The 144,179-nt window shown below is 31.9% G+C and overlaps 1 protein-coding gene across 1 annotated transcript; it reads left to right on the top strand.

The window, feature by feature from the left end:
- Positions 1-11,973: 11,973 nt before the first annotated feature.
- LOC125065987 (chaoptin-like) lies at positions 11,974-44,929 on the top strand. Its single transcript, XM_047673859.1, has 6 exons — positions 11,974-12,138; positions 38,931-39,101; positions 40,762-40,906; positions 40,979-41,089; positions 41,166-44,158; positions 44,610-44,929. Exons 2-6 carry the CDS (start codon positions 38,933-38,935, stop codon positions 44,894-44,896), a joined length of 3,705 nt encoding a protein of 1,234 aa, XP_047529815.1. The 5' UTR covers positions 11,974-12,138; positions 38,931-38,932; the 3' UTR covers positions 44,897-44,929.
- The last annotated feature ends 99,250 nt before the right edge of the window (positions 44,930-144,179 follow it).

Consider the following 144,179-nt stretch of genomic DNA (forward strand, 5'->3'; position numbering starts at 1 on the left):
GAACGGTGTAGCGATAGAATACAGTATGAGTTGACGACGTGATTTCGGATGTTTTGGGTACACGACGTTTCTTCTCTCTCCAATTCTCGTTTTTCGTCGAGCATTTTCGATAAATAACGTAAGTGGAACAAGCTCTTTTAATAATAATACCTCAATGCTCATATTTATTTACGATGAATTATTGTAAAGAGATATTTATTGAAGTAAAACCTCATTTATTTATGATATCTCATTTAACCATATCAAGGAATTTAATAATTTACTCTTTTTTAAAAAAATAATAAGCTTCATTTTAATGTTATTTGTAAATGCTTCTTAGAATATTATACGTATTAGATAAACATAAGTTACTTTCAACATAGGTTAGCTAACGAATTATTTAAGATATTTATATCTGGTGATTGTTTTTTTGCGTATCAATTTCACTGCCGTATAATTCACAAAAGTCAAAATGTTATGATGGAGCAACACACACATTCTGTGACAAATATAGAAAGAACACTTAGTGTTAGTTGCCCGGGCTCGAACCCGTAATTTTGACTAAGAGTCACGTAGTTTAGCTAATGGACCATCTTGGCTTTGTACATGTACATACATATAATAAAAATAATTCAAGCATGGTTTAACAAGATTCCTTTGTGAAAAAGTGTAGAGTACTCGAGTTCGTCACCGCAACGCTTTCCTCTGTCTGAAGGTCACACTTCAGGAATACTTACATTTCTTCCTCCTCAAAACTATATTTTATACGGAAACAAGGTATGTGACGTATTTATATTGTGGCTATGTGATATAAATAAGTATTCCATAGTACCGACATATTTGGACGGAAATCAATAGTATCTGTTATATTTTTAACCCTCTTGTCTGTACTAAAAGCAAAACGGAGTTTCATTTCAATTAATATTACGGTTAGTAATAGGACTAGTAATAGTAATAGGACGGTTAATAATTTCGTAGATGAGGATTATTTAGTTAATATTTAAATTGCCTGATAATTAACATAAGCATATTGATTTAATTTGTTTTAGAATAGAAATATTTTAATTTATGTTAAGCTTTAATTTAATTTATGAAACATTTCGAAAGTCATCATCAGTGATGTCATCTTTCACGCAGATTTTCACGCAACCAATCAGAATGTGGTTACCTAACCGCCCACCCACTAGTGTAGGCTTAAACACAGACGACCTGTCTATTCCTAAAATCTCTTCTATGATGAGACGATACTTTGAAACGTCTGGAGATAGTTCAGGCGTAGGACGGCTTAAAGCAGGTTCATCTTAAATACGAAAACATAATTTTGAACCAAACACAGAATTCTTAGGAATGGTAAATACGCTATTAAGTATTATATCAAAATTCACATTAAGCTTACAATATTATACTGTTACTTGAAATGAAAATAATTTTGATGCTTCTAAGATATTCTAGTCATCAGATATAAAAAATTGAGCTTATGAAAACTCAACAGTGCTTGTTTGGGTTTGAGTCCGTACTTTTCATTTAAAATTGACGTTCTCTAGCGTCAAAGCTATTTCATATTCCATTTCTAAGAATGAGATGTCGAAAAAATCGATACAGATTTCTTCACAACTTTTATCACCGCCTTTAAACCTGATGAAGTAACAGTTTAAAACAGGATTTTAAAGATATTAAGTGTCCCAAAAAGTAATAATGCTGAAATTTAATACTATAACTAACAAAAGAGAATTATTTTGAAAGAAATGCGAATGAAAACCGAAAAGCCTTTTTGCCTGCCGTACAAAGCAAAGGGAGGAGAATTGCTTAAGTAACCAGAGCAGGATTAATTACTGACTGAAAAACTGGTTTCAGTTAACGCAAAGACTGTACAGCTTTAGTATGATGGGATTATCATTAAGTTGATAACAATTCTATAACGAAAACCCTTTACGAACGAATGTTTTTATAAGAATTAAATATATTAAGTCTAAACGTTGAATACCTAATCTGTGCTTATGTAGAGCAAATTAGATCATCTCATAGTCTATGTGTATTTTTACATTTGCTAAATTGTTTTTGTGTCAAGTTTGATTATTTATTCAATGTGTGCTTGTTTTTATGATTTGTAGTTGTGTACGACTCTTTGTCCATCTCACTTTCGTCCATGTGTGGTTGTTAATTTAGTCTAGTGAAATATCGTTTCGATCGGTTAACTGAATGCTAATCGAGTGAAACGACGTGATAAGGTTTTTATATATTATACATATATATATATATATACATAACTCGTTGAAAATAAGTAATTTCAAATATAAAAACGGATCCCTAATGGTGTCAATTAGCAAGATGAAAGTGTGGGTGGACCAAATCCTACGCATACTTATATTCAATTTAAATTCCTCGTTCATCTCGTAGCTCGTAGATATACTACGCATCTACGAACTACGCTGTGTACATATGTAGAGCCTCTACGACGCTAACTACAAAACTATCTGCTGTATTGGTAATCTAATTAGGAAAATATGAAGTAACTATAAATTACACATTGATTAAAAAAATAATTTTAATAAATATACATATTTTTACAGTTTGTATTGATTGAGTATATACTAACGTAATAATGCGGTTAAACTAGAAATAAATTCAAAAATTTTTTTATAAGTGTATTTCAAAGTTAATGTGGGGATCTATCATATTTTATTATAAATTTATTAATAGATGTGACGATTATTATCATGAAAAAATATGTACTATACATAATATATCTATTCTATACATTTTATCCATATCATAATTTATTTTTATTTTTTATGGTATTATGAAAATGTCTTATTTAATCAACTTCAAAAAAAGAAGAAGTTTATTAAGTCGGTTGTATATATGTTATGTTTGTTACCTCATAACTCCGTCATTTATGAATTGATTTGGGAATATATTTTTTGTTAACCTTATTATTTGATCTTATTGAATCGAAATTTGATATCGATTTTTTTTTTATTAAAATTTCGTACAAATTATTAACATCTTTGAAATTTGGATTCTAATAAGGTTGAAAGGCCGGAAGGTCGAATATCGTGACAAAATATTTATCACATATAAAAAAAACACAACAAGCATATTTTCAATTAACTTTATAGTACATAAAATATAAAAGCAAGTCAGTGTAACAGATTTTAAAACTTAATTGCTTTCGCTTCTATGTAATAAGACTGAATGACAAAGTAAGCTCGTCGAGGGCTCTAGATCTGAAATGTGCATCCGTTTGTTCGTTAATTTCATCCTTTATCTTGTCGACGAACTGTTTCGTCCAAGCTTTGGTACGGAAATGCACTGCACTCAGAGATGAACTCGCCTCATAAATTATTCAAGTAACGAGACACTTCAAATATAGCACAGTTACTGAATGTTATTTTGAACGCGTTTTGGGGCGACGTGGATATCTATTAATATATTTTTTTCGTACTCTTCTTTAAACTGCTATAATAAAGATTACTTGCAATTGCAAACTCTTAACTTAAATTTAAACAATGCACAACATTGCAAACGAATTGTGTTTAACTATCCCTATAATTATATAACATATCAAAGTTTGGTAAATTTAGTAAATTTTAAGTGTAAAAAAAGTATTTTAAATAATAAATAAATGATATTAAAATTTGAATAATATATTTAATAAAGTCGATTTCCAAAACGACATTCTTTTATTTGAAGTGTAATAACCTTAATTGCATATACGAGTATATATGAACGAAATGCGTCTGATTTATGAATGAGATTTTCACATAAATTAAAATATATCGTATTAATTCTATTCGAATAAATCGTTTACAGATACAGTGAATTTATTAAAATTATATATGACTATTGAATTATGCGTGATTTCCAATATCGGAGAATAGCGCCACAACGAATTAATTTGTAAAATAAAATCTTTTTTTTTTATGTAATAGGCAGACGTGCAAATAGGTCACCGCATGGTAAGTGGTCACCACCGCTCATAGACGTTGGCGGTGTAAGAAATAATAACAATTCCTTACATTACACCAATGCGCCACAAACCTTGGAAGCTAAGATGTTGTCCCTCATACCTGTAGTTACACTGGCTCACTCACCCTTCAAACCGGAACAGATATATTTACGTACAAGTCTTTAATTTGACCTAAGATAGTAGAAGTCAAGCCGTGAACATATAACGAATACTCAGATATAAAACATTCGTGTCATTATTTATGTGTTTCACAGAATTCGTGTCTCACTTGTTTTGATCGTTTACCCGTGTATTTCATTCAAGGAAAAACGAATATTATAAATGCGAATTTTTTGTTAGATCGTTACGTTAATCATAACTACTCAATCTATCAACAAAAAAGGGACATATTTAAGGTATCTATAACTTGCCTTACACGCGTGTAAAGCCACAGTCGGAAACCAGTATATAACGTAAACGTAGGGTTTAAATACCACGGTATTGCGGTTTGTCTAGTATAAGTCTTTTCGAATACGTAATGGTGCATATATTTTATATAGAACCGTTCACCCGTCATTTGTACTGCATGAGAGATACACCGTTGGAGTTATCAAAAACTCTTTGGAGCATACCGCATACACTTTTTACGGTTTGTATTACGGCATAGATGACTACTCAGGATGATTGCTGTATGAAAATTGCGGCTTACTCGAATGAAAATGATGAACATCTCTGTTTCTATGTTTAAAATCAAATACTGTAAAAACTTTTGTCGTTTTGCAGTAAAAAGCGTTTAAAGTTGATTTTTGGACTGTCGTAAAACGAATTTACTTTTTAGTATTGGTGAAATGCATAATGGAACATGTCGTATGATAAGCGTAATATATTAAAAAAGAAATAAAATAAATTTATTATAGCTAACCTCTTACAGCTATTCCTCGCGATTTCGCACGCCCTAAATATATTTACTTGGTGGTAAGGCTTTATGCAAGTCCATATAGGAACCACCCTTTTATCATAAATATTACCGCCAAGCAGCAATTCTTAGTATTATATTCCGGTTTAAAAAGCCCGTGTAAATACAGGCACAAGGGATGTAAAATCCCAGTTTATAAGGTCGATGGCGCGACGTAAGAAGTGGTTAAAATTTCAAACAACGCTAATCCCTATGGGCCTTAGTGACCACTTACCATCAGATGGACTATTTCCTCGTCCATGTAACGATTTACGAATATGTTTGTCTATATCTTTATTTAGGTCCCTGACTGACTTTATATGAAATATTATAATATCAAATCATCATTTATTTATTTATTAAATAGGAAACTAACACAATGTACAATATATACACAATAGTTTATAAAATATGACACTTTTAAAAATGTTTGCATTTGCTAATACCATACACAAAATATATTCATAAATGATATATATTAAGAAACTATAACAAGGAATACATCAATTCAATCATCATCCGTTCAATAGTTAATTCGTGATGGGGTACAAAAAAAATAGTTACTTTCACATGCATAACTATTTTGGTCTTATTTCGTCTAGAGTATATCTCGTACGAGCAACATATATTTATTTTAAATAAAGTGATGTTTCACATGTAATTGAATACATAATTGTCTTATTAAAAATACCTCTGAAAATAATTCCCCTGAACCTGTTTTTATTATTGTATTTCCTCTTATATAAATGGCGTGGGCGAAGTAAAGTGTTTGATGATAAAAAATGCGATTTTATAGTTATATTAATTGCCCTTCATTCATTAAATCACATTTAAAAATCTACATTATTCCTGTTCACAATAGGGTTTAAATTATATTTAAACGATAACAATTACTTGCACCCGTGCGACGGGTCGAGGTCGAGTCGGGGTAGGTCACTAGTTTAAAATTAATGATTATATAAAATATATTCGACGAATAGGTACATTTGTCGGATTTCGATAATGTAGGTATATATGGTTAAATAACTGGATCCGTTATTAAGACCGCGTTGCATCCCCAAAATCACGTCATATTGTTCACAGTTTGTTCGACGCGTATGTGTTCACAGATACACACATTTATACATTCAAAGTTTACTGAGAAACGATTTAACCGCTTTAGATGATATACACAGTTATCATATATTGGATTATTATTATTATTCTCAGAAATATTGGAACATCATATCATCATACACAGTGATCGTCGTACCGATGCTGTTCACGGAATTTATTTTATCTCTCAATTATTTGATATCTGATTTTGGTTATTAAAGCTGAATTATATTCAGATTTTTTCATACTGGAGGACAAGCATATAAGGCACTTTATGGTAAGTGGTTACCATCGACATGGACATTGGTGCTGTAAGAAATATTATCCGTGCCTCATTGGTACCAATGCGCCGCCAACACTTTCTTGGTGGTAGGGCTATGTGCAAGCCCGTCTGGGTAGGTACCACCCACTCATCAGATATTCTACTGCCAAATAACAGTACTCTGTATTGTTGTGTTCTGGTTAGAAGGTAGAGTGAGCCAGTGTAATCACAGGCACAAGGGACATAACATCTTAGTTCCCAAGGTTGGTGGCGCATAGGTGATGTAAGGAATGGTTAATATTTCTTACAGCGCCTTTGTCTATGGGCGGTGGTGACCACTTACCATCAGGTGGCCTGTATATTTTTTACCTAATATTGTACCTAATATATTTTTTATTTTTTTTTTATAGATATGCGGACGAACAAATGGGCTACCTGATGGCAAGTGGTCACCACTGCTTATAGACAATGGCGCTGAAGTGCTTTGAAACTTTCGCTGACTTATTCGGATTTTGAACTACGTATCGAAGGCATTTTTACTCGTAGTCAAAACGAAACTCGTCTCGAATAAATTATTATATTTTATTATTATTATTATTACATACTCGTAACCACTGGCACATCACCGTCAGGGGATTAACAAGTGAGAAGCGATATAGGTATATTTACTAAAAAGAACGGCAGTTCTACTTAGATGGGTTTTTAAGTCTTTTTTAATTTATTCATATAAGGAATGACTTTAAGACAATAATATTTTACAAGTTGTATTTAAAACATAATTAAATATTCCAAAGAACAGACATCCATGATCCCTGGAGGGGAATTCTATCTAAAATAAATATTAAATTAATTTTTCCTTTTCAAAGTAGTCACTTTCTCCGTATATAAAATAGCCTACAGGAAAAATATCCTTATCAACAAAAGTGCTCGAGAACGTTTTTAAGAACACTTGATTCGTGACCGTCTTGGGACGTAACAGAAATGAATAATGCAAAAATTACCACACAAAATTATATGAAAAAAAACAAGATACTTAATTTCGCATTAATTAGCAATTGAGATAACATGAACTCACTCACTCACTCACTCGTATATCATTCGTAGCATTTTGAAAACGCCGATACACTATTTTGATACGTGTATATTACAAACGAGGTTAACAACCTCGTTGGTGTACTCGCTAAATATAAAACCGAAAATTCCGAGGTCTTGGGTTCAAATTCCAAGTTCTTCTGTCGAAATGTCTCAATAATAGTCTAGAGTCTTAAAGTTTGAGGTACGTACCCTCCAAAATCTACAGTTTATGTATTCCTAGTAGGTTAAAACTTATGCACAACGATGTTCCATGTTATTGTGTATCAGCAAAGTTCTTATTTTCTGTTAAGGTTTCTTTTTTTTATTTCTACCGAAAAACGTTCTGAAACTATTTTGAATATATTTAAAAAATAAACTGGTTCGATTCTGAATAAACCCCAATGAGTTTCCATGTGCTTAATGTGTCGGATAAAATTCTGAGACTTATATTATATATACGCAAACGTATTGAGTTATCATGGTTAAATATTCTTGAAACCATTTCCTTAAGTGAAGAGTTCTAGACATTTGCAGGTTGTTACTTGGCTTTTTTTCTGCATAGACGTAGCATTGCAGATCGCAATTCAGTGGGTACATTTTATGCATGACTGAGATAATAACAGCAGCGCCGGCTTTGAAGATTTAAGTTCTTTGTGCTCATAGTAGGCTATCCCGGCAGCCGGCAGTAGTCTTTTAATCATTGTTCGTAATATGCGTACGGAAAAACATGGTACAGCCTATGCATTATCTAACGTATAACATAATTAGTTTCATAATGAGAGAGAAAATATAAAATATTAAAATGTACATATATACGCTTTTCAGGTTAAGTGTGGGTGTGGTGTGCTTTTAATTTTCATATACATTTATTCATTTTTTATATTGCATTTAATTTAATATGTACCTATTTTAATATAAAAGCATATTTATTTACGTAATTTATTTTATATGGAACACGAAATTGAATACCAGGAGAGCAGAAGTTGGCAGGAACATAATACGCGTTCACGGCTACGCAAGTGCAGTCGCTCTACACGAACGAAGGCCCACTTGGCGGGGTCTCAAAACCTCTCCATCCCCCTATGTCTCGCCGGTAAATAATTGCAAGAACCACACACCACTTGCCTTGACAATTACGTTCACTTTATTTCACGTTGACTGTCTCATCTCACCTTTAGCTTCCTCTATAACACTTAAAGAAGGTATCTGGTTTATCAAGTAAGCTCTGCAAGCAGTTTCAGTTCCGCGATCATTCACCAACCTTTACTCTTATTTGGGATACAGTCAATTGTATCCTTAAAGTGGTCATGTATGCGTATACATTTTTTTCAAGCGAAGTTACTTATCGCACTACGCATACTTGGCTTATAAAAGCTAGATAGAAATAAGAGTAAGACTTCGACCATTTACTTTACCTGCGTAATTTACACAGTTATTTCACATTACGGTTACAACATGCCAACATTAAATATACTGATTAACTTTATAAGTAGTTATTTTTTGTAAATAAATGAATTCAAAGAGATATATTTATTGGCTTTTTATTTGCCAATACTTTAATATTACATTGATAGGTTGTTAATTTATTTCATTTTGCCTGTTATTTAAACTAGCATCAGTGAAAATATATACAATTTAATAAATTTGGTAAAGGTAAAATATTCACCTACAGAAGGTGTAATCTAGTTAAAAATATCAAAGCTAAAAACAAGCTAAAATAAGCGAGGTTCGAAGAGCGAAAAACTTTCTGACACGGCAAAAATAGGTTTGGCGATCGATTAGCAAAGCGCTGCAAATTGTAAGCCGAAAAAGACTGTTTAATTCGAAGCTACTCCATTGATGTCGAACTCTATTGCATTTTATTCGTTAGAACAATTGCCTTTAACAAGTCATATTTTAACTGAATATTTTTATACACGATGGGATAAGACCTCCTGTCCATTAAAGGATAGTGTTTCAGCTTAGTAAGGAACTTCATATTTATTAAAATCGAACGAGTTTTCCTATATTATAAAATACTAGTTGTCGCCCGCAGCTTCACTCGCATTATAGGAATTAGTCGTCATGTATTGGGCACAATAAACTATGTCCTTCCTTGGAGTTCAAGCTTGGTTCATACTAAATTACATCCAATTCGTTTCAGTGGCTTAGCCGGGACTATTACTATAACTATAAATTCTAAAGAATAATTATCTATACTAAGATTGTAATAGCAAAAGAAGTTCTATTTGTCTGTCTGTGTGTCGATCTTTCCGTTCCCTAAAAAGCGGACGCAATCGCGTGCGACAACAAGTCTTTTGTAATGTTAATATTTGATGTCTATGTTAAGTAAGAGATCTCATATAAAGAATTACATTTACACTATTTTACATATTGCCTATATTTGAATGTAGAACTTTATGTTAATAATTTAAGAAAAAAAAAATCATTAGATATGGTGTTACTTTTTACCAACGACGCGCCAATCTTAAAACCTCTTTGCAAAGAAGTTATATTAATTCGAAAGCACGAACGTCGTTTTACTTTGTATATTTTTAAAACTAAAACTCAAATAATCTTAGTTTGTATATTTAAAAACGCTTCGTTTAGCTGTCAGATAGGAGAAATTTCTGATTGTCATTAAAAAATGTTCATAATGTTGTAATTTTTAGATTTATATAAATTTTCTGATCCTCAAATAGACTGAACATATCATTGATGTTGTATCTAATCATTAGTGAATAAAACATACAAACGCTTAACGCAAAACGCGATCTCGTTAAATTGTTACACCAAATAAGAGATGATCAGGACAATGTGTATTAATTTATTTAAAAAAAAAAAAAAAAACAAATATGAAGTACATTTTAATTTATGACCATAATATAAATTATACATACATATATATGTAAACATTTATATTTTTAGTTGAAGTTCGCATTTGCTGTTGTGAAACCGAACAAATTACAAATAAGTCGGTAGACGGAGAAAAGTAATTACAACTCTTTTGTCATCATTAACTTCTAACGGTAGAAGTACCGTCAACAGACTATTTTGCTTATATTAAGATGTTACTACAAACATGCATGTCACTGTATATTCGTATTAATAATTTGTATAACGCCATCGGAAGAGACCAGCTTCTGAGACACAGGCTCGGCCTAGTTCAGGCGCTTGTACTCATGGAGTAAGTACGTACAAATTGTAATATTATTCATAAGTTATGATATATGCATGTCAATTAATTAGTTCGGCTTTGTCGTTCCTAAAAAAAAATATGAATATCATAAAAACGAAAGTAAGTAATTTTATTTGATTTTTATTCACGTCTTAAATACTCAATCTTTACATCAACGTTGTCGTGGGTGCATAGCAAAGGTCATTGGACATCTATCACCTGACCTTCCCACATATGCGTGTTCAGCCACTAGCAGAAACTGATAAAATTTATTACACTTTCATTCTTGACACTACAGATTTAAGCTTGTGCTTAGACCAACGAGGCAGTCGAGCTACGAAATAGTACGAAAGCTTTAATATTCCCATCACTGCGCCAGTTTATCGTATATTATAGCGCTTTGCTTTAAAGAGATTATTTAAAATTCATAAAATAACTAAATATCCATTCCATACATTATTGGAAAAAAAAAATCTAATATACTGTATCAGATCCAAAATTAAATTCGTTTTTGTTGCAAAATATTAAGCGGTTAACAGATTTCGATATTATATATATTCAGATATATAAATAAACAGATATAATACATTAAATAACTTCTATTTGTTAAAGTAATACATTAGCATTAGCATTAGCAGCCCGTAAATGTCCCACTGCTGGGATAAAGGCCTCCTCTCCTTTGAGGAGAAGGTTTGGAGCATATTCCACCACGCTGCTCCAATGCGGGTTGGCGGAATACACATGTGGCAGAATTTCGTTGAAATTAGACACATGCAGGTTTCCTCACGATGTTTTCCTTCACCGCCGAGCACGAGATAAATTATAAACACAAATTAAGCACATGAAATTTCAGTGGTGCCTGCCTGGGTTTGAACCCGAAATCATCGGTTAAGATGCACGTGTTCTAACCACTGGGCCATTAAAATATATGGGCCGTAATACATTAAAAATAAAAAAACATTTTTGACCAAATTTTTATACAACTTTTTTAAACGCTTTAAAAACCATCCGAACAATACAAATTAAATTATCTAAAACAATTACTATGGTAAAAATTAATTATTGTGTTATACAAGCAAAAAGTCAAATAAGATTGAGTGTAAAATTATTATAAAGACTTAATAAAAAAAAATATTAACAAGATACCCGAAGTTTTTTATGAAAAATCGATACCTATTATAAAAAGGTACCTGAAATCACTAAGGCTAAAATAGGGTGTAAAATGTCGATACAACGACTGTAAATTACAGTACTCATTAAAAATATACATGGTTGAATATTCATAGGTTTAGTAAATAAATATAAATAAAAAAGTATTCGTATAAAAAGAACCCTTTAAGGCTATGTAAATATAAGCCCAGTGAAACATTTCAGGTAGCTCAAAGGTGTAAGTTCAAAACGTGTGGGCTGCCCACCGGCGCGAGGCACCATTCAGTCCGATCCCGACTCTTGCGGAGAGAGGTTGTGGCGTGAGCTTCTTCGTCGTAGAACTATCGGGAATATACGGTCGACTTTAAAATGATCCTTCGTATGTTATTTTTGTCAGTGTATATAACGGAGAGTGACTAATGAAGTTTAGAGAAAAATTCGAAACAGTTTTCATCTCACAAGTTGTGGATTTGTATTGTTGATTGTGATTATGAGATGTGATTAATTAGTAACATTTCGTAAGTATTTAATTATATTAGAATACAATTAAATAAATAAATTTATGTTTGAGTTTATTTCAATGCTTCTGTCTGTTCCTACTACGCTATGCGCAAACCAGTCTGGGTAGGTTACATGATATGCTTATCACTATTATTCAAAATAGCAATACTTTGTCGTTTGCAGGATAAGTCAGCCAGTAAATTATAGATACAATATATTTTAGTTCTCTTCTCACAGATGGTCCGATGTTTGAAATGATAAATATTTCTCGTTGAACGAATATATCATGGCGATGGTGATTCTTTAAGTGACCCATTTGTTCGTTTGACTTGTTTTTTTAATTAAAATAGCAATAGCTGTAAATTAATGATGTTTCGCTTCGTTCAAAATCAATTTTCATTTAGGTTTCCGACGTTTTTTCGTGACGGTAACCGTTTCGAACAATATTTTATATTAAACAAACATGTCTAATCCTTTTATGTATATTGGATGCAATTGATAAAATATTCTTGTCAATATCAATCAACTATTTTAATATGACTGATTTTATAATAATTGTGTATTTCAGGGAGTTTCAATATATAAGCAATTAATAGCTTGAAGTGTTATCTTTTCATTAGTCAAAGTAATTCATTAAATTTTCATCATTTTGAAAGTATGAAGAAATAATCTTTGGCTCTGAAATGTTTTTCAACGAAATTGATATAAACGAACGATGCTAAATCCAGCTCAGAGTTTTTATTTCATAATGTAATTAATAGACATTTCAGAATGTATGAGCTACAAAAGTACAGGAGATGCGTATATTAAGATGAATAATTTTTAACTTCTTATGTGGTAGTAGTTGATATTTATCCGAAACTTAAAAGTGACCTTTAAATAGGCGAAGGTTGTGCGTCCATACGTCGAATATAAAACAATACGTGGTTTGGTAGGTATGCTAATTGCTCCAGGACTTTAAATCAGAACAAGATTTCTCAGTAAGGAGAATTAGGTTGCATTAAGGTGTTTATTAGTATAGAATCTTCTTAATTATTGGAGATATCCAAATGCTGTTGATGGATAACATTTTTTCTAAGCAATTAGTAGTTAACGATAAACGGACATAGGACCTGGTTTTTTAGACTTCCATGCCATGGAAAATAAACTCTTGTGATATTATTTTATTAGTTTTGTTTTGAAGGGCTTTGATCTTGACGGATTGATAATTGTGTTAGAAATAAAATAACATCAGGGAAATCCATGTATAAATATAGATATTACTTGGGGATTTCTGAAAAATTTGAGGGCGTTACTGACTTGAGCAGTCACTGTGAGCAGTATATAGTTTTATATTATTTATAGTAGCAGTATGATTGTTTTTATATTATTAGTTTAGAAGATTATTCTCGACCTGATAAATTAAATAACATGCTCTATATATTTGAATTAAGATAGTCCATTATAAAAAAAAATCCTATTCTGCATCTCTTTTACAAGCCATTATTTTATTTGGCCTGTAGTTGATGGCAATTTACGAATGAATAATTTTGAAGTAGTTTCACACAACCAATTCGAAATTTGTTATATATAGTACCCTTTAAAGCTATGTATGCTTTGAATGTAATGTAATGCATAAAGTACAAAATTTCAGCACAATTTCAGAGAAGACAATTAAGATACAAAATTTAATTTTTATTTATATTGAAGATATACTTTTTTATTATATTTATTATTATTTTACATTGCTTGTCTGAATTTATTTTACTTTGTAATTATTTATACTTCATCCGATCAAAGCTAAATATTTTTTTTTTAAATTGTCATATGAAATAAGTGCTTTTTAAAGCGTTTTACGTTTTTTCACATATGTATTCAATACCGCTTAATCAAATTGAATATCAAAAGGCTGTACTTTATATGTAAATACTCGTATATATAATTTATTTTTTATATACTTTGTTCATAGTTCGTTTGAAATATCTTGAATATTATAAGTTACTAAATTAAAAGTAATGATTCAGCATTTGATCCCAACTCGATTACCACTCAAGTTATTTGAAGAAAAATGTGTCCAAACTTGGTCCTAATCACTACCTCGTTGGATTAGTGGCTTATTCGGCTGTACGCTCTGAAGTACTGGATTCCAATAGAAGTCGGCCCAGTAAAAAAAATTATTGTGTTTGCTGTCGATAAATTTTCTGCAGCAGCCCAAACTCTTGGAGTTTGCTGTGCTGAAACTCCTTTGTTTAGAAATGACGTAAAGCCTCTGTCCAGTCGTATTGTATTACTAGCCTCATTGAATTATGATAGTTTGGCTAACGCCTGAGCTGGCTGGTCTACTTTGAGATTTGATCATGACTTCTATGAAACCAATTTGGTTATAATTTGTTTTTTCCCTTAGATGTATTGATAAACCAAATGAAATACATAAGCTATTCAAAAGTTACCTCACCGTAAATCGAAGCTGTAACCTCAGATTAAAATCCGTACACTATCTTGATTCGTTCTAGGAATAAAATACACATTTGTTTGAAAGCAATCAGTATTTCAAGGTATGTGGGAATAGTAAGTACATCAATCTAGCCTCGACAACATCTATTGTCTACTTTTCAATGATTGAAGATGTTCATTGTTTTGATTCCATTTGTTGAATAAAAACGATTTTTAATCTACGTTGAAAATTCAAGATTAAAAACTGTACAACGATCGATGAACGAAAAAGGTGATAATTTTTATCAAATGTAAATATTATAATAATTATTTGTTTTCTATTGTATAATTTAAAACAAACTTGGAACATGGTTAATCTGTTTTGTTTTAATATCCACTCACAGCTTCAAGACGATCGAATACAGGAATGGGACATTCAACAGATAAACTTATAATTTGATTATATATTATAGATATATTTGTACATCATTTAATTATACAGGAACATATTATATTCTTAAATTAAATTGAATATATAGAAATACGAATAAGAAGAAACAAGACAAAGATTAAACAAATTAATTAGCACGTTCTAGTATCTTTATAATGGACGTCGAATAGACAAAATCGTTGTTATTTTCTTAGAAATAAAATGCAATTAACTAGTTTAAGATTTATTTACTACGGGAAATTACATAATGGTACAACATACAGACTTAAATACACCTATAGCTTATTCCGAAAGAAGCACAGATAAACAAACCCTAGATTTATATACTCCACGCGATTTCCAAATAACTATGCTATATTGTGCACTAGAGACGGTTTTTGATTGCTAAATCTTTATTTATATTCAAAGTCAAAGTCAAAATTCTTTATTCACTATAGAAGTGCTTACACATGCTTATTGATAGTCAAAAATCTACCACCGGTTCGGAATTTAACGCCTGAGAAGAACCGGCGAAAGAAACTCAGCGGGATTTTGGATCCATTTTGCATGTACAATAATAATTATATTTTAGTTATTTGAAACAGCCTGGAGGCGATCATTTCATTCCCAAGGTGTGCAGTCAACTAAAAAGACATATTACGACACTATGCCATTTAATTACTTATATTCACTTTAATTTGCCTTCCATAGTTCCGATAATATCTTGGCCGACATTTGAAAACGTGATTTTACGACGAATCCATAGTGATTATATAATACCTTCGATTTTTCAAGATAATTCAATTCAATGTCATAAGTGTTTATGTCGGTTCCTTATACGATTGGAATAGGCTTATTCGGCATTCACAGATAGTCAAATTTAACATCAATGAGTATATAAACTTCTTACAGAAATAATAAGTAGATAAGAGAAGATAAATATCACCTTACAAATTGTAATTAGGTATATACAAGTTTGAGTATTGCTTTAAATAGTTTGATATTTTTTGAACTGACCAGTTTTAGTTAGGTTAATTTTCTTAAGTTGTATTTTAAAGAGCCAATGGTCCATTGGTGATAGACATTGCGGATTCGAAAGAGGTAGATCATAACTGACTTTTTACAAACTTATTCTGTCACATCATCATCATTTTTTAATTCACATCTAAATCGGCGGTGTCAGAAAATATCGTGAAATAACATGCCCATGAAATTCTATCACTATATTCAGCAATATAGTACCAGGATAGCGGAATAAGCTCTAAAACATCCTCGAAATAAGTGGAGGCCTTCGCCCAGCAGTGGGATATTTACTTTACTTTCAGTGTATTTTCAACGTAGAATATAAGGTAAAATAAATACATTCAACGTATGTAAGTAGGCTAGGTGGATGTTTGCTTTTTACATTTTGTTTCACGTCTCGCCTCCGGCGATGGCGCTTTAAACTTGTACGGCCGTCGCAAATTACAACAGAAGAACAAAACAAACACGAATATCTTTGCAATATTAATTGAGCAACGGCAAAGGTTCTGCTATTTGTTTGAAATTGTCGTAATTACGAGCATCGCTGGGCAAAGACAGCGACATCCTTTATAAACAAAAGTTGTGTCATGAACATGTTATGTAATTTTTAGTACTTTTTTTTTTTTGATGAAAGAGCTCCGTACGCGTCTTCTTTTAGTTTGAATTTTTATAGCTTGCGAGCGTCATTATGTTTCTGTTTTATTTTTCCGTGGTATAACGTTTACATAAGTTGTTGTACATTATTCGCTCTCTAATTAGGAATTTATTTTTAAAACCTTTTTAAATTTGTATGAATATTAATGCAGTATATCCTTAAAATAAATTAACGCAATTGTGCACTATGAAATTTAGTTGTATTATCGAAAACAATTAATTATAATGATATGAAATATTTATAAGCCCTTTTATATCGTGGCAGGATTTTGTGCAAGCCCGTCGGTGCTGACACCATACACTCATCATTTAATTGTAACAACAATACCTAGTATTATTGTATTCCGTTTACTACAGGCACAAGGGACGTAGCATCTTAGGTTCCAATGTTGGCACAAATTCCCACGCCAACATTGGAGATGATGTAAGAAATAGTTAATGTTTCTTTCAATACCAATGTTCATGGTCGTTGGTGATTATTTACCAACAGCTGGCCATTTGCCAGTCTGCCTACTTATTATAAATTTCAATAAAAGCATCCTTAATGGTTATTAGGAAATATTACCATAATATATAAAGTTGTTCTGAGCAATTTTCAGTCACTGATTACAATTGCATTGACTACGTCACAACGCTGATAAAAATGCAACTATGAATAATAATTGTTTGCGCATATATAGGCATATTTCTTGTTCCCTTACTCGCAAAATCCTATGAGACAGCAATCTGAGACGACAAGAGAGAGATCAGGCGCGGGATCAACGGCTTTAAGTGCTTTACGAGGCATGGGTATGTGTGCCAACTTCCTAGCTCCCAGCTGTTACTGTAAATATTTTGACATAAATCCCAATCACTTTTTTTAGTGCAGAGAATTCTCACCCAAAACCTAGAAATGTACAGCCTAATAAAATAATCTTATAGACAAGACAGTTAATAGCAAGCTAGCCTATTACAATACCGATTTGGCTGAGCCGAGATCGATTTAGTCGACATGGCCCAGAGCGCGTGCATCTTAACCGATGATTTCGGGTTCAAACCCAGGCAAGCACCACTGAATTTTCATGTGCTTAATTGGTAATTCCACCAACTCGCATTGGAGCAGTGAAGTGTATATGCTCCAAAACCTTCTCTTCAAAGGGAGAGGAGGCCTTAGCTCAGCAGTGGAAAATTTACAGGCTGTTAATGTAAAAAAAATATGTAGTTATAATACAAAGACACTATTCTATTTTCAAATTTATTGTTTTAATGTATGTGTTAATTTATAGATATATCCTATAAGAACATGTCGAGTTCAACACGGAACACGATCTATGTTAAAAAAACAATTAATTTCAAAATTCCTTGAAAAAGATACGGTGAACTTTTTCTCAGTCTCTTTCACAGAATAGCGTTGCTATAACTACTACATAATGTATTTTTTAGGTTTAAGTTTATAGACATTTAGTCTCGAAAAGGCATAAGTCGCTTAAATGAGAATACACATATATGGTAATATAACATTCGACGCATTGTCTTATTATTGTTATTTTATTTTATTATTAATTTTTTTTTTAAGTTAATGTACTTTTATGTAATTAGCCAATTAAAAAAAGTTAAAAAGTTATTTCATTTAAAAGCATTAAATAAAATAACTGATTCAAACAGCACTTTATGTTTACAGAAAATACTAAATTTGAAATTTGTACTGATAGTATATAAATTACGCTGTCACAAACTTTTCAAATTTAAGAGACCTACAAATCTCTCACACTAAGTTTTCATGTACGTATCTGTTATAGTTTCGGAGTTTCGTTCGGAAAGCGACTTGCCGACAATCCCGCTGACTACAATTGCGAAATATATTATAATCGCATAAAAAAATTTGGAATTAAATATATCTACTATAACTAGGGATAAAACCCAAGCCGATTATTAACTAAATGATCTTGTCTTGATAATATGAAGTAGGTACAATATGACTTTATTTATTAGTTTATATAAGTAATAAATAATAAATAAATAAATATTGGACAACATCACATACATTACTCTGATCCCGATGTAAGTAGCTAAAGCACTTGTGTTATGGAAAATCAGAAGTAAGGACGGTACCACAAGCACCTAGACCCAAGACAACATAGACAATTAATGAACTTTTTCTACATCGACTACGACCACGGAGGTCGTCATAAGTATAAAATAAATTACAATTTTGAATAATATAAATATTCATGTGAGTCGTAATATCGTAAAATATTGATTAAAATTATTCACGGCTTATAAGAGATTTGTATGATTCTCACTTCAAGGTCAAAATCTCATTGCTAAAATTATCCGACCATCCGTTTCAACGCGGACGTTTTGTTTTCGCTACCTATCATTTGGAAACAATGATATAAAGTATTAATTCGAAAGTTATTTTGTGACAGACAATTTTAATCTATATCTAAGGTAACGTTTATATTTATCTGAATAAGGATTCATAATTAACTGGAGAAATGGCTTCATAAATAACCTTTTTTTTAATACCATGTTGTATGAACAGTGAGTGTACTTTAGAATATACATATTGTGGATTTTTCTGTAAACGTTTTTAAAACCTAAATTTCTAGTACATTGTTTTGACTTATATCTGAAGGTAAAGCCAACGTTGCATGGAAACAGATTTTTTTTATAATAAATCGTTATAACGTTCTTTCTAATAATAAATAATAGTGAAAAAAACTAAAAAACACGCTTTTAGCACGCACTAAAAATTACAAAAGCAAATCCTTTTCCAATCCAAAAATTTGAAATAGCCAATCCGCCATCTTGGATGTCCGCCATGTTGGATTTGTAATGACGTTTCTTAGTTAGTCATGTATTGTCATCAGAACTTGGAGCGTGTGCAAAATTTAATCCTAATCGAAGACCGGGAAGTGGGTCAAATTAAGATTCCATAATTTTCTTATATACTTAGTTACAAGTGAAGCTAATATAAGCGTGTTAAAATCGTATCAAAATCCGCAGAGTGACTTACAAGAAGTTAGCGTAGATATAGTCATAATTAGAGAGCCACTTTTTTTACACTTTTGATACTTATAGCTAAATGTAAACTACCCTGTTCAGTCTTGAAACTATAAAGTATCAAAATTATTATAATAATAACATGTTATAATACTCGATACATAATTATTTTAAATAAACATCATATTCATGTAACGTCTAGGCGGTTTTTATTTTTATTCAACAACAAATAAAAATAAAGCTGAATTCGTTTTCGCTCCAGGTACCTTAAAATAATTTCTCACTTTTTTATCGTAAGCACTCCGTTTACGGTCGGATTCATTCTTTAATTTATTCCCGCCTTGTTTATTTTAATACTTGTTTTTCTATCACAATTATATGGATCTATATTTTTAATTAACGGATATTTTTGGATTTTTATTCCAGTAATAAATAATAAGAATAAATTTTAAGCCTTGAATATGCCTGAAAAGTTTGTAGCTAAAATTAATAATTCCGTTTGCCATTTTAGAATTTAAAAAAAAAAACAATATCAACGCATTCGTATAAACGGTTAATGAAATTGGTTTTGAGTCGGTGTATTCATAATAAAGTATGAGAAAAATTACATTGATGAACACACTCACATACATACACATTATCATTAAATAGAGAAAAATATTTATCCTGCTTATAAATAACGATCAGGAATCAAAAAAGATGAGATCACAACGCGTTCATATTTCAAAATTATTATATAATAGGCGATTTTTTTTTTATGATATCGTAAGGCGGACTATGGCAAATGGCCCACCTGATGTTAAGTGGTCACCACCGCCAATAGACAATGGCGCTGTAAGATATTATAACCATTCCTTACATCACCAATGCTCCACCAATCTCGGGAACTAAGATGTTATGTCCCTTTTGAGTGTAGTTTCTCACATGTAACTCTAGCACTAAAATTAAAATAATTGTATAAATTATACCAAAGGTGTAGAAATGAACTTACGTGTAGAAATTGTGTCATTTTTGTTATGAGATAAGTAGAATTATGGCCCCTCACGGTAGCATGTGAAAGCGATCCCGTGGCGCTCGCCGATGAGACGGAGAGGGTACCGCTGGTTTTTTAGTGGGTATTTCGGTGTGCCGCCAACATCTTGGGCACCGTCGAGTCCCACATACCCCCCACTTTCACGTGGGGGAAAGGCGTGATTCGTTTTTGCAGCGAGAAAAAAAGTAGAATTTTGGCTTCTTAGCTTCTCTAGTCCTTATCAGTTTATTTAAAACGAACTCCTAGCAACCAAAGAGTAAAAATATTAAGTAGGTAGCTTAAAACCTCTGAGAAAATTTAGATAGTGTTTAACATGCTCCCGGTGAGAAATCCCATGGAGCATACCGCTTGTATTAATAAACATTTTATATCAACGGCTTCAATTATTATTATTACTTACAAACTTAAATTTCAACTAAGAGGTAAATACTTGTACTTTTAATAAATAATGAAGTTTAATTAATGTTTAAATGTTTCTTCCGAAAGACTTCAGGTCGTAATTTACCGGTACTAAGTTTCGTTCAAGTAGAAAAGATGTTAAGTAGCAATACAAAAAGTGCAAAACTTTTATTAATAATGAATTTATAATTAGGTAACCTTTTAATCCTGCGGCATTATGCCTTTGATAAAGTACCGAAAGGCAAACTTAGGAAATTCGCTTCCGGCATATTGTGCTATTCCCGAAACAGAACGTATTATTTTATCGCAACGTCTCTAGAATATTGACACTAAGTCTTAATTAGCCTTTGTTACTTTAAGGAACATTACGTGATTTATTTATGTAAGGTATATTTAAAATATGTATAATTAGTAATGGCAGTTGCTCCATGAAAAAATGTCAAATCTTAAAAAAAATATGTTACGACCGTACTTTTGAAGTGATAACCTCTTATGGAAGGGTAAACCGTTTCGTTACGTAACGCGTTACGGTGCCAGTGTGTCTGGCTTCCCTTTCTCTTAGGCATATATCTCATACGGCAGGAGGCAGGCAATAATGATACTAGTAATGTATATAAACAAAATTGTAATGTACATATTTTATACTCAATATTTTTTTAAGAAACTTTCCTTACATTTTCATTTTAATATACATACAATTTAAGTAACAACCTAAGCTTTTCTCATGGTTAAACAATTTCCAAATCAAATAGTTCAACTTAGATTAGGTTAAGTTCACTTCTGTCGGGCGTCCCAAGACACACATTTAGTTTTTTTTTATTAATCGATTAGATGAAGTTGAAGTTTGTCAAGTACAATGCTGGCAAGACAATGTGTAATTTATATTCATGTGTAGGTCAGATCAGCTGTGAGACTTTAATGGGCTGGTTATTTTTTGTATGATATATGTGGCATATCATCATCATCATCATCTCATCTAATGGAAAGTAACTACCAGCGCCCATTGAAATCTGTAACAACGGGTGCGTTGCCGGACTTTAAGAAATGTAAAGGCTCTTTTCTTGAAGGATCCCAAGTCGCATCGGTTCCAAAAATTTTTAACTAACAACAAAAAATATTTTTAATAATTTAAGAATAGTTTATCCCAAATGTGTATGTTCTATTTTCATAAACATATCTCTTATATTCATTCTTCATAATTAATAATGTACAATATATAAATATAATGACAGACTACCGCTTATCCACAAAAATACAGCTTGTGATAAATATTAGCGAACAATATTCACTGTAATATCTGACACTTGAATGATTTAATAGACTTTAATGTGGGGTATTATCATCCGATCGGATCACGTCGCATCATTAAACAAATGAGGCGTTAAAACGATCTCAAATAAAACAAAAAACTTAATCGGACGTCCAGAGAAATATCTTCTTAGCTAGCTTTCCTTATAGTAGAAATAAATTAAACTACGAATCACGTAGCTAGTTGACATCCATTAATCCTGCTCGTCTATTTCTTTTAAGTTGTTTAGAGTGGAGATTTCAAGATAAATCCCAATACTTAAACTGTAATAAATTTTTATTTTTTAATATCTAACTTTCTTTAACAAAATAAATATTACTTGAGACCTTTGTGGTGTGGCTTATAAAAAAAAATATTTTTAATTAGGTCTTACAAAATTCATTGGAATGATAAAAGCCTGTTCGGATTATTATTTATTCTTTTATTATCATTTCTCATTAATTATTCTATTTTTCAATGCTTAAAGCCCTACAATGACCATCAAGGTCATTGTAAGGCTTTATCCATGTCCGAAGGAAATTTTTATATCTATTTTGAATTCAAATAAAATATCAAATATTTTTAACTTGTTCGCTAGCGTTTTACGGGTTGGATTTCATAGAATTCAGTTCAGTGATTTGTCCGTGGAATCGTAACAGACAAACAGAGTTACTTTCAAATTTAATATGATAGTATATGTAGTTTATTAAACGCATAGAGACTGAAACTGTTTTATCGGTTAAGATTCGATGTATAATAACCGATGACTGTGGGTTCAAACCCAAGTAAATACCACAGATTTTTTTTTATAATGCAAATTGTGGTCGGCGTTAGGAAAATCATCATAAGGAAACTTCATTTGTCGGAAGGAAAATATTATTCAGGTATATCTTGCCAACAACCAAACTGCATCGAAAATTTGAGGAGGCCTTAACCCATATACAGGGTTTGACTTGACACATAGTGATTTTAATATATAATAATTTCATGCAATAGTTAATTAACTAAAATGTAATTATTATTATTATTTTACTTTATTTTCTTCTATATAAAATTATTTTAAATTAAATCATATTAATTTTGTATTAATTTTCAGCAACATATAAATATATAATTTGTAACAGTAATATTATTGTATTTCATATTATTATGAATGTTGGGTACACTTATAATTGCATCTTCTTTGGTTCACTTTAATTGTTTTGAATTGTGTTATATGTACTGTTAGTGTACTTAATAATACTAAATAAATAAAGCTCCTACAGTCACATAGCATTAACAGTCCATACATTTCCTACTGCTGAGCTAAGACCTCCTCTCCCTTTGGGAAAAAGGTTTGGAGCCTATTCCAGCACGCTACTTCAATGCGGGTTGGTGGATGTGGCAGGATTTTGTTGATATTAGACACATGCAGTTTTCTCACGATATTTCCCTTCACCGCCGAGCACGAGATGAATTATAGACACAAATTAAGCACATGAAAATTCCATGGTACTCGCCTGAGTTTGAACTCGCAATCATCGGTTAAGAGGTGCGCGTTCTATCCACTGGGCCATCTCGGCTCTTGTTATCACCAAACATTATAATATATATTTAACATACATATTAAATACCAGACATAAAACAGTTGTATATCTATATAGAAACAAAAAGATCGAAGTGATAGCCATAACAGTACTGTCTCATTATAAAACTCCTACAACCGTTTTAAAGTTTAAATCGAAACACTCATGGCACGCCGCTTTTGTTTCGAAGTTTAGATGCACGGTTTCATGTAATCCAAGTTATTACTGCGATTGCAGAACGTTAACTGAAGGAAGTTATGAGAATTGTAACTACCGAATCGGATGGATGATGGCCTCATTCAGGCAGTTCAACTTAAATACTCAATGTTCACAGGTACTATATAAAGCATATGTTTTAATTGATGACATTTTTTATTTAATTTAACTCAAGTATTTCAAATTATTGCTATATGCTTTCTAGTTTAGTATCTATGAGGCCGCAGATTCTGAGGACCTAGTTTTAAGCCGCGAGTCATACCATTAGGAGTTTTTTTTTTGTCGAAATATTCTCGATAACAGCCCGGTGTTTGGAAATTCGCAGTGATTACACTCATATTATAAAATCAATAATTTTGGATACTTAGTAATACAAATAAAACTAAACATTATTAAATTAAATTAACATTAATAAATATCAAATAAAAATAGGTAAATATAAAATTTACAAATACACAGTAATATCTTTGATTCTATGGAATCCATACGTTGTGTCCAAGAATTAATTTTCACTTTAATATTACAGGATGAAATATAAGCTATCCGCTAGCATTTGAAGGATACTCTTGGACCAACTCATAATCTGATTAGCAGCGACACTATTTTTTTACGAATTAGCGCTTAGTAACTATTTTTCCACACAAGTTCGTCTCTCTGCAAACATTTCTGAACCATAACAGAAGACCAGTCGGTTCAAAAGCATTTAAGCTTATTATGCTGAATACGTATAAATATACTAATTAATCTCCACGTATAATTAACGGATTTTAATTTTCCTCTTATTTTTTTATTTTATAAAACTGTTACACGGATGAGTAGTTGGACAACTTGGTAAATGGTTACCACTGCTCATAGACATTGGCGCTGCAATAAATATTAACCGTTCCTTATATCGCCAATGCGACGCCAACCTTGGGAACTAAGATGTTACGTCCCTTGTTTCACACTGGCTCACTCGTCCTCTATAGTTAGTATGTTAGGCAATAAAGTATGTGATTGGTTGTACCTACTCAGACATGTTTGCCCAAAGCCCTAATAAGAGTTATTTTAAATATTTTATCTCATCACAAAAGCCAATTCCATTGCTATTTAAAGCCATTTTCTAAGGTTAGTCAGTAATATTATGTTCTCGATATTTAAACGTTTTACGTTAAGACCATGTTTTAATAATAAACATGAAATTAGTTTCGGTTTTTAATTTACGATCTAAAGATCAAGCATTTACTGTTGTTAATATGTTATTAACCCATGTACATCGTAGACTCTTTGATCTTTGATTCAATAGAAGGAAACAGAATCAAATCAAATCAAAATATACTTTATTCAAGTATGCTTTTACAAGCACTTTTGAATCGTCATTTAACAAACTATTTAAAGTAAAGCTGCCACCGGTTCGGAATGTAGATTCTACCGAGAAGAACTGACAAGAATCTGCCTTTTATTACCTGTAACTTAGCTTATATTATTAACATGTACGTTATCTACTAGAATATAAATTCGAACTTGACTGTTTCTGATTTTTACAATTATATTTTCCATACATAAAATTAATTTACAGGACTCCTAATTTCGGCTAGGAAAGTCTTAAATTCATTCATTGCGATACTAGAAAATTGCGTCCAAGATATTCCAATAGGGGCAAATATTCACTCCCTGTTCACTAAATGCGGAATTGTAATAATGTGAGTTAACACACATATAATTGTCGGACCGGTGAAGAGTTAAGCTTGAGATTAGCTTGTCGTACTTTTTGAGTCGCGGTAGTGTTAACTTTCAAATTCTTGCTACAACAACTCAACATTATTGAAATAGACTAAACGGAAAATCGAAAAAATATAATATAAGCATCGTACGTACGGACCTTTGCTGAATGTATTATAATAGAGTTTTATAATTTTATACGAAAATGTATAAGAAGAAGGATACAATTAGGTTTATCTAAAATACTACTTGCGTTACCAGATGAAATAAAATAAGAAAAATTGCGCAACGAATAAATAAAATACAAAACATTCCAATCTCAATTAAAAATTTAAAAAAGGAATAAAAATCAAATTGCATTGGAGAGGTCTAGGAAATATTATAATGAATAAGCGTTGTCTAGGAAATCTACATATGTACATACATAGTGTAATGCTACACCGTATAAAGGTTCATATTAAGCTTCTGTTAGTAAGGCCGTTCTAAAGCACTAATTGAGCACCGTGTTAGTTCATCTAATTTCTATCTAGTCGAAATTTAAGTATGCCTTCCAGCACTTTCCCTCTTGTTGGTTAGATTTATCGAATATAAATTAGCAGCCTGTAAATTTCCCACTGTTGGGCTAAGGCGTCCTCTACTTTTGAAGGTGCAAGTATATTCCACCACGCTGCTCCAATGCAGGTTGGTGGAATACACATGTGGCAGAATTTCGTTGAAATTAGACACATGCAGATTTCCTCGCGGTATTTTCCTTTACAGCCGAGCACGAGATGAAATATAAACACAAATTAAGCACAAGAAAATTCAGTGGCGCTTGCCTGGGTTTGAACCCGAAATCATCGGTTAAGTTACACGCATTCTAACCACTGGGCCATCTCTCTATCGAATACTAAGCCATTTATAATATTGGCACAATAATGGTCTTAATAAATAGAAATATCAACGACATGTTTATGCCAAAACAGGCATTTCCAGGGCATTTGTCTATTATATAATTTCAAATAAAATATTTTATTAATATTAAAATACTAAATTAAATATAACTATTATAGTATAATACTATACAACGAATTGATTGTGTAGTGTTAAAAGACACTATAGAATACTCATAACTCGTAAAATAAGTCTCGTTATTACGATCGTGTTTCGTTTTACATTTACGCAATATTGATCTTGGAATATTATCCTCTGTCGTAATATCGTATACAAAATGTTATATATATATCCTCGAGAGATGAAACGAACTAAGGTAATCTAAAATAAGAATAATAATAATTAGGCAAATATTTTAGTAAATATAACGGGTGAACTCTGTAAGTGGCAAAAGTATGCTATGGTATAAATACCGTCTGAAATTCTGGGCATAACCAATCAAATTATTTTATCCTGCCAAAAACAAGAATAAGCGAGCGCTGATTAAAATTCTTTGTAGGAAAATTTTACCGAAACTTTCTTTGAAAACTTTGATGATGATTAGTTTGAAAATAATTAAATAACAATTACATACATTCCTCTTAACTAATTGTCTATTTTTGTCAGTGCTAACGAGACCGCGTGTGTTCAGGCGTTTAGGTGTTTGATATTTTACGTTCGTTAGTTCGAATTCATGGTGGATTTTTGAATGGCTCCCAATTTTCAACGTTAGTTACAGTAATATTAACTGTTAATATCTTATAAATTTCAAAATAGTACAGTCAACATGAAAAATGGTACATTTCGTGTAACTTTTTTGAATGCCGTTCGAACTTGTTTCATTGTTCTCATAACAACATAAATGGGACCACCTAAGGTTAGACTATTAGAAATAGCAGGAAAATCAAACAGCTATTACTATACGCGTTGGATATTGAAACTGATAAAGGCTATAATGTTTTTAATAATCAGAATATAGATTTTTATCAATGAAATAAAATAACTCTATTAGGTACGCTAATTGATCGCTTCTTTGAGGCTTGTAAACATTTTCATATTTTATTTCCGTCCCTTATTGACATAACCTGATTGTATTATTTTTTATAATAAAATGAAATAATGTTGAAGGAGGAGAAGGTACACGCAATTTGGACGGAATCTGCTCGCGTAAAATTTTCCTTGAAGATAATTAATCGAAATATTGAAAATTCGTGGATATTCCTTTGAGATATTTTTTTTATGTTTAATATTATAGAGGTAAAATTTATTTGTATATATGTAGGGCGTAATCTCCGGAACATTATTCGAAGTCTACAAAAGTTTTCACTGGTAGAAGGTATTATTATTCTTTAGTGATATATGGTATAAATTATATTCAATGATCACTTTCTTTGTTAGTAAATTTTAAAATACACATGCGAAGTCAGGGCGGGTAAACATTACTATTTTACTTATCGTAAGTAATAATTATTCTTTATTAGTATAAAGTAATGATAAGTTTTAATGAAACCATTTCATCGTTATTCGATTCAAACAAAACTTAGCAAAATTATTAAAAACAAATTTATTATTATAATATTAATCCTTCACAAACATCGATACATTTTTTTCAATTTAAGTTACACAAATTTACCAACCTCATAACACTTGGAACCTAATAGTTAGTACTAGTAAAAATAGAACACCTTGCCTTACTGCCTGCCCTGGTGACAGAGGCCCTCATGTCGATAATTCTTTGCCCGGAGAATTGGAATTTCGATTCATCGGGAAAATACTTCTAGCAGTCGTGTTACCATTCCAAGTAGACATAATTTTTTTCAATAACAATTTTTATTTTTCTTATCATAAAGGCCTTAACGTGAATAATTCGTATGTAATTAAACATTAAATTTCTCAGTTACTTCATATATAATATATCATTAAATAATTAAGAACTCAGAGTTTTAAAAATCATTCCTCTTTAATTCAAGGTTTGCGATCCGCACAAAGAATGCTAAAACCTTGGCAGTGATGAATAAGAACTTAAGCTATTGTTTGCCCCTTTATACTAAACAATGGCTGAAATAAAGCTTCAATTAAAAACTACAAGAAAAAAATTAGAAGGTTTTTTTTTTGTATTAGAGTATTAATTCCATTCTATTTCGCTCATCTCCGGTGAAATCAAGGCAATGCAAGATTATCTGTTATTAATGACATAACGATTTTATCGTAAATATATGTAGAATTTGTATACTAGAAGTAATGAAATTTAGCACCCTAAATTGTTTTGTTATTAGTACCAAAAATACGTGCAAAACTTTACTTCGATTAGATAGAACTGACAGAAAATTATATTAAAAGATTTGACTCGCTCAATACGTACTAGAGATAGAGTTTAATAATAACTTATAAAATTACATTTACATTACATTAGCAGCCTGTAAATTTCCCACTGCTGGGCTAAGGCCTCCTCTCCCTTGAGGAGAAGGTTTGGAGCATATTCCACCACGCTGCTCCAATGCGGGTTGGTGGAATACACATGAGCCCGAAATCATCGGTTAAGATGCACGCGTTCTAACCACTGGGCCATCTCGGCTCTATATATATAGTCTATATATATAGCTATAGTCGGCTCGACTTATAAAATACTAATTTTAATTACACTTATTTAAATTTAATAAATATTACGCCAATAAAAAGATTTTATTCATATAATGGAACTTTAATATATATTTGAAAATTAAATTCTATTTAAAATAATGTATTATTGGTGATAAATGGTAGCAAATATTGTTATACTCGAATTTTCTTGATGAGAAAGTAGATATTAACTAATAAAGCATCATTTCTTTTGTCTTACATACAAAAAACGGGCAAGTGCCAGTTGGACTCGCGCAAAGAGAGTTCCGTACCGCCACACAGGGAAAGTTTTACCAATTTTCGGTTTTTTTTTATTATACTTGTGATAACATATGTTGTGATGATAAATACAACACAAACGGCCATATCTTTTGGTAGACGTTGCGTTTCCTTCTGAGAAAAAGAGTCTTCACGTAAAACATACAGATATACAAACAGACGGAAAACGAAGTGATAAGGGTTTCTTTTTCATTTTAAGTTCCCTAAAAAACGAAGACCTGAAAAAATACACGATTAATAAATAATTATTATTTATCAATTTAATTGTTTAATATGTTAAATATTAAATGTATGTTTATGTATTTTAATGTTTATGTTATTTTAAACAATATATATCTAATGATTGCCAGATGTACGAGTCATTTACCTATAATCAAAAAGGCCGTTTATGTATTTAATTATTTTTTTTAGTGTCTTATAAGTTTTATTTTTTTATTCTAAGAAATGATGCATAACCGAGTGTAGTAATTATATTTTAATTGTCAGGTTAACCTTTCGTTTAGTAATATAAAGTCGATAGTATAAAGGATCAACAGGAGAAGTTCAGGAATTGTGAAAATTTCATAATAATGATTCGATTACACCTTTATCCAATCAATCCATTCATAAAGTTACTATTTACGTCACAGCGATCACATAAATAAAAACGGTTTTAAATCTCATATTACTTTTTGAACGTCTATGTAAATCATCAACTTCAATCCAACCATTCAATTCGGTCGAAGTGTGATTTATTCTCAAATTAAACTAACCATAATTCCCGCATGCGAAACCGCAACGGGAAATTGTAGTTTATTATTATCTATTGCTTTTAAAAATTTTATAAATATTCGTTCATAATCTGAACAGAAAACAGAATAGGTTTTAACACACGAAACTGGACTTCGATCAAGATATTCGTTTCTATGATAAAATTCCGCAGATAATTTTAACTTTACCATAAATTCTTATTCATGAATTTGTAAACATACATGAATAAATAAAGCATAAATTATATATATGATTGTATTTAAACTAACATAACTTTGTATTTTACATGTTGTAAAAGAGTAACTACTGAGTTTCTTGTCGATACATTCCGAACGGACAATAAGTTCACTTAACATAGTTTTGTAAAATAACGATTCAAAGGTGCTTGTAATAGCCTATTTGAATAAAGTATAATACTGATTTTTAGTTTTGACGACATTATTATAGTTTCTTTCAACTAATAGGCGTTAAATCGGTATAGTGGCGTATTTTTTTTTTAGCATTAGCAGCCTGTAAATTTTCCCACTGCTGGCCTCTCCCTTTGAGGAGAAGGTTTGGAGCATATTCCACCACGGGTTCCAATGCGGGTTGACGGAATACACATGTGGCAGAATTTCGTTGAAATTAGACACATGCAGGTTTCCTCACGATGTTTTCCTTCACCGCCGAGCACGAGATGAATTATAAACACAAATTAAGCACAAGAAAATTCAGTGGTGCCTGCCTGGGTTTGAACCCGAAATCATCGGTTAAGATGCACGCGTTCTAACCACTGGGCCATCTCGGCTCGTGTGGCGTATTTGTAAATTAATAAATACGCAATGAATATAGAAAATATTAACAACTTACAATACTTGAATGATGAGTATACATTACCTTATAATGAACTAGCCATACACGCTCAAAGTCATGAATATATTATCATAATTTTACAATTCCAACTCTACATTGCAACCAATCTGGAATAGTTACGTTAGATTGGAATAGTAGCAAATTGCTTTCATCCAACACATCTGTAATAAAGCCTTAAAATGGATATGAAAATATCTATCGATAATTAATTAATTTAAAACATCATAAGAAGCGTGATGTTTATTTATAGCTTTGTAACAATTCGCCGTGATATTTATTTAGAACTCTGTAATAATTCATAGTTTTTTGTAGAGAGATGCTGTGAGAAGTTACTAATGCATGTGTAACACGAGTGAGGCGTGAATTTTGAAATCGACTTGCGGTTATATCATTTTTTGCCTATATTTATAGGATTTGAATATTATAATAATAACAGTTGACCTAGCATATCACTTCACTCACATGGTTAGGTTAGTCGTAGTACTATTCGTAACGTAGTTTTTTTTCTTTATATAGAAAAACTCTACACATGAAATGCTGTTCCATTTGTATAAATTTATTTATTGTAACTTCTTTTTTAATATAAATGTCATAAGTATAAGTAGTATTCTCATTCTGATATTTCGCTAGGAAGGCAATTCGACACAATTGGAGAGAGATCAGGCAGAGTTCCTCATTAACTTCTGTAAAAACTTTATTTAAGATTTACAAAAGATGCATATTAATAATTCATTATTAATATAAGATTATTAACGATTTCAGTTTTTGTTAACATTTCAAAAATAAGTTTCTTTATAAAAATACTACGTAATATTATCCGATGCTCCAAAATTTTCACATTAAAAGCAAAAATACCTAATACTTGGTCTTGAATACTGAAGCTAATATCCAATATTGGGTAGCGAATGCTATTGATGTAGAGTCTAGAAACCATTTCATATCGAAGCAGCGATTGCCAGCGGCTAGATTCATCTTATATAATTTGAAGTGAGAGAGTATTTTCAAATGTCGTGTAGAATTGAAAAAAATATTTTGTATTAATTAATATTTACGATTATATGAGAGATAGTCTTCTTTATTTAATGAATAAATATGAAATTTAAATTAAATATTCTTATGTAAAGACACGAAAACATCAAAGAAATAAAATTGATAGCGTCGTACAAATTGTTGAAATTAGAAATTTTATATTTCATTATTTTTCATTTTTATTAATTAAATAATATTTAATTCTATTATTTGTATATATGTGTGTGTAATAACGGTGTTTTTATTATAAAATTTTTCATCATCTAGTTTGCACCTTGGCACTAGGAGTCAAAAAAAATTCCAGTCTTTACAAAGAATGCAAGCAGGTCGACATTTCAACTTGCTAATTTTAACCTCTCTTAATTCCTGGCGTATACTCTTGTTCTAGTTTTTAAGTAACAAGGTGCTTTAGTATTTTTGTGAACAACTTCATTCTTAAAAAAAAGCGTTACTCTACTTAAACTGTAGTTCTGACATTTGAGTTTCAGTGACTAGATATTTTTTTAAGAACGTTTTAATTCTAAAATTATTTAAATTTAGCTTTGATTCGTTCTCAGAGGGGCTAGATAAAGTGCAGTTAACAAATCGACGAGTAAATAATTGTCTATCGGTTGAAAGACAATGTCAAATACATTTTCGTTTCAAAATTTACTTGGTGGTAAGGCTTTATATAAGTCTAGATTGGACCCACATATTCTACCGCCAGTCATCAATACTTTATATCGTTGGGTTCGGTTGGTAGATTGGTGGTTGGAACATTGGCGTTGTAAAGAATGGTTAAAATTACGTATATTGCCAATATGGGCGAGTGCGAAGACTTAATGTGAAGTGACCCTTAAACATATGTGATTTACAAACAATTTCGAAATCTACTTAAACAAATTACTCAATCGATATGGAATTTTGTCTGAGCACGTCGACGAGTTATCTTTCCTCAACAGACAATAGCGCTAACGTATAAAATATAACAGAGCTACATGATAAAGATATTTAAACATTTTTATGAATTTAATCTCTCTCTCTTCCACGGGAAAACGCTTCCAGAAAACACTATTTCCAAGTTGCCATTGTACACGGAATTTCATCTGTCTCTTTAATTAATAGCATTAAGTTCGTGAAATGTAATATCTAACCAACGTATTCTGAAACACGCTATCGTTGCGTCTACAGTATGGGTGTATAAAGACGGTGAGGCAAAAAGGTTGATTATAAGTCTAATACTCTATATATGTTAATCTGTTCCCGTGTAGCTCCTAAGCTATATGTCATATTTTTTATCAAGGAGGTATCACTAGCTTAGTTTTAGTTTTGCGTATTTAATATGTTATATAAAACCAAAATACATCACACCAAATATGAAAAATAAAACATAATGAAACGAAAGGCAATAACAACAACTATGTTATATATATTTTTTATTATTCATCGTGTATATTTTTTCACTCCGTTATATTTTACCGCCTCGTTACTATAGCGACCCCGTCTTTTCTTTTCTGTTATCGGTTGCCATGGGCGACAATCCCTTTTGCATAATTGTTAATAAGTAACGTTCGGAAAAGACTGGGTCGGCTATTCAATTCTAAGGCTTGGCTTGGCTTGGCTTGGCTTGGCCTGGCTTGGCTTGGCTTGGCTTGGCTTGGCTTGGCTTGGCTTGGCTTGGCTTGGCTTGGCCTGGCTTGGCCTGGCTTGGTTTGGCTTGGCGTTGCTCGGTTTAACATATAGCGTTACAATCGGCCATCCTGTAAGAATTGCTCCCGCAATGGGGCACACAATGTTGATTAGCTTTCTAGTAAATCAATCAGATCTTCTGTCACCAAGCTGCTTGCACTGTCAAATACAGGAGCTACACTACAATAGGATCGCAGTGAATCTGCAGACACCAGCCCAGTAAAGTTTTTGTAACCCCTTACACCCTACCTGTCCTATCTCATCGTACATTTGTACAATTTTCCACCTAGCTGCTCCGGGCACTACGATTCTATTACCAGTGAACGCCTTCCGATACAACATATCGTCTAACAGCACATAATTATTAACAACATCGGGTCCTGCTGATCCGGTTTTCAGTTGATCGATAATATTTTCCAATTTAGAATCCTTATATTGAACAGTATAAAACCAATCAGTAACTCTAAGCGATTAATATTTACGGCGTCAATTGGATTCCTACTTAACGCGTCTACATGTTTCATGCTTTCCCCGGGTCTACATTCTACGCTAATATCATATTCCTGTATTTACAACCACCATCTTGCAATGCGGGGAATCAAGTCGCGTTTTGTAAGAGTGGCATGGACAGTCTGTGACCACCTTTACGTGTTTGCCCACAGTATATACCCGAAACTTACACAAGGATTCAACAACGGCTAGTGTTTCAAGCTCATAACTATGATACATAGCTTCTTCCTTAGACGTCACTCGGCTAATATACATAACGGAATGCAGGGTACTATCGAACTGGTGTTGTAACAATATACCTGCTACTTCTAATTTGCATGCATCGGTATGTATTTCTAGATTTAAATTTGGATCATACAAAGCTGAAACTGGCTTAGAGCACAAATGTTTCTTTAACTTAACAAAACTAGCAACCTGCTTATCACTCCATGTCCACGGCAGAATTTTCTTAGTTAATTCTGCTAAAGGGCGAGCTATAGCTGCAAATTTATATATAAATTTTGGGAAGTAACTACAAAGACCTATAAACTGACGTACTTCATGAAGATGCTTACATTGTTATACCGGAAGCAAAATCAGTCGAAGTTAGTAATCAATCATCTAAAAGGGCAAGAATCTCTTTTGCTGAAACGTCACTTTATAAAGATTGACATGTGTACAGTGTATTGTGACATTTGTGTACAGTGTATTGAATTAACTACTTTATTGCCCGTTCGTATAAAGACTGAAGGTGCATTCGCTAAACCAAACGGCACACGCACATATTTATAATGACACTGAGGTGTAATAAAAGCAGTCTTATGAGTGTCTTCAGGCGCAATTAACAATTGATGATAACTTTTAGTCATATCAAGGCTCGCAAAATATCTTTTACCGGCTAACTTCGAAATCTGATCGTCAATATTTGGCAAAAGATATATTTTTTAACTTTAACTGACTATCACCGTTATTTTTCCCTATTATAATAACTGGAGAGGCATATTTCAACTCGGATTCTTTGATGATTCCCCCATACTGATTTCAACTATACCTACCCCACTATATACTATTATTATCTATGTCATTCGTGAGGAAGACGGAGGCAGACAGAAATGTAGAACCATTTGAATTTAAAACTTTAGTCATTAAACAGTTTGGCTTATGATTGGGCAAAATATTACGCAATTTAGATAGTAATGGCTTGGCTGTTCTTAGCCGGCTTGCTGGTTGGCAGATTCAACACAGCTATCTGCTCTTGTAAGAGTCTCGTCTGCTTCCCAATTTTCGTTCTTAATACCAGTATTGATAATCTTCAAGTAACCCTCACCGCCTCGAAGCAATGTTGCTGTTTAATTAGTAGGACACTTCTTGAAACTAAAAATGACGCGTTTTTGTGCAGACATTATTTTCTTTGGCATTGCCTAGAACCCGAACTTTGATGATAGTGGTACCAGGTGGTAAGGAATCTTTGTTTGTTGTCACCACAAGTGACATGCGATAAGCATTAATAACTAGTTGGCTGATCAATAAGTGAATATCCTGCATGTCAATCTCTGCTATATGTGCGGTACATCTTACTTTAATGTTATTGATTTCCAGATCAAATTCTACCACACCGCGACCTCTTAGTAAGCCTCCAGAAAAGCCTTTTAGAAAAATACATGATGGTATAACGTTAAGCGTCAGTATATTAACAATTTGAGTATTTATATAATTCACTTGGCTTCCCGTATCTATATATGATTTCAGAAAAATCCGTTTAATCTCACAACCTTTTTGTAAAACTCGATATAATATTGCACTAGTTTGATTTCTTTAATGTTGCTGTTCGAATCGACATATGGTTTATTTTGGGTAGTTAAAGAGCTAGGGCAGCGATATGACCTTGTAAACCACACTTAAAACAAAACCGCTGATCAGGTAATGAGCAATTTCGTAAGATGTGGCCAGTCTTCTTCTAACGCGGACAGGGATCATATTCAGATTTTATCTTCTTGTCCAGGTTTGGCAACTGCTTAGCATCCTTATTTGGCTTGTCATTTGCTTCGAATATAGGTGAACGGTAATCGACGAGAGCACAAAGGAAACCCTCGTATAATTCATCCGGATGCTTACATTGAAATGCACGTGCGTTAGATTGCAATGAAGATGTTAAGCCGCCTCTGATTATGCGTGAAACGCTAGCGGTGTCAGATAAGTTACAACAAAAGTACATTTCGATTTCATGTTGGTAATATTTAGTCATTGTTTCGTTCGACGGCTTCTTCCTAGTAATCATTTCATAAAATAATGCACTGAAGTCACGTTGTCTGGGAAAAGCTCTAATCAACAAACGCTTCCATTCGTTCGAAGTAGATACAATTAATCAAGACGATTATACCATTTACGGACTCGACCACGAAGTTTATCTTGTTGATGATATGATTTTACGTCGTCATTCCAACCGTGAACATACCATAACTAATAAAAAAATTTTATCCAAGCCGTTAATATACAATCTTCTCCTTCGGCATAAATTTCCGGAAAAGGAGACGTTGCACGATGACCTTTGAAATGACTGAGTGATAAAACTTCTTGATTGGGTTTCCGTATCGCCCTATCAACTTCGTTTTCTAGTAAATATTCCAGTAGTTTTGATAGCGAGCGGTGGCGGAGATTCTTCATCTTCACTAGAATCATTTCGTTCTTGCCTATGCCACCCAGGCGGACGGACTTTATTGCCAACAAACTCGTTAGGGCGATTACGTTTCATATCCCACTTCTGAGTGAAACGAAAGGCAATAACAACAACTATGTTATATATATTTTTTATTATTCATCGTGTATATTTTTTCACTCCGTTATATTTTACCGCCTCGTTGCTATAGCGACCCCGTCTTTTCTTTTCTGTTATCGGTTGCCATGGGCGACAATCCCTTTTGCATAATTGTTAATAAGTAACGTTCGGAAAAGACTGGGTCGGCTATTCAATTCTAAGGCTTGGCTTGGCTTGGCTTGGCTTGGCCTGGCTTGGCTTGGCTTGGCTTGGCTTGGCTTGGCTTGGCTTGGCTTGGCCTGGCTTGGCCTGGCTTGGTTTGGCTTGGCGTTGCTCGGTTTAACATATAGCGTTACAATAATGAAAAAATGGGAAAATATATTCGATGGTTTTTCACACATTCGGAAAATGCATAATTTATACAATAAATAGCACATAAAGTTCATAGTAAAACTTACCGTAATAATAAGACAACGTACATCGTATACGATTTAACGAAATAGTTTAAATTTTATCGTGAAAGTAAAGCAAATTAGACCATTATTTTTCTTTATATTTCATATATCTGGCAATTACAACTGGTTAATTTTTTTTTTATTAAATATTATTTTCTGTATACTTACCATAAAATATCAATTATTATATTATCATGGATGGATCAATGAGCTGAAATTATTCTATATAAAATATACAATTATAAATACAATCCGTCCAAATGCTTATTACGTATTCACGGCACACTAAAAAAATTTTTCGTCGTCTTTTGATATTATAACTTCTCAATAATCAAATAATTTATACCATGGAAACTTTAGGGTTCCGTACCCTGGAATATGAATAACTTGACATAAGTCTAAAAGTTTATTTAGATTGAAACATTTTAAAAAACAAATTCTTTATCATGTTTTAACCAAACAGACCACAAATGTCACTTAAGGAAAAAGTATTGAACCATTCTACTACGCTTTACCGATGCGGGTTGGCGAATACGTACGTGGCTGAATTTTACCGACATAATATAGAGTTTTGCTAAGCACGTTTTTCTTGCCATTAATGCATGAAGACTCAGTGGTTCTTTCTGATTTTAATATCTACTTTTTCTATCAACTGGTTCATCTCCGTTCTACGGCTGATTTGTTTCATTATTATCGTGGTTATCCACGAGATGAATTATAAACACAAATTAAGCACATGAAAATAATGTCTTATCTGGACCTTTTGTTAGAACCTATCAGTCCATTCACGATTTTTTTTCGTTGAGAGATATTGTTATGACTTCTATATTGTATGTGAATATTAGAAGACCGTATAAATAAATGTACAAATATAATATTGGAACGAACTTCTTTCACGCGGCTTACAGTCTGTCCTCCAGGCGTCCTTTCCCTCCCTTTCCTTTTTGTCTGTCCGTGTAATGTATGTAGCGAAAGCAACTTCGTTCCAAATGGGTGTCCCACGATACTTCACTTTTTTATCTGTTTCAAAGAGTGTTATTTTTATTGGTTTATACTATATTTTTTATATTATAGGTAGTAAGCTTCATTATTCCTGAATGATATAGGTCATAAATTATATTTATATGATATTATTTTCTTTATTAATAAATTGCGTGCGAAGCTGGGTCGCATCGCTAGTAGTATATGTATAATATATCTTTCAATCAACGAATAAACATGTGCTCAGACCAGAAAGGTTACCATTATAAAATATTAGTTTTTTTTTTAAAATACTGAATGTTGATTTGTTTCAGTGATGGTGTTGGGCGATGGTAGTGCGCGGCGAGCGCTGCGTACAGCGCTGGCATGCTTGTTCGTCAGTGCTCTCGCCCCGGAACGCCTCGAGCCCTGTGAGGGCAGTCCCCTGTGCTCCTGTCGCGCAGCACATATGTCCTGTACTGCTGTACCATTACATAGGTTTCCAGGTAAATAAATTCAATAGTGGACATATATTTAATATATTTTCTTATTGGGAAGGTTTATAATGTACATAGATATAATTATATTAAAGCACACACAAGTAATATAACAAACTAGATTCCATGGTTAAAGATGAATTGATGATGTAAGGAGTGTGTTCCGGACAACTCCTGTATAGACTGTGGACGGTCTATGCCCCTTCGGTCTGTGAAATGTTGTGACGGGCAGCCAATCAACGACGCCTAAAATGACGCGCAAAATGTTTACGATTGGTTAAGATTGTTCCCTTCCCTCTATCCAAGAATATTGAAAAAAAGACATATTAGGCTATCACAGTTTCAATATCGCATCACTTTCCTTTTATTTGAAATACACAATAACGCAAACAATGATTTAAAAAAAATAATTTAGTAAGCCCTGCTGCAGAGTGGCTGATACCTCTTACAAGTCAGAGTGTATGGACAAAGGTAAACTTTTACCAGAAGATATAATTATGTATCATATAATATCGTTTTTATTTTATTGTCAGTGCTACTTTGGAATTAAGTACAAAAAAACTAAATAAAAAAATGCCGTTGAAATTACATGTTAGCAAGATATAAAACACAATTGTGTCTTGGGTTGACTTCTTATTTTCAGTTTGCAAATTTATGTTCTCTGTATCCTATCTATCTATCTATCTATCTATATATATATATATGCATATGCATACAACCTGTAACAAAATAAATCTGATTTTTTAAATATATGTTATTTTTTGTATATGAGTAGATAATGAAAATACTTCTGTTAAGATTTTATCCTTAATATAAAGTTAAATAGTCTCTTTGTAAGAAATAAAAAGGCTTTTGATTAAAAAAAATAAAATTAATATATTCTACTTTTTAGCCGATTCCAAATGTTTTATCGATTCAGCGTTATTTGTCTGCGTGTTTGTTCCCTAATAGCTTTACCAATTACTGAAAAAAATGGTTATTATTTGTTGATTCGATCAGTAATATCTCATCTCCTATCTCGATTTCATTTAAACTCGAATAAAACAATTGTAGGTATATTTATTTTCATTATTTCGCTATTTTTAGCTTAGATCTGTTTTATATTTAAAAATAGTACAAATATTTGAGGATAACAAACTTTTTGCGACTATATCTTAAAATTTATATTTTTAAACATTTTTCGATATAAAAGGCAGTAAAAGATATATTTCTATCATATCATAGATATCCTATTTAGATACTTTTGTGCCATAATATGACTTTATAGGTCATAAAAATGATTCATGTCTTCTTTGTGAAAGTTTTGTACAATAAAATCCTTGTGGAACTATTAACAAGACAATAATCGTTAAGTTTCACTGTTATTGTACAAATAAAGATAAAGTCTAAAGATTATTTCAAGGTAGTCACAATTGCACGGATACTGAGACATCTGTTATCCTAACATTGAATATGCGAATGTTTACATATTAAACTTTTTGAATGTGTTCTATATTATAATAAATTTATTACACCACATGACTCTTCAATTTGTCAAGGTAATAGACATACAGTCAAATAAAGAATCCAAAACGAAAAAGACGAAGAAATATTCCTTTAAGCTGTCAAGTTACATTCAACAAATATTGAATTCGTTTCATATTTTATCAGATAGAAATTTATTTTTCAGAATGGCCACGAATAGAACTGCAACACCTGGACATAAGTATGTCCAATCTTGAAGTAATATCAGAAAGTGCATTGGACGGACTACGCCTGCAGACCTTAGTTTTAGTCGCTAACAGGTTTCACTACATCGAATCGCATGCACTTAGGTAACACTTTGTTACGTTTTTAATCAAGTGTTTAGTATAAAAAATAAGATGACAGGTATTTTTTTTTTTCAGCACGATGGCTAATTCTTTGGCTTCGTTAGATCTTGGTTACAACGAATTTACAGATATCCCCGAGCAAGGCTTAAAAGATTTGAAAGTACTTAATTGGTTGAATTTGCAAAAGTAAGATTTTTTTGAGTAAAATATCTAATATATTTTCACGTTATATTTCCTTACTAACATTTGTTCACTATTTTAGCAACTTTATAGCAGAGGTCAGTCCAGAGGTTAAGTGGCATCATTTGGAAAATACACTTACGAGTTTATCTCTGAGCAGTAACCAAATAACCCAATTGATGTCTCAAGCTCTCACATCTTTGAATCATCTATTACAACTAGATTTGGAAGGAAATTATCTTCGTACAATCAGCCCTGACTCCTTACCAACCTCCCTCACCGTATTGAAGCTGTCAAACAATTTCCTGCATGAAATATCCTGTGATTTATTGTATAATCTTCCTAGGTTACAAATGTTACATATGCGCCACAATTCAATTACAATTGATATTAATTCTAATAGCCTTAATAATAAAACTAAGAAATTAGAAAAATTAGACTTAAGTAACAACAACATAAATGATACATCCGAGATACTTATATTTCGTGAAATACAAATAAGGCAAATTATTTTAGATCTCAATGAACTAACAGTAGTTCCAAAATTACTATATACTAATAATCGTATAGAAAGATTGTCCATATCATATAACAAGCTCACTTTAATTCATCGAGATGTATTTGTATCACTTAAAAATTCACTTGAACATTTAGAAGTGGAGCACAACAAATTATCTCATTTGCCGGATAATTTAGCGCAGGTCGTGCGACTTAGACATTTATCGTTAGCCTACAATCAATTAGAGGAATCTCCTTTACTTCCGAGCCGTATCCAAACTCTGTCACTAGCTGGAAACTTTTTAACTTCCATACCTTCTGCACTTCAGACGCTTGAACCCGGCTCCATTAGATATCTCGACTTAAGCTATAACAGAATATCTAATTTATTGCCGAATGAATTCCGAGAATGGTCTTTTTCTCTTGGGACTCTAAACCTAAAAGGAAACAGGATAGCGCAAATTTATAAAAACGTTTTTCCGGCAAGTATGCCAGTGAAAGAGATTAACTTGAGCTTTAACGACCTATACTACATACACCCGCAATCTTTTTCTAACTTAACTGGCTCTTTGCACGTTCTAGAAGCTTCCGCGACTATATTCAGTGGGTACTTTCCTTTTGAAATTGATGATGGACTCGAAAATCTTAGTTGGTTATCGTTTGATAATAATGATTTTCATATATTAAAATTGTCAGATATTTCATTATTTCCAAATTTGAAATATTTAAATTTAGATTACAATCGAATAGTTGAAATTATTGTTGATGAAGAAAATTTTAATGTTTCATTAGCATTAAATAACATACGGATATCGTACAACTTTTTGAACATTATTCCGACGAAAACATTTTCACGTATACCCGAGTTAAGAAACTTAGATTTATCTTATAACCGTATCAATAACTTGACTAAGAACAGTTTTACCAACTTGCCTAACTTGAGATATTTATCTCTTGCGGGTAACTTAATCGATTACATAGAAGTGGAAACATTTGTTAATTTACCAAAATTAGAAGTTTTGGAACTCCAAGGAAACAACTTAACATATCTCTCTCTTTACTCTTTATATAATGTTTCTAATCAGTATACGACACTTACACTAAATATCAGTAAAAATAATGTCAAGCATATCGAAGGGGACACTGAAGTCTCCATTAGTATATTTGATGGTTCCTACAACGATTTTCATGATGTGCCAAATATGTTTTTTCTAGCCATTGATTCTACGATCAGGCAGATTATCCTGTCACATAATAAAATAACTCATATATCAAGCGAAGCTTTTGGACAATCTGTATACTTAGAAATATTAGACCTACATAAAAATAGTATTAGTATTATAAAAAGGAAATCCTTTACGGATCTTATATCTTTGCAAATATTAGACATTTCTTTTAATTCAATTTATCAACTTTCAGTGGAGCAGTTTTATAATTTACACAAATTAAGATATTTAAAAATGGACCACAATAATATAAGACTACTTCCAAGAGATGTATTTAAAAATACAGTTATAGAACATTTGGATTTAAGTTTTAACGAAATATCATTATTCCCCGTCACGGCACTCTCTCAAATTGGATTCACATTACGCTACTTAGACCTATCGAATAACAGATTAGAATATCTGGACAGTAATATATTTCGAAATACACAGTTCTTATCAAATCTTAACTTGGCACACAACTTGTTGACGGTCTTATCTGATAATACGTTTTCTTGTCTTGGAGCCTTACGACGATTGGACCTTAGTTTTAACTCCATCAAAGCAAACTTTAAGGAGCTGTTTCACAACCTTCCTAACCTGAGGCATTTGAATCTTGCAAATTTAAGTTTGAAATCAGTGCCTTATCTACCTTTGACTAATTTAACGAGTCTCAATTTAACTTCGAATTACATAACCAGTTTTAAGGAGATTGATGTAAGGCGATTATTGAATCTTCGCCACTTAGACTTAAGCCAGAATCGACTTACCTCTATAGTGCCAAAAATGTGGGTTCATCTCAAGAATTTAAACGTACTAGATATTTCATACAATCCTATAGTAAGAATAACGCCAAATAGTTTTAAATCTTTAAATAATTTGTCATATTTAAATTTAAATGGGCTTAAATATTTAGATATAGTTGACCAAGATTCTTTCCGTCCCTTAATATCCTTGCGATCCTTACACGTTCAAACTTGGTCTACCATAAATCATTCAAGTTTTCGACTCTCTAATATCACTTCCTGTCTTCCATCCTTGTATAAGTTGGTAATACACTGTTCAGACGAAATTATGGATAAACAACTGCAAGGAATAGATGCAAAGAGAATACGATATTTAGAAATCAGAGGATTAAATTTGCAGAGAATATCTGACGATGCATTTGAGTCGTTCGCAAATAGCCAAGAGATATTTATTAGAATAAGCGAGACGTCAATAACCAAACTACCGGCAGCATTTATGAAGCATCTCTCGCAAGTCCCTCAATTAGGTATCGACGTTAGCTACAATCAAATATCGAGAATAGATCCGGCTATATTCTATCCCAATTTCACGAGCTGGAGTCACGTAGCAACTAAATTACTTTCAGGTAATCTTTAAATTCTATTTTACTTTTTCGTAGTATAAAATGAAATACTTATTTTAATTATTAATATTGTATATTCTCATTTTTATTTATAAAAATACGCTTTAAAGGATGTACCATTATAGGTGTTTGTTTTATTCTTTTAATTTTGATTCGAATTAAATTAAGAATAAATATATATTGGAACACTGTGTAATTAGATAACTCTTTTAATAATCTAGTACGTCGCTTTGTCTCGTTAGAAGCAGGAAGTCGTTCGGCATAAAAAATTTATGTCTCAGTCAGAGCTTAAGCTCACGCGGGCATTATACTTTATACATACTTTATGAGCATCTAACAACCTTCTACTTTAGTCTCATCTTTGTAATGAGTTTTAATTCTTAATAGCCTACCAAATTTTCCGCTTGCTAAATTACGTTTGAATAATATATATTGTAATTTTGTCATTATTTAGGCGGATTAATTCTAACCGGAAATCCGCTGCGATGTGAATGCGAGCTAGCCTGGCTAGGCGCCTGGATGAGGCGCTGGTTGCAAGAGAACGAGGCTGGAGCTGAACTAAGGAGGGCTGTTCGTAGTGCCACTTGTAAGGATCAGCACGGAAGGCGCATACCGCTCCTGCAACTTCGAGCAGACGAAGCTGAGTGCCACGCTAGTGCCCTTTCCAGTGACGCGCAACCAAACTATACAAATATCGTTTATACGGTTACGTTGACATTGTGGACGTTAGTTCTTAGATGATAATACTACTTTATAAGTCAATAGTCGGTAAATATAAAGTGTAAATTTTGTCAATATAAAAAAAAAAAGTCGAATGTAAGTCTTTGCATGAAGGAATTCTGGAATATTCTTGAGACAGGTGCAATTTATTTATTTAGGGCATATTTATGTATATCTATGTGAAAAGTAGATACTTGAATGGACTAAGTAGGGTATAATACAGTTTTTATACGTCGCAATATTAAATGTATCAAATTAGTAAAATCCTTTATAATAAGAGACTTATTTATAGTTCTAATAAACTGTATACATTAAAATGTAATTGCAAATGTTATACAAAATTTAGTTAATTATTTAGCAAAAAAAAAAAGTGTAATAATTTCTATTCAACGAAAAGTTAAGTCTAATGCTAACTAAATAAAAAATGTAATATAAATTATTTAAATAACAATGTAAATATGTATAAAATAAATATTTTCATAATAAAATTCGTTTCACTGAACACACGTTGTTTTTAAATACGGAAAACATTGAATATGTAATTTATTATTACGTCACTGGCACAGAAAAGTAGGTTACAGGCGATGCTTTTGTTAGGTACCCCAAAAAGCTATACTGAGGTAATTTCGATTTGATAAAACCCCACTAGGAATGAATGAATGAACGTATTACTAATAATAAATCAAAATGTCGCGCATTAAATTTCCGACCTGAATGTTTTGATGTTATCCTCCCTCTGGCTTAATTAACAAGCTTTGACTAATGCATTTTATTTAACGCCGAAGCTTTATATTAACCATTTTAATGAATATGAATATTTAATGTACCTTTATTAAAGTTGACGTGTATGTAGTTTTATTTATTGTGCTAAATATAATATAATATATTACCAATGAGCTAATTAAATACCAATATGAACTAAAATAAATACAAAAATAATAAACTTAACATAATAAATTAAAATAAAAGATTAATATTATGATTAGAAATTTAAATCTTAAATAACGTTTATTTTGTTTAAATAAATAAATTCGAAATTTCTTTGGAATATTGTTTCATTTACTAACAAGAAAGCGTATCTATACTAATATTATAAATGCGAAAGTAATTCTGTCTATCTGTCTGTTGAACCAAACCACCGAAACTGATTAAATTTGGTAAGAAGAAAACTTAAAAACATTGGCGACGTTTTATGCCTTATGCGAAAAGTTGTAGTGATTTTCAAATTTAAAAATAATGTTATTCTTACTTATACCACGATATAAAATTTCAATAACTATCCAACTGTGTAGGTGATATTTGTAGTTTTAAAGTATGTTCTATTTCCTCAATTTCGTCGTCCGATTGCACGGCAATCTTATACGACACGAGATAATTCTCTGAGAAACTCTTGACTAGAAACCTAATATTTTTTACTAGCGCGACTTGGAATTTCAGCAATGAAATTTGCCGTATAGATTACATATTGTCAGGATATAAACTATAATAAGCAATATTCAAGCTAACCTTAAATTTTGTACGGTTTTCAGAAATAAAACCAAACTACTACAACTACAACTAAAGAGTCAGATTTCTAAAACGATTATTTCGTTGTATTCATATAAATTTGTTACGTAAGAAATGAGAAATTCAAAATTGTTGTAGTCAAATATTTAAGGTATCTAAATATTGTTCTCGAACTTTAACCTCTGCGAATATTGTTCTTGAACAAAATAATGTAAACGTACAATTTACAATATCATGTTATATTTATTAATGAAAATATTCAAGTAAAGAGACAAACGTCTCTAAAAGACGCTGAGTAATGAACAGAATATACGTAAAAAGTAAATAGAAATGTCTGGATTTACTTGGTGGTAGGGCTTTGTGCAAGTTTGGATCAGTACCCTCCACTCATCAGATATTCTATCGCAAAACAGCTATCGTTAGTATTAGTGTTCCGGTTTGAAAGGGTGAGTGAGCCAGTTTAATTACAGGTACAAAGGACATCTTAGTTTCCAAGATTTTATGGCGAATTGGCAATGTAAGGGGAGATGAATACTACCTACAGCGCTTATGACTAAAGGCGGTAATGACCATTAACCATCAGGTGGCCCATTTACCGATTCACTTACTTATATCAGAAAATAATAATAATTTTTTTTTTTTAGCATTATCAGCCCGTAAATGTCCCACTGCTGGTATAAAGGCCTCCTCTCCCTTTGAGGAGAAGGTTTGGAGCATATTCCACCACGCTGCTCCAATGCGGGTTGGCGGAATACACATGTGGCAGAATTTCGTTGAAATTAGACACATGCAGGTTTCCTCACGATGTTTTCCTTCACCGCCGAGCACGAGATGAATTATAAACACAAATTAAGCACATGAAATTTCAGTGGTGCCTGCCTGGGTTTGAACCCGAAATCATCGGTTAAGATGCACGCGTTCTAACCACTGGGCCATCTCGGCTCTTAATAATAATAATAATATATGTTAATTAAATCACAAAGGTTGGTTAAAGGCTTTATCTTACTCAACTATTTTATCAATGAAGAACTGTTTACGCCGTCTTGTATCTTATTTGCGACGTTTATAATTTGACATTGGTCGGAAAAAACACCAATCAGAAAAACGTGAAACACCATAAAGTACTTGTACATCAATTTAAGTTCAAATTTCGTGTTAAAATGATTTCTTCGATAGTTTGTTTTTAACATGTGTGGCATTAGTCTACGTTCCTATAATCTCCTAAACTGAATGTCACACGAAGTTATGTTACTAAAGCGTCAATAGTATTGTCATTGCAATAGTGTTTCTCAGTGCTAACGCTAAGATACGATCTGAGCAGTCGCAGTCAGTACTTTTGCACAGTACTAATTTTTTGAATTTAAGTGTATCAATGTAACCTTATTATTTTTTTATTTCAAGCACTACTGGATAATTGAGCAACTACGACAGTAAGCTGTCATAACTTAGTAGCAATATGTAATAACAGTAAAACATTTACATTTTATTACTATCTTTATAGTATTTCAATCATATAAGAGAAACACGCACACTCAGCTTATAAAACAAAAAGCAGATGGAGCGCTCGGAACATTATAGTGAAGCAATAAAAGCGAATACAAAATCAAAAGCAAATGCAATAAGCCCAGTAATGCATTCCAGTTTCCAGTTTTTTTAATGCGTTAAAAGAGCTGTCCCTTTATTTTATACTACCATTATAAAAAAACGCATCGTTTCTAACTACTGGCATTTGCTTATGATTTTCTATTTCCTTTTATTGCTCCGCTATAATCTTCTGCGCACCATCTGCCTTGTGTTTTATAATCTAAGCACAGACAGTTTTTGTCTTTAATTATCTGCAAAGAAGCATGTCTGTCACTAAAGAAGATTTTTTTATAACATAAATGTGCTTATGATATTATCTTTTTATCTAATCAGAGTGTTAAAATGGTCAAAATCTTGATCTTTTTATGGCAGTCAAAGAGGCCACTTGATGATAGGTAGTCATCACTACCCATAGACATTGGCGCCGTATTATATTTTAAACATTTCTTACATAACCAATCCGCCACCAACCTTGGGAACTGAGAACACTGTTTTCAAAATAATGAAAATAATTAATATACATTATACACAAGAGCAACACATATTTTACGTTTTGGGTTATACAATAATATGCATGAAAATGGATTAAATTATACTATACAAAAATAAATTAAAATAATATAATAAGTGCAACGAAACGTAAGTATTTATTTTATTTATATTAAAGACATAACAAAATTTACATGAACCAAAATTAAAAAGACCGCCTGTATAAACGTGACACGATTTCTCCATTGAATAGCAATTCCGATAAAATCCAACGCCCAAAGAGGACGAAAAATTGAACCACTTCCTATCTTGTCATGAAAACAATCCCTTGTCACAATTGAAGGCAATATGACGGATTGTTGAACCGTTTATATTTTTATTTGAACTAAAACACACAGTCCAACTCCTATCTTCTCGTCTAGTCTTCTCGGTAGAATCTACATTACGAACCGGTGGTAGCTTTACTTTAAATTGTTTGTTAAATGACGATTCAAAAGTGCTTGTAAAAGCCTACTTTAATAAAGTATATATTGGTTTGATTTGATAACAGCAAATTACTCAAATATACTATAAGAATATTTGGAATAGTTTTTATAAAACAGTATGTTTAAAGAATATTCAATATCATTACACCTAATATCGTGCGACCCAATCTTGTATATTTCTTTAAGTCCTAGTATAAAAAATACCTATATAGTTAATTTAATAATTAATTATGACATACTGTTACAAAATACATTTACGTTACGTTTTAATAATATTTATCAGTATACAATGCCTCTTTTAGTTTGTTAAATTTGATAAATAATTATCAAATTTGACTCGTGCTTAACTTCTACGCACTTTAACTTATCTATAACACGCAGCATTATCTATTGGCAGATTACAAATTAATGCATAGTACAAAATCTAATAGGATAAAAAAAATCCAACTTTCATCGTGGTCTTTCGAATATCGTTCAAACATCGATCGCAGTCTATCAATATCCAACTGTTTTCTTAAATAGGTTGGCAAACGGGCAAGTAGGCCAACTGAGTAAGTGATGTAAGAAATGTTAACCATTCCCTACATCACCAATGCACTAACAACCTTGGGAGCTAAGATGTTATATTCGTTGAAACTGTAAATACATTGGCTCAGGTGGTGGAACCAAGTACTGTTTCACCAACATCCATTTTATGTAAAAAATAAGATTTGTCTTTTCAAAATGAAATATACATTTTATTAAATTCCTAAAAGTGATAAGCTGAAATTATTTCAGTAGGTTACACTTTAATGTAAATAAATGCAAAATAAAGCTAAAAAGCATGTTTAAGTCAAATAGTGTCGAAATGATTTAGGAGAATGAATCGCCAAATGTTAAGCTTAACCTACCTCGTTGTGAGAAACATTTTAGGGAAACTATTTTGTATTTTTATTAACTCTGATCTTCGTTTAAATAGTTAATTTACAGCTATATGGCTTGATATCATGCAATTTATTAATGATTTATAAAAAAATGTAGGAAGTGATGACCATAATTATATTAAGAATAAATTATTTGTCAAACTTTAAAATCGTAATAAAATACGTTAAAGTAAAGGAATACCCTATAACCGTCCCACTGCTGATCTTATGCTTCCACTCCCTTTGAGGAGAAGGTTTGGTGTGAATTCCACCACGTTACTTTAATGCGGGTTTTGTCACAATGTTTTCATTCACCACCGAGCACAAAATAAATTAGAAGTACAAATGAAGCACATGAAAATTAAGTACGCCTTGAATCCACAATTATTGGTTAAGATGCACGCGTTCTGACCACTGGGCCATTTGAACAAAAAACTATGTCTAATTTTTAATTGAGAAAAATTCATGGAAAACGACTATTTTTTTAAAAATAAGAACTGAAATTGGGATCAGTGGCGATTTCAGGAGAAGCAGTGACCTCTGACCGCCAGCTGTGAGTAAACAAGGGAAGATGATAATGATGCTATGCTATGATAATAATACTATCTGCCTGAAATGAATTCCGTATATCCATTATAGCTACCATTATTCAAAAAAACCTTTTATTTGATTGTTTGATCTTTGCAGATAAATGAAAAAGTCTTTATTTTGTAAATTATGTATTTATAAATAAAAACTTTAAATGCATATTGCGATAATTTATATTATAGAGACGGATTGAGGCAGGTTGAATGTTTAAACGCTGAATAGTTTTTCAGATATAGTTAATTATAATTTAGTCAATTAAAAAAACAGATACATGACAACAGTATCAGTCCATAAAAATCGTATAAATAGTATATATTTATTATTTATTTTATTTTTTTTATTTATTTTTTTTATTTTACACTAACATATACAAAAAACATTTGAATATGTTACTGTAAAAGCTCGAACTAAGGTAAATCTTAAGATTTTCCAGTAAAACCTAACATTTACCGACATGAGCTGCTAAATGTAAGTATTTATTATAATAAATAGTAAGTATGTATTCTATCAAAAATAAATGTTAAAAAATTCAGTAGTTACTATTTTACACCAGTACATATATATTGATCATATATAATTAATATATCCCAATTAAATAAGACGCCAGTTATAGATATTTGTTAGTAGGTTGTTAAGTTATTCTTGTATGACGAGACCAAATTCCTATATACATATATATTTGTTTCGTGGATTAGAACAGTATGGGCCGATTGATCGACTATATCTAATATTTGTTTATAACGAAAAATTTTATCCGGATGTAATTGTGAAGGTAACAATTATGAGCTCCATTTTTAATTATATAATGGCTAATAAAAGTACATTTTAAATCGTCGTACAAGTCTAATATGATAATATGCTAGTGGCAGCACAATGGTGTATGATAAATATTATATTTTATTTTTATTTAGTAAATGTATTTAAATTTTTCGTACGATAATGACTATGGTTTCGAAAAAATAAAATGTCTATTAAATTAGGGAGCGTCCTTTGCGTAAAGGTAGTTGCGATTCACCGGCGCTGTTCAGTTAAGATAAAACGGTAACTGGTCCTTACTTGCAAAGTATGTATAATGTAGATTAAATTTATTTATTTTACACACAAGTTTCGTTTATGTTTTTAATTTAAACCAACCCTGAGTTCCAAAGCTTTAGCTGTGTTTTGGAAGTCAGTTAGTTAGTTCCTTTTAGTTAGTTCCTTCCCAGATTTTAGGTACATAATTGTTTTTTATTGTAATAAACAAAAAGAAAATAACAATAATCAAAAACACAAAAAAACAACTTTTTTACCAATGAAAGTAATGAAAATGACCTAAATATTCCTTTTAATATATACCCTTTATATTGAAGCTAGATTGTAGCGATGTCGTATCTTGGCCCTTCGATTAAGGATGTTTGTCCGGTCAATGGCGAAGGTACAGCGTTCGATCGCTATTCCTATCGCTAATCTTTGAAGGTAGCTTAGAAAATGACATTCTCGGGAAATTTGAAGTTAAGCGTATTCAATTAAGATGAAGATACAATGCTTGTGGCTTATATTCGTATCAAAGAAGCAGCCCTCAGATGATGCCTGAAGACAAACTTTAGTTATTAGTTTAGGTCTTTTAAGCTTTGTTTACGGCGATACTTATGATCCGATCCGTTGGTGCTCACGGCAGTGGTTATAATCAGCTGTTATAATTGATATTAGTTCACTTTGTATCTAATTATAGTAGAGAGTATTTATCGTATTCGCAAAAAAAATATGACGCCATTATAGTGACGTTATGTATTTATAGTGTATATAAGTTCCCAAATTATATCTCCCATTCGCAGTTGAAAAACTCGGGCCTTGAAATAGTAGTGCAAAATATACTGCTCTGATTATACTCCACTGGTGATAGGAGCCCTCCTATTTCCCGTTTCATATTTTGTCCAGAGGATCGGAAACGGAAAAACGCTTGCACGGTCATGATTTGCACAATAAATATTTTTAAATTAATGTTTATAAACTAAATATAATGTGATATATTATATAACTAACTATGAGATATTAAAATGATTATGGGATAAAAATACTATTCCATCACGTAGAAAATAAAGTAATTCCCTGACGTCGCGATCGCTTTTAAGTGAATCACGAACAAAATGAGATCACATTTGAAGACAAGACAGGAATTATAAAATAGCTTACTATACTAGTCGTATATTATCAATTCAATTCCTACATCAATGGCTTTAAGTTTTATTAAGAGGGGATAGATTGTTTAGCCTATGTGACGTAGGATGGAGAACATTATTAATTTTGTATAGGAACATTATTATTATCGCTGTGGACGTGGTTTCGTGATTTCGGGGATGAACGAGGTTGTTTGGGATTCTTAGCCACTAAAGCTCTAGGATAGCTGTCCGTGTCAAGTATTGGAGTAGCTGCGGATTTGTTTCTATATATGCATGCGATTTCCTTACTAAACTCTCTTCAGCGCACTCCGCACTCCTCGCTAGGAAATATTGGCAGCGCGATCCCATCCCAATCGTGATCCTCTTCAAGGCCGCCTGATTTCTATAGAAACACGTATGACGTCATTTAGATTACATTTTTTATTTCGTCTACCCAATTATTATTATCTGGCTTGATGGTGTGATTATAACAAAAATCAAATCATATTGCATATTAATTATCAAAATCTCTAACGCAAACGTCATTCACATTTTATTTATCATGAGTCAAATCTTGTATGTTACAGCTAAAGTACTATTTTTGAAATTATCCTAGTCTTATAATATATGATTAAAAAATAGCTGAATCTCATTTAACTTTAAATTAATTTCATTTAATGTGTAGTGGCATAATCTACTAAGCTATTATAATTCATTCAGCATTATTATGTATGTACATTGTACGTATATAAAAAAAAGAAAAATCTCGAAGTATGTCAAACGAGGATTTAATAATACACATAATCATTGAACTAATGATGATAAACTGTTCTATAATTAACAACAACTCGTTATATAATAATTAGCAGACGCGGAGCTTTGAAAATGTTCAAATGCTTCGGCTACTACTATAAATATCAAAACATTTCGCCGCACGCATTTCGTAGATTATCTACAAAGATATAAACACTACATTTATCGCTAGAAACACGAAGAGAATGTTCAGACGTTACCTCAACGCTAATTACTTATGTAGTAATGGAATTACTCATTAAAAGCAAAGTTCAGTCACAATTAGCGTCCGTTTGAGAGTTCTTGAGAGGCAGTAAGAGACGAATGAATTCTCAGAATCGTAATAATTTCGTTAAATAGTTTGTTCATTGAAATTGACCATTCAATAGCAGAAAAAACCTTAACGTTAACAAGCTATTACTATTATACAGTACGAATGTTAAAAATAATAACGAATGGTTGAAAATATTTCTACACAATAAGTTTCACACAGTTATAAAATATAACTTTGATGCAAATTGAGTGTATTTAGTTTGAATAGAATAATATTTATTCGTTTACCGTACAATTTATGTAATATGCATGTGTGTGTATTTCACTATGATAGATTGTTCTAGTGATCAGTTTCGAAGCTTGCTGTTACTTAGGTCCTGGATTCAATCTCCGGGTCTTGCTTGCCAGTAAAAGGTTATTAACGTAGCTTGAAATGGTTCAATGCTGTTGGTCCTATGCTTAAACTGTTTTTGATCATATCAGATTTGGCTTCTTATTGGATTACTAGAATAAGGGATTAAAGCGTTACCCGTGTTTACGCACACACTTGTGCTCTATATTTATATTTATGACTAAGCTCCTTTGAGAGTTAACGTGGAGATCGACCAAATCGACCTGGAGGATATCATAACGACAGCGGAAAGTAAGAAAGGCTTAAGTGCCATTATGATACATTGGAAAATAACGTTTAAAATAAGTGAGTAATAATTCACATTATATTTTATCATAGCAAGGACATATATTCGACCTATTCGTGTTTTGATTCGAAACATGTCAGTTCTTTTATAACAAATAAACAACGAAATATTTTCGGGTTAACAAGTTAGAAGACAGTTTGTATTTGTTTCATACTTGTAGATTTATCGCATCGTATTAAAATTAAATAAAAAGTTTATCTTGGAAAGGATTTTGCCAAACAAATACTCAAACAAGCAATATTATTTGTCCTTTGAATTTCGTAGTCTTGCATCTATAAATTATGAATCACAATTTATAAAAGTAAAACTGTCAAAAGTTTTTTGAATATGGAATAAGTTTGAAGTAAAACTCTCTTAATTGAGAATTCATTTTGAATTGCGTTGTGAATAGGAAAATTTTGTAAATTTGGTGTATTTAGAATGTTAAATCTTAATGGTCACAAAATAAGTAACAATATTAATTATGATGTAATTTTTTGTCTATAAAATCACAGAAATAACAGCATATATTAGGTAAATTAAACTGAAATTTAAATAATGATTGAACAACTGTCAAGTGAATCGCTGAATACACATTTTTATTAAATATAGCTAGCCGGACGACTAAATGGGCCACCTGTTGGTAAGTGGTCACCATCACCCATATAGTCAAAGTCAAAGTCAAAAATCTTTATTCAGTGTAGAAGTGATTACACTCGCTAATGGATAGTCAAAAATATGGCCAACTATATAGGATGGCGCTGTAAGAAATTTTAACCATTTCTTACATCGTCAATGCGCCACCAACTTGGAAACTAAGATTTTATGTCCCTTATGCCTGTAATTACACTGCCACACTCACCCTACAAACCAGAACACAATAATACTGAGAGCTAGGCTGTTGAATATCTGATGAGCAGGTAGGTACCAAGTAAAACTGGGTCTGCAATAGCTAATTTACAATAAACTCAATTTTATCTACCAGGTAAACATACAATTGAAAGAAATTAATAGCGTAGATAAATGCCGTAACTATTGTTGATTTAGGACAAAGAACGAGACCATTAGTGGGTAAGATACTACATAACATGTCGATTTTCCACCAGCGTTTTTCCCCAAAAAAACTCTTTACTCCAAAATCTTTATTTGCTGATGTGAAATAGACAAGTATTTATAAATGCTTTAATTTTTGATATTGATAGACCAAAATAATCTAAATTAACAAATGTTAGTAAAAAAATTAAATTTTAACGCCTGGACTGAATAGATGGCGCTGTAGTCGACCTATTATATTTCGCTACTTCTCGTGACTTACCGAAGACTTTGGATCTAAGTAAACTACAAAGCGATTTTAGTATATCGGATAACTCCATTTTGCGTACGGCATTTTATTAACTACAAGCTCATAGCTGAATATTTTAATATTATTTATTGATATAAGGTCGTCCATTTTAGGGTCAATAAATATCTTATTTTATTTAGAATGTTTATATTTATTACTACATTTAATGGATTAATATTTAATATTAAAAATATAAACTAAGCCATCGGTACTCGGTATCGGTATATAAGAGTCTTAGTGTGCGTGAGAAATCTAAGTGAAAGAAAAAAATACAAATTAGATAATATTTGTTAAGTTTATTTTATATAAAAAAATATTAGTTTAAGGTGAAGAGGCGTGTCTTCGTGTGTCTATAAATCTGATCCTATATAAATTCATAAATAAACCTGCCGCAATGGAATGGGTAATTTATTTACGAATGTAAGTTAAAAATAAAATGTAATACGGTTTCTAGTAAACAATTCAACTACTTACTAAATACAGTTGTGATAAAAACACGTCGTACGAATTTTAAATGTATACGTATTTGCAGTGGAAGCAAGTTTTTATGGGTCAACGCGCACGCCTTCATTGCGACAACTGGAACTTTCGAAAGAGAATATTTTGATTTACTTTTAAACGTCTTTTATTCAAATATACTTGGAATACGTAGGTTACTTCACATTTTTCATTTATTATATCATATTTTAAGTAAATGGATGTCTTTTTTTTAAAGAATAGTAGCATTGTCCCAAATTAATCAAGGAATTACTAATAGTTTTATTAATCCCTCGCTTGAAAATTATCGCTTGTGTTAGGAGTGGGGACGACAATAGTCCAAGGGGTCAGGATCGATCCTGCGACTTTTTACATCAATAGGCGGCCCGTAAACCATTGCGCTCTTGACGCTTGAAGTCTTATTATTAATATAAAATATCACTCTGTACGTTTAGTCATGCTGATCGATTACAACTATTAGAAGAGACAAGACAATTGCACAGGAATTATTTTAGTGCACAACTCTCCGTATTTGTTATCCATTTAGTTATACTCTTTTTCCATTAGCACAGTCAATCGAAAAGTGGTGAAAGACCAAAACCTTTATATATTTTTCGAGTTTAGAGTATCAGTAATACTATTATTACATAACACCTTTAAAAAAATATACTCCTTTAAAATTCGGTCTAATTAATCTGAACACTATTCAAATGAATAACTTCTTTGGACGTTCAATCATGATAACGATTAAAAAAAAGTAAAATCTAACATATGTACATACGACCCTTTATCACAATGTTTGAAAAAAGAATTCTTCAGAACACGTTAAAAACACACTCGGATTTTAATTGAAAGTCGCGGTTTTAAATTCAGGCAAGCACCACTCAGTTTTTATGTGGTTGTGTTTATAATTAATTTCGTGCGTCTGCATATTTATCTACAAACTCGCTGTGTAGCAGCGTTGTAGAATTCGTTGCAACAGTTTTTCCTTAGTAGAGAGAAGGACAACGCAATGATGGATATTATATTACTTAATTTTACTCAGAATAATCTTTCTCGAATATATCGTTTCTAGTATATATCGAATGTTCACAGATCGCGCACAAGGAACAGAGAAATCACAGGTTTCCGCAATTGTTCCCTTATTTAATAAAATAACTCAAATATATTCCGTATCATTTATTATTAAATTAAATCCCAAGAGTAAACAAAACAATCTTCAAATTAATTAGGGCGTAACACTCGATGAAAAATATTAATTCAAATGAATTCGATTAACACATATTTATCGGAAAGAACAATTTATATATTTTTTGCCGTGTCTTCTCGATAATCTTCCTCTTCTTCACAAACTTGACGTTAAATCTTATAAAATGATGATTCAAAATTTCTTATCAAACCACGAATAAAGTATATTATGATTGTAAATGAAACTACATAAATTTTTATTAGAGGATAATGAAAAAAATACAATAAAATAAACGAATTACGTTTATGACGCAGGTCGTTGAATGAGCGACAATAATGTCATTTCATCTTTAATTTACCACAGAAACCACCAAACCGACACAAAGAACGACTGATAACCGTAATATAACTCGCCCTGTTGTAAAAGTATAATTATTTTATGACCGAAAATACGTTGTTATGGGATAATTGTAGGTAGCTCTATTCACAAAGCTATGCTCGTTAGACGTGAAAATTTGCTGCGATAATAATATCTAAATGCAGACAATAAGGGTTGGTATCGTTTGTACGATGTTAGCATAATTGGCATACCTTTGTGGCAATGTGTGGTACAAGCCTTTGCGCTTGCGTGTATAGAGGTAGAGGTCCCGTGGGATTGGAGGTGGACTGGTATGCAGCAATTACATTCCACATACGTTACCTGAATCGACAACAAAGGCACTGCTCAACTTTGAGTGACACTCAGTGTCAAATCTATTGGAATTGGCTAGAATGATAGTATCTCATTTATTTTCATGATTCGTTTATTCTATCTTTATTTGCAAATAGAAATTAAGTTTTATGAATTTTGTTACTGAATAATTTGTATAAGTTTTAATTGAAATTAAAAATTGTTTTAAAAAGTTGTTAGTGTCTGGTTTGAATCTATTTAAGTTGATAAGCTTTAATGAAATATAAATGACGGTCGCTATGAATGTTTCTTAACGAAATGCAGCATTTTAATGATATAAACTTTGTCTTGTCGTGGTCTAACTTTAATTGTCATTTAATTGACTACTTAATATAATATTTCAATAAAGAAAAATTTACATTCTTTCAAAACACTATTTCTTATTATTAATGCAACGGTGCAATATAAAATGTTATTATTCTTTTACTGGTATTACTTTAATTAGATTATTTTTTAATTACTTTTGACATAAATTAAAACTTGCTTAAATAGTGATCATTGTCGTTATTGAACTATAAAAATTTCAAAGACAATAATCTTTAAATACACTGCTTACACAGTCGTTACTGTTGTAAGTAATTAAGATAAAATATATTATATTAATCCTTTTATATGCTTTAATCTCTGAAAAACCGGTACACCTAAACACAATATTTTTGGTTTTAAATGATTGTTTTTAATTTCGTCAACTGATAAATTCTCATAGTATTAAGTAATTCAGTATATGAAATGCTTCAGGATACAACGCGGAAGAGCTACGTCCACCTGCCCATTTAAAAAAAGTTAGCTACCTGATTGTAAGATTGGTCACTATGGTCCATAGATATTATTTTCCTTACGACACTAATGCGCCACTAACCTTGGGAACTAAGATGTCATATCCTTGCAGTGTGTGTGCTTGTAATAGTTAAATTGTAATACACACAATTAAGATTCTTTTTTTTAATTTCGATGTATATCGTACTATGCAACAAACCCATTAAATTCTAGTTACTGTTATTTTTTTTGTAATTATTAAATACGAACCTGAGTTAAACACATTAAAAAATGTCAAAGAATAATTAAAAGTAAAAAAGTATGGTATAAAGTAAAAAGCATAAAAGGTATGCTTATCCCTTAAAGGGATTTCTGCCGGCACAAACAAGAAGCCCAGCTAAACGAGGTACGGCATTTTAATGTATAATTTTTATTTATTGTTTTAATAAAATATACAACATTGTTTTGTAGAAACTTATAATTCTTTGATTTTTGATATATATTGTATAATACTGTGAGGCAGTGGTCCTGACCATTATATAACAACTCATAGAATATCTAAAAAAAAATGATACTAAAAAAAGTATATTCTGAAATAGCTTTTATAAAGTTAAAGTTCATATCAATCAGAATTGAAATATTTACGACGCGAACTCGTAAAATAATCAACAAAACTAAACTCTTCATAATAGTTTTATAAGTTTATCAAACCCGGAATATTTTACGTTATTTAACGAAACTTTAATGTTAAGTTTGTATTTACAAGTTTAGAGATAATGTTGTTTATTTGATACAGATGTGATAAATAAACAACAATTTAGTACGTTGTTGATTTTCCGTCCACAGTGTGTACTTAAACGGCTTAAAACGAATAAATCTTAGGTATTCCGTTCAACGGAAATATTTACATGGTAAAGTGTGAGGGTTTTTCCAAAATTATAATAAGTTATCATATTATAAGATGAAATTATCATAAATTACACTTATATATTTAAATATGAACTTACATTACACTCATGAAAATTAACATAGTTCCTCAAAAGGCACACACACAAAGAAAGAATTTTTGAAAAAATCAACCTCAATTCGGAACGGAAAAATAGTTAAAGATAACTGACCAAAATTGAAATTCCAGGTAGACCAAAAGACACTCTTATATCTTAAATTTGTATAATCAAGCATTGGAAAAAGATAAATAATTATACAACACATTCGATCGATTTTAATAAAGCGTTCTATTTTTTATTACAAAGAGGAAACCCTAAAAAGGTAGCAGGCTCCCCTGGGGGATAACCGACATATGTGGCGTCTTACCCACTAAAATCACTGTAATGTAATCTCATTCATTGCCCTAAATCAACTGTAGTTACGTCGTTTTTCTTTTTCTAACCGTATGTAATTTATCTATACCGTTTAATTTCTTGCAATTTTATGTTTACCTAGTACAGTAAATTAAGTTTATTGCGGACTCAGATTTTTTTTTGTGGGTTGAGCCCCTCTTAGTGCTAATCACTCATCAGATATTCTACCGCCAAACAGCAATTCTTAATTTTATTATATTCTGGTTTAAAGGGTCAGTGAATCTTCTACTACAGGCACAAGGGACATAATATCTTAAATTCTATAGGTAGTGGCGCATTGCCAATGTAAGGAAGCGTTGATTTTTCTTACAACGGCAATATCTATGAGCAGGGGTACCACTTAACATTAGATGGCCCATTTTCTCGCTCGTTATCTCTATATTTTGTATGAAAAAGATTATTATTATTATAAGTAATAATATTTGAAATTGCATCTTAGGTAACCTACCTGACTCCCACGCGCCAGTAGGGAATCGAATAGATATTCATTTCTCAGGAACCGGGAACGTGTTCTTTATGCTAGGCAAGCAAGTACTAAGATAGGATTTCAGTGGATGGAAGGAAAACAGATGGTCTTTAAGAAATATCTGAAATTATAACGTATAAAATATATATATATATATATATTTTAGAGAAAACGATATTTCTCCTACATTATCACAAAACACTACAAATATTTGTTTTTAATAACAATGATATATATTATAAAAATATCTAAGTAATCTAAAAAAGCAATAAAAAGCTAAACTTCTTGCTTTCATTTATTTTTCTTCTGTGCTACTACTAACGTAACGTAACTACAAACGTAATAGAATGCTTTGAGCATTTGACCCACCTTATTTACAATATAAAGTATTAAATACTTTAAAAATATCGCTAGCTTATTGAATGTAAAGGCATAGATAAAACTATAATCATAGTAACTATCAAAAATATAAAGAGGATCTTTGCTTTGGAATAAAGAAGCGCAATAAAAAATAAATAAGCGCATAATACCTCAATTTTCAACTTCATCCAATAAATTAATAATATCTAACGCTAAATCACAGTAATAAAATATTATATATATTCTTACCGAACAGAAGTGAAAATGACTTTTCAAAAAGAATACTCTATTTTATCATAACAAATAACAATAATAACTTTAAATAAATAATAATTAATAACAAAAATCAAATTGAACGACAATTTTTCTATCACTCAAAAATAGTATGCCCAAAACACCAAAACTTCGCGCCAAAAAGTAAACCCAAGCCCCTGTGACAGGTGATTGCGTTTTTTTTTTTAAATATATTACGATACAAGGTATTGATGCATTAGGCGTAAAGAATATTATATTTTACTTCATATAAATAATATTGAATACAAAATGTTTTTGATATTAGCGATATTATGGCCGTATTTTTGGTTTCTATTGACACTAATGGTGCGGAAATAAAGGGAAATGAACGTCCGATGACTTTCCTTTTTTATATTATTTGTGCTGTTAGGGAAAATGATTAATTCAACTGACAGAACTGACTTATTTTGCAAGTATTTGACTATTTTCAATTACTTACTATGTTTACTTAGTAATATAATAAATACCTTTAACGGGCATGACTTGAATGGTGATATATTGATGCGATATTCCTTTTTCAGAGATCTATTGCTTAAGACAGGTGGATACATTCCATCATAGTCATTTAAGTTGGAAATACCCCTCAGTTATTATAATTATTATATATGTAGGTGATATAGTACAGAGTTTCAAATTACATTACATACATTACATTAACAGCCTGTTCCCACTGCTGAGCTAAGGCCTCCTCTCCCTTTGAGAAGGAGATTTTGGAGCATATTCCACCACGCTGCTCCAATGCTGGTGCAGTTGTTGGAATACACAACTACAACTGGAATACAATTGGTGGAATACACATGTGGCAGAATTTCGTTGAGATTAGACACATGCTGGTTTTCTCACGATGTTTTCCTTCACTGCTGTGCATGTGATGAATCATGGACACAAATTAAGCACATGAAAATTCAGTGGTGCTTGCCTGGGTTTGAACCCGCAATTATCCGTTAAGATGAACGTGTTCTAACCACTAGGCCATCTCGGCTCTAGAGTTTAAATTAAGACTTTATATTCAATTAAGCTATTATATAATGCAGAAATAAATAAAGGATATTTTCTTTAAATAAAACTCTAAAGTTATATTTATTTGAATTACATTGAGTAAATTACACAAAACAGAAGAAGGAAAAATCACTAGTCTCTTTTTGTACTAATAGACGTGAATGTGTTCATAAAATCACCATCGAGGTATAATATTATTAATAAAAAATAATTATTAAAAATTAATATTATTTCGAAAAAAATAACAGCTCATACACAAATAATAAACCCTTCAAACACTTTCAATGAATGTGCGATCTTCGCTATGATATATAGCAATAATTTATTTACATCATTCGTCGATTTTATTGTTACAGTCGGACTAACTTGGCCATTCAATGAAAAGTCACCTGGACATTGACGCTGAAAGAAATACTAACCATTCTTTATATCGCCAACATGGCACCAACCTTGGACACTAATAAGTGGTATGGGTGGAACCAACCCAGAAGAACTTGTACAAATCCCAGCAAGCAAGTTATGGTGGCCTTCTGTTTGTATGTTAATTGTTTTCCCTCAAGAATCCGATTAACTCCATTTAAAGTTTCATGCATCTTGCATTGAATGAAACTTGTTGAAAGTGATTGCGATAGGACGCTGAAGAATATTTAATCCAGCCAATTATTATTGACACCTGTTTTGTAAACAAGTCATTGTATTTAATAGGTTTGTTTGAAGGCCAAAGGTACTTGGTGAACAGACGTCATTAGAGTGTTGACTTAGGACGCCCGACCCCCGGAAGCTCAAGGCAAACAGGCCCATCCTAACAGAAAGCTAATATTCACACAAAAATTACCATTTTCCATGAACTAACGAGTCTTTTACACCGTGTTTGTTATATTTAAATTTCATTTAGTTTAATTGTTTTGAACAAAATATCTATTAAGCTAGGTTCCTATTATAAGTGAAATCAGTAGTACTTTGTTTTAACGTACTGATTTATTTAGAGTATATGCTGGTTTAGTGGATATTTCATAAATATAAACATAAGATATATTAGCCAGTTGAAATCTAGGAATAAAACCTGCATACTTTGAAAGCTATTTTTTAATATTCGCGTAGAATTAATCGCGACGCCATTTAAGCTATGACTGAACTATATGAATGTTTCTAAAAACAAGTGTGAATGTTGCTTTATAATTAAATAGCATTAACATTAATCAATGTTATGTAGCTAAGCTTCTAATGCTATTATTTTATATATATATATATATATATATTTAATAAAATGGGTGGCACATACTTTAATACATAATTGAGAACTTAAGCATTTAATAAAATATATAAATAATAATGAAATGTTACAAAAAAAGCCTAATTTTGTTTATGTATAATGTTTATTCGATACAAACCCCAACATTGCACAAATTAAACGTTAAAAACTTGCAAAGCAGATATTACGATGACAGCGATCGCTTCTAGGCAACATTTGTCACAGACATTAATATTAAAATTATTTCATAAATATTAAAAATAGAATTGTACAAATTTAAACAATAACTAATTATTTATTTATTTACATTAAACTAACATAACATTGAATGCTTGTAAAATTATACGTTTATAATTGGAACAACACGACACAATGAAATTATTAACACAAACATAATAAAAGTAAATACATCATCATAGTCTATATTAATATTATAATTGCTAAAGACATTCTGTCTGTTACGCTTTCAAAAAACTACTACTTCTGTATACCTAAAACCTAAAAACTACTAAACCTACCGCCTCGTTATACGAAGGCGATGCCGCAGGTGAAAATCAAAACGTGAGTTAATGATCCCCGTAGTATTTAAAGTAAATGAAAATTAGAAAAAGATAAGAAAACCGTTTTTGGAATGTAATTCTTTTACGCGACTTACAGTGGAGTGAACTTTCTTAAACTGTCACGTAAGGAACGAGCATTATGTCCACTCCGGACTACATTTCTCTTTCTCCTTTTCTCTGCCTCTTTCTATTATATACTGCTTTATATAATAATTTATAATTCATACATTCATTGTCATTTAATTATTCTCAAACATTGTTAATTTATTTTACTTTGTCTTTCATTACCTAATGTATAGTTAAAGCATCTTAGTTGCAATAGTACGTCCCACGACACCCATCGTTTTAAGATAAATAAGACTACATGGAATGAAGAAGATTCTATTCGATAATTGTTTTCGAAAGAACATATATAAATCTTTAGGTCATCATAGCACATATGTGCAAAAGGAAGTGAAATAATTCTATTCAGGGTATCGATAAAGATAAAGAAGAAAAGGGGAGAGATAACGCTGCCTTGAGGAACACTAGCTCGAAGAGAATCTTCCAAGCATGTATATTGAATAAATTTAATAATAAAATATTTTATAGAATACGTGTTTACTTTTATATACCAACATATACATACATACAATATACTCTTATATACATATATAGCGCTTGTACACTCGATCACATGATGTAATATAAAATAAAAATGTAATTTGAATATAATTCTTTCCTTAACAATGCATAATCACAGAACAAAATATAAAAAATATAAAGAAATATACATTAACACTATTAATAAATCATAATGAACAAAGATTATAAGCATGCTAAAAGAAGAAAGGTCTGTAGATAAAATAAAATGTAAAATGCCATACTTAAAAAAAAGTATAAACTCGATAAAAGATTCTTATAAAATAAAGTGTGCTCATAATTGAATGCCCGTGACAATTTCATAATTATAATTAATATTTAACTGTGTGAAAATATTTTACCATTACAGGTATATTTCCTAATTAGTTTTCATTGAAAGCCACTATTGATATTAATTAATGTTTCAACAAAACTTTAATTAACCCAGTTATAAAAGAACGTGTTAATTTCGATATTACTACTAAAATTATACTACCATTTTTTCCCTAATAATTAATATTAGGCCTACCCCACATTTATGCGAGGACCAGAAGTAAAATTATCGTATGTTGTTTTTTTTTATAATTGGCTTTGGTACTTCATTAACTTCGCAAACCATCTACGTATAAAAAAAAATGATTGTTTTTATCGTTAAAATAAAAGATTCACCTTGTTACGACAAAAAAAATATAAATACTTGTATCACCAGTACCATAAATAATTGTTATTTTTACAGTTTTTACATACAAAACCGATCGGTATTTATGAATTTATACGCTGGGTCAGATAACAATTATCAAGCATTCTGACAGTTATATTACCTTGGGTATCGAAAATGATAATGACAAACGGTATTCATTTATTTGCATGAGTCGCGGATTTTATGAAAATTGATACAGTGCGACCTAGAAACTTTATGGTGGGTAAATTGTATTTAATACTATATTAACGAATAGATTTATTCATTGAACCAACCAGTTACTACATAGTATCAGTCTGGTTGGCATACTGAAAATGACGCTTGAGATATTATTATTCAAAAACAGTGAAATAAAAAATAAAAATGCATATAAAAACCTATCCTTGATCGCCGTGTTCGTTTGGGGTCAGTTTGTAAGACTGCAGATCGTGAGTTCCCTAGTTCAAATCCTAAGTCTAGCAAATTACGTTCCAACGTAAGGAAAGAAGTTAAGAATATGGCTTTTACATTGCGTCTCAGAAAGCACGTAATGGCATTAATCCTATTGGACGATGATGATGATGACACACGCACTCATACAAACACATCCAAACATAGTATTGATATTATTAGTGTCCGTCATGTTAGTTTATTAATTAATGTCAATAAAGCAATTATATCTTTATTTCTGTTTATTTTTCATTTATTTTTTTCTGCACTATAATATACATGAAGTATAAGACCGAAGTCTTCACATACCTGCATTATGCACTTAAAGGATACTTGGTATAGAAATTTTGTAATTATTTTTTAAAAAGTGTACTGGTGTTTTTGTGTAGTGACAAGATTCGTTCAGGGTGTTATTTTTATTATAATAATCACACATTGAACATGCGACAAGTTCACACACACACACATACACATTTACAAAAGAAATGTCATAATGGGCTTAAATTATAATATGAAAATAATTGAGATAATTTAATCTAGTAAAATCTTATTATTAAACTTTTTTATAAATATATTACTATTAACATTAAACTTCTTATCATTTATATAAAAATAAGGATACGAAGAAAGGAACTATTTCAGTGAAACTTCTTTAGATTAACCTTCGGACGATGTTTGAGTATGTGAAAAGGTTCTAACGCAAATATATATCAGTTTTGTCCCAAGAATTAAAGCGTTTTTTTGTTTTTCTTCTTTAAGTTAACAATTCTCTACACACGTGTTGCCCGTGCAGTGAATGTAGTATTACACATTTAAAATATTAGGTAGTTTTTCTCATTGAATAGGTAGACTAACTGACAATAGGTCATTTGATAATATGTGCTCCCCAGCATATAAGGACCGCCCATATTAATACTGTCTTTCATTGGTACTCTAAGGGGAGTGATCGTCCTTACATCGTCGATGCGCTAACAGGAATTCATATATTTTAGCCCTTGTGTCTGTAGTTACAGTGTCTTACTCACGCGATAAATGGATGGCACTTACCCAGACAAGCACAAAGCCGAGTAATTAAAAAAAAAAACCGATTTAAAATATTATTTTTGTCATTTTTTATAAAGTAAAACAAATACAAAAAATATATATATTAATATTATATAATAAAATAGTTCGTAATACGTCACGAGATGTTATCGACGGAATCGTTAGCAATTAGGTAGTTGTCGGTAATATCATCCGTGTAATAGCTGTAATTTTCGCTTACGGCAGCGAAGTTGATGGCGCAGAAACGTAGCGAAATGAACGTCCAATGACTTTTGTTTTCTTATATTTCTTTGTAAGGAAAAACGGGAAAACCATTTAACTGGATACCTGTTAATGTTGCTTTTGTATTTCATGATATTACATCAAACTAGTTATATTCGGATTAATCTTTTTCTTAACAACTCGTATCGTTTCAACCCATTACTCTAATATAACGACGCAGTACCCGACATCATAGGTTCGAAACCCAGGTTTGGCCGATATAAAGTCTATGAATTTTTCCGTTAAGAAATTATGAATTCTCCGGAGTATGGAAATGAGAAAAGAAGCGCTTGAATCTTTTCCGTTCGTGTCAGTTTTTCCGTCCCATCGGATTATAGAGTGAGGAAATAGAGTGTGTAGAGCACATGCTCATCCACTATAACATATTCTATGTAGTTGGCTGGTCTCCGGATTGGTTGCCGTGGCCAAAATCGATCAGGACGACATCATCAACACCAAATATATATGTTCGTTCGTGAAATACAGATCTTTATTGTATGTATTGAAACGATACATTCACAGTTCCTGTGTTTATTTAAGAAGAATTGAACGCAAAACATGTGAATTTTAATAAACACAAATAAATTTATTTAAAACATTTTAGAATTTTATTTTGTCTGCAAAATTGCCATGATTCAAAAAGGCAGTTTAAACAAACGCATCATTCACTTCGTCAAAGAGCCGTTTTTTGATAAATCTAACAAAAAAAGGTTTAGGTATAAATATTTCACGTTTTTAAAATGTAATCAATCAATTCGTACACGATACATTTTTCAATAAACGTATTGTTTGATTAGGCATAATAACTATTAATAAATGCGTACTAACACACGAGCACCACTTCGTTCGTAAAGACGAATATAAAATAATAAAATCCAAATATATTACAAAATAATTATCAAATACATACGCAAACTTTTGAATAATACGTGCGTAAATATCCCACTTAGAAATAAGTAAAACAAGAGATCCAATTTTACTATATAGTAATTTTACTATTTGGTGCATAACACTCGCCAAACGTCTAGTTGTGTTTACTTAACTGCGTGTAATTTTGTCGATGTGTTCACCGCTTGACGGCTGGCAGGAGCTGGATGCGAGTAGCCGAAGAAAGACCACAGTGGCGTGCAATTGGAGAGACCTATGTCCAGATGTTCACCACTTTGACAGTCTATCTAGTTTAAACTATAACATATGGATACTTCCTTATTAATGAGTAGATTAAATTTCATTATTAATTTTTATTTTAAAACCAATGATCGGTTGCATCTTAAACTTATAGACACGCTATTGGATGAACTTAGCAATATACGTTTTCTAAATGTATCCATACAAATAGTATTTTTTTCTACGAGCTAGAATGTGACGCGTATATGAAAAGAGAAGACTTCTTCTTAACAACAGAAAACATCCTCTATTAAGTTTTTTAAAAAAAAAAAACGAAATTAATAAACATTTTTAAATTTAAAGCTCATACAACGAAAATGTCTGCTTTGTATGTAAGGCTTGCTTCCTGCCGAACAAAATCGAGGAATTATATAGGTCATAATTTACCTTGAATCTCAAAATAATATAGAATATATATTTTAACAATCTACCTTAATACTAGAGAAAAAGAAGGTTTATAAGTAAAAATGTATTACATGTTTGCTAAGCTACCCAAAAAAATTCAACCTTAGCGTAACGAGTATTTTATATTGATAATTAAATCATTCAATATCTTACGCTATTATGGTTTATGCATATAACATATATTTACAGTTATACAAATCCCATCAAAAACATAAATGTAAAAATGAGAGCCAAGTTAAATATTATGATATATACCTTGGTTGTTGACTTCAACGACAAAAGAAGTGAGATCTAAATTTTTGCCAAGTTAAATAGCCCTTCTGAAATTTATTTATAACTACATAAAATAGCATTTCTTCTTATAACTTGGGATAATATATTGTTGCCTAAGGTCTGACTTGGCTAGTTCTCATATAAGAATTATATTATAGCCTTCGTAAGTTCTAAGCCTTTACAAATGAATTATAAACACAAATTAAGCACGCAAATATTCAATGGTACTTGTCTAGATATGAACTCGCAATATCTGGTTAAGATTAATGTTTTCTAGTGACTGGACCATCGCAGCTCTTAATGTACGTATATACTAACTAAGCAATACTGAGCTGTCCTCCATTCTTCTTAGATGTTCTGAGTTATAATTTGTTATTCTAAACACAAACTACAAATTGTGTTTATAAACATATAAGAACTAGCCAAGTCAGACCTTAGGCAACAATATATTATCCCAAGTTATAAGAAGAAATGCTATTTTATGTAGTTATAAATAAATTTCAGAAGGGCTATTTAACTTGGCAAAAATTTAGATCTCACTTCTTTTGTCGTTGAAGTCAACAACCAAGGTATATATCATAATATTTAACTTGGCTCTCATTTTTACATTTATGTTTTTGATGGGATATCACTACTTTTTGTATATAAATTATTAATAGGTACTTATTAATAACAAAATTAATACCAAATGGTTTTTGTTAAGCTATTCTATTTTCCTACGTTTACGGGGTATAATTGTCTTTTTTTTGATACGTTCTTATTTTTCTTGTAGGTACCTCTGAAATGTTCGAGTGAATTGCCCATTCAGTGTCCGGATTTTTTTTTACGCGTTTTCTGTTTATACTTAATTTGGCCAAGTAGGGGTGGTATAATGTGCGCAGACGGTTGTACTCTACAATAGAGCTCTCTTGTGTCTTGATTTGAATTGGACCTAAATTGATAAGATGTACTCCATCTAAGGTTTTAACTCTAGAGAGGCCAACGTAAGCCTGCTCTTTACTTAATATAGAGGAGCCTATGTCGAAAAGAGCACCGTCAAGGCGAAGGCCTTGTAATTTGTGTATAATAGTAGAATATGCTAAGCAAATAGAGAATTATTTCCTTTAAACATATATGTACATTACTTAATATCTGTAACTTGGTTTTGACTTCTAGTTCGCAAATTAAATTATGTTTAAATTGAATTGTTATTTTACGTGCGCTATTGCTGTTATCGACGTCCCCAATGTACCTTCTCTATTTTTCCATTGGACCCATTCATCAGTCCTTTGCTGACATCAGCATGCTTGCTCGATACTGTTCTTCCAAGCAATAAGGATCCCCGTTTGTAGCGCTAGAGTACAAACTTAAATCATTCCAGTTACGATATACATACTCTACTACAATCTCACGAAACCTATTTTATTGTTGTATACTAGTATACTCAAATAAAAAATATGCAGTCGAATAGACTAGGCAGTTTCCATCGGAAGGTATTGAAATAATTCTTATGAGCGTGGTTGCCACTCGCTCAGACACGTCCGCGTTAAGGTTTAATCGCAACGCTTCTAACCCGCTGCTCCGGCGTCGCGTCGCGCGCCGTGTACCGAAATGCCTATTATTATTATTTTTTTAAGTATAATTATTTGGCACCATTGATGTGCGCTAAATGCTAGTTAATAACGTAATAAATACGAAAGTCGGCTATACTCATAAGTACTAAAACGGAAATATTTGGATTTAAAAAACTTAAGGGTGGTATTCAACTTGTTATATATTCACGTGAAGACCTTAAAATCCACTTGAAGACCGGCTGTCATAAGTTTTGTTTGCTGGTTCTTACATCATTTTTTTATTATTACAGTTATTACAGGAACTAAGTATATAAGTGTTCCTATAGACCCAATAAAATGAAAAATTATAATAAAATGATAAAAAATTACCAGTTTCAGATTTTTTCCTTTATATTGGCCTAATTATCTACCTGCATGCCAAATTTGAACTTTCTAGGTCACCTGGAAGTAGGATATAGTTTTGATCTATAGGTCAGTCAGTGATAAAAATGACGATTTTTAGACGTTAATATCTAAATAACCATTTGAGATGCGTTTATGAAATTTGGAACACATATGTATCTCGCGAGTCTCAATATATGAGCCAAATTTGACACATCTATGTCAAATAGTTTTTGAGTTATGAGGAGGTCAAAAGTGGCTCCAAATGGTTCGTGTAATATTACACACGGTGCTACTAGCCAGTTCTGTTACTAGAACTTGGCTGACACGCTACCGCGTGTCTAGATATATCTATTATGTGGTGAGTGAACAAATAAAAATCGATTTATCTCTTTCTAACATCAACAATTTGACATTCGATAGAAGAATACATTATTTATTACCAAATGAAATAAATCAATAATCAATACGTAAATGTTGATTGATATCTGTTTAATTATGTATAAAAAAAAATATATTAAATTTGATGTCCATTAAGCTATTATTAGCTCGTAATTACATTAAACACTCGCGTTACACAGCTTGGTTTGATAAGGCTCTTAGGTAGGACAATCAAATTATCAGAATAGCGCTAATACATCATACATGATACCACTGATACTGACTCAAATTTAAAGTTTTCATGACGTTCTTCAAAATCCGTACGTAAAGTAATAGCGTAATCTGACGTACAATTTTGGATTTAGACAAAAGGATATTATAACAATGGAATATTCCTATACTAATATTATTATATCAGTACAGGAATATTATATAGTATTATATATTATATTAGTATAGGAATAGTTTATTATGCGAAAGTAACTGTCTGTTACCTCTTCATACTTATACCGTTATAAAGCAGTTTTAGTCCCATGAAAGGACATAGACTAATTTTTTTTTAATTCACCCGCTAAGGTTAGTAAATGAGGGGTAATGACTGCTATATGGTAAAGTTGCATACATTAGCTGCGGGGAAACCCGCAGGTTTAGCTAATACAATAATATATCTATGCATTTAGTATAATTATATCCTGGAACGGATCCCAATAAAACTATTTCAAAAAGAAATAAAATTTTTACAAGACGACAAATAAAATCTAAAGTTCTTTGTACCTACACTGGCAAAGTCACCCTTCACACTAGTATGCACTGGAAAACAAACAGCAATTAAACATTAACGTGATATTATTACTTTCGCCAAACAATAACATATCAATAATTTATTAAACTCATCGAATTATACATTAGTACTGTATTGTTAGTCATTGAAACGTGCTAGTAGGTAATACACGCACAGTTTCCATGAATGGGATCTGTCAGTTGAATCCCATTAGGTATCATAACAGAACTAACGTAATATCCCTCTTGAGATGATGAACGCGTGAACCATAACAATGACAAATTGGATCCGAATCAATGGATTATTATACTGTTATATTAAGTTTCAATACGATTGATAGAGTTCAGCGAACAATAATTTTGTGTTGATTAGATTCAAAACTTGGTTTTCAGATGTTATGTTGGAATATATAGTTTAGTAGTAATCGATAGTGTATAATAACATACACTAGCTGACGAGCTTCGCTAGTTTCAAGTAATTAAAAAATCAAAAAATCTTATTTGGACATACACATTTTACAGATCATTTCATCATCATATACATACAAAATAACAAAGACACAGAGAATGTGATGCCCAAATTAATTAATTAGGTATAAAAATATATTTTTTTATCGTAAAACATTACGTTTTTTTTCATGAAATGAAAAAACTTTACTAAATACATCGTTTGAGTTAAATCATTGGAGCCGTTTACGAGATACACAAAATAAATATATAGGTATACAAAATTTGCCCATTTAAGGTGATAAGAGTAATGATAATTTACCTATTGCAATTATATTATGATATGATATGAATATTTATTGTTCAAAAACTAATTTAAATGATATACGTGATGATTGAACTACTATGTGTTATTTTTGATAACGTAATTTTACAATTATAAGGCTTTACAAATACTTAAATATAAAGCTTTGATCAGTGTGGAATCTCATTGTAATATCATATTAATAATATCAAACAGAGACAAAATAACTTTGACAAAAGATTAATTAGAACGAATCGAAAACATTATTTTCACAATCACAACAAATATGTATATTTGTTTCAATAATTTACATGAAAAAATAATGAAAGGTAAACATTTCGCTGAATATTCAATTATTTTAGGGAATGATTTGGTTTCCTTTGTTTTATAATTAAATGCTAATAAATGAATAATAAAATACGTCACATTTACTTATTTTAACAAACTTATTTTTACAGAATTTAGTTGCAAAAAACATTATTCGCAATGACGGCTAACTTTGTTTTGTTTATGAGAAATATCGAAATTTCTGGCCATGGAAAGAATTAATAATTAAAGAAAGCCAATAAAATATAAAGTTCATTAATAATAAAAGATATTTTTCTATTATTATAGTATTAATATACTACTCATATACTTGGTGGTAGGGCTTTGTGCAAGTCCGTCTGAGCTGGTACCACCACTCATCAGATTTTCTACCGCCAGACAGAAGTACTCAGTATTGTTGTGTTCCGGTTTTAAGGGTGAGTTAATCAGTATAACTACAGGCATACCCTATGTCCCTTGTTCAACTTAGTTCCCAAGGTCGTTGACGCATTGGTCTTTAAATGCCATAATTTAATGCCGTTGTCTATGCGCTGTGCTGACCACTAACCATCAGTTGGCCCATATGCTCGACCACCTTTTTTACGAGACGGAAATGCATTTAAATGTTGGACTCACCGGGGCCTATTGCCCCGTACCGGGGCTTAGTGCCGCGTCCTACACACTAAAACCTCGTCGAGTTTTCAGCACGCCGCCTTATGGTGGCGCTACGGGAACGCTCGTGGCTTACAACCACGGCCGCACCAGTGGCAGCCGCCATAAGGCGACTGAATACACGAAAGTGCGCCTAGGGCGCGACTGACGCCCTGCGGCGGGTCAGATGACTGGCTCCACTGATGACGACTGGTGTAAGCACACCTCAGATGCTCGCAACGAGCCTTCCCCCCTTGTTGACAACGAGGTCACTCACACGGTTCACTCTGCTCCACCAGAGACGTACCAGGAGCGGCCCCGTAGCATCCCTCCGCGTCAGTCTTAGCCGTGGCCGACGAAGAAGCTCAAGCCAGCCCCTTTGCCCAGGGTGCACCACGAGACGGTGACTGACATGCATCCCTTGCTCAACCACCATCCTTTACCATAAAAAACTACAATGAAGTATATAGTATACGGGGCACGCACACACAAGAGAACGGCAGCGCAAAGGAGACATGACGGCACAAGAAAGAAACATGCCGTTTGCTATCACGGCATACGAGTCTTCCTTACACCCAAAGCGCGCCCATAGATGTTTTACATAAAACAAATTTTGTTTCCACTTTAGTAAAAAACGTAAACGTTATGATATTATGTAAAAAAAAAATCTTTACAAAAATGACATTCAATTTGATTTCAATTCTCCCTCTTATTGACACGGCATTCGGAATTCGTATGTCGTCACTGGCTGATTGATAAACGCACACATTGATCAGCATCAGACAAATGATCCTCATCCGTCACTGCCACGATACCGCGCTCTCCAGGTATGTTATCGGCGGTTTTTGTTTTGTTTGTAACAAATAAATTGACATATATCAACCACTTCAATATTTTTTTCCAAGTGTAACCTGTTTCTGATAGGATTTATTATCCGTATTATTGAGGTACTTTAAAGGTATTTTGTGATCACTTTATTATAAAAAGTGATCACAATAACGATTTGATAGTTTGATATAATTATGCGACTCTATACGTGTTTAATATAAGGCTATTTATTTATATTAGATTAACAATGTCGATTTGAGTAACGCAATTTTTGTTGTTGTTTTATCACAAATAAGCAAATGCGACCCAGTAAAACAAATTTGACGCGTATTGAGCTGCGGTGAACAGCTACAGTTCATGTTACACATATAAAACTGAAGAATCTATAAGGTTCAATGCACTTTTCTCAGACCTCAATGATAGTTTGATTTTAATAAATATTTTTTACCTAACCGCCTATAGACATAAGCGCTGTATGAAATATTAACTATTCCTTACATCGCCACCAGACTTGCAAGCTAAGATGTTATGTCCCTTGTACTGTACACTGGCTTACTAACCCTTCAAACCGGAACACAGCAATACTGCTTAGCGGTAGTATACATGATAAGTGGGTGGTACCGAGTCGTCAAACACCAAGGCGGCACAGAAGAACCAACCAACAAACATTTACTGAGAAATATTATCTTAAACGTCAACGAATATAACAATTTCTTAACAGTCTTTTATAAACGAATCTAACGCGTGAAACCGCAAGAGTACCTTGTGTAAGTGTACTTCTGAAACTATGGCTCTAAAATAATATTATTATAACATGCAGTCGGTGTGTTTTACAAAGCCTAATTAGCAAACTTCAAACCACCTACACGCGTTGTTTTCTCTTTGATGTCGATAGCCTAAAATGCAAATGGTGACAGAATGATTATTTTATCCATAATAAGTTCAAATAAATTGTAGATAATACCTACCTAAAAATAAAACAAGTGTATTCACGATATTTTACTTCAATGCAGGATTAATTATAAACTCAAATTATTATTTATGAAAATGAAAAGTCTTTTTTTTTACAATAATTAATTAATTTCGTTATCATATAATTTAATATTTTGTTAATGCTGACGTATCAAGCTAGTGCCGCTGGATTGCTCTCTTTTGCTCAACGGTAAAGGAAATTATTGCGCGGAAACCTGCGTGATATATTTTAAGCCCGCAGTGAATCAGCACAGTAGAGTAAGCTCCAAAACTTCTTTTTATTGGTCGTTGCCATGCAATAAAATATTCACCACCCATTCTTTAGAATCATGAAATATAAATAAATCACTTTTTCAAAACTTTTTATTAGGTCGACACAAACTTCAAATTTGTATCTATACGTATTTGACGTTTCAACGAAGACTATGTTTATCAAACAATTTCTAAACGCGCTAAGAGCGTCGATATAATTACCATTATTAATTGAACATAATATCTTAATGTAATGAATGTATCGTTTCAGAAATTGTTCACGATTCTGCGAATCACACCTTCTTGAATCATTTTCCTTTAAAATACTGTTACTATCGAGTTATAGGATCTGAGTTGTATATTAGAGAAAGAAAATAAATCTTGAGAAATGAATCCAAGACTCCTAATAATTCATTAGAATTTTCCAACTTGAATACAATTTAAAAAGTAACATAAATCATGATACAGTACGCGGCGCTGTTCTGAAATAAAAGTGCAAATAAGGCTCGTGTTGAAAACATGAGTGTTGTATTATTCAACGTCTGTTCATACGCACGCGTCAGAGTCGGATTAGACGCGTCGTTTACGAACACCTGGCTGGCCCAACCACAGAGATGAATTTACGCGACCGACGCGAGCGACACATGCCTAAAAGATAATACGCTACTTATTGCTCATGATATATTAAATTCTTGGAGGATTATTTCGTATCATTTCTCATATCTTAAATATATTTCATAATGTACCGTGAAACCTTTGGCTTCCATTAAGCACACTAAGCTCAGCCAAATCTGGTAGCGCTTTTGTGCCAAAAACTTTTATGGATATAAGCCAAGACATTTGTATCGCTATTTAATGTTATATAGGATTGAATTAAATGATACTATCTCCAAATGTGAATACGAATTCGATGTAATTCGAACTGAACTATTATTAAATAATATAGTTTGTACTATTAAAAAGAATAAACTTTTTTAAACTATTCTGGGCGCAATGAGATATAAAGGTATAATTTGTTTACAATATTTTTATAAGTAACGTTCCCGAAGCAGCATTTTAATTCTGTCACATATATACTCAATAGCGCTCGGTGTATACACGTTATGTTACTTTGAGTAAATTACAGTCTGAATAACGTCGCTGGCTTTACCTTCAATATTATACATACATTGCTTTGTAATCTTATTCAAATTTCAAATCAATTGCGGTAGAAAGCCATTGATTTTATGGTATTATACTACGAATTATAAATGACTGATAAATCTTTACGAAAATATAATTTTAGTAGGCTAGAACCGATTTCATAGATATATTCACATGTCCACTTATAAGGTTATAAATAATAAGTGAAATATATACCTAAAATTAATCATCCAAGCAAAATTTTGTAAAGTGATCTGTTATCCAACAGACTAACTAAGTTTCTATCTGACAGTGCATTCATTAGAAAGCCATTTGTATATCCGCTAAATGCAGATATTCACAGCCGTTACAAAAGAGATGAATGAACTATCATATACATTAAATATGATTTCGTTAATATATTAGATTATTAACACAAAGATGGATAGATGTTCTTATATTATACACGATACACATAAAATTTATTATGAACAACAACTTATCACAATCGCTTACAAATGAGATCAATAGTTGTAAAAAATTAAATTAAAAAAAATAAAATAAATAAAAAAGAAAATCCGAGGTATTAATTTCCGAACCGGTGGTACATTTTTGACTATCAATAAAGCAAGTAACGCTTCTATATTGAGTGAAAAAAATCTACTTTGACTTGATTTTGCTTGATAGCGATTTCTTAAGTGTCATTTTTTTTAGGGTTCCGTAGCCAAATGGCAAAAACGGAACCCTTATAGATTCGTCATGTCTGTCTGTCTGTCTGTCTGTCTGTCTGTCCGTCCGTATGTCACAGTCACTTTTTTCCGAAACTATAAGAGCAATACTTTTGAAACTTGGCAAGTAGATGTATTCTGTGAACCGCATTAACATTTTCACACAAAAATTGAAAAAAAAAAACCTTAAAAAAACCTCGAGAACTATCGTTTTGGAATTAAGAGTAAACTATATTTTTGCATTATAATCTCGTGCAGATTACTAGTCTCCATTGTTATTACCATGAATATAAATTTAAAAATATTATTAGAACATAATTTGTGATTAATAATATAATAGATCCATGTGTCGTACGAACGAACAAAGAAAATTCGATATGACGATCCATCAATAAATTTTGTAAACACAATTACCAGTATAAATATTATTTTTGACGACCTCCGTGGTCGAGTAGTGTGTACACCGGTTTTCATGGGTTCGCTACTGCGAGGTTCTTGGGTACGATTCCCGGCCGAGTCGATTCAGAAAAAGTTCATTCGTTTACTATGTTGTCTTGGATCTGGATGTTTGTGGTACCGTCGTTACTTCTGATTTTCCATAACACAAGGGCTTTAGCTACTTACATTGGGATCATAATGATGTATGTGATGTTGTCCAATATTTTTTTTTTCTATAAAAAGAATATGAATCTTGGTAGGTAGATTTAGGTAGGTATGGTGGTCCACCCACCATCAAAAACATTATCTCTGAGGTAGACAGGTGATCAGAAATTCAAATATATTTCTTTATGACATCGGCGTCGATCCCAAATAAAATCTTAAATAATAAGGCAATCAGATATTGATACAGGGTATAACATTATTCTTGATCAATATAAAGTATTTATGAAAATCGTATGTTAATTAAAAATTCAAAGCTGAGCTTATTTATAACGCTTGTGAGTTTAAGAACTTCACCTATTACCAACGCTTAATTTATAAAAATCCTGATTCACAAGCGTACATTAATCTTGGACATAAGTGAGAGTAAAAATGAACGGCTTCATAAATCGAGGACTTTCACGATAATGTGATTATTTATGTAGACATAGTGTAATTTCTCTTAATTTAATTGGAATGCATCCGATACAATAGATTATAAGTAATTGAATATTATGTCATCCTGACCGATTTCGGTCAGGTGGCCAAACTCAGTGGAGACACGCCAACAGCAGGACACATAATAGTGCACAAGTGTGTGTGCAAATACAGGTACACTCTTATTATCCGATAGGATGCCAAATCTAATACGACCGGAGATATTTAGGCACAAGACAAGTATTTACATACTTTCCGAGACAGGAAAGTGTTTCAACGTCCAGACTCCGGGCGGTTACTGAGAACTTTTCTACAGATAAACCCAATATTTTTTTATCGTCCCTATCTGGGATTTGAACGCAGAACCTGATCTGTATATTGCTTTATATCTAGCCACTAGACCAAAGAAGCTATGAAATAAATAGCAACATCAAAATCAAAAATCAATATATTCTTTTTTCATTTAGGCTCAACTAAATCATGATATAGCGTAGAATGTAAAGCTACCACCGGTACGGAAAGTAGATTATACCTGGAAGCGGAAAAAAACTCAGACATTACTCATTTCAAATCACGTACAACAATAAATACAAAATACGGCATCAAATACAAACGTTTTTTTTTAAATATTTTGAATAAAGAGAAGTATTAAACATCTGCAACATTATAATTGATCATATCGTCTCGTACGTCGTTTTTCACACTCTTAATGTAAACATTATGCTTAATAGTTACAGAATAGTAAAATTACTAACTCCTGTAAAACAGTAAATGCAGTATTTTATATAAATAATTTTAGTTTCCGCCAATCGTTTCGCCCGCGTGTAAGGGGTGATCAGGTGTTAGGTACCCAATGTCCTTTTACGTACCCCTGACAACATGTCTGTTATATTTTCACGATCTAACCGCAAAACGGATGTTGATGAAATAGAATGAAATAGGATGGAATAATTTCGAAAATGTGGCCTAGTTTTCATTATTGACCAAATGAATTATGCCTACAACGTGAATACTATATAGTATATAATTTAATTTGTAATAACATTAAATCTAAATTAAAAAAAAAATAAGGATAAAAATCTTTAATATTTTTCTACGTTTAGACGTGAATAATTGTTGACAATCAAATCTTATTTATTCTCAAGCGAAAGATTTTAACAAGCAATTAGAAAAAAGAAAATATATTTGTCGCTCAAATTTTGCAATAAAGAGAGTTTATATATATATATATAGTATATATCCTTATAATAAATAAATTTAAATATCTTTGTAAAAAAATTAAATTGTCGAAATACTCGTAATCGAGAACATTGTCGATTAATTTTAGATGGGTGTTTATTCTGATTAGTTGATTCGTGACGTCAGCGCCATCTATCAGCATTACAGAATTGATCAAAGAGAATAATTTACGTTTTATGTTTGTGAGATTGATAAGTTCAATTGCGTAGTAGACTCTGTTTAGCGTTCCATAATAAGACTTTCCGACATAATTGAATTCTAAGTGGCCATGTGAGTCAACTTAATAAAATATATACCGACACTTTCACTCCGGATAATAGGGATGACAATGTAACATTTATTTTCTTATCCGTCATTCTTTCGGAATACTCACATAACGTCGAATAAAAATAAATACATACAATATTATATGTGTATATTTGTACATTATTACGTATGTACGACTGCGAAAATATTATAATAATTATGGACGTAACCCTGTAAAAAATTATCCACTTAAAGCGCTAATTTTAATATAAATATAAAATATGTTTTTGTGTAAGATATTTGAGTCATGTTTTTTTTTTAAATATATAATCACTCTTTATTTTCAAATTTAGAAATACAAACATATAAACTAATATTTCGAATATAATTTAATAACTTAAATAATTAATTATTTCGATAAACTTCTGCTAACAAACTTGATAGACAAAGTGTATCAGTTTACTATAAAGTTGTGTTTAAGTAATATTCAAGATGGCCGCACAAATAAATTTGTTCAATGTAATATGCATGACCACTGAGACCTACCATCTGCGTGACTACGCAGTTGCTTTTCCTATTATAAATTCAGTATGTTGTAATATCTTAGTTTGACCTTGAATATTTAAAAGATGAGCTTGAAAAACATTAAAGTAAAAATTTGTTTGAAACAATAAAAAATTGTATACCACTCATAATTTACTGTACCACTTATAGGCAATAACATTCCTCATGTTTAATATAGCATCAATATCTATGAGCCGTGGTAACCATTCACGATCGAGCAGTACTTTTGTCAGATCGTCTACCTTTATAAAAAAGACTAGGAAAATATTTTTGATGTCATTCTGACACTATTCAAATGCTGATATAAAGACGATAATTGATTTTTAACACATACGGCGCTTTTTATTTCGAAACGAAATAAAAAATAAACATAAATGAAACAAACATGTTTTCAAACCATTTTGTTATTTCTTTTTAATATTATTTTATATAAAAATAACATTCAATAGTGACCTTCACACTCCGGTTTGATCGCGACTTATTGTTTGGAAGTTTATTGTTTCGTTTCAACAAAGAAATACATGACGCTAAATAAAGAGTTGGATTTTTATTTAAACAAACAATATATTTTTTGTATTCTGAATTCTTAGTGTTTTATAAAATATAAAATGTCATAAGAAATATGTTTCATTAATATTAAAATTATTTATTTTATTGTAGATATTATTATTTTTGATTTTATTATGCACCTAATTCCTTGTTAAGGCCCTTTATTGTGGGCTTACATTTGTCCAGAACAATATAAATAAATAATTAATGATTTCATATAGAAGATACATAATATTTAACATATAATATTAAAATTTTAATATGACATTAAAAACAAAACCGTATGTTTCTACATAGAATAGAGGAATAACAATTTAATTTGCTTTTGTTTAGTCTACTTCAGTTGAATTTCTATGATATAGTTAACAAACTAGTCTAAATGCAAGAGCTACAATATCCACTATCGGTATCATTATCTTATTCAAAAAGATTACGTTAAAACTTTATTTCAATTACATTCGTATAACATTGCTTAATTTTCCGCTAAAACTTTTGTCTATTAAATACACTCGTCGACTCGGCTGTGCCAAATCTGGTATGGCGTCCACTGTGTGCCAAGGCTTTTGTGGATATCTGCCAATGGAATTATAGTGTTATTTAATTCCGGGTAATGTAAATTTAATTAATGGTGTCTCTGATTTTTGCTGAAATCTTTTACATGTATTATAAATTAGTTTCATGTAATGGTAGTATATTTTGTTATTTCGAATATATTCTAAGTTTAAATTGAAAGGAAACTATCTTAAAAGGTACACCGATACTTTTTGTCAATTTATCTAGATTTAAAATTTGAACAATGCCCAAAAACTTGACAAAAAGAATACAGCTTAATATTGTCTATATACCCAATCTTAATACCATAAAATATAAAACATTTAAAAAAAAAGAATTCGATAATGAGGCTAATGCAATCTGACTACGTTTTATTTAAACCGCCAGTAAAATTTTTATTGTTGGAAATGTTGTGGTAAACGATTCGACACTGTCAAGTTAAATGGAAGAAATTAGGTTAATTAAATTCTCATGTCAGAATTTCGAGGTTATTGTCTTCGATACCGGGTCACCAAGTCTACTTTGACAAAGTGAACTATTCAAACGTTATCTTAGAGATTAAAGAAATTCTTCGTTCAGAAATCCGATCGAAATGTACAATAACAAAGCAGTAATTAATTAGTTCTCAAAACATAGTACAAAGTGGTCGTTAAAGAACAGAATATTAATTAAGTTGATATGAAGAATATAAATTAAGGATAGTGGATATGATCAAGTGGATAGAACATCAGGACATCAAATCAATAATATGTAGTTAAGAAAGTGAAATTAAATTTTCATTTGTTTATTTAAATAATTCTTAATGTTGAAGAAAAATATCGTGTTGAAAATCTGCTTGTATCAAATGATATTGTGGTACATGTGTACATTGCACAATATCACCAACATATATTTGAGCACCCACTACCACTAGTATTCAACTCAGAATCATAATGATATAATAACGATAAAAATTTGAGTAATGATTCATATTTCTTACAGTACAAATGTCGAAGGGCAGTGATGATTACTTACAATCAGGTGAATTTTTTAGTCTGCTAACCTATATAAAGAATTTTATAATATTGCAGAAGAGGGGGCCCAATATCCATCATTATTATTATCATCTTATGGCATATGTCCACTGCTGGACGTAGGCATCTCAAACGGTACAACACTAAGTTCACACTTCATAATTAACACAGCATTTTTAATTAACAATTAATGTTAACTAAAAAGATAAGTAAAGGCTTAAAAAAATATTTCATATTGGACGAATTTTAAAGTGATGTAATTACTTCACGTAGGGAAAGACTAGATATATTGAGCGCGCGCTCGGAAATAATCGATGGAAGCGACAAACTACTTTTTTTACCATTCTACGAAACTGAGAATTTAGTCAGAAATATGTTTGGGAAAAGCTTCCCAAAAATCGTACGAAACTAAGGAAAAACGTAAATAGTTAGAAGAGTCTAGTTTTTATTTAGATAATTTCGTGTAATCGTATATTCTTTTTATCCGATTCTAGATCAAATAGCTTTCTAAATACTAAATATAGTTCAAAAAGTTAAACTGATTATTTGGTTCATGATCTAAAAGTCTTCAATAAAACTTTTCGAGATATTCTCTTAAAGCTTTACTTAAACTGTTAATACTATTTCAATTTGAAAGTAACGTTTCTTATAATAATAATCAAGTCAATCTCTTGGTCATCTTGAAAAAAGACCTTAAAATATTCTACATTTAATATTTTAAGATAACAAATACAAAATTATATTAATACAATTAAATTTAGAGCTTCTATTTTAATTACATGTCATCACGACTGTTGCTATCACACACATAACTCCATTCGGAATTATCCGCTCTCGATGTCAAACGTTATAACAACTCTAAATTAATAATATACATACATATACATTGATAAAATAAAATCATCATTGAATTCTTAAATAAAATGCATACTTCAATAACGCTCCCTTATATAATGTATTCATATATCTTATAGGAATTTTGGGAGATTTGTTTGGGATTAATACCTTGAACACCTTAAACGATTGCTATAAAATCTGACTGAAATACATTTTTGCCTGGAATAGCTTTTTAAGCTGTCAACTTTATTGGAACTCGCAACTAGATAGCACTGCAGCAAATAAACTTCTATTTCGTTCAACCGATTGCCATAACAATTGATATACACAGGCAGGCCAACGCTTGCTAGTTTGTTATAGTTTTAAGTCGCAAGCCGCGTCTGTCTTTATCCATGTACGCTTATCTGATATATAATTGAGTTATTTAAAATATGTTTTTTTACAAGTAATCTAACATTGGAGCTGAGATGGCTCAGTGGTAAGAACACGTTCATCTTAATAGAAGAATTCGATGAATTTCAATGTGCTTAATTTGTGTTAATAAATAATCTCGTGATCGGCGGCGAAGAAAAACATAGAAAAACATATTCCCTCAAACGGTTCTAGGAATTGTTAATTTAGCTATTATGTCTAACAATTGAGTACTGTCCTCGCAATGCCAAGGCGAGTTGCTATTAAACAAAATTGACAGAAATATTATTGAGCCCAATAAATTAGTAAGTAAATTTTGAAATAGTAATGACAAAATTCTCAACGAGTACGTTCGTGGTAGCCTGGGAGGACGTGACTTCGCCGACAAGCTCCAAGAAAGCAGGCTGCGCTGGTTTGGGCACATCAGAAGAAGATCTCCAGAGTATATAAGAAATTTAGTGACCAATCTTAAAGTTACAGGGTCAAGACCCAGAAGGCGACCTAGAACCAAATGGACAGATGTGGTCAGAAAAGATCTTAGTTACTGAAAACGATACGTCAAATAGAGCGAAGTGGAAGCGAAAGACTAGGAAAGCAGACCCCACCGTCAGATGGGATTAATAAATGCACAGGAGAGAGAGTTTAAATGACTATTCAAATTATCTACATTATAAGGACAAAGACTTACCAGCGTTGTAATAATCTTACAAGACAAATGGTATATAAGAGCAATGTGACAGGCACGTTAAGTCTTGAATTTGCTTTTGGTATGCATTTAATGTTTAATTTTAGAATTCAGCATACTTGTTACCTACCAAGAATAACCGGGCTTGTCCATTTATGAAGTTTTTGAAGAGGATCATACTTTATTACAATCATTTATTGAAATTGCAATATTTGTCTATTTAGATCAAATCTTGTTAGCGGAATTACTTTCTGTTGTCCTACGGTGATGATCAATGCATTTTTAAGCTAAGGGTAACTTGATTCCTCAACCTGGACTGGCTCCAGACGAAGAAACTCCTCAGCGTTCAGGATAATTCTCTGCATGGACACGAAACATTGTTTATTAAAAACACTCATTTAATTTAATAGGTTTTTACCGTTACATTATTAAAATGAAGAAGAGAGCTTCTCGCATGTTGTAACCTGGGCTCCTAATATTATTTTACAAATTTATATATGTTCGTAAAAATATAAAATACTTTTCTAGAAATGGTGTCGTATATACTATCATTACTAGGAACAAGCATAAGCTAGTTACAAATGTTACCTGACAACATAGGATTGATGATTCTTTTGTGAGGCAATTTTGTTTGCCCTTTTACATGATCCCAGAAAACTTTTAAAATTATCCGTTATACCATTACATATTATACCCTTTCGGCACTTTAAATTTTCGTCTTTTTTGCTGAAGATATCATGATTATACACGATGCATTCTAAGATGAAACGCACGTGTCTAGAAGATGCTATTAACTTTATCTTGATTTCCGCAAAGTAATAGATGTTTATTTTTAACTTCAATTAAGTCGGTAAGCTGTAATATACTGGAAGAAATATTAATCATCTCTTACATCGTCATTGCGCCATCAATCTTGGAAACCAAGATAGTATGTCCCTTGTGCCTACATAAGAATACTAAGTGATACTATTTGGCGTTAGATTTTTTTATGATTACGTAAATACTATTGCGTAGACTTTATTCGCCAGATATTCACTGTCACGGTTATCAAAACTCCTCTTGTCTCTTATCTCTTGTCGTGCATCAATCGACTTATAGTCTAATGTAAACGATCCGTTATGTGATTCGTTTTTCTCTTTCCGAACCTTCATCAAAGATTAATGAACGCCTAATGAATCAACCCCACAACCGACTCGGTGATGTATAAGACCCCTGTAATCTTTTGGCCGATATAAATTAGCTGAGTTTTAATTTTTTGATTTTCGTCCCCTCTTTTTAATTTTTACGTTACATTTACCGGATAAAAACAAGTATTTAAAATGAAAAAAATTGCTGACGCTTATTTATTTATTCCTGCTCTCAAAATTTTTGCCTCGTTCCGATGATACAAGGACAATATTAAAAAGTACGTTTTAGTCATTTCCTTAGAGATCCTCAGTTTTTTTTCTGTTTTAATACGTATTTGTATATATGGATGTATGTGTATTTGTTTCGATTCGCAGATATGAAGCACCAGATTTTTTATTGGTATTAAAATAGACTGCACTATAAATGGAAATTTGTAGAAGGATTACATTAAAAAAGTTTGGAAAAATATGGGAAAGAATATGGGCAGACAGACTAACTCAAAACCATTTTTTTTTAATAATTCAAGCAGTTTTGTCTTCATTTATTGATTACACAATAAATAAATCCACATCTATATAAAGCTGTGATTTTGTATGGTTGAATGTGTTAATCCCACGAACTACAAGTGCGATCTGAATTATTCTGTTCGCGTTAGATATTCCATTTATTAAGGAAGATTATATAACTTCACGCTGCGAGCTTTACGGACAGAATAGGACCTATTAATTTCAACCAATATGGTATACTGTATCAAACAGGCGTATATAATAAAAAAACAGATGAAAACACAAGTCATATTAAGTTTTATAAAATAATAATTACAAAAAAAAAAAACAGAAGACAAAATAGTTCTTATATTTCAAATCCCATTTTATGTTTAATAATATTTTTTTAATTCAATGACGCTTGAAAGGTTTTTGAAAATAAATATTTAATGATACTAGCTAGTATTATAAGTTTTATAAAACTGAACACGTATTTTCAACGTGAAGTGATTCCATATTAAATTATATAAAATGTTTACGAGATTATATCTTCTGCTAGTATAACATACGCGCTCAGCTTATGTAATAACAACACGAAATTCTCTCATATCCCATTTACCTAAATTGTACGAACTAGATAGAATGTAAATACCGAAAATAACTCCTTTGGTCTAATCTAGACTCCCGGTTAATTGTGTCTAATAGAGGGAAAATGAATACTGTTAACAGAACGTACCGTCCCGTAAACACCCGTCACCTTCTCATTACAATTACCATACTCGTAGCTCTGTTCGTTAACTGCGTTAGGTACTGCTAGAATGCATCCTACACTATTTGGTCTATTCTATTACTATTACTAATTTGAACTTTGACCTCGTTTGTCTATAGACTAACTTGGGCGGCTACTGATCCCGACGTTCGGGGTTTATGCCTTAGATCGGGACAGTATAATGTTACCGACTTTTTCTGTCGAAAAAATCTCAGTAGCAGCTCGGAATCTGGATTTTGGCACTTTGTTCACACCCATTCCTCGAAAAGCGCTTTATTGTGGGCACCTGCAAACCTTCCAGTAACTGCAATCGATTTTTTCGTTCGCAAGATTTTGCGTAATATTTTTATCTATTTTTGCACATACTTATACAGTAAAATATCTCCTGGTTATGATTAGAATCCCTTAAGAATGGCTGACGTAGCTGATATCGGTCAGGAAGACGTCATCATTATCATCATCACTAACTTACACTTCCATAGAAAGGAAAGATAATGCTTTCGTCACTAACGTCTTTGTAATTCAAATTTTAACAAAAAATCAGTCCAGTAATAATTATTCCAAAACTTGTCCAAATATGCAATAACGTATACCCATCACGAAAGTTACGAAGCGGTTGGAAATGAAAATGGAACGAAAAAGTAACTAGCAACCGAAAGTTTGGTACGTATTCATATAATCTGCGTTTCAAACCTGCAGTCCGGACGAAACCACAAGTGAGATAGCAATATGTATTCAGTTGATGTTAAACTTTTCGCTTTGTGAGACAAGTATTGAGTATGAATTGCACGCTCGCCTGAGCCGAGCCAATGTCACGCGTGTTGAAGTGAAACTCGGCAATTGTCCACGATTCACAGTTTTATGTGATAACGAATTTTACAGTACGTTTCATATGAGTTGTATAAAATAAAAGGGATGAATGATGAACGAGTTTTTTATATGGTGAGATAGAAAATATTGGAAAGAAGAAATTAGTTTTTTTTATTTATCAATTACTTAACTCTAGTACCTTTTGAATCTCATTCAAACGTTCGGTATAATTATGATTAAAAGATCATACTTTATAGACGACAGAAATCATTATATGGCTTAAAAGGAATTGTTTCTTTTTTATTTTTAAAAAAGCAAACTTAGTACATACTATACTATATAGCTACTTATAATTTTATGTTTACCAGTCAATGTTTTTTTATGAAAAGTTATAATAATAAATCTACTTCACAAAAATTTGATACGATATTGCACCCACTTATTATAAGATCTTATTTCCACTTACTACTTCTATTATTGGTTTGACTAAAATAATAATAACACATTCTGTCCTATAAATGAAAGCAAAATACTTGACATTTAGCATACAAGACTACACGATCTATAGAATTACTATAAAAGTGCCAAAAAACTTCGTTTTTATACAGCAAAAATATCATTATATTTTTTTTAAGTTTAGTTTTAGCCTGTCAATGGGTTTTTATTAAATTATAAACTACTAGCGACCCGCCCCGGCTTCGCAAGGGTGCAATGCTGATACTAAATATACTACAGAATGTCTTACAACGTTTACACAGTTTTTCAGTCATTAGACAATACAAACCGCTATATTTGCGTTTTAAATCTGTAATATCTTCGTAAAAATTCATTTTATTTACATGCTATAAAGGGCCATATTGATTTATATTAAATGCACAATGTATTTAAGGTACTTAATTGGATAAGGATTAATGGTGTATTGCTTAAAATTGCTTCGAAAATAAGGCATTATTTCTCGTAAAAAATAAAGAATAAAAAATGGTTATTGTGGGTTATCCCTAAGAGATAGACATATATCATCGCGGGCTTTTTTGAAGACCTTTTTAAGGTGTACAATACTGTAGTACATTTTTTCAGCCAGCGTTTGCAATGTAAGCACAAAAATGTGTTTTTTTACGACATCACTTTATAAACCTCTTAAATTATAAGTGTTTCTGTACTATTTACATTGTGCATATTTTATACATATTATTAACCTTCCTCTTAAATCAATATATCTATTAAAAAAAACCGCATTAAAACCCGTTGTGTAATTTTAAAGATCTAAGCATATACAGGGACAGACAGCGGTAAGCGACTTTGTTTTACACTACGTAAAATCAAGAAAAAAGAAAGAATCAAATACTATTTTACAGAAGATAAAGATAAATAGATAACGATCATTAAACCGTAAAAATATCTTGATTTTGCTTTTAATAACGCAATATTATTATTATTAATTACCAATCAAAATAGTAGCAGTCTTTATATGTCTCACCTTCCCTCTCGTGGAGAAAGCTTGGAGCTTATTCCACGATGCTATTTTAATCGGACACATGCAAGTTATCTCATGATGATGTAGTGGAACCCTACAGAAAGTTAACCGGACCACTGGCGGGGAAAACCGGGTTATGTGGATGCTCGTGCTCGTGGTTCAGGGAGCTCTCTTTAGGGGTGATCTCGGCCCTCCATACTCCTCATGCTGCCGTACGCACGAGGCCATCACGGCTGCCGTCCTCTTCACGACTATCTGGAATACGAAACGTGAGGCCCACACCTCACGCATCCACGGCTCAAGCAGCACGTCCTATCTTTTAAGCTGCGGAAGAGCCGAGACTCAGCCGAGCAGCATTCTTCTTACTAGCTCATCTCGGCTCTTAACTTAGACTTATAGTTGACAGCATATAATTTTATAAACCAAGGTCAATAGTATAATTAAGTATTAAGCGTTTGACGTCACTCTAACAGTACTTCTTTTAATTTTAAAATAAGTTAACTAAATCGGTTCCAGTTAGTGCCAGCGTTGAAAACTTTATGTATTCTGACAATGGAATTTTAGTTAAAATTGCGAATTGACATGCAAGTTTATAAACTAATCTAAATTACTTTTATAAGATTTTAAATGAAATGCAAAATTTTATAATTATGGCTATTATTATTAATCTTATATATGTACATATAATCTAAAAATAAAAATTGGAATGTCTGTTTGTAATATTAAAATAATCGCTTTTTACTAAATGCAGTGGTTAGAACGCGTGCATTTTAACCGATGATTTCAAACCCAGGCAAGCACCACTGAATTTTCATGTGCTTAATTTGTGCTTATAATTCATCTGGTGCTCGGCGGTGAAGGAAAACATCCTGAGGAAACCATCATGTGTCTAATTTCTGAAACGAAATTCTAACACATGTGTATTCCACCAACCCGCATTGGATCAGCATGGTGGAATATGCTTCAAACCTTCTCCTCAAAGGGAGAGGAGTCCTTAGCCCAGCAGTGGGAAATTTATATGCTGTTAATGTAATGTCTATCTGTCTGTTTGTTCGGTTATTCTCTGGAACGGTTAGACCGATTTTGACGGGATAAGGAGTAATTTAGGCTATTTTTATTTTAGAATTATATGCAAAACAATTATAAAGTCTCCACCAGGTGAGCCTACTGCCCGTATGCCTCTTATGCCATAAAAATTCAAGTATAAAACTGATAGATAGTATTTAAACTATTATTCCATATTAAAAAGTATAATATTTTATCCCACAACTGTCTACGGCTATATTGGATATTTATTGGTTTTTATTTATAAAAAAAAAAATATAAAAAAGTATATTTTTCTTTAAATTAAAAGTTAATCAACGAACAGGGATATTGGTCCAAAATCAAAATCATATCATTCTTTATTCGTGTGGCCTCTAAATACAATTTTGAATCATCATATTGTAGTATTGAGTTAAGCGTAAAGCTACCCACTAGTTTGGAATGTAGATTCTACCGAGAAGAACCGGCAAGAAATTCAGTTTCTTACCTTTTCCACCATTTTAATTACAAATAGCTATGTCAATGAATACGATGATAATTATGTGTCAACAAATACTAAGTTTAAACATTTGCCTATGCCAATTTGAAATTTTAGTGCACTTGTGTTTTGACTTTTACAAGCAATTAAAAGTTTATATTTGGAACACGGTTCTGAAACAGGTTTATTTAATAACGTTACTATTACGTAGGCATCCGCTAAAAGTATTTGGGATGAATGGAAGATCTAACTTCAAATTAAATTTACCCAAACGAATTATATGTATGTATAATGTATTTGATTTTAAATTATCGACTTATGTTGGTTCACATATCTCTTAAAAATTTATTTTTTAATAAAAAATGTTTTTTAAGGTAACTTAATATCTACTTACTCTTTGCATTGAATGGTACTTTGAAAGTAGTACAGCGCTTACAAAACTATATTTATAAGAACTTGGCGGGAGAATTGTGGGGTTTGTACTTTTAATACTTTGAAGGACAATTAATCACGCCACCTGACGATAAGTTCACCTATGCGCATAACATTGTAGCTGTCATTAGCATTAACACGCGTTACCAATTAGGTAATTTATTTTATGCCGTGGTAGGACTTTATGTTATCTTATCTGGGCTGACCCAGACTACACTTATAAATTATTTCACCGTGAAACATCAATACAGTATATTGTAACTGAATTACCGGTTTGAAGGCTGAGTGATCCAGTGTAATTGTATAGAGATTATGTATAATACCTAAGATACCAGGGCTCGAAGTGTCTAAGTTTCACAGCGAGAAAGGGTGTTCTCTGTTAGCTTGGAGACCAATAGATAGGACGTTGTCGGGGCATCACGGTAGCATGCGTAAGCGTGCTTCAGCACACTAGGAGTTCTTCAGGAGTGTTCACCGGTGCCTGGTGAACACATGTCTCCCCGCTTCATAAGAGGATAACACGTAGGTGGTTTAGGTTAGGTTTCTCTTCTGAGGTAGAAAATAGGACAAAAAGTTCAGGGTGCATTGTGGTTTATACATCTTGCAGATGTGTTAAGCAGATCCCTTACTATGGGGGTTATTAACTCGTCTACCTTTGTAGAATAAATAAAAACACACTGGTTCACTATTCATGGACGAAAGCAGCAAAACAAAGTACTTTATAATAACGTTCGATTTGTTGTTCTCAAAAATAAAAATTGACTAAGATTTTGACATAATACAATACGTGGAATGAAACCTTCTTGACATGTATGTATGTATATTATGGGTACTTATCGGATGTCATTGCTTTTTTTTAACTAAGGCAAAGATTTTATCAATACGATTCGGTAAAGTTTTATTGCGAAATAAACTGCAAAATCATATATGTATATACGGGGATCACTTTTATTACCATTATTTACGATTACCTTTCCTTTATAGCTTAATTTATTACAAGTAATATAAAATATATACAAGCTATATATGAATACGTACAAGGGTTAAGACATGTTCGTTGCTACCAAGAATGTACATTTCAAAAAACATTTTTATATATTTTAAATATATTTAGTGATGTAAACTTCAAGTATTCCTTACAGGGTGTTAAAATAACGAATTATATTTTATTTAGTATTTATTTATATGTAATACAGATGATTTGAATACTATACAAAGTTAATGTTATAATTCATAATTTATGCAAAAATCGTGGCCTAGGATGTATCTTTCAATTCAAGAATTAAGTACTTCAAATTAAAATATATTAAAGTTTTCATCAATTTGTTTCATTTAAATATAATAATGTTCTTTTGTTAAGTCAAGTAATTAAGTCTAATTCCATGGAAATATGATACCTCCAAACCGAGTCGAGGAACAACGGCTTTAAATGTTTACCTAGGTACTAGATTGTAAAGTCATCCAAGCTCCTGGATGTAATATCTTGACAGAAAATTTTTTTTCATCGCTTAGATCCTAGATTTGAGACTACACCCTTAAACACATATATCAACCGTACTTTACATAGCCTATGCGCCTTCAACCTTGGTAACTGAGATGTCCCTTGTATCTTATGTAGTTACACTAGCTCACTCGCACTTCAAACTTGAACATAACAACAGACAACTCTAAGTATTGCTATTTGGCGGTAGTTTGTGTGATAAATGGGTAGTATCTACCCATACGAGCTTTCAAAAAGCACTACCACCAAGTGAATCTGTCTCTCAAATGGTCTATGCAATAACAACAGTCTTAAAATTACATTATGATCTACTAAAACCTTTTTGTTGAAACAATGTAAAAAGATACATTTAAAAAAGTAAAAAATATATATCAGAGTGAAATAATTACAATAACATTCCACGTTCTGAAATAAAACCAATTAATAAATACTCGATAACAAAAGAGCCAGTTGATGAATTAATTATCAATTTGTTCTTTTTTCAAGCGACGAACAAAAACTCTCAATCACACTTTGGCAGATATATATGACCATCATTTACACGTGGCGAAACAACAGTGAATATTAATCAGTGAATATATGACTTGAGTATTAATTTAATTAAAAAATTTACAATAGACTGATGATGTATCATCTCAATATGAAATTGAACGAAATAATGTAGCATTTAAAGTCTGTACTTTAAGGGATCGACCAAAATATTTCACATAAGTGTCTTTACTTTTCTCATGAAGGCCTAGTCGGTCTAGATTGGCTGCCTTATATATAGCCATATATAAGGCAGCAAATCCCGATGTCCTGGGTTCGAATCCAACGTCGGGACGGTGAAAATGAATTATTTTTTCTATCAAAAAATTCTCAGTAATAACTTGGTCTGTCTGGAATTTTAAGATGTGTGTACAGTCTCGTGCCTCTGAAAACATAGGCGAAAACATACCTCTGTTTTCACACACTTTTTTAATATAATACGTCCTGTATAGTTGGCTGGTTTCCCTCGATATTGTACGGCGTGGCGGAAATCGGTCAGGATGACATCATCATAACTATTTTTTCTTTAACATGAAAAACGGATATCAGTTGATACGAAGTTGAATTATAATATTACACTTCGGTTACTATTACATTTAAAAAGCTAACTAATAGTTTACTTTAAATATAGTATTTTAATCTCAATTTTGTATACCTTTATTATTCGCACCGCCAAACTGTGGTAAACATTGCGTGAGTCGGTATTTCCCGATAGGTACAACCTTGATGTCTTCAAATCTAGAGTTGACAGGTATCTTATTTTATTTATTTATTATTTATCTATTTATAATACAAAACTGTATACATATAATTAAGGATATGGTTGTTGTATGTTGTTCCTAATTCGATATTACAGCACGCTTATTAACAATATTTAAAATAAGTCTCTACATCATATATGATATAGTCCAAGTGGCTATAGATGTGAGGTCACTCAGGCTGCAATGAAACAAATCTACTCTGTCGGCTATGACGTTGAGGGTACGTAACGTGCGCGTCAGTGGCATCGTGCTACATCATAGATCGTATCGACGCTTAACATCGGGCAAGACAACGGTCAAACGCTAGCCTATAAATGGAAAAAAATCGACATGGCTAGAACTCCATCATCAACTATATAGAGTGAGTAGAGTAGTGTAAGGAATATTTAGCATTATTTGAGTGTGATATGAAACCGGGTATGATCATTGTCCTTGGGCCAGTTATCAAACTGCAGCTCGTACCCTTTAAACCAGATCACAGCAATACATAATACGGATATTTGACGGCAAATTACTAAATAATTAGCTCTATGGATACCATCTAGGTATCCAAATTTACGCTCTAAATACAATATGCAATAAAGCAATTTTAATCCCTATCTGTATTTTGTAAGCCAACACTCAACTAATCACTTACTTAACTCAAAGCCAAGATGGACAAGTGGGTAGAACGCGTTTATCTCAACCGATGATTGCGTGTTCAAACAAGCACCACTGAATTTCCATGTGCTTAATTTCGGGTATAATTAATCTCTTACTTGGCAGTGGAAAAAAACATCGTGAACATGATATGGCAATGAAATTCATGTGTGTATACATGTGTATCCACCAAACCGCATTGGAGCGGCGTGGTGGATTAGCTCCATACCTTCTCCTTAAAGGTAAACCGTAGTCCAGCAGTGGGATATTTACAGGTTGTTAACTTACGTACGTATATTTTGAAGCTTTCTGAAATGAATTACTTTCAAGTAATCTTCGTAGTTGGGCGTTAATACTTTTGTTTTCTATAAGATAAATGGATTTCTAATGTATCGCTAGAGAGAGCTACTACATCTCGTTGTAGTAATGGATAGCAAGAAACGTTATCGCTTCAACTGAATGCTAAGTATCTTAGAACGGGTAAAGTGTTCCTTGTTAAGTTTGATTTATTTAAAATCCTATGTTAGTCCAACTAACACAAATATTGTTGTGTCATGTTAGATATTAAGTATCACGAATAGAGAGAGGCTTCATTATTTATTTCGATTCTTATGATATAGTGATAATTTATTTTGATTCATTCCAATTTTTTTGTTGTTTTTATGTTTACAGTCTTGACATTTAGCTTAATCCAAACATTTTGTATTCTTATCAAAACAAGAATCCGAAAGAAATTCTCAACTTTGATGCAGTTTATGAGTCCGTCAATTTACATTCTTAAATGATTCAGACAATATAACATTTGTGTTTTCACATTACTTTTTTGATCTCGGCAATGGCTCGTACAAAATTCAATCATATTCTTTGACGACGCTTAATGTTGGACCGTTTACAACATATACCACAATAGCCTATGTAGTCATAGATAAATCTCAGAAATACTTAAGTAAACCGACCGACTCATTATCGGTTATAACCTCTTTTGTTATATTCCATTATATTCGGCGGGTTGTCTAGATCAAACTTAGTTCAATCTATAAAGGATTAGTAATTACCTGTATTGACGTAACGTGGATAGCCCTGATAAATGGATACAGTTCTGTTGCTGACAGCCTATTTAAGGTCGCCATTAATCTGACGTTACAAACTTTATAACTAAATTGATACCGAAGTCTTTATATGTTGTAACTTAAGATTTTATTATTAATTTAATTGATTCTTATTTTAAACATATAAATATACTTTGAATAAAAGAAACATTATTATTAATGATAAATTTTAATATGAATATATTAATAATTAAGTTTAGAAATTAAGAAAAAATCTAAATAATTTTATGTCAAATAATTTCTTGGTATTATTAAGGTATCCAATTACACCACAAAATAGTTTTTAAATGTTAACTTTAATAGAATAAACTGTGTTTTAACTAAATGTAGGTAGTTAAATTCTTTTACTTTAATAGTGAACTGAAATATAAAAATGCATCAAATAATTTTATCTTTTGTTGAAAAATATAGTGAAATAAAAGTGGAGAACCCACTTCTGCTCTCGACTGGCGCGACCGCTGGCCGCTGTTCACAAGCGCCAAAATCACACTCATTCCCTTAACAACTTTTTTATGCGATCATTATAAAAGTTTTAAGCCCCTGTTATGTCGTCAAGTGTTTCAAACGATGCTGAGTGATATCAGAATGTCATGTGGGAAATGGTGTTTAAAAATATTAACTGCAACTTCAAAAATAATTACTCTTATTTATTGTTACTATTATTATAAGTCCTACAGAAATACTATTTCATGAAAAATCTTTTTATGATAAAATTAAATTTGCTGTACATTTTTTACGATATTGTGTTTTTAAATTTCGAATACTCTTTATTCTAATCATAAAATGATTGAAAATAAACATTGCTTACTTTATTTTTGTAGTATATTAAAAAAATAAGAAATGGATGTATCGAACTGGGTGTGTCAATGCGAAATCGCCCTTGTGGAATTGAGGTTCTAACTAAAAAAATATATAACTGCTCGGTAGCACTTAAATATTATCATTACTGAAATCAAATAAAATTAAAAAAATGTTAAATAAAGTTAAAGAGATGTGAATAAAACACCACTCGTTCCCAAGACAAAGACAGTTTATTAACTTGTATTCCGAGTCTTATATAATTTCCTTTGACAAAGGATAGCGTGATTCAGAAATATGAATAAAATGAACCACGACATCTATTGATATATAACATAAACTAAATATATGAAAATTAAAAATTAAACATTCCGCCCACCATGGACAAAATGTCCATTGTTCCCGTCCACCTTGACCAAACTTTTTTTTTCGAAGAAATGGACTGTATAAGTTTTTATTTTAAGAATATTTGTTCAAGGTGGTACAAAACAAAAACCTAAAAAAATATTTTGCAAGCCAAACGTTATTGTAATATTAAAATACTAAACCAAAACAAAACTAATTATAACAAATAAATGACCTTACTGAGTAATAGGCAAAACACAAATTTTTGTTATTGGTCTCTTAAGCAAGACACCTTTACATCTTAGTGTAACCACCCTCGTAATATCGTCTAAGCCAGGATGTTTTTCTATAATTCTACCTACAAGCCATTTAGCTGGTGGCAGATCATCCTCTTTTATTAAAACTAAATTGCCTATCTCAGGTTCAGGAGTTTTGTTTGCCCACTTGTATCGATGTAGGAATTGAGTAAGATATTCCCTTGACCACCTACGCCAAAAATGTTGTAGCATTTTTTGTGTTAATTGCCATCGTTTTAAAGATGAAATAGATGATGACTCATAATTTTTTTCTGGGACAAGTGTTATCGGTTCACCTATCAAAAAATGTGCTGGTGTTAGAGGTGTGGGATCTTGTGAATTTGAGCTTATTTGTGATAAAGGCCTGGAATTTAAGCAAGCTTCGATTTGGTAGAGCAAAGTTGTAAGTTCCTCGAAGGTTAGTGTGGCATTACCTATTACCCGTCGAAGATGATGCTTAGTGGATTTTATTCCGGCCTCCCAAAGTCCACCGAAGTGTGGGGAATATGGTGGAATAAAGTGCCAAGTTGTGCCGTTGTTTGCCAAACACTCAGCAATTTCTTTCGTTAAAGTTGACTTCTCTTGAGCAAATAAAGTTCTGAGTTCACGCGCGGCACCAACAAAATTTGTTCCGTTGTCGCTAAATAAGTCAGCACAATGACCACGCCTAGCAACAAAACGTTTGAACGCAGCAAGAAAACTTTGTGAAGTGAGATCACTCACAGCTTCCAAATGTATGGCTCTTGTTGCCATACACACAAATAAACATATGTAGCCTTTGTAGGCCCTCAAACCTCTACCTTTAGAAGTTCTGATCTGTATTGGACCTGCGTAATCTACTCCACTGCGATAAAATGCTCGGATTGGCGTTACTCGAACTGGTGGCAACTGCCCCATCAGTTGATTTCTTGTCAGTGCAGCGTATCGTGCGCAGACCACACATTTACGAACAACCATTTTCACGCGGTTTTTTGCATCAAGAACCCAGTATTTACTTCGTAGATAATTTAACATTAATTGTGGTCCGCCGTGTAAAGTATTCATATGAGTTTCTGCCAGGATTAGACTGGTAAGGTGAGATTTTGAAGGAAGTATTATTGGATGTTTTGTGTCCGATTTTATTTCAGCTTGCTCCAGTCGACCACCAACTCTTAAGATACCTGCTCCATCTAGAAACGGATTCAAAGAGGTAAGTTTACTTTTCTTGAATACTTTATTTCTTTCTTTAATATCCTTTAATTCCCGCTGAAAATACACTGCTTGACATTGCTTAATGCAAATACTCAGAGCTTCATTCAATTCAGTACTAGTTAGCCATACTGGAAATTGGTTATTCAATATTCTTAGCTTCTTAATAAATCTTCTGCAGTATGCTAAAACTCTAACTAATTTGCGCAGAGAAGAAAATTTAGTCCACAATTCTAATTGACTTTGTTCTGTTACACAGTAAACTCTATTTGCTTTCTCTTCTATGTTAGTATGTAATGGACATGTTCTATCAAATTTTACTGATCGATTTTTCAACCATGCTGGACCTGTTTTCCATAGCTGAAACTCTGTTACTTCAGATGGATTAATCCCACGTGACGCACAATCTGCTGGGTTGTCACCAGATGATACGTGTGACCATTGATCTCTATTTAAGATGTTAAGGATTTCAGAAACTCGATTGGCTACAAAAGTTTTCCAATGGCTTGGATGGTTGCTTAGCCAGGCTAACACAACGGTAGAGTCTGTCCATGCGTGTATACAAGATTTTGGTACTTTTAATACTGCTGAGACTTCCTGTAACAATTTAGCCAACAGAACAGCTCCACACAATTCAAGCCTTGGAATTGAAATTTGTTTAATAGGTGCTACTCTTGTTTTTGCAGTCACCAGATGGACATTTACATTTCCAACATCGTCTACAACACGCATATAAACAACAGCAGCATATGCTTCATTGGACGCATCGCAGAATCCATGTAGTTCTGAAGTATTGTTTTTCTCACTGAAATTAATCCATCGTGGAAGACGAACATTTGTAAGTTCAATGAGTTCTTCTCGATAATTAATCCAATCATTTAAAAGCTTAGATGGCAATTCGTCATCCCATTCTATCCCGCTTAACCATAGCTTTTGAATAATTATTTTTGCTTTAATTATTGCTGGTGATAGCCATCCCATAGGGTCAAACAATTTCCCAATATCTGAAATAATTTTCCTTTTTGTTACAGGTTTACTTATAGGTGGCAGCTGTACAGAATACTCAAAATTATCGGTTCGTCTATTCCAGGTAAGTCCTAAAATTTTTACTACTTCATCATTTTTTAATTCGATATTGCTTGTTATTGCTTTGTTTCCTTTGCTTATTTCATTAAGTAGTTCATCATCATTGCTCGACCATTTTTGTAATTCAAAACCTCCTTTTCGTAACAGTTCATTCATTTCTAGGAATATTTGTTTTCCTTCGGCTACAGTTTGACATCCGGTAAGTAAATCGTCCATATAAAAATCTTGAAATACCCTTGAAGCTGCTAATTGGAATTGGTTTCCATCATCATAGGCTACTTGATGTAGTGTTCTCACTGCCAAGTAGGGTGCTGACGCAGTTCCAAACGTGACTCGGACTAAACGCAAATGTTGTATTTCCTTTGTATTGTCTTCTCTCCACAGCAAACGTTGATAGTCTGCATCTTCTTCTGTCACTTTTATTTGTCTGTACATCTTGACTATGTCAGCTGTTAAGCAAATGGGATGAAGTCTCCACCTCATAAGGATGTGCCTTAAATCAGATTGTAAGGTAGGACCTACAAGAAGATTGCTGTTAAGAGAAACACCATTATTGTCACGACTAGAAGCGTTAAATACTATTCGAAATTTAGTAGTCGTTTTATCTTCTCGGACTACTTCATGATAAGGTAAGTAAACCGCTGTTGGATTTTTAATTTCCTCTATAGGTATTTCTTGCATATGACCGAGTTTTAAATATTCTGAAATAACATTAGAGTATTGAGATTTCAAATCCGGTGATTTATTAAATCTTTTTTCTAACATTAGAAATCTTCTCAATGCAATATCACGTGAATTTCCATATTTACAGCTTGGATCAGCATCCTTAAAAGGTAATTTGACAATATACCTGCCAAAATCATCGCGTTTGGTCGTTTCTTTAAATATCTCTTCACACCGTTTTTCCTCCGGAGTAATTTGTTTCTCCAGCGTGAAATTTTCAGATTCAAGCTCCCAAAATTGTTTAAGATTAAATTCTTCGTTAGTTATATTGGTATGAAAACTTGTGATAGTACTATTAAAGGAAGTATTGGTTTCGCTATCACAACTAGCTTTACCCGATAAAATCCAACCCAGTCTGGTGTTTTGTGCAATTGGCGTTCCAGGCGGGCCTCTCATGAATCCTTCAGTAATAATCTGACAGTAGACTTCAGCGCCAAGTAATAGATCGATTTTATTTGGTACATTAAACATTGGATCCGCTAACTTCAAAACTGGTAAATTTGGCCACAGTTGGACCTTAAGTTTTCTTACAGGGAGAAATGAAGTTAGTTTACTTAGCACGAGTGCTTTAACTTTTATGGTAAAAGTAGGATCGTGGAGTGATTGAAGCTTTACAAATACTACGTATTTGGAATTAAGTGAGGAATTTCCCTCACCCCCCACTCCAGTGATAACACTATTACATTGTATTTTCTTAAGCCCAAGCAATTGAGCTGCAGACTCCGTAATAAACGATGCCTGCGATCCCTGGTCTAATAAAGACCTTAATGTTAAGTGCGACCCTTTGCTAGATACAGCGTTCACTAAAGCTGTTGCTAATATAACTTGACAGTTAGTGTTAGAAAAACAAGTTGTAATATTGTTGATTTTGGTCTCGTCTTTTGGCGTTTCGTTGACTAACATATTAGTATTAATGTTATCATTTGATGATTCATGTAGCAAGGAATGATGTTTTCGTTTACAAATTCTACACCGTGTGGGCAAACGACACGATATCACTGAATGATTTGCTCCTAAGCAATTGAAACACAATCCTGACTTTTGGACGAAGTTACGACGTGATGGCAAATTTTCGTTAGCAAATTCTTTACAAGTCCCGAGCTTATGACTAGTATCAGAACAATAGCTACATGACGAAAATTTATTCGCACTGACATTATTGACAACGTGATGAGACTTAGTGACAGTACTTTTTGTAAATTTACTACATAAAAATTCCAGCGACCTGAATCTATGCTCTATAAATTCTAAAAACTGTTCTAGTGTTGGCAATTCATTATTTAAACTACAAACTTTAGCTTCCCACTGCTTGCGGGATTCGTTATCTAATTTAGAACATAATATATAAATTACAATGAGATCCCAACTTTCTATGTTAACACCTTCATTTTTTAAACCATTAAGACATTCGTTTGTGGTATCAAAAAGCTCTTTTAAACAGTTAGATGATTCGGTTGTTACATTTTTTTGACTAAAGAATCTTTTAAAAATACAATCAGTTATAAATTTCTTATTATTAAATCTATGTTCTAAAGTATTCCAACAAGTTAAATAGTTTTCACTGGTAATCGGTAGATGTCGCAACAGTTGCTCAGCTTCGCCTGTTAGATAACTCTTCAAATAATGAAGCTTCTGTACGTCATCCAATGAGTTATTCTTGTGTACAAGAGAGAGAAACAGATCTCGGAATGTAGTCCACTGAGAGTAATGACCAGAGAATGTAGGTATAGAGATTCTAGGTAACTTTACGCAGTTCTGGTTACCTTCAGCTTTCACACAATCGGAAGTGGCTTTATCGGTATGGTAGTATAGATGATCCTTCATTGCTGTTTTGTAATCTGTATACAAATCTTCAGCCTTACTATACATATCACTTGTATTGTACTCCGATTTCACATACTCTTCCTTCTTACACTCAACTATTAATTTACGATGTGTTTCTTCAAATGAAAACCATTGTTTTTCCAAAGATTCAAGCCTAGTTTCTATGTAGCTCATTGTAATCCTCTCCTTTGGAGATTTCTTAAAGTTTATGTAGCTTCTTTCTATCTTTTTAATAACGTCATCTTGTAATCTTATCCAGGCATCCATTTTTTTTTCAAGAATATATCTATGTTTCAACTAATAGGTAAAATTTGCTAAGATAAAAATTTTCCAATTTTTTCTAAGTCTAAAATCAGCAAATTATTCTAAGTTAAATTTTCACGTTTTTTTTTCTAAGTCCAATATTCCCAAATTTTTCTAAGTGTTTGAATACTTAGACGAAATTTGACGTGGATTCCTCGGACTAGTCACAATATTGATGATGATAAGCCAAATTTTTCTAAGTCCCAACTCACTGTGCTTGCTTGATTATTCACTACTTTATTGTTATTATATAAGTACTTACAGTTTTTTTCTATTGCACTATCACGTTCACTTAACTGCCATTTTTACCTTGATACTTCATCCGACTCGATAGGACCATGAATAAAACACCACTCGTTCCCAAGACAAAGACAGTTTATTAACTTGTATTCCGAGTCTTATATAATTTCCTTTGACAAAGGATAGCGTGATTCAGAAATATGAATAAAATGAACCACGACATCTATTGATATATAACATAAACTAAATATATGAAAATTAAAAATTAAACAAGATGTTACTTCTGGAGCTCTCTAGTGGTAAAATGATTATTGAAATAAGTTCAGTAGTTTTAGTGTTTATTATTATAAACAAACAAATATTTTCTCTTGATTAAAGGCTAAAAAGAAAAGTAATTAAATTGGCAATGCTTTAATCAAAAAAATAATTATATATAATGCAATGTTTTTAAAAGCAAGACATAAGTAGTGTTCTCGTTCCTAAGATTTATGTCCGGACAATGGACTAATCCGCTGACGACGGGATTGGAAGGACACCTGCTGCTCTCCAAATGGAAACTGTCTCACCGACGAAGTATTTTCGCACGACTACATGAAAAACTGTATATTGTTTTTCAATTATTTAATCAAACGAAATATAATTTTAAAGTGAAAAAAAATTAATTGATACTATTATTACAAACTTGTACGCGTTTATTCAAACGATTATTTTCGAATTTCGAAAATTATGACAGTTTTTGTTTTGATTTCATTTCATTGTACACTGCAAGTCACTCATCTAAATTTGGCACCAAAATGATGAAACCTTATTTAAAGGTTTTCATTAATGTCTAATTACATCATATTAGTTCAGTTAGAACAGGAGTTTGTCTAAAACAATTTACTTTAATTTTGTACATACGTCCTTAATACAGCCGTAGCACCGTTCTCTAACCGGTCAGTTTCTTTTTTCCGCTTTCTAAAATAATTCTTTTTTAAATTGTAACAATATAGTAAATTGCCATTAAGAAACCTATTTAATTTATTGTACATCAACGTTTAGAGCTCTTCAAAATGAGACTATACCGATTTTTTATGTGCAGATATCGTCCCATTATATTTGGGACAAAAATCGGCTTAAGCTTTTTATATATAAGATGCTCTGCTAGTAATACAAATCTGCTGCTCTTTCTCGGCCAAACTACTGAACTAAATTTGATGATATTTGGTAGCAAGCTTGAACTAAAACAAAGGACATAGGCTTTTTATGCCTTACAACTGACAACCAAGCTCTAAAACGCGAGCGATTCCTAGATTAAGAACTTTCCTTTTGAGGCAATAGTTTGGCAATACAGGAAAATTTTCAATCACCTGATGGTAAGTGGTCACCACCGCCCAAAGACAAAGGCGCTGTAAGAAATATTAACCATTCCTTACACCACCTATGGGCTACCAACAAAGGGAACTAAGATGTTATGTCCCTTGTACCTATGATTACACTGGCTCACTCACCCTTCTAACCGGAACACCACAATACAGTGTTATTTGGCGGTAGAATATTTGATGTAATTCAACAGTACTTCCTCGATTTAGAACCTGCAAACTTCGGTTACTATATCTTGTTCTAGTCACTGGGTCATATCGGCTCAAATAAATAAAATTTTACCCAATTTTCATTTTCAATTTCAACCATTGTAAGAGCTTTGTACGGACCGGTCTGGGTACCCACTCATTAATTATTCCACCGCCAAACTCAATCAAATCAATACTCTGTATTGCTATGTTACAGTTTGAAGGGTGAGTGATCCAGTATAATTACAGTACAAGGGATATAATATCTTATAACATATAGCTTATGGAGTATTGATACTGTAAGTAATAGTTTATATATTTGACATTGTCAATTACATCTCTGGGAAAAAGTAGGCGTTCTATATTTAAAAAAGGGTTAAATGCAGTTCTTATTCTGTACTGTCGCAAATAGATTTCAAATATCCAAAATAAGAACATTCTAGAACTGAAGTCATAGACATCACTGCTCAAGATGGGGATATTTGGTGGTCTTTGGGGAGGTTGTCGTACAACAAAAATATGAGTAATGATAATTTGATTTTACATGACGATACTCTAATAGTTAATAGTTTGGAAGCAAACAAAAATACCAGTCTATAGTATTCGCAAAATAAAAAATTATGCCATCTAGAAAAAGGCCACGAAGTTTAATGTTTATCATGCGCTTGAACTCTCTCTGGTCATGTTGGATTGTCGACTTTGCCTCTAATGCACTATAAAATCTCGTTGTTCGATAGCCGTCAATGAGAATGACCACAGTGCTCCCAATCGGTTAAGAGGTCATCATCATCATTAGTGTTTGAAACTAAAAGATGTTAAGTGACAGCTCAAAAAATCCTATCAACAATAATCCTATTAATTTCTCAAGAAGAAACACAATAGCGATAAAAAAATCAGTGGTGCCAACTTAATAGTGTAGCCACGACATTCGGAAGATTGATTATAACACAACAACAACATATACAGCCTATAAATTTCCTATTGTTGTACTAAGGCCTTCTCTCCCTTTGAGGAAACTGTTAGGAGCATATTCTACCACGCTACTCCAATGCGGGTTGGTGGATTCACATGTAGCCCATTTGCTTTGAAATTAGACACATGCAGGTTTCCTCATGATATTTTCCTTCACCGCCGAGCACGAGAGGAATTATAAACATAAATTTGTAACACGCTTTAATTATTCAATTACTAGTTGAACATGTGACTTTACCCGCGGGAAATTTATAAAACACTACCTATAGCACACAATCCAATTCAAGCCCATTCTTACGCCCTTGATGGGTGAATTAAATGTAGCCTATTTGTCTGATTCGATTCAGTGGTTTAAGCGTCAAGAGGTAACAGAGTTAATTTCTCGTTTATAGTATCAGTATAGATGGTTTGGTCGATTCAACTATTCGGCTTATTTCTATATTCAAATCGGCATTTTTTTAGTGATTTTATTTTAAAGTTCTCTAAAACTAACTTGTTATTCTTGTCCTAAATATATATAATATACTAAAAACAAGTTTTATATGAAAATATTAATAAACTGAATTTAAATAATGTACTTGTTTACGTTTAATTTTACAAAATCTGTTCATATCATATATGTTCTTCAAATATTTAACTTATCAAATAAAAGTTACCCATACCGGTTTCACACAATAACACATAACACACACACACATAAGGGTATACAACTTTTAGATTTAACACAAAACATAAAAAAAAATATTGATTTTGGTACCAACCAACAAGGAATTTGGTATATATATCTACTTATAATATGCTTGTATAATACATATAAACAAAACAAATAAAATGTTATTATAATTATTTTTTTTTCAAAACTCGTCCTCAAAAGTTATAGGAGAGAGATTTCTGGAAGCAATAATACCACCTTTGCACACTTATCATACTATGTACGAATTTTAAACTGAATTATCTAATATACAATAAATTATGGCAGAACTGGTGTACTATATCAACTGTCTGCTTTCACATTCCAATTTATAAGATAAGTTATCAGAATTGATTAAATATCATCATTCATTTTTACGATAGAATATAAGTACATTAATTATTATTTTTTGTTGTTTGTTTTCAATATTTAAATTCGATATTGAAATTCTTAAACGAACTTTATAATTATGTTTTGAGATTTATAAATAAAAAACGATCTTTGAATGCGATCTAACATGAAAGGAGTTTTTGTAATTGGATTGGGTTTAAGATCACATTTTGAAATCTTCTGAGCATCTTATGCCCAGAATCTTGAAATAACGTCAAAACAGACCCAAATTAGAGGCTTTTTCGTTTCTAAATCTCACTTGACAAGGGTCGTCTTCCGGAAACATACGAGATAGTATATGCATACGTTCTCTTTTGTAAATATTATAGACAAGATCTTTGTAATGTAATGCTTTTAAATTATATTACTTAACGTTTTCATAAATATATGAATAGATTTTTAACATCAACATAAATACCATATCAGAAAAACTGCTATAATATATAAAAATGTAATTGTAATTCACTGACGCTTCAATTGTGATGGTGAAAACTCTTTTAACTCAGTAGACTGAGTAAGAAATATTTCTTGCCAGTTCTTCTCGTTAGAATCTACTTTCCATACCGATGGTAGCTTTGTATTAATTCAACATAACAATTTAATATTGGTTTTTTATGAGCCTACTGGAATAAAGAATATTTTGATTTTGTTACAAGTTTACACCGGTCACAAATTAAGCACATGAAATTTTAGTGGTGCTTGCCTGGGTTTGAACCCGAAATCATCGGTTAAGATGCAGGCGTTCTAGCCACTGGGCCATCTCGGCTCATTATCTATGTTTATAATTCATCTCGTGCTCGGCGGTGAAGGAAAACATCGTGAGGAAACCTGCATGTGTCTAATTTCAACGAAATTCTGCCACATGTGTATTCCGCCAACCCGCATTGGAGCAGCGTGGTGGAATATGCTCCAAACCTTGTCCTCAAAGGGAGAGGAGGCCTTTATCCCAGCAGTGGGACATTTACGGGCTGCTAATGCTAATGCTTACACCGGTCCCAGAAACTCGAATACTGTTGACTAAATTATGCATTATCGTTTGGACGGGAGATGAATTGAAGTCTTAAAATCAATACATGACGTGGTATAACAATATTACTTTTTAACAGATTACAAAATATAGTAAAACGAGATACTTCATCGAAAGCGTGACTAGATTTAGCTCTACATCATTAAAAATAGACTGATATAAATTCTCAGTGTGTATTAAACGTTTTATATGATTTAAATATTCATCAATACTGTTGTTTCATGTATAAAATAAATACAATCAATTTATTAGTGTGAAAACCTTTATAACTTATAATTCAAAGTGTATCGTCCATAAACTGCTGTTTATAACATTTTATCGACTACCAAACGTAAGTCAGAATAAAAATCAATGTGGTTTGAGCTTTATTGGAAATTGCTATGAAATGGATTTTGCACTTGTGAAAATCGACAATTTAAAACGTTCTTTAATACAGAATGTATTTGTTAAAAATGAACCGAAGAAATAACTTCGATTTTCAAAAACGAAATCCTGAAATTGGTTTGGCGTCGATGCTATCATTCATTTCTGAAAAGGCGAAAGAATTATTCATTAAAAGATAAATATATACGAGTACATACGAGTATGTTTTCTAGGAACTGTAAACGAAGTTTTTCCAACAACAATTTCTTTCAATCAACGAAAAAATCAATCAGTCCATTATTTAATATAATTAATAATAAATATTAAACGGCGATATTTCTATTCCTATACATTAATAAGTTCAGTTTCTTTTTATCAAGTGAATTTTGGCAGCTATTGATGAGTTTTAGATGTGTCAATAACAAAAAGGGAAATACGAATACAAAAAGGAAAACCCCTTCTAAAACGGATAAATAGTTTTTAAGAAATCGGTCGAAAAACAAAATAATCAAAACATGAAAATTCGTTAATAGTTATCGTGTCCATGATATTTTTAAATAAGTATTTTATTTATAATAAACTTTATTTCATAAACATTATTAAACAATTTCGTTTATAACAATATAAAAAAAGAAACATTATTTATATTTGAAATCTTTATTTTATACTTTAAACAAATAAATTAAATCAATTACATAGATGCCCATAGAATATACAAATTATTTGCAGATATGCTTTGACCAAATTATATACAGTTGGATGAATACGAATTGTGGCGTCATTATCAAGCGTGTACGGTTATGCGTGTATGGTCACGTTAATGTGTACGTATAAGGTGTTTACGGAACGCTACGTCATTTTAACAATAATTTATTCGTATATACATATCTCTGGGAGTTATTTGTTTTAAAAAATATATGGGATTAAATAAAGCGCCTACAAATATTTGAAATGGAACATTATTGCTTTCAAAATGTAGCACTTATATCTTACACTAAAAGAAATTTCATGTTGAAAGGAATGTGTGGTGTTACGCGAATGGATATAGTAAAGGATGACTACATAAGAGGAAGTTTGAAAGTGGCACCGATAGCCGAGAAGTTATGTGGAAGGCGGCTATCATGGTATGTTATGCGGAGGATTGAGGAACATATTGTGAGGAAGGTCTTGAGCATAAACGTGGATGGATACAGAGGAAAGGGACGACCAATGAAAAGATGGATGGATTATGTGAAAAATGATATGGCTGGAAAGAACGTTACTTGTGAGATGACGTCAGATAGGGAAGCATGGAAGAAGAAGACGTGCTGCGCCGACCCCAAATAATTGGGATGAGGGCAGGAGGATGATGATGACTGAAAGAAATTTCACTAAATCTTGACTCAGATCCATTTCAGTTTATGTAAATTATAAAAACTTTTTACAGTTACGTTATTGTATAATAAAGTCCACAGAATGAATAAAAAAAAATATACTTTTTCGTCATGCTGAGGTCCATTTATTTTATTAATCGAAACACTGCGAAATGTTTGTTACATAGAGAAATAGTTTGTTAATAAATCGATTGTCAAAGCGGAAACTTCGTTACAGTAATGGACAACACGAACACGTCAGCCAACAGTGTTGAGCTTTTAAAATATCTGTTCTCCGTTTTCATATAAATAGTTGATGACATTTTTATTAAATTTTGATAATTTAAATAAAATAACGATCTTAAAATAATCGTTCCTTTTTTAAATTGTTTGTGATTTAATATAGCTAAGGTTTCGTATATAAGACAATTTGTATTGTATGTAGATTGATATCTTGACTGCAAATTCCGAGGCCCTGAGTTTAATCCCAATTTTGTCCAATAATTTTACTTTTTCTTTTCTTACACTTGAAATGGTATGAACTTTGTTTTAGTTCTCACTATGATAGATATTGAGATATTCACTCACGTAACCTTATTGGCGTTCATAGTAGTCCACTCATTACTTACATTTGGAAATACAAATGAACCGAGAAAGCATAATTTTGGATTTTAGTTGGGGTCTAGAAAAGTTTTACTTAAATTGTCGATCAAAAAAGCCGTGTGCAATTTCCGCCATCTTGAAGAAAGGATTAAATTTTCATTTTTCATAATAACTCGTTTCTCCGCTGAGATACGTAAATTTTTGTGGAATACTTTTTTGTTGCTTTTAAAAACATAAGTTTTTACAATTTTTAAGCGCCCACACAATTTTCAAAATTGGGCTTCCTCGGTTCATTTGCATTTCTCACCCGTTTTTCCCAATGTAATGACTGGACTAAAGAATTGAGTGACGTTCTTGTTTAAAATATGCCTTAGTCTGCGTAAGACTAACACAAGATTAAAGAAACAAAACAAAATTACAATATGATAATTTTTCTTTTAAGTTTTACCTGTAATTTAACGTGAAGAGCTCCTTCGTGAGTGAGATCTATAGACTTATTAATATCGTATCGTATCATTTATATCGTACGTCTTATAATTTTAAGTTTAATGAGTATTTTACTCGGGTTGTGAAAAAGCAAAATGGAACGTGCGGAACACAATATTGAAGCAACAAAAGCGAGCAAAAAAATCTTCGTGTGTTTTTATTAATACATCAAAAGTACTAAAGTACTTTTGATGTATTAATTTGAAGTTTAATAATTATTGATGTATTATCAAAAATACACGTTCTGTCACACTACTGGGATGTGTATTCGTTTTTTTTATACTCGATCACTCGCTCCATCTGCCTTTTATTTTAATATCTTAGCTATTTTCATAGCAATCTATATTGAAATCATAAACATTTTATATTAGTACGCTTACTAAGTATATATTTGCACTGCCCAGTGACAATTAGATACTTTAAAAACACAACTATCCGTTTCTGTATGCTCTCTTCCAAAACAGAGCATTTTACGGACGTAAAAATCAAATTTTTCAGAAGTCAAATAAAAGAAATCATATCGAAGTCGCATACATAAGGACATATGAAACTTTGTATATATATGTTTACCCCCCAAAATTTATGGAATAAAACTGACATATAATATTGTATAGTAAATAATATAGTATGAGGTAGTTAGAGTAACACTGACTCACCCTTCAAACCGGAACACAACAATACCAAATATATATAAGAGTTAATATATAAAGAGTGGTATATATCCAGACGGGCTTACACAAATCCCTACCACCAAATTATGTATGCAGTCACTGTTGATATGATGTTTCTTATATTCATCAAACGCAAAATCAGTTAAAAATATCGTCTGATGACGTCAACCATTTACAATGATTGCTTTTTATTTTATTTGGTTCTTTTTTTTTGTAGAATATATAAATAATATAACACGAATGCTTTATCAAATTAAACAACAAGCGAAATAGTTTATATTATTCCAGTTTGTAATCTCTGTTTCCTACTTTCCAAGCACTATCCCAACTTTTGTAAGCACCATTTGGTATTCAAATATAGCAAGGACGCGACACAAATTCGACGCTCGCCGTAAAATTTGAGATATTTTATAATCAGATAGATATATTGTATTTTATTTTGTTTAATATTTACCGTAAGCTAGCAACAATACTTCCTTTCGCCTCTCTTTTTAAACTATTTTAATCAACCTGTATAGTGCGACAGGAATCACCACATAGGAATGATTGTCTAAATATATATATAAAAAAAAATATCAGAGTAACAAATTTTGTATTGCTTGTACTTAATAAAATTTCAGTCGTGCGAGAAAAATACTTAACTAGGTATTTTTTTATTATTCCATTATTAAAACAAACACGAAGGAGACCATCTTATTTTTTAAATATTTTTTTGTTACTTTCTAGTTATAAATAATTCAGATATAGAAAAAAATATTTTTGAACTTTGACGATATTGTTTTTTTTTCGAACCAGAGATAGATGCGAGTTTTAAATATTTCATTTGTATATACATAATTTACCTAAAACAAACATAATATACCATTGTATTTTATATAATATACCTCGATCTATAAATAATACAACAATAATATTACACCAAATTAAAAAGGCTAGTGTTAATGAATATTCTATTCGACGTAGTTGAACAACATTTCACGATCGAACTCAACTTCATTCAAATTTCGACACACCTTTAAGAAATTATCTAACAAATCTTTAATTTACTATCAAAATTATTGGATAACATTTCTGTGCAGAATACTTATACTTGACAAGTCATTACTATTTCAATTGATGGTTAAAAGAAAGTAAAATGATATAATTAAAGATTTAGGAGCTGTGTATGCAATAAATACAGACGCACAAATGTTGTGCAATTGGTTAATAAAAAATACTGTCATTGGTGGATACCAATGTCTTGAAATAAGATTCGAAGCCCTTGGATAGGGAAACCTTTATCAATTCATGGGACATGGCATATTTACTCAACAGTATGTTGTTTGATGAAAAAATGTATCAAAAAATGTTGTGCGAAAAGGAACTATAAATGAACTGCTGCTGGTTTCTCTGATTTTTCATCTAAGTTTCTTCTCTGGTCAGAGTATTTATTTGATGAATCGGTTCCAGTTACTTTCATTATCAAAAGGTAAGTACAATGCTTTTAAATTAAACTAGCTACCCGGCTTCAAATAGATACAGTTAATGTCTATATTCATGTTAGATTGAAGAACAAACCTAAAAATCTTGTTATTTCCTTCTAGGAAAATCTATATTTTCGGCTTTTCTTTACTAAGATATACATATATTTTAAATATTACATATGAATTATATTTACTAATGCATTAAAATTCGATGCGTAGTTTAAAAGGTATAAGCGTACAGACGGCGAGAAGCGATTTTGTTTCATACGATGTAGAAATAAATAAGGAAATAGTCAAAATTTGCCTGAGAATCAGCAGATGTGTAGTCATACTACAATTTTCAGCTTTTTTTAATTATTAAAATTTAACAAACATTATACACATTTACAAAATTAAATCGAACGTTTCTTTTCACGCTGTTTTCTCCGATTCACAAAACCCACATTCAATCATCCTTTAGTGCTGAATCTATAGGGTAAGAGAAAAAAATAAAACGCTTAAAGCACGGAACACCACCAGAAATGATTGAAAGCTACATTAAAAATATAACCTCACAATAGAAACATTCTATGGTAACATATAAATTATTCGAAGGTTTCATTTTTATATCATACTTTCAATGATATATAATATAAATTTTTTTGTAAGAAGAACATTTCTGTTTTATGACATTTTAAGATTTTTGTTTTATGACTGTTCTTAAGCGAACTTTGTATGAACGCTGGACTGTGTAATTTAAATAGAATAGAATAAACAAAATTACAGCTAAATTAACTAAGGTCTGATAGTCAATGCTCCAGTACACATAGAATTGTGGCGTTAACGAGCGCTCTGAGCAAGCATGTGTATGTAAATGAAAACGCTAATAGGTATTGTGAAACGGTGCTATTCCATTACCCTCCCTATTACCGAGAGTTTAATGGTCCTGAAAATCCACACGATATTTGATTATTTGTTAGTACATTGAATTAATTAAATTGTAAGACTCTGTACAGATGTCTTTGTTCATCTAATTCCAATAGAAAATAAACAAAAGATTGAGAACGACAGAGTAAAAAACTGCCAAAACTATCATTGTTAATTTCGTATTAAAAGGGTATTTTTAAGATACTTTGATAATATTATGTACAAGAGCATAGAAAAACAAGCGACGTACAACCGCGAAATATGGGGACTGTAAAATCTAATCGATAGATACTCTATTCGAGTACTAAGCTCTTTTGAATCGTCATTTGTTTTCACAATTTTAACGATTCAGAATATAAACTCTACTTAAAAAAAGACCCGCATGAAAATCGGTACTAAAAATTCAATCCATCAAAAAACAGGCTCTTTATTTAAAACTTCCAAATAAGAAGTTAAGGAAGTAATAAAATTGGTAACTTTGATTAATATTATGATGATGATGTCGTCCTGACCGATTTCGGTCACGCTTACCAATCACAAAGTAAAAGTAAAGTAAGAAAAGTGCACAAGTGTGTGTACTAACACACACCCTAATCCCTCGCGCTTATAAACCGATGGGACGGCTAATCTGACGCGACCGAAAGAGTTCTGTCGCAAGGACTACGACTTTACGTCCTTTCTGAGGCACGGGAATGTAAACATATCCAACATATCCAGATATTTTTTTCTACGGAATAACCCAATAATTTTCCCGGGCTCAACATGGGGTTTGAAACCAGGATCTTGGGATCTAAAGCCATATATCTAACAACTAAACCAACGAGGCAGTCAAATATCGTAGAAGTATATACAATAAAATTCGTAGCGTAATAAAAGCTTTCACAAAAGAGGTGGATAAAAGAAAGGATAGCTAGCTTTCTCCGCGGCGCTACGCGCTATGTAATGCAATTACGTTAGATGGATTGCGATTGAAGACGAGGACGTCGTTTCTTACGTCTGAGACAGTTTTTATATCACTTTTTGTGTACAAAACAAACACGAGTTCAGCAATGTTAGCGAATAGGATGATTTTTTATGAACGTATATAAAATATTTATGTTGATTACGATAAAATCAACTTTACTTTCAAGCATCACTTAGCTACTTGCCCAGACTGCGTTCGGGTTCAATTAGATTTTATTATGCAATTATATGAATTAAATTATTAGAAATTAAAAAGCTCAACAGCTGTATTTTTTTTTTAATAAAAATTTAATTTTGTAATATTTTTAGTGGCTTCAAAACAACCATCAACAACTACTGATTTTTTATAAAGATAAAGTTATTTTTTCTTTATAATTCACTTCTTGCTTAACGAAATACACTGTGAAGAAACCGACACATGTATGTCGGATGAAAGTCTAGGTTTATCCACCGATCCGTATTGGAGAAGCGTTTTGAAATAGTCTTTCTAAGAGAAGAGGAAGCGTTTGACCAGCAGCAGGATTTACAGATTGTTATTTAATTTTGATTCAAATCTACTTTTCTTATATGGCAACATTGATAAATTCATAAAATAAATCAGTTCAGCCAAAAACATTTTATAATTGATGGTTTTTTCTTATAAGTAATAACGCATCTTAGGATCTTATTACCTGTGACAGTATCAATACAATATTCGGTCTTTCAAGATTCAGAGTCACGTGGTCCCGTGCGGATTCACGTCACACATTCACGATTGACATTTCCGTGTCACCGCACACGTATTTATATTTGTACAGCTTAGTCTTAGTTCACATTATATTTTTCTGAACGTTTTTTTGATACAAAACATTATTTATTTCGTACACCTTGAGGGTTAGTCGTATTCCATTATCTTCTCGCCGCCGATCTTTCTTTGCTGTATAATTATTATAACTTTATAATAATAAGATACACACATATATTTATATATTATTAACTAAATTGTATGCATTTATTTTTAAATTTCTTTATTTATAACTTATTTAATACACACCAGTTTAGATTTTTCAATATTGGACGTCTCGAGCGTCTGGAAGACGCCTTAAAGGACGGCCATTATTTGCATAATAAATCTTATCGGATAAGTAGACTTTTACGTTTGATTCAAAATCATGTGTACTTGTCCGATCCAACATTGTATGTTCTGCGAATAAGCGTAGTCGACTCATTGAAGCCCATAATCTAACGTATACCTCTTTTTAGAACGATTATTCTATTAAGATTAGAAAATATTTGTGCGGGTGTTACTAAATCCTTTGAATTAACCCTTTGAACGATTAAAGATGTATCCTACAAACAAGCCGCTGTTGCTACGTTTTGCAACTAATTTTTCAGCGTGTGAACGTAGCCTTATATCAATAATGAAAAAAGATCCTTCGTATAATATAAGATATATTTTTGAGGAAATATAACACAGTTCACCTCCCAGTATTGTGTTTACATGACTTTCATTTACACTTTATTATAAATGCGAAAGTAATTCTGGATGTCTGTCTGTCCAACTGTCTTCTGATCTTTCCCGTGAAAGATAATCAAACCAGTGAAACGAATTTGATGAAATTTAAAATGGAGCAAGATTCAACTCCAAGGAAGGATATGATCTACTTTTTTATGCCTTACCCTAAAAGGCGAGTGAAGCCGCAGGCGACAGCTAGTTTATTATGTAAAGTATTTTATGCTTACCGCAAAATCTACGTAAGATGCTTGAATATTATATGTGTTTCAACGTTGATAAGAAAAATTAACTGAGATGAGCCAGTGGATAATAACTTGAATATTAAGCGAAGATTGTAGGTTCAAACTTAAGCAATAAAATTGAAATTCCATTTGCTGAATTTTTGTTTGTAATCACAAATTTTGTATTTAGCGTTGAAGGAAACTATCGTGATAAAACATGTGCTATATATCGGATGACATTCTGTCACATCATAAATTCGCATTGGTGAGTGTCACTCGTCTGGTAGGTACCATCCACTCATCATATACTCGACCGTCCAACAGCAATACTTAATATACTTGTGTTCCGACTTGAAGGGTGAGTAAGTCAATATAATACAAAGCTCGTAACATTTTTGTTCCCAAGATTGGATCGCATTGGATTAATTTAATTGGTTAAATGAGGAATAAATATCACCCAACTATACTCTTACTATACCTACATAATAAGAAACATCACCAACAATTCAATACACTCTAACATCAAATTTGATAAAAAAATAACTAAACACAATTTAACAAACAGGGATAAATTGAGGCTAACTGGTGTACGTACAAAGTCGGGTAAAATTATCACACTGGGGGAGTGCAGCTGTATAATAACTTACTTATCATGTTAAAGGTGCGGACAGCATGAATGTTTTTAAATCAAAATGAAAAGAATACGTGTATACAATTCAATCAATTTTTTAATGAAGCGTTGTTTACAAATGTTTACATAAGTGAACTTTATGTTTTCATGAGAAATAAATTCTTTAACTACGTATATACGCCCATAGACATACGTACTTTAAGAAATAAAAAAATATTCCTTAAGTACGTATTTCTATGGGCAGTGATAACTTACCATCAAGAAGCTCATTTATTAGTCCACCTACTAGAATGATAAAAAAAATAATAAAGCAATAAGAAAGAAAATGACAGCAGTGTTGTGATATTTTCGAATAAAAATAAACAACAAGCAAGTCACAATCACAAGAAATAATTATTGATTTTGAAATAACAAGGTCTTACACAATGAGTAATTATGTAAACGGACGTTACAGTGCGTTAATTATACTCATGGAAGGCTGTTAATAAATGGGTGCTGAAGAGGATTAAGTCTTACACCGCAATGTTTCATTGGACATGTCACGAATGACGTATTAAGCTAATATAATCAATTGGATAGAACAAGTTCGTGTATTAAAATTTAAGCGTACATCAATTTTTCAATGATCAGGCTTTTCTCGTGCTAGGCAGTTTCAGATACCTTTAAGATATGCCGGAGGTGTTGAATGAAATATTGTTGTAAGTATACTTTGAAACTTTATCGCAAAATAAGGGCCAACATCCTTGAATGGGGAAACTTTAATGTATAGAATAGTTATTCACCCATTCCATCGCTTCCTGGTAATGATGTTGACGAGCGTACTAATTACTAAGTATATAATTGTATGATAGATGATGAAATATAAAGACCTTGTATGACTACTGACTTAATTCAAAGAGAAAGCGTCAACTTTAAATCAAATTGAGTAAGTTGACTTACAGTAAAACATTAGAATTAGGTACGTAAAATCGAATACATATGCATAAATACATGAACGTATAAATGGAAAAACAATGTCTAATGATCATTTATTCTTGCCATAACAGTGGAAGTTAACTTATGTTAACAAGGTGGATAAGGAGCTGTTTTAATTCAACACCAAAACAAAAAACAATTCTAACTAATTTAGGTCGATGTATCTGAACTCGTATTTTAGGTAGCTTTCGTTAAATTATACTGGAAAATGTTGCAGATATTATTACAGACGTTTTAAAAACATGATATTTTCAATTTGCATAAAATTTAAAACACGAGGTAAGGAATCCTTACGTATATTCATTTCATTACGTCACCGTCATTCACACGTGAAAAATTTCTTGCGTTTTATTAATAGAGTGAAGCTCGTGAAATTTCATTATGGTAATATCCAGCCTTGATATAAATTTTTAAAACAAAAAAACATCTTCGTTAAAATTCATTTTACCCGCTCGATGGACAATATTCGGACATGAAATTTTACCGTTGTGTTGCTTCTCTACGGTAGATTATTATAATATTTTATTTATTAAATGTTTCATTAAAGTAATTAGCGATGATATATCGTGTAAGTACTTCGTTAAAGTGTATTTGCGGACACATTTGAGCACAATCCAAATTAAAAGATTCTTGAATCAATGTAAAGCTACCCTCGATTCGGAAAATAGACTATATCGAAAAGAACCGGCAAGAAGTTACTCTTTTCTGCCATTTTAATTACAAGGTACGTCAGTAAAGCACAATTAAATTTTTATATATCTTGCCTAGAAGTCAATAAATACTAAATCTACGCTTTTTTATTTGTAATATCTGTAATACAAGATCTTTTTAGAAATATGCTTTATTTACCAATAGTTAAACATGGCAGTATAATATATCCTAAATCCGGCTGGTCTGCTTCGGGATTGGCCTAAGTTACCAAAGGCGATCAGGATGACGTCATTATTATTAGCGATGTAAATAACTATTAATACTAATACAGTGTAATATTCTTTTTATGGGCGCAATGGCTTTTTATAAAATATGTGTTGATCATAATATTTCATTCAAATTTTAAGTACCGACTCGCATACAAAGTAATTTGCTTACTTTTAAATTTTTGTACAGAACTACTTTGTGTAATATTTACAAATTATTAAAATGTTATTTTACAAAATGTATTTCAACTTCTACGTTTTCGTATACATATACATCGGCAAATACGTTGTAAAATCACACACGCTAGATCTCACTGTTTCCGGAGAGCGACCCTTGTCAAGAAAGATTTGCAAAGCGAAAGCCTCTAATTTAGGTCAATGTTTTGATGTCATCTCGGGATTTAGATAAAACATCTTTAAGCACCCAATATCAGACGCAATTTCCATCAAGATTAAACTTTTCATTCATAAAAAAAAAAAAAACATTTTTTTCTTTTTTATGCAAATGGAAACCTGATAAAGACAACTATGTAATATACTCAGATAACATTAACATTTGATTTTTATAATTATTTATTGAACTCTCTTAATTGTTGTAAATAACGCTTACATATAACGTCAGAGATATATGTATCACATATTGCATAACAGAAATTACTCCAAACACTTGACACAGGTGGTAAGTTATAACTTTCTTGTTTATCATTTATCAGTTTTTGGTAGAAGGATTGTATATGAGTTTGTATGTGTTTGTGTGTACTTTTATTCGTCTGACGTACTTTGGTAACTGAGTGAATTTTATTGTAACATGCTAGTCGCCAAGGTTGACAGTACAGGTGATAAATAATATTGTTTATAGTGCCACTGTCTCCGAACAGTCCCAACAATTCATGGGCCACTATTAGGTGGCAGACTTGCAAGTCCGCCTACCTATTCGGAGTTCGATAGTCGGAGGAAGAGATGATACTGATGCTGAACCAGCCGTAACATACCCAACTTCGAACTGACATTTCAACTCAAGACCTTGGTAAGAATCTTAAGCTTTACCATCGTATAGCTACTAGACTAGTTAATATGGAACTTAAGGAAACAAACATTGCTCATAACTTGGTGGTAGGGCTTTGTGCAAGCCCGTCTAGGTTGGTACCACCTACTCATCAGATATTCTACCGCCAAACAGCAGTACTCAGTATTGTAGTGTTCCCAAGGTTGGTAGAGCGTTGGTGATGTAAGGAATGGTTAATATTTCTTACAACGCCATTGTCTATGGGCGGTGGTGACCACTTAACATCAGGTGCCCCATTTGCTCGTCCGCCTATCGATATCATAAAAAAGCCTCATTATTGTCAAATAGCTAAAAATGGCACAACACATAAGGTATTTTTTTTTAATAATGTATAACTAAAGAAACATAAAACTAAACATTTTTCTATAGAAGTACACATCTATTTACTTACAAAGGCACGCAGCTCCAAGTTTAAATATGATAAAAATAATTAAATTGAAATAAAATTAACTGAACAATTATAATTTAATTTGTTTTTTTTTTTTTGCTCTACTCTTAGCCGTCTCACGCACACTAAGACATCGTGTGAGCACGAGCGTCATTCATTGCTCTATACAAATGCACGGCGTTTATAATAATAATTTAGCATGGAAGGGCGCGTCTTCGAGTTACAATAGATCTACATATAAATAAAGTTTATCTCCTTATATTCACCGAGCTGCGCCACCGCATTTTGATCAGGTGACACAACAACATGTAAAGGACAAAATTGTACTTTTTTCAGTTAACAAATCCTCCTTGACGAGGGTCCCTTTTTTGGAAAACAAACAAGAAAGATACAAGGAAAAATCCTGTAAGACTGTTTTATCAGGATTATTGGGATTTTTATTATATGGGTATAAGACTTAGTTATCCCAATTGGTTATAAGTTTAATTATTTTGTATAACTTGAAAGCATTTGTTTATTTATCATTCATAATATTACCGTTTAATGTAATTCCTTTTGGCAAAAATATTTATCATTATATTGGTAGAGAATTTTATATTGGCGATATTTCTAAAACAAAACGCATGAACAAGCTGGCATTGTTACCAAGAACAACGTTCCAAGGACGTGCGGAATGAGAATTTATTTTATAGAATATGTGGTAACATTTCGAAATGTATTAGAAGACAATCGATGATAATAAAACTATAAATATGAGCACATCGTTCTACAATCTCAACTTTGAAACTATAAAGAAAAATATCTTTTAATTTTTCTTTGTATTTGTCAACGTTTAAGGATAAAATTAAACTTATTTTTAATATGAGTGGAGGTCTGTCCCCAGCAGTCACATATTTATGGAGTGTTTTGAATTTATTATTAAAAAAAAATAAATTAAAAAACTAAAATTACTTGATTATTTATGTATAAGAAAGAGCCGAGATGGCCCAGTGGTTAGAACGCGAGCATCTTAACCGATGATTTCGTATTCAAACCCAGGCAAGCACCACTGAATTTTCATGAGCTTCATGTGTGCTTATAATTCATCTCGTACTCGGCGGTGAAGGAAAACATCGTGAGGAAACCTGCATGTATCTAATTTCAACGAAATTCTGCCACATGTGTATTCCACCAAACCACATTGGAGCAACGTGGTGGAATATGCTGCAACCTTCTCCTCAGAGGGAGAGGAGGCCTTAACCCGGCAGTGGGAAATTATAATATGTGTAAATTATATATATATATAAATGTATGCATAATCAACTGATATACATTAACTACTCAGTCTATCGCAACAAATTTTTCAAAACGTGTTGACTTCATAAAAATTTTAGGAACCTTTTAATTTAATTCGATAATATTGGGACACGTTTTTTTGAATGTGTGCGTTCCCTTCGCAGTACCGAAGCGAGTAAAATGCAAATTGATTACGGTTATTATCACTGATGCCAACGACACGAAGATTGTTATCATTCAATGAGTTACATAATAACCCTTTAAGGGTTGAAAATGTATGAATGAGATTGGAATTGTTATGTGTGAAAACCGATAACATTACTAATTTGAGTCGGGAAAATATAAAATTTTATGTAGTATTTTAGTTTTTTTTTTTGGTATTACGTTCATATATAATCTGTTGTCAAAAGAACAATATATGAGGTTAACTAACCGATACAAACGGCAAATGACGTGAAATTCGAACGTATAATCCTCATTTCCTATCTAGAAAGGTAAACCTACTCTTAAAAAACATTTTAATGCTCTGCATTTATGTATGGTATTGCATTTTTATATATAATATAAATAAAGGTACATAATATATTTATACAAACAATCCCATTACGTGACGATCTGCCAGTTCACTCGACTTTAATCTCCGTAAAAGAACTTCGTTCCAAAAATATTTTTTCAAATGACGGGATGTTGAGGTGACAAATAAAAAAAATACAACCGAATTGAAAATATTCTTTTTTTTTAATTCGGTTAAAGACAGTATACGAAAAAGGTATCTAGTGTGATGTTCATTTTAATCGTTAGTGCTATTCACGTATAATTAATTATATTATAATTATATAATAAATAATCTCCTAATTACGAAGTAGGTACTCAACGCGAATATATTAAGCATATTAAATTAATAGCTACATTCATTAAAACTTGATTGCACTCCATCACATGAACAATCTAATTTTAGTGTTTTCGTGTGTGCAGTAAGATACACGCTTATGTCAGCAATCAACGCTTATTTGGTGGTAGAGATTTATTCAAATCTCGGTAGGTACCACACACTCATCAGATATTATACCGCCGAAATGCAACAATTAAAATTTACGTATTATTATTAAAGGGAGCCAGTGAAATTACAGAAATAAGTGAAATAACATTTTAATTTCCTATTTATTACCGCCCTTCTACTATAACACATCGAGCTACATATATTACGAAACGCCCTAAGCCTAAAAGAGGCATTAAACGAGTGTATAATATTAATAAACAGGATAATCTCAATTGCCTATATTTATAAGCAACTTTACTCCCATTTAGTTCAATGAATAGACAACTAATTATTGATCGCTCTTAGCCTAAATCGTATCGAGATAATATGTACCGATTCTGATAACTTTGTACTACGCAGTATGCTAGACGTAAACGATTGAGCATTGTTAACAGATCGTGTGAGGATCTAACTTCTGCAATTATAATACGCAGTATAACTGACCCGGCCATTTGGGCAGACGGCATAAATGCGAATTTATTAGCGAGTGATCTCGTTTGTTTTTATTCGATGTGTATTGCCGACTCAGTCTGCTGTTGATATCTTGGTCTAGTACAATATCTCCGCGTATTTAATAGTTAGATCATAAACATAACGTCTGTCAAAAGCAAGATAAGTTAGGTAACGATGTGAGTAAAGAACAACGTTTATATTTGAGCTACTTCAGTTCAGTCGAAATATTTTTAAAATATGACGCTGTGGTTAGAACGCGTGCATCTTAACCGATGATCTCGGGCAAGCACCACTGAATTTTCATGTGATTAATTTGTGTTTATAATTCATCTCGTGCTCGGCGGTGAAGGAAACCATCGCGAGGAAACCTGCATGTGTCTAATTTCAACGAAGTTCTGCCACATGTGTATTCCGCCAACCCGCGTTGGAGCAGCGTGGTGGAATATGCTCCAAACCTTCTCCTCAAAGGGAGAGGAGGCCTTAGCCCAGCAGTGGGAAATTTACAGGCTGCTAATGCAAAATGTATGTATGTATAATTGTATATATATTAAAAATTCCTAAAATAGAATGATGCAATAAGTTACAAATGTTTCCTCCAATCAGATTCCTTTCCAAATTTAAATAATTGTAACATCTTAAACATATCTACTGAATTAATATGCCATAATTACCTACCTTACATAGTCGGAAAGAATACTAAGAAAAGAGAAATTTTATATTTACAATATTTCTTTCAGAACGCACGAACGAGGCGGCATTGTTACTGAGGCCAGTGAAGTATGTAACAGTGGAACTCGGAACGCGACTTATTTAATGCTATTGCGGCAGTGTAGTGAATTTATTAGAAGAAAGATAGTTCCAAACAATTTGTAGTCTTGTCTTGCGTATTATTCGGACGATTCCAATTTGTGGCTCGTGCAGAACCACAGCGGGCTTTATTACACTCTTCCTGTATCGAATTTAAGAATAATATATGTATAGAATAAGAGAGAGAATTAACTAGAATATATTCTGAATACGAAATGTTTTTTGATTGGATATAAAACGTATACGAAAGAAAAATATCTTGATTGATACTAAAATCATTTAAGAAGTGCCTTTTTGGTAATAATACTTTTTATGTATTCAAGTTTAATATTAACTGTTTTTGCTCTATGTTAAATGATACACGAAGGTATATACAAAAATGTAATTGTCTCATGGCTGAAACCTCCTCTCCCTTTTAAGGTTTAATTTTCGTGCTTATTCCAGCACGCTGTTCCAATGCGGTTTGAATTTCTCATCTAGTATTATGTATTGGTAAAATTTCAGTGATAAGACACATGCAGGTCTATTTATGATATTTCCCTTCACGTAAAAATTCAGTGGATCTTGCCTGAGTTGAATCCTCAGTCATTGGTTCTAACCACTGGGCAATCTCGGCCCAAATAAATTTATAATATTATACTTGGCTCCGCTCGGCTAATAGAGCCCGTATAAGCGTTTTTCCAGCGAAATTCAAACAGGAGATATAGAAAAGATTACATCTTTCATGGTTTCGAGATATACATGATAATACTAAGAATAAATACTTGTTGCGTGAAAGTTTATGTCTGTATCGTGTTAAGTAATTTATATCTGCAGTCTAAGTGTTAGTATTTGCGTCATTTATTTACTAATTAAACTTTTTTTTTTTTTTAAATACTTTATTGTACACCACAAATTAAACAGATTAGCCTTATAGTAAGTATATATAAAGAAAAGATGGTACAACTTTATTGAACGCATGCAACTGCGTGTTATAAAAGACCGACATAACGTTTACGCATTATCAGCCAATCAACTTTTATGCAAAGTGTTGTGTGTTCTGAAAAAATAAAACAGGACCTAGTATTAAATAAATTTAATACATACATAAACTAAATTCATGTTTCCGAGGCTCTGACACAGGTAGTGAAGACTGTTGAGTTTAAAGCATTTATAGAATTTCATGGCACATTGAGAATATGTATTATTATGAATGGGAAGGTGTTACATCAGAGAACTTAACTTAACTTGCGGCAATGCAGTCAATCAGCAATAATTACACTCTTAACCAACCCTTAACTCGTTAAAAGTCTAATCCAATAATCGTAACTTTATATTGAATGCGAATAGAATTTTTAAAAGCGAAATTTCAGTAATGTAGATGGTTGGTTCGTATAAATTAATTCCGCTCTGACCCGCGTATTAATATTCAGGCCACTCTCAAACTTCGCTCTAACTGCTGCGGAAATATTCGAATTTATTAATTTAAGTGATGGCTCTTTCCACTTTGATTTAATGGTAAAGTTATATGTACATGTTAACTAATATTATTAATCATAAATATTAACAAAACATCAAGTATATCGATATTATTATATTATTTACGGGAGATATGTCTCACACTTTATTCTTTTTCGCGAAAAGGTTTATCTTCTTCGATATTTTCTAATGTATGTTGTTTTGCAATTATTCTCACAGGGAACCAACCAATCAAACAGTACCATTATTCTTTTCTTAATATAACTTAGATATTTAATAAATATTGGGTATATGTTATCTAAAGGGTATATTGTTATTATTTAAAAAAAATGTTAATAAAAAAGAGGATAATGTAACGTTTCAGAAAAGACTTTTAAGGCAATGAATTTCATCATATTTTTAATTTTGCTTAATTTCAGAATAAATTATATGTTAAAAGGCAAACTAAATATAGAGAAATAATATATATTTTGTATATCATCTCCACCCCCTCCATTGTATATCCACCCATAAAATGTAATATAAAATAACATTTATTGAATTCCATTTTAAGCAGTTCTGAAGAGCGTCGATGTTTTGGTACAACAATTTGGTTAATCTTCACGTATCGAAGTCGACAGCGATCGATCTTCTTTTATACGAAAATGCGTACATAAATAATCGTGAAAGATTATTTCGCCTCACATATTCGGACAAATAATATTCTAGCAAGATAGAAGAACAAACAATAAATTTATAAACTAACTGCATTTGCGATGAAATAACATGAAGAAGGACTGATGTCATCAAAGACGGCTCAACTATTTTAAATTGTTATATTAGCTGTTTATATAACTTAATATATACTTATATACTCAACATATTATTGCGAATTGGAAGACTAAATTGCTATCATACTATGTATATTTGTTAAAACTATATTTAATTCAGTGAGCTCTTTTAACTATTATGTGACTTATATAGTACCGAACTTAGATGATCTAGAGAGGAAAAAATGTACCTATATCTTAACCAGAGATAGAAGATTTAAATTAGAACAAATATCTCTGAGTTTTTTTGTGTTAAATGTACTCAGAGCCGAGATGGCCCAGTGGTTAGAACGCGTGCATGTTAACCGATGATTTCGGGTTCAAACCCAGGCAAGCACCACTGAATTTTCATGTGCTTAATAATTCATCTTGTGCTCGGTGGTGAAGGAAAACATCGTGAGGAAACCTGCTTGTGTCTAATTTCAACGTAATTCTACCACATGTATATTCCACCAACCCCCATTGGAGCAACGTGGAGGAATATGTTCCATACCTTATCGCCAAAGGGAGAAGAGGCATTAGCCCAGCCATGGGAAATTTACAGGCTGTTAATGTAATTTAATGTAAATCATCTTATACTTAGCAATGAGTGAAGAAAATATCATGAAAAAAAACTGAATGTGTTGGATGATTCTGTAATACATGACATATTCACCATCCGCGGAGAAACATAGTCGAATAAAATCTAAACCTTCTCTTTTAAAGGGGTATAGAGCAAAATTGTTAATTTTATTTGATTCTGCTTGGGTAAATTAAGCTTAAAGTTAAAAATTGTATGTATAACATATTTTAAAGGGTTGTTTGTGTTTGATCAAAAAACGACATTTTTGATCACCTATCTTTGTTAGCAGCGTCTCTTAAATTATCTCCGTCGCCAATCCATTCACTCTAAGCGATATCGTTACGGCGGCGTAAGCGACTGCAGTTTTACTGACGCATAGCTAGACATGCTCTTATTTCATTCAAATGATTTGTCATTGCAAATTAGCGTTAGTAAGAGCTATTAAAGATTTAATTTTTTTTATTGAAACTTTAATTTCATAGCTTAGACAAATTCTGTCTATAGAAAAACTTTGTAAAGTGTACTCTAACCTTAAAATTAAAAAAAAAATCCTTATAATGCTATAAGTTTTTGAAAGAAAAACTAGATAAATAATAATATTTATAAATAATCTTGGGCGGGTTATTAGGGATTTTTTAGTAAACCCTTTCGTTTTATTTTTATAACAACATCCAAAACCAGTTTTTTATATAAGCTTACATTTGTCTCAAAATTCCAAATATTTCATGGACAAATTTTATTTTATAATACACATTTATTACTTGGGCTTTGTGCAAAGCCCGTCTGGGTAGGTACCACCCACTCATCAGATATTCTACCGCCAAAACGATACGATACAGCCTACATACGATCACAATCTAGGTGGATGTGTTCAGGCCTTGTTTACGCTTGTCAGAAGATATAATTACGATAGCAAGTGTAATCTGCGTAATAATTGAGTTAGTGGTGGCAGATGTTGTTAGTAAGCGATGTTTATACGACCAGCAGCTGAGTGCCAGTGATTTCTGATTATTTTGAAGATATCTCTATAATCATTATTTGTTAAAAAGCAGAAACTCACGACGAGTTAGAAGTGAAATATTTTTGTATAAGAAACGTTTATTTCATAAGTTACATTAAAATTTCGTCTTCAAATATGACTCTATTTCTAAATTCAAATTAATACCGAAACATTTTATTTTTTTAATTATTAAAAAAAATTGCTTATTAATTAATTTAAATATTTTATTTGATACAATATAATATACAGTGTTTGCGCTATAAAAATGAAATCGGGTCAGGTAAGACGTCTTACTTGAATCTTTTGTCTTAGTTCAAACGTAGAAACTAGGTCATATGCTTGTATCATTTCTTTATAAGGAATAAGTAACTTTTGATACTTACACTGGTAAGGAAATTTGTAAATAAGTATAAATTATACTGTTTATACTTATTACTCGCATCTAAATATAGTCCTTACACATATATGTTCAAAAATTATTATTTTATTTTTTAACTATAAAGTTCGTCTGGTAGGATAAATCTCAACTACCACTACGAAATTTGATATTAATTTATTTTAAAAAGAAAATCTATTTAGAAAACGGTTAGACTATAAGTTTATGAATGGTTGATTAGGTTAGATACACACGTGATAGACTGACTGACACATACATTTGAATAACACGCGAATTAGTTTCAACTTTATAATACATTAATTGGCGTTTACACGATTACGACACTAATGTCATATGATTTAAATGGTATATATAAATTCGGATGTCCCGTTCCCGTTTAATTCTCATCGTATCGATGTCAAGAAATAGAGAAGATTTTATTGAAAAAAAAAACGCAATGAGTTACTTAATATTGTCGAACGACAAATAGAAAATTATATGGTAACATCCAAACGACCAATTTCCTAGCAATAAACAATATTCGAAGATATGTATGAAACATACATAACGTATTCTATTCCAAAACTATCATAACAAGACAATATTGATATTCGATAATTGAAAAATGGCGTGTTCAGAACGAATTACTGCCAACAAAAATTGCCATTTCGTTGCGATTTAGTATCCTGAAGCTTGTTATTCGAAATAAGTCGGCGAATGTTACATCACTGTATTGCATGATGTTACGATCAAGCCGTAGAAATTAAAAAAAAGGGTCGAGTAATTTATCATGAAAATAATAAAGATAAAACACGCTACAAGAGATATGGTTAGTTTTCCTACGACTAAAAGTAAAAGTAAAAAATACGTTTTAAGAGAAAAGTTTCAAAATAATTATGATTAATTATATACAAACAAAACGCTATACATTCCATTAGATGTACGTTGATGGTAACATCGTATTTAAACAAGAGACTTGATCAAAGGCAGTTTGTTACTTGACTACACACGGTTAGTAATTATTTTGTGGAACGATGTAAATAGTTTGATAACAGGGTGCCGGGAAAACATTAAAAACTATTCAATATAAAGTTCAAATAACTGTTAAAAAGTTTGTTTTTAACTAACGACTTTGTAATAATAGTGCATCTTGGGAATAAAAAGATAATCACCAGGCCGTTGAATAAATAATCCAATAAAAAATATATATATATATATCTTAAGTGAAGTCACTATTGACTACTCAAGAACCTATAAATTATTGAATGACCTATCGGTAAAATATTAATTTGATATAATAATGGCCCGAAGTAAAAATTATATCACCACTTAACGATAAAAGTTACAAACGAAAATTCCAATAATTTTTGAAAATAAATCGTTCGAAATACGCAAAGGTAACGAAATCAAAAATTCAGGATCAACCTAATTTATAGCGGTCGCAGTACCACGCAGACCCTATCCATTACCGACCTCTGATTTGTCAAGGTGACTGATTCATTAGACATTAATCCAAGAAGGTGAGCGCGAACAGAAAAAGGAACTAACTGAGATAAAGCAATACATTTTATTTACTTAGCTAAAAGGCTAGACCAAAGCAGTGCTGAAATAGCTACTGTGTAGACAAAATCAATGGACTCGTCCTCGAATAGCTCACGATTAATGTTAACATTAAATACTAATCTATATAATGGACTCAAATCATTCTTATATAATTAATATATTTGACACATCTGGTTTAATTTTGGCCGCCTGTGGCGCCTTGGCTACTGTCGGTGGAGCTGAGGTGGCGGCCTCTGTCGGAGTTGGAGTTTTCGTACCCTTCCTTCCCTTTTTAACAACTGTGGATCAGGTCATTTCCTGGACCACTTGTAGCGTAGGCCTCTCCGGCACAACAGTAGCACTCGATGGGCCTGCTATCGTGACGGCTGAAGCCATCCTCTTAGGTAAGGATGCGGGTTTCACCGGCGGAGCCTGGACTTGTGCACAGGTTGGTGCCATATTCTGCACCACAGCTTGTCGTTCGTCCGCCGCTAGGGGTGGACGAAGGATTTTTGTCTGCTGGAGGTGCTCCTCAATTCCCACTATGTGAGCGTTAAACATAGCCCCGAAAGATGCAATAATTGTTTTGAGCATCTCCACAACTTGCGAGTCCCTTAGAGTGCTCACCGACTCATTTGCCGTTGCCACCGTAGTTTTCATCTTGACAAACTCACGGCGGTGGGCCTTTATTTCTGACCTAAAGCCCTATATTTCCTTACGAAGGCGGTTATTGTCGGCGCGAAGCCGACGAAGGTGGTTTCCTCCGACTCAGATCTTAAAGTTAAAATTCCTTCCTTAAAGTTGCTGGACTTCTTGGCAACCTCTAAAATCAGCCCTGATTTGCGGCTAGCCTCCACGCGCAACTCTTCCACGCCCATCTTAGTGGGCAATCCTCCTCCTCAGTATGTGAGTATGAGACTCCGATGACGAAGACTCTTCGGAATCCAGCACTATTTTGGGCACATCTTATTTTTTGAAAGCCCGACTTCGGAGCGAGCACTCAAAATCTATTAGGGAGGAGTCCCTTGCCTCAGCGGCTTTTGCCTTCAGCTCGGGTTAAGGCCCCTTGGACAGCGATTTGCCGCGATTAGAATCGACTCCGTCTCCGTATCGGAGTCGGACTTAAAAAATAATATAAATATCAAAATGTCATTTAAATTCTTCATTTGGAACAATAGACTCTATATAAATATACTTAAATAAGCCGAGATGGCCCAGTGGTTAGAACGCGTGCATCTTAACCGATGATTTCGGGTACCCAGGAAGGCACCACTGAATTTTCATGTGCTTAATTTGTGTTTATAATTTATCTCGTGCTCGGCGGTGAAGGAAGACATCGTAAGGAAGCCTGCATGTGTCTAATTTCATCGAAATTCTGCCACATGTGTATTCTACCAACCCGCATCGGAGCAGCGTAATGGAATATGCTCCAAACCTTCTCCTCAAAGGGAGAGGAGGCCTTAGCCCAGCAGTGGGAAATTTACAGGCTGCTAATATATGTATGTAATGAGCTATTGACCAAAACAACATTCAGTAAGTTGAACTTCGAATTTGTATCTAACAGAATAGCCTGGCTGATCAATGCAATGAGTATTATAATATAACAGCATAACAATATTCTCACGAGAGGCATTGTACAACGAGACTATACTATGACAAGGTATTAATAATTCACTGTAATCTCAAGGGAAATCCTATTTCCAATTTAATCTTAATCCTCCATAACTAATGCAAATGTCAAATGCAATTCCATTTTTTTTTATTTTGGCTTTATTTGGTATTCAAACTGCATTTTCTTCTTTTAAATTTAACTAGTATCGCATGCAGTCGAAGTTCAGTCAAATTAGTTTTATACGAATTTCGATATTTTTTTAGGTTATATTTTTTGTAGGAACTCTCGACTGATGTAAGTTTTATTAACCTCATTTTAAAATAGTTACTTAAATTTTAGTTTGATTTTATGTTTACTATAATTAATACATCCAATAAAGTGAATATACAGCACCTTATATAATATTTAAAATAATAAGTTTCGGTAAACTGTATTGAAGAAATTGAAATAAAATATTCCACATTTATGTAATTTAATAGTGTGTGTAGATGAATAATTTAAATTGAATTGATATACTTACATTATACAGAAAAATATTTAAAAAAAAAAACGTGTGCGTACGTGAGTGATAAACTCATCTACTTCTTCGACGTTATCAAAGATAATAAATTACAGTATAATAATAATGATAATTATTGAATATAAATTTCTTCTTTTTACACAACTACTATAAAAGTCACTAACAAATTAAAACATTTACAATTTAAAAATTTCATAAATTAAACATCTCATGGAACTTTTGTCATTCCGAATGTTAAATTTAGTTTTAAGTATTGGACACTTAATTGGCGATATTGTGTAATGTCGTCAAAAAATCGCTTTTATTATTTTTTCATAACGCACAAAGGAAGTATAGCTTCAAATGGGCAATTAGAATTTATAAACATTGGAAACTTAATTCGTAACATAATTTCTTGTTCGGTTTACCTTCATAATCTGAAAGGCAAGTTAGAATGTTTCGAAGACATAAACCATCTACGTACAAATTCGCTTACGCTGAGTAAGGCTTAGACGATCTATCACTATCAGACCACGTGAACAGGGCTAATATCTTAAAGTCATGGCTTCTACGCCGGAATATGCCAATACCATTATATCACGTAGTAATAAATGTTTGAACTTGAATACGATCGACACGTTAAGGAATTTAGTGAATTGAAATATCGATTCTGAAATAATAGTTAAGTAAAAGCAGGTTGCCATCAAATACGCTACCGTTTTTTAATGTAGATTTTTTTCACAGAGATGTAGGAGTATTACTGTTCTTGCTGTTAGCGGTAAACCGTTTCACGTACCAATATTAAAAATGGTATATGTTAGCGACAAAAGTCAAATAAAAACATACTTTTTGGAATTACACAAGCTGTCAAGTTTCATTTCACGGTTTTTTATGGCGTAGGTAGGTGGACGGGTAAATTGTCCCCGGGCAGTGGGTAAGTGGTCACCACCAGCCATAGGTATGACCGCTGTAAGAAAATTAACCATCCCTCACACCACATCAGTGCACTATCAACTTTGGGAACTAAGATGTTATGTACATTTTGCCTGTAGCTACACTGGCTCTATATCTAATACTAAGTATTGGTGCTTGGCTTGGTTGAATATACGATGACTTCAGGAATGGCACAAAGCCCTACCACCAAATAACGTACTTATATGTATTTAACATAATAGTCTAGCTTTGGCTCATTATAATAAGCTTAAGATAAATAAATTTTACTTTGTGATGAGCACACAAGGCAATAGTACTTTTGTTACTAAGTATTTAATTTAACAATGCAAAAAGTTTATATATATATTTGTTAAGAAAAAAAATAATGTTCATGCGTTATTAAGTTGTGAAGTCATTGAAATTTTGTTGCTGGAATTTGCGTGAAGTAGGTCGATAATTAAATTAAAGGCATTTGAGTTGCATATTTTTTTTTTATAAATAAGGATATAAAAATGAATAAGTAAACGTGAAATATAATTCTAAATTTAAAGTCGCTTCGTTTGTTCTATTTCGGATAAATTTCTCAGTGTTTGAGAGAGAAACGAAACCAGATAATATAGGTACCTATATCGGTTAGAATGACACTACAGACGTCGCATTTTAGTTTTTGAATTATTCAACAGTTTTGTATCGACTTTACCTCAGCATCTAACGTGAAGCACATGCATTGGTCTCAAAGTAGACGTGTGTACAAGATTTTATATTTTGTATAATAATAAATATGTGATTATTGTACCGCCAATAATCCTTAGTTTGGTTGTGTTTCAGTTGGAAGGGAGAGTAAACCTATGTTATTACAAGCACTGGTGACATAACATTTTAGTTCCCAAGGTTGGTTGCGCATTGGCGATGTAAGAAATGGTTAATTTGTCTTACGGCGCCAATGTATATGGTCGTTGGTGACCAATTACGATCAAGTGTCTCATTTTCCTGTTAACCGTAATATATATTTATAATTGAGATATAATTATAAATATATATTGTGTACTTTTTAGTAGGTAAGTAATTTCTTTCTCTACTATATTAAACATATTAATATTTCTCTTGTTTCACTGTTTATTGCTGAAAAACGTATTAAAATCAATTGCGTAGCTTGAAAGATACAATCGTACAGAATGCGGGAAGCGACTTTGTTTTATACTATGTAGATATACTGTTTACCGTTATTTTTATATTTAATTCCATTAATTATAAAATATTCATTTTAAATTGGGTTCTAAATGAAATAAAAAGCATTCCCAAGGAGTGTTTGTGCTAGACGTGAAACTCCGTGAAAAATCCGCGGTGCGTAAAATGGGATAAGAGTAAACTAATTATAATGTTTGCTACTTCATATACAATATTAACATTGAATTCACGCTAGTGACGTCAATAGACTAAATTTAAAGTGAGTGAAACTGCGAAGCGCTGCTACATAAATACTGATTAATATACTAAAGTCTAAAGATACAAGTTTTATGTATATTGTTGGAATACATTTTTCCGTTAAGAAACTAAAAAATCTTCACCTCGTTTGCTAATATTGATATATTACCACTTTTATTAAGAAAGTTTAAACATCTTTGATAACATTTTGAGTTATGGATTCCCGTAGTTTAATCATCGATTAAATCTCTTTCGTCCTTCTTGCTGTGTTATTCTGTAACTCACTTCGTATCTCAGTTTATGAATGTCGAAAACCTAGTTACGGAAATACTGGATGCGTGTGTCCTGTAAATGTTATAATTATTATATTCAAAGTCATGAAGAAAGTACTAAAATTCACGATCGTGTTCGGTGTGATTCGAGTTGGTTCTTACAGAATAGCTACACTAAAATATATATATATCTTCAAAGAAAACGCTACCAAGTTCCTCCGTCCTTATTTCCTTTTGAATAGTATACGATAAATCGGACTACTTTCTTAACTTCCTGCTGATAAAATAATTTTATTGCTACTTCGGAGACACGTCTAAAATCTAAGCCAATTTAAACGATTTATCATTTATTTCTTTTTGATTTATGCATTTAGAGATTACTAATATAATGATACTTTGGGGTATAGCTTTGTGAAAGACCGTCCAGATAGGTACTACCTACTCATCAGATATTCTACCACCAAACAGTACTACTTAGTATTTTTATATTCTAGATTGAAGAGTGGGTGAGCCAGTATAACTTCGGGCAAAATGGACATAACAATGTTCCCAACATTGAGGTCGAATTGGTGTGGTAAGGAATGGTTAATATTTCTTACGATGCCAATTTCTATGAGCGGTGGTGCACGTCTAGGTATTTTAATAAAAAATAAAGTCTCTATTAATACTCATGGAATTTTAAACCAATAATACCCAAAAAAACCTTCACTTTTCCTCATACAGCCTAGAAAGTTAGAAAGAATACTATAGTATATAGTAATGCTTTCACAACTGTACCTAATACAATTCACGTCGAACAAAAAACACAATTTACATTATAAATAGTAAATACGTTCCCAAAAAACGACTCACTTGACCCAGTATTGATTTTATCTTTCAAGGACGTATAGAACATTAAATCATAAACATTAGCTTATGACCATATTATCTATTGAAATACATCGAATAGTAATAGTAACATAAGTAGAGTAATAAATTATTCAGTCCGTAATGCCGAAGGTTTCATTAAAGTCAAATAAAATTTATTTGAATTAAACATACGATGTTTATATAGTAAAAAATATTCTGACTAAAATAACTAGTTCATTAGAAGCACAGACGACCTAGTGATTAGAATATGTGAACTTTAAACGAAGCTGAAGCACCACTAAATTCTCATTATAATTTTTGTTTGTAAAATTCATCTAGTGCTCTATGGTGAAGGAGTCACGATGTTTCTACGTGTGTCGGATAAAATTTACCACAATTGCTTTAGCCAACAGCGTGGCGGTATTAGCTCCAAAGCTCTCTATAAGGATTGGAAGTCTGTACAATATAACAGTTTGTTTTAATAAATGTTTAATATAAATTCACATAGTATATTTTTATTTTTAAATTTAAATTTGCTTCGTTTGAAAGCTTAATAAAGGTTACTGTAAATAGGTAAGGTCGCGACCTAGGGCGTTAATCCAGGTTATGAATGTTTTCAAGTGCTTAATTTGTGGTTGAAATCACTGCGTTCTGTGATAAAATAAAACTTGCAACTGTTAAAAGATTTTTTCGCACTAAAATGAATTACTATGAACACGATAAAGAACGACTTGAGATCGACGAACGACTTTAACGTCTATTTTTAAGAATAAATAAAGAGTTGTTTTCAAGATATTACTAAACTTTTCCTCTTCGAGTAGGATTTATGACGTCCTCCTGACCGATCAGCAAAGCGATCCTCAACATGAACTAGCCAACAGTGCAGAAAATATTATATTGGATAAGCATCTCCTTCTTTTCAGTAGAATGACGATTCTAAAGTATTCGTACGAGCGTGTTTTAATAGTTTATTTTTGCTTTTGATTTTAAATTGGAGAACAATATTGAAATTTTGATGTTTGATTATAGAAATTAGTGTTAAAGGCAAAGATGAAATATTTGCCGGTATCTTTAATAGTAATTAATAATAATTAATGTTACTTTAAAATAAAATTCAAAAGTGTAATTTTCTAGTAACATCATAAAAAGAAAGATATAAATTTGGCTGTATATGTTATAGTTTTTTGTTACCTCAGACTTCCGTCATTTGTGAAATGATTTATAATATTATTTTTTTTGTTAGTTTTGTTACAATGTTCCCGTTTTGTCTTATTTAAGTATTTTTTTGGTAAAATGTTATATTATTTTAATCACAAATTATCTTTAATTTGATCCAACAAATATGTTCTGAATTTAGCGATTGGAATCTCTGAGAACAACCAGCTAAACCAGTGAGATAAATAATCACACATTTAAAAAACATGACATTTGACCAGTAAAGCTCAATGTATAATTGGGCTATCTCTACTAATAGTTAATACTTGCATTGCACATCCATTTTTACTTTTTTTAAATTTATAAATTGTTGTAAGTAGTCAAAAACAAAGTATTTAACAATTAGGTTGGAAAAAAGCAAACCCAAGCTGCAACTCGAAAATACTAAGTGGTTACCAATGGCTTTATAGCGGGAATTCCAGTGCACTCAGTGCCGGGGACTCCTACGTACAAGTTCATGGAGGATAACGCGTAAGAGAGTTTTTCCAGTACAAAAAAAGGACTCCGTACTTAGTTTCTGTGATTTAATTTAAAATGTTAACATCAAAACAAAGCAAGCCTTTGCCCCGAGGAACGTTCTTCGACTGTTATAAATAAAATACGTAATAAACTTCTGATTTACGAGTATATTAAGTAAGTACTACCTAATGATATTACATTGGAAAATACTTAATCAAATAGAAAGTTGTTTTATCGTTCCCAATAGAAACACTAAGCCGATAAGGAACGTGAACAAACTTCGGGCAAACGTTTCGTAATGTAACAATGTAATTAGCCCACAAGATTCCTTCAGATTCTTGTTAGAAAAATTTATAAAATTAAGTTTGTTTAATCCTACAATACTAAACTGATTTATTTATTTTCGTCGTTTCGGCTACGCTTGTATAAATTGGGGGTTTTACTTAACTTCGTCAACATGACAAAACATGGGAGCTGGCTAGGAGTGGACAGCCCCTTCAAGTAAAAGCACTCGACTTCCTCAAGGCCAATGGGTTTGCTGTGATAAACCAGGAGCTCAGCCAGATATGACTGCAACCAAAAGAAATAGATTTTTTCAAATACGCGTCATCGATTCGACAAATATTAGTATTCTAGGATCAAGAAATCTTTTTTATTATGAATAGGTAGAGGGACTGAGAAATGGACCGGATGGTTAATAATAACCATTGCCCACAGTAATTGGCGGTGTGGACATTGGTATTGAGCATCCCGTACAATGACTTACCGCAGGAATTAAGATGTTATATCGCTCGACATTGTAACGTTGACTGTACTCTAGACGATCCCGGTAGTCAGTAGACTCATAATTCATCTGAGTATTAAACGAAACTGCCAGTATTTCATCAACATATTTAGGGATGCCTGGAAAAATACCCATTTGCGTTGCACGTCGCCTCGTTGATGTTTCTGCATGCTCTTCCTTATAGATCTCATCGAATACTGAACGGCCAGTTTTTGACATGCCAGACTAAGGTATATCCAATTTTGAACCAGTTTCTACGAGTCATGTGACAAAGCGTCGAATTCTACGAACAACCAGTGTTGGTCGGTGAGGAATCTTCGACGAAATTCGTTGTTTTTATCAATGGTGAACTATTCTGTAAAAAATTGGAATGATAGTTCTCGAGGTTATATGGTTCATATTTATTTCTGGCGTATTTTAATTTTTTTACTTATCAAATTTCAATAACAGAATGTCAGGAAATGCCATTCTAGGAAAATATAGTTAATTAGTTTTCGACCACGGATTCAGCCGCATATTAGGGTCATAGATTTTGGGTTTTTTTAGTCCATTCTTGGGGTTTTTTTCATCTGAATTTCATGAAATTCGATTTAATGGTTTAGCCATAAAAGCGTAGCACAGTTTCTTTTACATTTATAATATTAGTATTGACTTCTATAGTGTCAGTAACTTTGCGCCACCATTATAAAATAATAATGACTAACTATTTATTTTATTAAAGCCACGTAATTGCTATTATACTATTAGCATGCATTAGCAGCCCGTAAATGTCCCACTGCTGGGATAAAGGCCTCCTCTCCTTTGAGGAGAAGGTTTTTGGAGCATATTCCACCACGCTGCTCCAATGCGGGTTGGCGGAATACACATGTGGCAGAATTTCGTTGAAATTAGACACATGCAGGTTTCCTCACGATGTTTTCCTTCACCGCCGAGCACGAGATGAATTATAAACACAAATTAAGCACATGAAATTTCAGTGGTGCCTGCCTGGGTTTGAACCCGAAATCATCGGTTAAGATGCACGCGTTCTAACCACTGAGCCATCTCGACTCATTATACTATTAATAATTTTTAAACTTTAATTACAAAGACGACCAAAACCGATTTATTAACCCCTGATTATCGTTATTCGCTTATATTTAAAATCCTGTTTTAAAACTGTTATGGTCAGTCAGAACCAATGTATCAGACGTTCATTTTGAGTCTTTTCGATTCACATTTGCCACCCGGTTCACTTAAGGGCCTTCGCTTTAGAGTCATTTCAAGCTTTAGAGCCAAGAATTGTTATGGAGCGGAGTACATTTACCCATTCAACTCAATAAATCATCACAGTTCGCTCATAAGCATGTTATCCGTGCTTCTAAAAATAAATGAATATTTAATTAATAAATAATTCTTGAAAGTATACTTTAAGTTATATCATTATCCTACAGTAACAATTCCGTGAATAACATAAACATCGATCATTGAACTTCCTTCTGGTATGAGATTTCTAAGTTAAATGAAGCTAGAAGCAGGAATGAGTGAAGTTTACTCATAACGAATAATTGTAACATTAATCAAGAGAATTTCAAAATTTTTAATTAAAACTTACTTTAGAGAAAGTACAGAATTAAGTATTACACTTTTACGAGTTACATTTCGACTTTACCTCATTTATATAAAACATCCACATTCCAACTGAAACCACTACGATACGACGATTTCTTAGAGGAATTCTTGAAATAAATCATAAAGAGAATTCTTGATAATCTGATATACATTTCGTCAAAACCTGTTTGAATTGCGCGGTTATTATTAATAGTTGTTAAACTTCAAGGGTAATTAAATATTAATAAAAATGTAACGATATTTAAGAGCCGAGATGGCCCAGTGGTTAGTACGTGTACATCTTAACCGTTGATTGCAGGTTCAAACCCAGGCAAGCACCGCTGAATTTTCATATGCTTAATTTATGATTATAATTCATTTCATGCGCGGCGGTGAAGGAAACCATCGTGAGAAACCTGCGCGTGACTAATTTTAATGAAATTCTGCCACATTCCACTACGCTGCTCGTAGTGGAATAAAGGCAGAGGAGGCCTTAGCCTAGCAGTGGAAAGTTTACAGGCTTTTACTGTATTAATATTAAGGCCTTAATTATATAAATAATAAAAATTAAAAATAATTACTGTAAAATATACGACCGCGTGGATTGGTGGCAAGAAGGCCAGCAACATTTTTCCCTTAAATCACAATTCCGAATCTCAGGGCAAAAAATTAACCAACCCTCCTGTCACTGATGAAGGAAAAAATATACAGCATGTATTAAAATTAAGGGAAAACCTATTGTTTGGCAAAAGCCACCTCATGAAGAAAACGTTTGCAGCTAATTCCACTACGATTAATCCACGCTGCTCAAGACATCAGCTGATACGTCGTGCAGGTATCCTAACGATGTTTTACTAAATCTACAAGCATAAGTTAAATTATAAACATAAGGTACACAGTTTGAAACCAGTAATCTAAAATAAAACTTGAGTACAAACGAAACATTATTTCATTACAAACTCATTATACATGACTAGTTGTAGCTTGCGACTTCGCTCGTATTTTATTGGTTGGACGTCAGGAGTTAGACGTAAATATTAGCCTCTATCCTTCCCGGGGTCTCGAGCTTGCTTTATACCAAATTTAATCAAATTCGGTTCAGTGATTTGCCCACGAAAGAGCAATCGACAGACCGATAGAGTATTATTAGTATTTATAATATTAATAAAAACTTTTTTTTTCAAATTCAAGACGTTAATCCAGCGGATAACCTTGCACTAATAAAATCAATATGTAACCATGAAAACATGTTTCGCCTAAGTCGGTTCAAAGTTTAAACAGGCTCTTTCTCCACAATATAAACAACGCATGAAGTTCAAATTCATTTGTAATTAATCGTGTAGATATAATGTTGAAGTGTTGCAAGTTGAACCCAGACTTGCTCAAACTCGGCATACACTCTCTAAAGTAAATCTTGTGTGAGGTTTATCTCTAGTTAGGAAATCTTATGCGGTTAAACTTGCTAGTTACTAGTGCTGGACATTCAACGGTATTACATTGAATTTAATTTAAGCTTGCTATTGCAAATTTCAGATTTTGTGCTTTTATATCTCTTTTTTTTTTAATTATATTCACTAATATTTATTTCTAGTCGTGAACATTTCAATTATGTCGACCTCATTCAAATTAATACATGCGTTTCTATTAAATTAGTATCGACAGTTGACAACAAAAAAAACTTCAATTGTCTTTCAGAAATTCAATCAAAACAAAGTAACATACTTTGCTCAAGTAGATTCTTACAAACGCTTAAAAAGTAAATATAAACAAGCCCATTGATGATATTTTAACAACGCTTGGTAAGTGAAATATGTTACTAACAGGATTATAGTTATGATGAGATTAAACTTATTAAAATTAATGAGAAGTCATTCGTCTTTTGATTTCACTCTATATTCCAAAAGGATATTAATATAACCGATTAAAGATTCATAAGCGAATATAAATGTAAAAATCTGCCTTAGAAAGGAATAAAATATGATATAGTAGTCATCTTACTTTTTTTAATTAAAAATAAGTAGGAACAATGACAATTCGAAAATCTGAAGATAAGTTGTTACCGCCGGACATATACAATGACACTGTAATAAATATTAATTATACCTTGCATCGTCAATGCGCCATCAATCTTGAGAACTATAATATTATGTCCCTTGTGCCTACTATAGTTCACTTACTCGTCAAACCAGAAGACGCAAGTAATTTTGCTGTTAGAGGTAGTATATGACGAGATCAGTATGTGATACCTACATAGATAGACTTACTACCAAATATATATTTAAATTGTTGCCGTCTATAAACGTGACTGAAGTTGTCATATTCAATGGTTTTTTTTTAAATATTCCAGTTAATCTATTAAAATAAGTTTAAGTCTTGTAATTAAACTTTGTTCGTAACAAGAAACAGCATTCTGTTGCTAGCGGCGATAAATGTGAAGATAATATTACGTTTCTACAGAACTGCTGTCTGAACTTAGACATAGTTTCCACAGTTTCTGGGCCTTAGGCCATTTAACCCTTGTTTCTCATTTGTACATTATTTCTGCTTTGATGAAATGAATAACATGTTCGTGTATTTTTAAGTAACAACCATAAAAATCTTAAGATTTTATAGATTTTAAGTTATACCGATCTGACGTAAAGATCACATATTATCGTCTTCGTTATTATTTTAAGTGAAATTATAGCTCTTGAATTTTTTCGTAAGCATCAAAAATATTTAAAATATTAATAATAACATCAAATATATATAATTTTATATCAAAATAATAGAGAGTTTAGAACTAAAGTAAACACATCAGTAAAGTATTTGGTTAACACCAAAAAAACGGATATTGATGGCTGATCTAAAGTAACCTCTGCGTGGTGTCCATCAAAATATTTTTGTGGGATACTCAAGCTGAAGCTAGACACCACTTGCGCACAAAGTCATACAGCTCATAAATTAATCTGCCTGCAGACACCAAACATGGGTACAGTTACACACACTCTATTAAAGACGCTTGGTAGGTCAGCTACCTATGAAAATTTACCTTATTTGTATCATGAAAATTCTGGACTGGTTTACGTCGTGCTGATTAATGAGTGAAGTGAGTAAACCGATTTAGTAGCTGCTTACAAAATTCAAGGTTCTTCAGGGTCATTTTATACCACACACTGCCTGCTGCTAACGATGGCAATTGGAAGGTTTTTAATATTTTAATGTTTCTTATGTTGTATTTAGTATCAACTAGATTTTCTCAATATATGACGACTGATATCTTCCATCAAATATCAGTGTACATCGAAGCTGACATACTGTAACCCTTTAAATTTATTTATTGCAATATTTTAATTTTCATATAAATATTGTATTTATCGTTATGAACATTTATTTTTTTATCAACAAAACTTCGATTTTTGAATCGTCATTGTCTTAATATTTATTATCTGTTCGTTTTGTGGAATGACTGCGTTGTCTACGTGGTTCATTTTATCGATGTGCAGGCGCCGGTCACCTACCGACACTTGTCAGTTAAACGATAAAATAATTTGTAATTTATTATATTCAAAATATATGCATATACCTACGTCATCGACTTATATTTCCGTTTATGAAAGGTTCCGGCTACTAAACCAGATTTGCTTAATTCATAATTATTGAAATGCTTAATTAAAATAGTGCATAGTGCTAAGCAAAAACGGTTGATATACATTCCATTGTGTATTGATGCTATATTTAGTTAGTACCTTTCATGATTTCAAGACCAGATACCGTCAACGGCCCACCCCCTGATTTTTGTGTATTAATTGTGAATTAATAAAATAATTTTAATTGAATTATTTCATAACATAATTTTTTTTAATAAAGACTTATTTAAGCAAAGAAAAGTTGTTTTTTTGCTTCTGAGCGCGGTACTTTTTACATCTTACTTTGACAATAAAATACGCTCCTATTCAAAAATTACACTAATAGATATTTACGAGCTAAAATAAATAAAATAAAAATGTATGGCTTTAAATTATACATTGACCCTTTGCAATAGCAAAGGTATTTTTTTCTATGATAAAAGTTAATCTTTCGATACAGCCGCACGTATTTTATAGGTTAAAAATTTAAACAATATCAGCAATTAATCATACCATCTTCAAGTATATTAAGTAGACACGTGCAATGTCACCTACGGTTTTCAAATACACCATTAGAATACTGCGAGGTTAATTTTTCGATAACCACAATTTCTGAAAATTACTTTTCTTAAGTGAACGTGCAATGGATTTGTAAAAATAAGGCTTTTACAATTGGTCATTATAATGCCGGTTGCACTTTGAATTTTCAAGCCTGGCTTTTAGAACGTCAGAAAAATATACGTTATTAAGATGGCTTATGAAACCACTCCAACTTTTTCATTAAATTAACAATTTTTCCAATATCTTAATTTCATTTTTTTTTTAAACATCGAACACATATAGAATTTCTTACAAACAAGCGTTTAATTTATCGATGTATCGAAATGAATTCAATGTATTATAAATTTTTTACCAGACGCAAATCAGTGGGCAAAGAATTAGCTCAACGGATTATGTTGTTTAAAATTGAGTTTCAAAGTTAATCTTTACATGTTAAAAGGTAAAGTTAAATTAAATAAAATACATAATAACAAACAGTGGTTAAATGATCGAGTTATATTTATGAGTTTTGTAACAAACTTTGGTTAAGATTCGTCTAAAATTCTCTTTTTACATATATATTTAGTAGCTATTAAAATTTCTTTTTTCAAGTAATTAGACATTAAGTTATATTATCAATGTTATGCATAGCTGTGATTGGTACAGGAATCAGAATTTACAAGTGTTTAATATATATACTGTATTAACAAATAAAAAAAGTCCGATATTATATTGCGCCTACTCTGACATATATCGCTGGCTTCTAAAGGATGGCTGACTAGTCAAATTGAAAACCTCAAACTAAGTTTTCGAGTCACGCGTAAATTTTCGGATTTGTGTCTACCCCTACAAAGTCAAAATCAGAAAATAGAATGTCAAATAAAAATAAATAGTCACAAGGTGTACCTAAATTCACTTTAACCAAGAATTATCTATTTTTTTTTTTATGGAAATACAACAAATGATTCGAAATGCAATAAATTTTAGATAGCCGCGTGGAAGAAGTGACGTTTTTTACCTACAACACCTGCGAACGTTGTCTAAAAGTATATTGAAGAAAATGACGATTTGCACACAAAATATGATAATTTTAATTTTCCATTGTATCG

Source organism: Vanessa atalanta, chromosome 8 (genome assembly GCF_905147765.1).
Source record: "Vanessa atalanta chromosome 8, ilVanAtal1.2, whole genome shotgun sequence".
Taxonomy (NCBI): Eukaryota; Metazoa; Arthropoda; class Insecta; order Lepidoptera; family Nymphalidae; genus Vanessa; species Vanessa atalanta.

What these genes read in the sequence shown, in the direction of transcription:
- LOC125065987 (XM_047673859.1), top strand. Translation starts at nt 38,933, where the DNA reads ATGGTGTTGGGCGATGGTAGTGCGCGGCGAGCGCTGCGTACAGCGCTG. An exon ending in ACCATTACATAGGTTTCCAG is followed by an intron (nt 39,102 to 40,761) that starts GTAAATAAATTC and finishes TTTATTTTTCAG; the next exon opens with AATGGCCACGAATAGAACTG. An exon ending in AATTGGTTGAATTTGCAAAA is followed by an intron (nt 41,090 to 41,165) that starts GTAAGATTTTTT and finishes TCACTATTTTAG; the next exon opens with CAACTTTATAGCAGAGGTCA.